Raw genomic sequence first — 108,969 nt, 5'->3', positions numbered from 1 at the left:
AAATATGGAGAGACACAAGCCTAGAAACAGTGGCTGGAGGCAGTGGGAGGCCAATAACTTACGTTAGCACCTACAGATGGGTTCTTCTCACTATAATCAGAGAAGTGCAAATCAGAGCACCGAGGTGCCATTTTACACCTACTAAATTAGCTAAATTAGCAAAATTACCATGTCTCATGCTGCTGAGGCCAGCTTAAACATACTTCTAGTGGGAGTGTAAATTAGCACAGCCTTTTAGGGAAGAAATTGGGCAATAAGGTTCCAGAGACTTTAAAATGCTCACACCTTTTTAATGTGATAATTCCACTCATGGGAATGTGGCACAAGGAAGCAATTCAACAAAACAATAAAAGATTTTCCCATAAAGAAGACTGGCCCAGCTAGGGTTGGTGATTCACACCTGTAATCCTAGCTACTGAGGAAGCTGACGTCTAAGGATCAAAGTTCCAAGCCAGCCTGGGCAGGAAAGTCTCCAATTTATCACAACAAACAAACAGAACCCAACAATCACAATGATCAATAACAATAAAACCAGAAGGAGGGTATGGCTCAAGTGGCAGAAACTTGCCTGGTGCTCTTTACCTGGGCCTATGAGCTACAGTATACTGCTACAAATATTTTTGAAAGCAGGAAATATAAGGGCTATAGAATAACATTTTAAGATTCTTGTGTAAAAACAAACAGAAAAGAAAGCATTAGTGTGCATTAAAATGACACAAACCAGCTTTCCAGAAGTTCCAAGCAGTCTCAGTCTTGCTGATAAACACTCTTTGATTCCTGGCTGCCCACCCAGACACAGTCTTCTTGTGGAAAAGCCATGCCCTGCCGCTCCCTGTCTGGAGCGGTCTAATCCTCAGACCTCAGGCATCAGGCAGGTGGGCAGACGGCCTCAGAGCCTGCTCACCTGGCCACATTGTGTGGGTGGCTGAGAGGATTTTGAGGGGTGCTGGCTGAGTCACACTCACTGAGGTGTGACTCCAACATCACATGCACACGTCAAGGGGCCCAACCAGAAAAGGCACGGTGGAACTGGGCCTTCATTTAAGAACTGGGATAACGTGGTTTTTTTGCAGGTTCTGAAGTGTCTTGCTATTTGCAAGCATAGCAATCTGTTGGAGCCAGTTCCTAGTGAATGTTTAGACTCCCTGCTGGGGCTGCTGGGTGGGGGGAGGGCGATGGCTGCCAAGGCTGCCAAGGGCTAGTGTCACCTCCCTTGGCCTGTCCTGACCCAACAGTAGGCACAATCTGTCTGGGAACTGGAATCATCCAGCCCTGCATCTTTTTCCAGCCTTGGTACCCAGCTGATAACTGGTGGATATTCAGAAAACTGTGAGTGAATGAGAAGGGGCCTAGACCAGGCATGTATGAATGAGTATGTGTTACCATACAATTCCCCTTTATTCAAAGCCTGTCTAGCTTTCCAAATGTGCTCTAATTGTGTTGCGGGGCATGACACCCTTTGCCTGGCCTGCTTTCTACCAGTGGATAACTTGCCCAGCAGAACCAGGAACAGCAGTGACCACACATGCTCAGGCAAACCAACCTTATTCATTCATCCCAGAGATCACTAAGGAACACAAAGAGGCTTTATGGCAGTCCCTCCCCTTGCTGTGCTTTTAAACTCAGAGGAGAGACATGGAGTAAACAAGGAGGAATAACTCATGGAGCAATCACATGGGTGCTAGAAGAGGATAGGGAGGGAAAACACCCCTGACGTGGGCTCTTTGGGAAGTGGGAATGGAGCAGGGCCTTGAGCTCAGGTACACATGACAGAAGGAACATCAGAGGCCCCAGGCAAGTGGGAGTCCATTTTGCACGCTTCTACCTTCTTGTCCTTGATCTACCAGTGGCCTTGGCACACTGCCAGCCAATTCTGGCCCAGGCTGGAGCAGAGAGTTCTGTAGCAGTCTCAGTCAACATCTAAATTCCAGGGACTCGGAATTCTACCCTGGACATTTATCATTGGTTCATTCATTCATTCACTCAGTTGCTCATTCATTTTTCTTTTTTTCTTTTTTCCGTGCTGATACTGGGGCTTGAACTCAGGGCCTGGGTGCTGTCTCTTATCAAGGCTACTGCTTAGTCCACAGCTCCACTTCTGGCTTTTTGTTGTGGTGGTTGTTCATGTGGCTTGAACTCAGGGTCTGGGCACTGTCCCTGAGCTTTTCTGCTCAAGGCTAGCGACTTACCTCTTTGGACCACAGTGCTACTTCCTGTCTTCTGGTGGTTAATTGGAGATAGGAATCTTAGGACATCCCCTCCCAAGCTGGCTTTGAACTTCGATCTTCAGGCATGAGCCACCACTTGTGATTTTTTTTTTTTTAATGGTAAATTGGTAAAAGTGTCACAAACCTGCCTGCCTGGGCTATCTTTTACTGCAACCCTCATAGCTCAGCCTCCTAAGTGACTAGGATTACAGGTGTTAGACACCAGTAAGTTTTCAGCTTTTTTTTTTAATGGAGTTTAAACTTAGGGCCTCACACTTGCTAGACAGGCATTCTATGGTTTGAGACACTGCTCTAGCTCTTTGTGTTGTGGTTATTATTATTATTAGCTTACATTACTTACACAGGGGCAGATTTTATTGCTACATTACAATGTATTTCAATCTCACCCCTCTACCACTATTCCTCCTCACCTTTCCAAAACAATTTTAACAGGTTTCATTGTTCTATATTCATAGTTGCAAACAATCTATTTCAACCTTATTCAACCACCTTCATCCTCCTTCCTTAGGCAGCCCTCTCTCTCCCACTAGTACCCATCCCCCAGTCGATTTCTCTCTCCCTGTCCCCAACCCCCTATTAACAGCTTTCACTGAGGTTCTTTATGCTTTTTTCATGTGTGTGCGCACACATGCACACATGCACACACACACACACACAAACACACCCTGGCAATGAATTACAAAATTATTTGCCCTCTCTTTTTTCCTCCTCCCTTCCCCTTCTCCTTCTAGGCAGTCCCTTAGTTAGAGTTTTGGTTATTGTTGAAATAGGTCTTGCTTCCTTTTTTCTTTTTCTTTTTGTCATCTTGGGGCTTGAACTCTGGGCCTTGGTACTGCCCCTGCACTCTTCAGCTCAAGGCTAGTGGTACATCACTTGAGCCATAGCGCCACTTCTGGTTTTCTGGTGGTTTTTTGGAGATAAGAGTCTCGAGGACTTTCCTGCCTGGGCTGGCTTTGAACTGTGATCCTTAGATCTCAGCCTCCTTAGTAGCTAGGATTACAGCGTGAGCCACCAGTGCCCAGCTAGGGTCTTGCTTTCTGCATGGACTAGCCTGAACCTAGATCCTCCCATTTATGCTTTTCATGTATCTGGTTGAGAACTTTTTGCCCAGGCTAACTTTTAAATACAATACTTCCTATCTCAATCTCCCAAGCAACTAGGATCACAGGCATGAGAGTCACTATCTCCGGCTTCATTTGCTCATTCATCTCTTACTGCTCATTCATCTCTATGCCCAGTTCTGTGACAGGTTTGAAGATATACTGGTAAACAAAGTCCTTGTTCTCCAGTAGGAAAATATGAAAATAGGCAGTTAGGCATATTAACACATGATATAATACATATTGTGATCAATACGAGTTAGGAGGTAAGGGTAATGAGTGTAGGAAACTTGAGCGCGCATTTAAAGCTGAGGAAGTGTTAAAGCTGTATTTGACCCTTAAGTGATGTGAAGAGTCAGACGACTCAAAAATCTAGAGAAAAGAATTTTGGGTAGAATATATTGCAAATGCAAAGGCCCAAGGCAGAAATACTTCAAGATTACTATGAAAGCTGGCTGTCAAAGGTGTGTCATAGTTGTCACTATGATAAAATACCTAGAACGATTAGCTTATAAAAAGAAAAAGGGTTATTTAGCTTGAGAGGTTCTAGTCCATGCTCACAGACCCATTCCTGTCAGGCTTCTTCTGAGGGTACCAGAGGGCAAAGGCCAAGAGTGCACAGGGGAACAAACTGCATAGGTCAGGGCTGGAAAGCAAGACATGAAGAGTCAGACACCTTTCCAGGACACACACCTAATAGCTCACAGTCTCTCACTTTGATCCCATCTCCAAACAGTTCCACTACCTCCCCGCAGTGTGACTTGAGGAACAAGGCCTTTATCCTGCCAGACTCGGTAGGGAGGGGTACAAGATTCAAACCACAACAGCAGGCCAGGAGGAAGGAGGGGAGGTGACAGAGGGCAGGTGGCCGAAGCCAAGCCGTGTGTCCTTGAACTACAGCTACTGCTCAGGACTGGTCTCAGGCAGGGCTGGATCCAGGCTTTGCACACTGATACGCATGACTGGATATTGGTATGGGTCATACCCTCATCCTGAGGTACCTGGGAGGGCAACAAGGACAATGGACAAGTCACGCCTGCTGGGCTGCCTTCCTAAGGCTCGTGCCCCTGTCCTGCCCGGGGTGTTGCCAACTCCCATCTCCTTCTGTGCCTTCAGGAAGGGCCAGTGGTAACTCCACATGATGGAACCCAGGCTCAGCAACAAGTAAGAGAGAGCATCAGCAACATGTGGTCAGGACACCAAGTGACTTAGTGGTATCTTGTGGCTGGTGGCATGAGGGACTGAGGGCGATGTGGGTAGGTAGGTAGGTAGGTGGGAGAAGCCCCTGAAAGTGTTTGAGGAAGAGGGTGAAGCAAGGTGTGACGATATGTATTCCAAACATCATTTAGGGAGCAATTTGGAGATTTACCAGAAAAGAGGGAAGGACAATAAGAAAAGGTATGACAGAGCCCTGAGCTGGGGTAATGGCTCTGAGCTGGCTTTAAGAGACAAGACAGAGCTATTGGGCTCACTCGCAGGTGCCAGGGCTTGCTATGGAAGAGAAGCCATGGGAGAAGAACGGAGGTCCTTGCAGTGATTGGAAAGGCAGTACTACAGAGGAGGAAAAAGCAGAGGTGTGTAGCAATATGGCTAAAGTATACAAACAAGTTGGGGACAAGAGCCAGGACCCTTTGACTTGAAGATGAACCTAGTTCCTGTAGGATAAGGCCCTGAAGGTCTGGGTCTCTTTCCTGAGATCTACAGAGAGGGGCAGGCATCAGCAATCTGGCAGCAGCTGACATTCAGTGGTGGGTGGTTTGTGCCAAGAACAGAAGCTAAGGACAGAATTCTGGGGCCATCTGCAGGATGTGGGCAAGGAGGAGAAGACATAGAGAGAGGAGATGGGGTCAGAGTTCAGACTCAAAAGAACCAATCGAAAGGAACTTTGTCAAATCTATAGGAAGGCCAGAGAGGGCAGAACTCAGAACAGACCAGTGGATTTGACACTGGGACCAGCATGAAGAGATAAGAGGCTGGATTTGGGGAGAGAGAGAGACTCTGAGGATGAGGTTGCTTAAACCATGAGTGAAATGGCTCTTGAAGAAGCCTGGGAGAGAACAACTTAAGATGAGGTATGGCTTAGGAGTGAGTGGTAGAGGCAGAAGGGTGGTTTGGAGGAGGGCAGTTGTGTTGACCTAGGTGAGGGAGCAGGATGGGGTCAAAATTTCTGAAGAGGGAGATGTAATCCAGAGACTCACTTTTTCTCTTTCTCTCTTCCTTTCTTCCCTTCCTCCCATCCTTCCTTCCTTCCTTCCTTCCTTCCTTCCTTCCTTCCTTCCTTCCTTCCTTCCCTCCTTCCCTCCCTCCCTCCCTTCCTTCCATCCTCTCTTCCTCTCTTCTTTCTTTGTGCCAGTATGGAAGCCTGAACTCAAGCCTCATACTCTTAACATTTAATTGTCTGTTTTTTTCTCAAGGCTGGTAGAGACAGGAGACATATTTCTAGTTATGGCTTTTTGCTGGTTAATTGATGAAAAAAGTCCCTTGGGTTTGTCTTCCCAAGCTGGCTTTGAACCATGATCCTCAGAGCTCAGACTCCTGAATAGCTAGGATTACATGCATGAGCCACTGGCCCCCTACAACTCCTCTGCCTTCTTTTCCCCTGTTCCAACCTTGGGCTACCTAGGGTCCCTCGGCCTCCTGTATGATGCCAACTTACATTCCTGCTGCTTTTGTCTTTCTAAGTGGCTGTCCAGCCCTGGTTTGTTCTTGCTGAAGAAGGCATAGTACTCACTTCTGTATGATAGGCAGCTGCCCGGCCTTCATGTGGCCAGTTCACGGGTCAGAGGTTTTCCTTGTGGGTCTGACAATGATGTGGCATGGATTTGGGCTTTTGATGGGGCTGCTTTCTAGATCTGTCCATGGATTTTAAGATTTTTAAATAAACACATTTAGAAAACTCTCTTTTCTGAGGCCAAATGTGTATTCTTTGTGGCTTTTTACCCTTTAATTTTTCTCTGTTCTTGTGGCTGTCTCTGGTAAACAAATCCCTTCAGATAGCAAAACAAAATAGCATCTATTCATCTTTCTCTCTTAGGTTTGACCACCCTTGCTCTTATGATGACCTCTAGGGTTTCTCATGAGCAACCAGTACTGTAACTATCCTATAGCAGAGGCTACCACAAGGATTAAGTGTCCATTCCTCTTATATCCCAATAGCTAGGCATTAAGAAAGTGCATGCTCACAGTAGCCTGACCCAGTATAGATTTTGGCTTTACATTTTCCTGGCTAGGACCTCTATCATCCTGATATAACTCCTCCAGACAGGAGAAGGTATAAATTCTGAGGACACAGTGCTTGTAATAGTGCCTGGTCACTGCTGTTAGTGTTCCAACTCCTCCAGGAAGGAATGTTGAGGAATCCCTACAGAATGGAAAGAGGACAGGAAGATCTTCCCCCAAGTTATGTGGACATGCCCCATGAAGTTGTTTTGACTTTCCAAGATTAATAGAGCTATGGCTTAATCTCGAACCACAGGACTCCATTTGAGGCAAAACCACACATTTGAAGCATGCTAAGGGGCCTTAGAAAACTCTAGACATAAATCAAGCCTGAGGATGAAGACTAGAAGAGGCTTTAGCAGTGCCATACCAAGAGTGTCTCAGTGCCTGGCGGGGCTGTGTTGCTTAGCACCTGTCATTCCCAAGGCTAGGTTTTGCTTCTGTCCTGCTTGGAACTTGGCCAATGGTTTCTGTTCCTCCCGTTTAGTTTTTGCTACTGAGTGGAGATTGGCTGACCTCTGCTGTCCACAGTGTGTTATGGCACAAAGATACCCAGGGACTTGGAGGGAAACACCTGAGATGTACTTAACTCCAACTGTTTTGACAATGACTCTCAATAAGAAATGCATTCTTACTCTGTGGTTCTGCAAACAACAAAAAATTTTTCACCAGTTTTTTACCTCGACTAAGAGGGATGTTTCTATATGTCTGTCATTAATAAGAAAAATGTTAGCAACAATCCACAAAATTGATGTCACACTCCCAGGTTTTCTGGAATGTAAAAACATCAATTCAGTGTAGTAATCTTAAAAAAAAAATGTTTTTTGTCAGTCATGGGGCTTGAACTCAGGGGCTTGGTGCTGTCCCTGAGCTCTTTTACTCAAGGCTAGCACTCTAGCACTTTGAGCCACAGTGCCACTTCTGGTTGTTGTGGTTGTTTTTTTTTTTTTTGTTTTGAGTGGTTAATGATTAAAAAGAAGCAATTTAAGGATGAGCACTGATGGCTCATGCCTGTAATCCTAGCTACTCAGGAGGCTGAGATCTGAGGATCACAGTTCAAAGCCAGCCTTGGCAGGAAAGTCTGTGAGATTCTTATCTCCAAGTAACCCCCAGAAAACTGGAAGTGGTGCTCTGGCTCAAAGTGGTAGAGCACTAGTCCTGACATAAAGGGCTCAGAGACAGCAATGCCCAAGCCCCAAGTTCAAGCCCCATGACCAACCCCAAAAAAAGAAAGGGAGGGGAAGAGAAAGATGTGAGATTCTACAGGTTGGAAGTGTCTTCTACAATTAATAAATATTTTTAAAAGAAGTATTTTCATAATTGAAACCCTTTATCCTGGTCTATTTAAAGGGAATGTGAACAGGCCATAAACACTATTTCCTTGGTGACACTCTTTGCCATTTGAGCAGATGCGTAGGGACAGTGACCTTGGAGGCTTCTCCGGTGCTGTGGGGCTGGCTCGGGGCTTTCACTCTGAGCCTTTCTTTCCTTATAGTAGAACAAAGGGATCAGAAAAGCTTGATTATTTTTGAATATTAGATTTCAGCATTGGGACAGTTTTGCAAGTAAAATCATACGACGCAAAGAGCGGGTCTGGGGGATGCATGGATTTTTGAGTCTAACGGATAGACAGGTGAGTCTAGGGATGCATCCAGAGGAGCAGGTGCTTACAAAAATGGAGAGATTTCCTACAGACAAGGAAAGGTGTATTCCTGAAGCTTTGACTTTAAGTCTGTTATAAAGGATTATTTTCATTGTAAAAAATGGTGTAAACTATGTTAATTTTTCAAACTTCTTTTGAGAGTGGTGCACAGTAAAAAAAAATAGTTTAAAACATGGTATATGTGGGTTTTTTGTTTGTTCGTTTGTGAACTCTGGGTCTGGGCCCTGTTCCTCAGCTCTTCAACTCAAGCACTCTAGGACTTGAGCCACAGTGCCACTTCTGGTTTTCTGGTGGTTAATTGGAGATAAGAGTCTCACAGACTTTTCTGCCCAGGCTGGCTGTGAACTGTGATCCTCAGATCTCAGCCTCCTGAGCAGGATTACAGGTGTGAGCCACTGGCGCCCTGTGGTATATGTATTTTTGAAGCACAAGTTTTCATGAAATATGCCTTTACACTGTAAAATACAATATTGTCTCCACCTGCATTGGACCAGGGATATTTTGAGACAATAAACCATGAACTTCTTGGGCATCAATTTTTTTTTGTTTTTCCTTCAAGCGCCAGTATTAGAGCCTGATGTCTGGATGCTGTCCCTTAGTTTTTTACTCATTGCTGGTGTTCTGCCACTTGAGCCACATCTCTACTTCCAGCTTTTAGGTTGTTAGAAATAAAAGTCTCATAGGTTTTCCTGCCTGAGCTTGTTTAGAACTGTGATCCTCAGATCTCAGCCTCCTGAAGAGCTAGGATCAATTATCTTTCTGACAAAATATTTAAGAAAGTTTTTTTTTAATCAGTCATGGGGTTTGAACTCTGGGCCTGGACATTGTCCTTGTGCTCTTCAGCTCAAGGCTAGTGCTCTACCAATTGAGCTACAGTACCATTTTTTTTCTGGTAGTTAATTTTTCTGGTGGTTAATTTCTCGTTTTCTGGTGGTTAATTGGAGATAGCAGTCTCACAGACTTTCCTGCCTGGGCAGGCTTTGAACCATGATCCTCAGACCTCAGCCACCTGAATAGCTAGGATTATAGGCATGATCCACCAGCACTAGGCTTAAGAAAGTTTTTTTTTTTTTTTTTGTCGGTCATGGGGCTTGAACTCTGGGCCTGGGCACTGTCCCTCAGCTCTTCAGCTCAAGACGAGCGCTCTACCACTTGAGTCACAGAGCCACTTCCAGTTTTCTAGTGGTTAATTGGAGATAACAGTCTCACAGACTTTCCTGCCTGGGCAGGCTTTGAACCATGATCCTCAAATCTCAGCCTCCTGAGTAGCTAGGATTACAGGCGTGAGCCACTGGCACCCGGCAAGAAAGTTCTTTAAATATGCATGCAAATTCTTTTTATTTTCAGTTGTAAGCACAGGGGTTGTTTTATTTTTTCCCTTTATTTTATTTATTTAGCCTAAATGTGTACTGCCTTTTTTGTTGTTATTTATTTTTGCCAGTCCTGGGGCTTAAACTCAGGGCCTGGGCACTGCTCCTGGGGTTCTTTTGCTCAAGGCTAGCTAGCACTCTACCATTTGAGCACAGCACCACTTCTGGCTTTTTCTGTTTATGTGGTACTTAGGAACTGAACCCAGGGCTTTGTGCGTGCTAGGCAAGCACTCTACCACTAAGCCACATTCCCAGCCCTGTTGTTGTTATGTTTAAGTAGTTGTACAAAAAGGTTATGATTTTATAAGTCAAGTTGTGAGTACAATGTTTCTTGGGTATTTTCACCTCTTCCTTCACTTTCCCCTCATTTTCCTCCTCCCATCCCTACCCACATATTACATAGTTGATTTTTAGCAGTGTATATTGAAATCAATGAATGCAGTTGCTCACCTTTTGCCCTAACCCCCCAAAAGAAAAACAAAGCCAAACAAATTAAAACAGAAAGCAAAATGTTTCCATTTCTTGGAATTTATTTTGATCAATAGCACTTTAGATGTTCAGAGTTAATGAATTTGGATTCTTCCTTTTGTATAACCTCCATTTGTATGTAAATAAATACATAAGGCACTGTATAAGTTATGTTTAGTTGTACTTTATATCTAGCTTCTACATATCAGATGTGCTATTTGCCTCCCTGAATGTGGCTTACTTCACTTAAAATGATTTGTTCTATATCCATCCATTTCCCTGCAAATAACATAACACTCTTTCTGATGGATGAGTAAAATTCCATTGTGCTCTATGGACCACATTCTCTTGATCCACTCATTTATTGTAGAGCATCTAGATTGTTTCCAAAACCTGGCTATTGTGAACAAAGCAGCAATGACCATGGATGTGCAAATATCTTTACCATATCCTGACTTGTAATGTTCTAGGTAGATGCCCAAGAATGGTATGGCTGGATAACAGGATAAATCTATATTTCATTTTTTGAGGAATCTCCAGTCTGCTCTCCAGAGTGATTGTACTAGTTTATGATCCCACCAACTGTGCTCTAGGATTCCTTTTTCTCCATGTCCCCATCACCATTTGTTATTATTCAATTTCTTGGTCAATCTTACCGGGGTGAGATAGAATCTCAATGTTGTTTCAATTTGCATTTCCTTCATGGCCAGGAATGTTGAGCATTCCTTCATATGACTATTGGTCATTCATATTTCTTCTTCTGAAAAGGCTCTATTTAGTTCTTTTGTCTGTCTATTGGCCTATTCATGGGATGGGGGGTAGTTTCTTGAGCTCCTTGTTTATCCTATTTTGAATATTAGGTCTTCATTGATATAGCTGATAAAGATCTTTTCCATCTGTTGGCTGTCCTTCTAATTTTGAAATTAGTAATTCTGCTATTCAGAACTAATTATTTTGATATAATCACATTTGTCAAGTCTCTCTCCTATTTGCTGTGCCTCTAAAACTTTTTAAAAATTTTCTGTCTATGCCTATAAGTTCTAATGTTTCTTCTACTCCATCCTGCAGAAGTTTCAGAGTTTCAGGTCTGACATCGAGGTCTTTGATCTACATGGTGACAAACAGTGATCCAATTTTAGTTTTCTACATATGGATATCCAGTTTTCCCAACACCAATTATAGATGAGGTTATCTTTCTTCCAACTTATATTTTTGGCTCCCTTATCAAATATCAGATAGCTCAAATTATAAGGGTTTATTTCTGGACCTTAATAATAATAATTGATGATAATCTAGTCTGTTCCACTGGTCTTCAGGCCTGCTTTTGTGCCAGTAGTATGCTGTTTTTGTTATAGTTTGTAGTAGAGCTTGATGCCTGGAATTGTGGTATCACCAGCATTACTTTCCTTTTTTTTTTTGAGTCCAGTGGTAGGGCCTGAACTCTGGGCCTGGACACTGTCCTTCAGCTCTTCAGCTCAAGGCTAATGCTCTACCACTTGAGCCACAGTGCCACTTCCAGCTTTTTATTTTTTGCTTATGTGGTGCTGAGGAATCGAACCCAGGGCCTCGAGCATGCAAGGCAAGCGCTCTACCACTGTGCCACCTTCCCAGCCCTGCATTACTTTCTTTTTATGTTGTTGTTGGTCATGGGGCTTGACCTCTGGCCTGGGCGCTATCCCTCAGCCCTTTAGCTCAATGTGAGCACTCTACCACTTGAGCCACAGCTCTACTTCCGGTTTTCTGAGTGGTTTATTGGAGATAAGAGTCTCTTGGACTTTTCTGCCTGGGCTGGCTTTGAATGGCAATCCTTAGATCTCAGCCTCCTGAGTATCTAGGATTACAGATGTGAGTCACCAACACCAAATTTTTGCCTAAAATTGCTTTGGCTATTCAAGGTAATTTTGTTGTTGTATATGAATTTGGGGTATTTTTCTCTACTTCAATGAAAAAGTCATTGGGATATTGATGGGGATTGTGTTGAATCTGTAGATCACCTTTGGCAATGAGGCCATATTCACAATATTAATTCCACCTATACATGAACATGGGAGGTCTTTCTATTTTTGATGTCATCTTTGATTTCTTTCTTCAGGTTTTTATAGTTTTTATTGTAGAGGCTTTTACTTCTTTGGTTAGGTTTATACCAAAATATTTTTGAGACTACTGCAAATGAGATGGTTTTCTTGATTTCCTTTTCTGTATATTGTTAGTATGCAAAAAAGCTACTGATTTTTGTGGGTGGATTTTGTATCTTGCAATTTTGCAGGGTACAAAGTCATTGATCAGCTCTAGAAGCTTGAGGGTGGGGTCTCTTGGGTTCTTTAGTTATAGGATCATGTCATGTGCTAATAGGATAGTTTACCGTCTTTCCTTTTATGGGATCCCTTTTATATCTTTCTCTTAAATTATTGCTCTGTCTAGGAACTCTAGTATTATATTGAAAAGGAGTGGAGTGGACAATCTTTCCTTATTCCAAATTTTAGAAAAATTGGTTTCAGATTTTTACCATTTAATATGATGCTGGCTATAGGTCTGTCATATTTATGCTTTATTATGTTGAGGTATTTTCCTTCTATTCCTAGTTTCTCCAGAGCTTTTATCATAAACAAATATTGGATTTTGTCAAAGGCTTTTCTCCTAAGAGGATCATGTGTTTCTTGTCTTTGGCTCTGTTAATGTGGTATATTATATTTAATGATTTATATATATTAAACTAGCATTGCACTTCTGGGATAAAACTAAATTGATCATAGTAGTTAGCTAAATTAAATAGGTATGTTTAATTAGGTAGCCGATAAAGAGAACACCACATAGTATTCAGGCAGGAAGAGAAGTTTATTGTATTACCAAAGTGCAAGCACATGGCCAAAGGTGGGAGTCTAAGTCCACCTAAGTTTAAGTAGGGAAGGGGCGGGGAAAGGTGCAGCCAGGTGAGGGAAGGTGTGGCTACAATAAATGCAGATGTGAGCTCAGGGCCTGGGGCCCTGCCCCAGTCAGATGGGAGGCATGACAGGGCAGCCCAGGATGTGACCTCAGAGGAAGGGGAGGTGACTGCTTCCAGGTGTGCCAGTTACCAACGTACTGGGTGGAGACTTTTGCAGGAAGTGGGGAGGTCAGGGCCTGCATAGCCCGGGCAGACCTTACAATAATGTATCATCTTTTTGTTTTTTTGTCCGTTGTGGGGCTTGAATTCTGGGCCTGGGCACTGTCCCTCAGCTCTTCAGCTCAAGGCTAGCACTCTACCACTTGAGCCACAGCGCCACTTCCAACTTTTTCTGCTTATGTGGTGCTGAGGAATCGAACCCAGGGCCTCATGCATGCAAGGCAAGCACTCTACCATTGGAGCCACCTTCCCAGCCCATGTATAATCTTTTTTGATTAGTTGTTGAAATTTGTTAGCAAATATTTTATTAAGGAACTTTGCATTTATGTTCATCAAAGAGATAGGTCTAGTTCTTTTTTATCATTGGGTCTCTACCTGGTTTGGGGATTACTGTAATGCTGGTTTCATAGAATGAGTTTGGTAGTGATATTTGTTTCTATTTTGTGGAAACGTGTGAATATTAATGGTGTTAGTAATGGTGTTAGTTTGTCTTTAAAGGCCCTATAGAATTCAACTGTGAATGCATCCAGACCTGGACTTTTCCTTATTGAAAGACTCTATTACTTCCTCAATCTCTTTGCTTGTTATGGTTCTGTTATGTGGTTTGTATCTTTTTGGTTCAACTTAGGCAACTCATATGTCTTTAGGAATTTATATATTTCTGCTACATTCTTCCATCTTATTTGAGTATAAGTTTTAAAAATAGTCCCTTGCAATATTTTGGGTTTCTTGGATATTTGTGATGTTTCCTTTGTCATCTCTGATTTTGTTGACTTGAGACCCCCCTTTTTTTTTGCCAAATTATCTAGGACTCTGTCAATCTTATTAATGTTTTCAAAGAATCACTTTTTGTTTTTTTTGATTCTATGTATGGTTTTAAGTCTCTGATTTATTGATTTCTGCCCAAATCTTTACTCTCTCCCTATTGGGTAATTTGGGATTTGATTTGTTCCTGTAAAGACTGTTCAGTGTAGGTATAGAGTTCAGTCACAACCAGGTAGTGGTGATGTTACAACTTATCAGTTGAAAACTTTAGGGTTGTAAGGCAAGGGAAGGATGGAGAGGAGTTTTTCTGATAGATCACTCCCTATGTTGGATCAAAGATAGGCAGCAGTCTCACAGTAGCAAGCTTTTGTTTGTATTGAATATGGCCTTACATTTTCTAATGGATTCCATTGGGTTTGATATCTCTTCTGAGAAACTAATTACCAATGCACTCAATGCACATCAGTCATAGAAGGAACAAAGGGCCTTTAATGTCTTAAAGAGCTTTCAATAAGATACTAATCCTTAACTAGAACTTTTTCCCCCTGTATCCATACTAACTGTCTCACTTTACTCTCCTTGAAATATGCTCTTATCAGTAGGTCCTAGTAGAAGTCTATTCCATTGCTGCAATATTATAGTAAAAAACTTTGGTAATGGCTATAACTAAATTGTCTAAGCCTATTTGTCTTCCAATTCTGTTTCCTTCCTTCTCTATTTTAAACAGTGTGATGCACTCTGATATTTTTTGTTCTATTGTATTATTGTATTTGTGTGTGTGTGTGTGTGTGTGTGTGTGTGTGTGTGTATGTGTGTGTGTGTGTGTGTGTGTGTGTGTGTGTTTGGGAATTGAATTCAGGGCCTGGGCACTGTCCGTCAGCATTTTTTGTTTAAGTTTGATATTCTACCTCTTGAGCCACAGCTCTACTTCTGGCTTTTTGCTGGTTAACTGGAGATGAGTCTCATAGACTTTCCTGCCTGGACCGGCTTCAAACTATGATCATCAGATCTCAGCCTTCATAGTATCTAGGATTATAGGCATGAGCCACTGGTGCACAGCTAATGTATTTTTTTAATTGGTAATTATGACCCACAAAGTTGATCCCATCAACCTTAAATAGTTTTGACTAGAAGCTTAAAAATCTCTGGGATAGCACTGATGTGTATACATTTTAAAATACAGAAGCACATTGCTGTTATTATGAAATAAAACCAGAGAAAGAAACCAAGTAAGTTAAAGGCATGTAGTGGAGGTGAGATCTTTTTGTTGGTGTGGTTGTTGCTGTTGTTAGTACTGGGGCTTGAACTCAGGGCCTTGGAATTGTCTTTGAGCTTTTTTGCTCAAGGCTGAAATTCTACCACTTAAAGACATAATTCCACTTCTAGTTTTCTGGTGGCTAACTGGAGATAAGAGTCTCATGAGACCTTCCTACCTGGCAGGCTTCTAACAGGGATCTTCAGATCTCAACCTCCTGAATAGCTAGGATTACAGGCATGAGCCACCAGTACCTGGCAAGAACTATCTTTTGACACTTAGAAAAAAAATTGCAAAAAAAATTGCAAAAGGATATAAAACTCTTGACTTTGAGGATGTGCTTATAATGCACATAAAAAACCTCTATTCAAAATGTACAGAACTCATAAATTAGTAAGAAAAAATAAAGCAAAATGCATGAAAGATAAGCCATCACCATTCACACAAAAGACTTGTGTGGATAACACACATACATGTGCAACAATGCTCTATGGGGGACGCTTGACCTCAACAAGGCAGGAAAGAACAGAGATCAAAATGACTAAAACTTAGAAAACTTGAAAGGCAGACCTCATACAGCTGAAACACTTCTGAGAAGAGATGCCTGGCTGGTACTTATATTCTGTAGTGGGTACAACTAAATAGATTCATCAGACAAAAAACTGGAAAGTGAATTCAGCTGCCACTAAAGGAAGCAACTGCTGTCTCTGGAGTGAAGTATTGCCTTGCTATGTGTCTATGATCACAGGACGTTCAATGAGGCAAGAAGACTATGGAAGCAGACGGAGTTGAATGCTCCCTTCTAGCACCCTCTAGTGGGCAGAGTTCGAGATGGAGTCAGGTGGCAAAGCAGAAATATAATGAGACCTGGCCTAACTACAAAGCTGAATATAGAAAAGGGGTTTGGAGTCAAGAAGAAAGTTAACTGCAAGTCAGTCTTTTCAGTGAATTAGCATTTATGTTTCAACTGAAACACTCTCCCTCCTATTTTTTAAATCTAACACAATGCAATTATTCTTCATAGAAATAAATTACCTATTATCTTTTCCTCAAAAAAAAAAAAAAGTGAGGGCTGGGAAGGTGGCTCAGTGGCTCAGTGGTAGAGTGCTTGCCTTGCATGCCTGAGGCCCTGGGTTCGATTCCTCAGCACCACATAAGCAAAAAAAAAAGCCGGAAGTAGTGCTGTGGCTCAAGTGGTAGAGTGCTAGCCTTGAGCTGAAGAGCTGAAGGACAGTGCCCAGGCCCAGAGTTCAGGCCACACGACCGGACCCCCCCCCAAAAAAAAAGAATTAAAAAAAAAAAGTGACACACTGAGATATGGTAGTGTAACCCTATAATCCCAGGATTAAGGAGGCTGAGTGAGGAAAGCCATGAGTTGAAGCCAGTCTGGGATACAAAAGGAGACCCTATCTAAGGAAGGGGTAGAGTGGAAACAGAGATAGAAATGGAGAGAGACAAAGTTCCAGTAGTTATTTTGTATCTCTCTCTGGGTAAGAAAGATCCCATCTATCTCTGGGCTATAATGATTACTGTATAAATTGGGCCACAGTCCCACCTGAATATCCTGTTACCTAAAATGAAACTGTAGAGTTTATTTCCAATTAAATTTATATTAAATTAAAGAGAAGAAGGCTTCCAGCCAGCGTGGGGATAACAGGGACTGGGTTTACCCTCTTGCCTAGAACTGAAGAAAGCAAGCTAAGCTTTATGATTACTTCAGCTTGCTGTATGGAGAAAGGTCTGCAGTACAAAGAAGAACTTTGTCAGAGTCCTTTCACCTTCCCTAGTTGAGAAGATTGCTCTGGGCATTTCGGGGGCAAACACAGCTAGAATTCACAGGGCAGCATACAGAAAATGAGAATGCAGCATGAAAAGAGAATCTAGAGATTCTCTTGGGTGCCCCTAAGTTTGCAGCTGAATACACAGTGATTACTGCAGGAATGTGAAAAAATATTCAGAGGCAGAAAAAGAATCACCATGATGAGAAACCCGTAAAAGCTTAATTGCACCAAGAAGAGGGCTGTTGCCCCTACCTTATAACTCAGGGGTATGAAGGAGAGGACTTAAAGAGAGTTTTTGCTCAGTAGTAAGAACATTAACCTTTCATTTAACTCTACTCTGGACCCAAGAAACAGCTTAAATTCATGACCCCCAAAGGATCAAATGCTTGTAAGTAAATCAAAGGTTGTAAGAACAAATTTACCAGAACAAAACTCGAGTGTATTTACAAGAATGTAGCCAGGCACTGGTGGTTCATGCCTGTAATCCTAGCTCTTCAGGAGGCTGAGATCTGAAGATCTTGGATTGAAATAAGCCCAAGTGGGAGAAGTTTGTGAGACTTATCTCCAATTAAGAACAACAACAACGGGGCTGGGAAGGTGGCTCAGTGGTAGAGCGCTTGCCTTGCATGCCTGAGGCCCTGGGTTCGATTCCTCAGCACCACATAAGCAAAAAGGAAAAAAAAAGAACAACAACAAAAAAAACAAAACAAAACAAAACAAAAACAAAACAACACTGCAAGTGGAGCTAGGGCTCAAGTGGTAGAGCACCAACCTTGAGCAAAAAGCTCAAGGACAACACCTAGCCCAGAGTTCAAACCCCAAGCATTTGGAACAGATTCATTTGTTAAAAATCACCATGTTTGGTATTCAAACAAAAGTAACCAGACAGGAAAGAAACAAAAAGTACAGTTCCTAACAAATGAATCTGTTTCAAGAGATAACACAGGTGATAGAATTAAGACAAAGACATTAAAATAGTTATTAAAATTTGCCACACACTGATGGCTAATGCTTCTAATGCTAGCTACTCAAGAGTCTAAGATTTAAGGATTGCTGTTTGAAGCCAGCATAGGCAGGAAAATCTGTGAGATTCTTATTCCCAATTACCCACCAAAAAGCTAAAAGAAGAGCTGTGGTCTTAAGTAGTAGAGTGATGGCCTTGAGAAGGAAAAAATGCTCAGGGGCAATGCGTAGGTCCTGAGTTCAAGCCCTAGGATGGAAACAAAACAAAAAACAACAAAAATACTATATTGCATATGCTCAGGAAACTAAAGCAAAGGTTTACTATGTCAAGTAGATATAAAAAGAACATATGGAAGAATTTTTTTGTTTTTTTTTTTGGGTCCGGTCGTGGGGCCTGAACTCTGGGCCTGGGAGCTGTCCCTCAGCTCTTCAGCTCAAGGCTAGCACTCTACCACTTGAGCCACAACGCCACTTCTGGCTTCTTTTGCTTATGTGGTGCTGAGGAATCAAACTCAGAGCCTCTGGCATGCAAGGCAAGCGCTCTACCACTGAGCCACCTTCCCAGCCCTGGAAGAATTTTTATATGGAAAATTTCTTTTTTTGTGCCAGTCCTAGAGCTTGAACTCAGGGCCTGGGCACTTTCTTTAAGCTTTTTTTGCTCAAGGCTAATACTCTACCACTTCAACCACCATTTCTACCTTTGTTGAATAGTTAGTTGGAGACAAGAGTCTCAAGGACTTTCCTGCCCAGGCTGGCTTTGAACCAAAATCCTCAGATCTCAGCCTCCTGAGTAGTGCTCAGTGGAAGAGTCTTTTTTTAAGACCCAAATTGAGCTATTATAGATTTTAAAAGATGAGATTAAAAACATACTGGATGTCACTTATGACAGATTGTAGAAAAAAGATTAGGGAACTTGAAGACAAAAGCAGTGAAAGCTATCTAATGAAAAATTCAGAGGAAAAAGACTTACCTACTCAAGAGGCTGAAATCTGAAGACTGCGGTTCAAAACCAGCCTGGAAGGAAAGTTGAACTCTTATCTCCAATAAGCTGTACTTGAGCTTTGGCTCAAGTGGTAGAGTGCTAGCTTTGAGCAAAAGAAGCCCAGGAACAGTGCCCAGGCCCTGAGTTCAAGCCCGGGAACCAACACACACACACATGTACACACACACACACACACACTGAACAGAGCTGAGCACTGGTGGCTTACACCTGTAATCTTAGTTACTTAAAAGGCTGAGATCTGAGGATCACAGTACAAAGCCTGGGCAGGAAAGGCCATGGGACTCTTATCTCCAACCAACCAACAAACAAACAAAAAGCCAAAAGTAGAGTTGTGGCTCACGTAGTACAACACTAGTCTATAGAAAAAATGCTCAGGGACAGTGCCCAGGCCTTGAGTTCAAGACCCAGGACCACACACACACACACACACACAAAATGAACTGAGTGCTATTGAGATGCAGGACAGCTTGTGAGGAGCCTAATGCACCGTATGTGACCTCCATAGGAGGTGAGACAGAAAAAATGTTTGAAAAAACAATGCCCCCTTAATTTTTAAATTTTGTTAAAATAATGAAACCAAAGACTAGAGAAATGCAATGAATCTAAAACACAAGAAACATGAAGAAAGTACACCAAGACAAATCGTAATCAAAGTGTTTCAACCAATAGGAATGAGAAAAGTTTCAAAGATATCAAAGTCACTGCACAGAGGAACATGGTGTTGATATCTTTAGAAGGGTTTGTACTTGCTCAATTTCTTTAGCTTGGCCGACTACAACTGAAGGAAAGTCAGAAATATTATCTAGTACAGTAAATCCAACATGGTATTAAATTAAAGGATTCTTGGCTCAGAATAGAGGGACAGTATTGCTTTTCATTTGTCATTGCACACTTGCTGTTCTCAGTATATTCCATAACATGTCAAACAATAGCACCATTTCTAAGAGGAAGAGGACACACAGAATGGGTAACACACAATTATAAAATCCAATAGATACATTAAAAATTATGACAGCATAGTTTCAAATCTGAGAAATTTGTAAAATATTATGTTTGGCAAATACCTTTTTTTCATGTCTTTCACACTTTTCAAGCCCCGGTAGTGGGGCTTGAACTCAAGAGTTTCACAGCCTTGCTTAGTTTTTATACTCAAGGATGGTACTGTACCATTTGAGTCCCATCTCCACTTCCAAATTTTTGCTGGTTAACTGGAGATATGAGTCTCATGGACTTTTTTTTCCCCCAGGCTGGCTTCAAATTTTGATACTTCACTCTCAGCCTCATCAGTAGCTAGAATTTCAAGCGTAAGCTACCTATGCCCAGTTTATTTTGCTTTCTTTGACACTTTCTTGCTCTGTTGTATTTCTTTAGATTTCAGTTTTGAGACATGAATAAATGCCTAGGGAAAAAAAAAACCTAGATAAAACCCCTCTTAAGAATCATGTTTAGTTAGTTGCCAGTGGCTCACTCCAGAAAATGTAGGGGGAAGGGTCTCCTAGACTGTAAGTCCCTAGACTGTGTGAGAAAACTAAGCCAGGAAATTGGCCCTTTACTAAAAACAAAGAGATGCCCTAAAGGGAGACCTTAAAACCATTTTTCACACGGACTTACATTACTACCTCCCCTCCTTGCCCCCGCCACATTGATTGCCCCCTGCTTCAAGGGAGTAGATGCCTTATTGTGCACATTGTGTATTCTCCTGTAGCTATCTTTGTAATAATTCTCCTGTAGCTGTTTTTGTAACAACCCTCGGCTTCAAGGATGCAGGGGCATATGTCATTATGTTTCTGGAATGTACAACCCCCACTTGCATCGCACCTCATGCCTTTATAAACTAAGCCCTATCGCTGGTTCGGGGTTGTAGTTACAACTCCTGAGTCTGTGCTAAGTTCCTGGTAGGTCAGTTCATTATCCACTTTCCCAATAAATTTATCTTTTTACATGAGACTGTCTCTGCGTGGTGGACTCTGGAGGGACATGGAATCCCCTCTCCTGGACTCCATAACAGAAACAGCAGTGAAAGTCTCCTCAAAGAACTCTTTGCTGAAAGAGTTCCTGCCCTACTATTATGCATCAGAAGCCACCACTGCCAACCCTCTTCCATTAGTGTGTGGAATAGTGTGCGCACACACACACACACACACACACACACACACACACACACACACACACACACACACACACACACACACACACACACACACACACACACACACACACACACACACACACACACACACACACACACACACACACACACACCCAATGCTGGATTTTTGGTTGTTACTTGGAAGTAAAAGTCTCAGGGACTTTCTTTATTTTTGTTTTTGTCGGTGGTAGGGCTTGAACTCTGAGCTTGGGCATTGTCCCTGGGCTTCTTTTGCTCAAGGCTAGCACTCTACCACAATGGCCACCGTACCACTTCTGGCCTTTTCTGTTATGTGTCTGAGAAATCAAATCCAGGGCTTCATGCATGCTAGATAAGCACTCTACCACTAAGCCTCATTCCCAGTCCTAGTGATTTTTTAAAGTCTCCCAACAATCCTGCTACTCAGAGTAGAGTGCTTCCCCAGTGGTATATGCATTAGCTTTCCAAAAAGCCACTAAAATCATTCCTCAACTTTACCACTGCTGACAATCTGGCCCCAGTAAATCTTTGGAGTTGATGGAAGGCTGAGGTGGTAATAGGATATTCATAAGCAGTATGTTACTAGTATCCCAGGCTTGTATATACTAGATGCTGATAATACCTGGGCCTACACTGCCAAGTATCTCTAGGAGAGAAAATAACCCCACTTCCTTGCCAGTTGAGAAATACTGTCTATATCCTACTTAAAAGATGTAAGGATTTTGTGTGTGTGTACTGGGTCTTGAATTTAGGCCTGGACACTGTCTTTTAGCTTTTTCACTCAAGATTGGTGCTTTTCCACTTGAGCCACAGTTCAAGCTGGGATTACAGCATGAGCCACTGGCTTCTGACTGTAAGGATATGTATGTGTGTGTGTGTATGTGTTCCAGCCCTACAGCGTGTGTGTGTGTGCGCGCACGCGCGTGCCAGCCCTGTGGTTTGAACTCAAAGATTTTTTCTTTCTTTCTCTCTCTCTCTTTTTTTAATCCACAAGGTAGCACTCTACCTTTTGAGCCATAGCTTCACTTGTTTTTTTGTTGGTTAACTGGAGATAAGAATCTAACAGTCCTGTGGGGGGAGAGGGGAGGCTGGGAAGGGAGGTGAAGGGTAAACAAAGGAGGAGGCTGCAATGCTTGGTAAGAAATGTATGCATTATCCTGCCCATGTAATTGTAGCCCCTCTGTACAGTATGTTCTCAAATAAAATAAAATAATATTAAAAAAAAAAAAGAATCTAACAGTCCTTTCTGCCTGCCAACCACAATCCTCAGATCTTAGCCTCTTGAGTAGCTAGGATTATAGCTACAAGCCACCAATGCTAGGCTAAGGATTTTTTTTTTTTGGTCCGGTTGTGGGCCTGAACTCTGGGCCTGGGCACTGTCTCTCAGCTCTTCAGCTCAAGGCTAGCGCTCTACCACTTGAGCCACAGTGCCACTTCTGGCTTTTTTCTTTTTGCTTATGTGGTACTGAGGAATCAAACCCAGGGCCTCATGCATGCAAGGCAAGCGCTCTACCACTGAGCCACCTTCCCAGCCCCGGCTAAGGATATTTTTTAAATGTACATTGTATCATGTTCCTTCCCTACTAAAAATTCTCCACTGTCTTTCTGTTGATCTCTGAATAAAAGCAAGTTCCTTACTGTAATTTATAAGATCCTGTGTAAACTGGCCTCTGACTACTTTTAAAAACTTCCATACAGCCCTCTCGCTAGCTTACTAAATTCAGCCACATTGGTCTTTGTTTCTTAAATATCACATGCTTGTTTCCATTGGCCCTTTGTACTTGCTATTCCTGCTACTTACATGCACTTCCCCTAAATCTTTGTAGGACTCAGTTTTCCTCCACTCTCCCCAACCGAAAATCAAATTTACTTAATCCTCAAGGCCTCCCCAGACCTTATCTAAAGTACCACCCTACCTCCACTATCTCTCACATTGTTCACTGTTCCTTTTCAGAGCTAATCACAATAGAAAAATGCCTTATTTTCTCACCTTTTGTCTGTCTTTCACCAGAGCTGGAAACTGTCTTTTCCCTCATTGTAGTTCAAGTGCCAGAGCCGTATGCCTGGTGTAGTCAAGGTATTTAGCAAACATATCTACCCTCTACCTCTTCTATGTTCCTCAAATCTCAGTCAGGTTTCGATAATCTCTTACTTTTCCTTCCAATAATTTTATTTTTGTCAGTGCTGAGGACTGGAACCTGTAAGGAGGGGGGGGGGAGGAAGGAGGGGGGGGAGGGACGCAGAGGGCAGAAAGAATCCAACACAGAGAGCAAAGTCGGGATCAGGGAGCTTTATTAGACTGCAGCGAACTGACCCGCCAAGGGCCAAGGGCCACAGCACATACTAGGGAGCTATAACTGTGACCCTGAACCAGCAATAGGCCTTAGTTCATAAAGACACAAACCTCGAAGCAAGTGGGGGTTGTACATTCCAGAAACATAATGACATATGCTCCTGCATTCTTGAAGCCAGGGGTTGTTACCAAGATAGTTACAGGAGAATTATTACAAAGATAGCTACAGGAGGATATACAATGTGCACACCCAAGCATCTACACCCTTGAAGCAGGAGGCAGTCAATCACGGGGGTGTGGGAGGTTGGGGGGGTTAGAGGGGGAAGTTGTACAACGTTGCACAGCAGGCACCATTCTAATTGTGAAATATGTTTTAAGGTATCCCTTTATGGCTTCTCTTTGTTTTTAGTAAAGGGTCAATTTCCTGGCTTAGTTTTCTCACACAGTTTAGGGCCTTAACAGTCTAGGAGACCCTTCCCCCCTACAAAACCCAGTCCCATTTGTTGATAACATGCCTATAATTCTAGCCACTCAGGAGGCTGAGATCTGAAGATCTCAGTTCAAAGGTAGCCTGGGAAGATAAGTCTGAGATGCTTATCTCCAATTACTGGTAAAAAAGCTGGAAGTGGAGGTGTGGCTCAAGTGGTAGTGTCAGCCCTGAGTGAGAAAGCTAAGCAAGAGCTTAGCTTAAGAGTTTAAGGCCTCACCGAAATTTTCTGAATAGAGACCCGGAAACACAACAAATCAAAGAAAGGTTGGACAAATGGGATTGCATAAAGTTGCTTCTGCATGGCAAATGACATAGCTAGGAAGATCAATAGAAAACCCACGGATTGGGAGAAGATCTTTACTAGCCATACAACGGACAAGGGTGTCTCATATCTAAAATATACTTGGAACTCAAAAAATTAAACCCCCCAACAACAAATCCTCAAAGAAACAACTGCCCAATAAATAAGTGGGCGAAAGACTTAAAGAGAAACTTCTCTGAAGAAGAAAGAAGGATGGCCAATAGACACATGAAGAAATGTTCAACATCCCTAGCCATAAAAGAAATGCAAATCAAAACAACATTGAGATATCACCTCACTCCAGTTAGAACAGCAAAAATCAAGAACTCTAACAACAACAGATGCTGGAGGGGATGTGGACAAAAAGGAACCTTACTTCATTGTTGGTTGGAATGTAAACTTGTTCAACCACTTTGGAAAGCAGTATGGAGGTTCCTCAAAAGACTTCACATAGATCTCCCCTATAATCCAGCAATCCCACTTTTGGGCATTTACCCAAATGTTTACAAACAAGACCACACTAAAGCTACCAGCACAACTATGTTTATTGCAGCATTATTTACCATAGCTAAGATATGGAACCAACCCAGATGCCCCTCAGTAGATGAATGGATCAAGAAAATGTGGTATATATACACAATGGAATTCTATGCCTCCATCAGAAAGAATGACATTGCCCCATTTGTTAGGAAATGGAAAAACTTGGAAAAAATTATATTAAGTGAAGTAAGCCAGGCCCAAAGAAACATAGGTCCCATGGTTTCCCTTATTTGCAATATCTAGTATATGTATGAGTCAAGCGGAAAAGGTCAGATAATATGATGTCAGGAAAATGAACCCTTAGATATGTATTTTAAGGTTTTTTTCTTTCATGCATGTGTTTCTAACGCATTTATAAGATTATCTCTTTGTTGCTTTATATGTCCCTCCCCCACAGTATAACCCCTGCTTTCACTATATTTGATATCAGTATAACTTGTGGAGGAGATGGGAGAAAACCAGTTGTTTAAGGATACAGGTGGACCTGTTGCAACAATGAGAAGTACAAGTTGTCATGTCCAAAACGAGCTTTACAACGTCGGTGCGGGGGGGGGGGGGAGGTGGGGGGGGTAAGGAGAAGGATTGGGATTGGGGGGAGGGGGGAGGCTAGGAAGGGATGTGAAGGGTAAACAAAGGAGGAGGCTGCAATGCTTGGTAAGAAATGTACGCATTATCCTGCCCATGTAATTGTAACCCCTCTGTACAGTATGTTCACAAATAAAATAAAATAAAATTAAAAAAAAAAAAGAATTTAAGGCCTCAGTTCAAGCCCAGTGTCTAGTGCTGGGCAATCGTTCTACCTTTTTTTTTTTTTTTTTGGGGGGGAGGGTCCGGTCGTGGGGCCTGAACTCTGGGCCTGGGCACTGTCCCTCAGCTCTTCAGCTCAAGGCTAGCGCTCTACCACTTGAGCCACAGTGCCACTTCTGGATTTTTTCTTTTTGCTTATGTGGTGCTGAGGAATCGAACCCAGGGCCTCTGGCATGCAAGGCAAGCGCTCTACCACTGAGCCACCTTCCCAGCCCCTCATGTACCTTTTGAGCCATATCAACCCATTCCTTCTAAGATTGTTTTAGATCACTGGTAGCTTTATCTCAATTTTAAACATCTAGCATATGTTAAAAGGGGTTTGTGGAGGTATACATGTCCAAAGATTTAGCACAAGAAAACTTAACGAAATATAAATGAGGGCCAATTAATAATAGTTCAGGGAACTGTTCCTTGAATCTTAGATTTGTAGCAGGCTGTGATTTTGAAACAGGATAGACAAGAGAAAAATGAAGTATAGTCAGCTTACAGCAAATATAGGAGATATTTCTTCATATACTTCTCTTATGATTAAGGGAACAAAGTGATTTAGGAGAAAATGACACAGGATAACCTAAGGAAACTGAGACCTGGTGAAGGTGACTCAGAAATATGGTATTTAGAAACACAGAAGTGCCATCTTCAGAGAGACAACAGAATGTGTTCCTTCTTGAGGGATGAATTCCTCACCCTAAGAATGAACATGTCTGCCTTCCTGAGAAAAATGTTTCTCCCAAACTTGCAACTTCCTTATCTCAAGGATAAGGATCTGTTTTATGTCAGGATGACCTGGAAGAAATGCCCTAAACATCCAGAAATTCAGAAAATAGCAACAGGAGTAATTAGAGCAAAGATGAGAAACACCTAGCTTTGCATAACTTTGAAGTCATATCTACTGCATTACCATATAAATACCCCAATAGCCAAGAAGATGTGTGTCCATCTTCCTGTGAGAACACCCACACTCTGTTAGCCTGCCCTACCCATCTGCTTGCCTGCTTGCCTGCTGTTTACTTAATAAAGCTCCACCAAGTTTTCTTGCCATGATGGGGCCACAATGACTTGTCCAGAAATTCTTATTCTGTGATAGAAATCAAGGACTCTGAATTAAGAGATCCTACCAATAAAGGAAATTGTCCAGTGACAATTTCAATTTGGTCTTTCTTCCTAAATTCAAATGGTGAAATTTCTCTAAGAATCCAATTCACCTGGTTCAGAGGATCAAAAGCTTTTGTCTACCAACTACTGAGTCATACACTGTCTGGATCATGGAACCTTCCGTGTTGGCTTCAAGTTGAAATACAGTAGTTCACCCAGACAAAAGCAGGATGGTCCAAGGTGCAGTATTGGTCAGTAAGTATTGGCTGAATCCAGAAACCACAGCTTGGGTTTTCCTTCATTGATTTATGGGCTGTTTCTATGAAAACAAAGATGATTGTCCTCCTGGCAGCTGGCTGACTGAAAATTAGAAGCCATTCAGTCCTGGCTCAAGGCAGCATTCATGGGGACATTTTTATGTTCTAGTAGGATCCTGCTTGCCCCACGGGCTGGTATCTCCACGCGGTGTGGAGGTTCTGGTGGCACAAGGAAGTCTCTGTGCACTGGGAGGAGTCTCCACATGGTGGGAGGACACCTCCAGGCTCCCTGAGGATGAGTGGAAAGGCCTCTGGTGCGGGTCAGAGCTCTCCACCTGTGGGGAGGGAGGACCACCCACCTGCGGAGAGGACCTCATACCTGCCAGAAGGCTCGGGTGTGGCCCACACCGAGGCTCCAGGCCTCCTGGCAGCTGGTGATCGCCGTTCCCGGGGCACGGTGTGCTTGCGCTTGTGGGATGAGGTGTCAGGTCATGCCTCTACCTTACGTCACAGGGTAAGAAATGACGTCAGAACTATGCATCAAGTCATCGCAGCGCAAAGCTGAAAAACATGCTGTCACAGCCCAGCGCACTACCACACGACCACGCTCAGGCCCCCAGGTCTGGTGGGGGCAGAAATGTCCATTCGGAACCAGGGATGCCCGGGGCCCTCCGCGGCCCAGCACCGCCCCCTCCTCCCCGCCAAGCGGGGGTGGCTTGGACGCGCGGTTCCACGAGGGCGTGCGGGCGCTGGGCGACGCAGGAATGACGCAACGAGAGGGTGGGGGCGGGTGACGCAAGAGGAGTGATGCAGCGAGCGCGTAACGGGGACGTGTGTCTCAGGAGGAGGGGCGTCCGGGGGACGTGAGAGGGCGGTGTCAGGAGCGCGTCCGAGGGGCGGGGTGACGCGAAGGCGGGACGCAACGAGCGCATCCAGGCCTGGGCGGGGTCACCCGCCTTGGAGTGCCTGCCCCTGTTTCCCATGCTGCCCTGCGGCCGGAAGGGGAAGCCGCGGCTTCCGGAGCTCCGCTGCCGCTTCGGGTTCTGCTTTGTGGAGCTGGTGTGGCTCCTGTGTCTTCGCTTGTTATGGCCGCCGCCGTCGCTATGGAGACAGGTGGGTGTCGCCGAGCTCCAGTCCTGGCTTCTTCACAGGCCTTCTCTCGACCCCGGGTCTCCTGGCTTGCCTGTCGGCGGGGTTAGAACCGGGGCCGGCGGGCAGAGGGCTCTTACAGCTCCGACGGCTGGGGGCGTTTGGCCTTTTTTTCCCTCCTCCTCCTCTTTTCCTCTTTGTATTAGAACATCTTTTCTAAGTGCTGTTCAGACTCTGACTCCATCGGTCTCCTCTTTGTCTTTGCTCCTCACAGCGTTTGCATAAGTTGGAAATATCGTTGATAAAGTTGAGAAGTCTGCCGCTGGTACTTCTCATTTCTCATTTGCATCCTAACTTTTTTTCCTGTTTTAGGACGTAGGGTTTGCTTCACGTCTTCGCAGTTAGAATTGTAACATCAATAATAGAATCGGGAAAGACAGTTATCCCGCCTGCCTCACTAATTACATTAACCCCCACTTAATGGCTCGCGATTGGTAGGTAACTCTGCCCAATTTGTTTTCGTTGTTGTTGGTGTGTGGGGGGGGGCGCTCCCTCCCGCCCCCCCCCCCCAGTTCTGGGAACTTGAACTCAGGGCCTGGGATACTGTCCCTTAACCACTTGAGCCACACCTCCACTTCCACTTCGCTAGTTTATTGGAGATAAGTCTTACGGACTTTTCTGCTTGGGTTGACATCCTTAGATCTCCCTCCTAAGTAGCTGGGATCATAGACATGATTCCCCCAGCGTCTGTTTTCCTCTCTAATGTCTTACTTCGGAGAAACTCCTCTATTTTTAACCAGAGATCCAATTTTCTTGGATTGTTAACAGTTTCTCATCCTACAACAAGTTTAGAAAAACTAACATTGTTTTTCTGTGAATGCAAGTGTATCTCAGCATTAGGTTTTTCTACTGCTTTTTCCTTTCTACAAATCAGTATTACTTGTAGTGACCATTATTTTGGATGACTTTTGCTGTCTTCTAGATGATGCTGGAAATCGACTTCGGTTTCAGTTGGAGTTGGAATTTGTGCAGTGTTTAGCCAACCCAAATTACCTAAATTGTAAGTGGTTGAGTACCTCATTAAGTTGAATTGCTAGCCATTAATGATTTTTGACAGAAGGGATGTAGCTCAGAGCAGTTTTACTTCTATACATTCTCTATTAATTGAATGGGATCCTACTTATGCTAGGGTGTAGAATTAAGCAAACTAGATTTGTGTTTTAAATTCATTGTTAGTGGTGGGATAAGTAAGTTGAATATTTTAAAGGACACAAGTCAGTAGTCGAAAGATTGTTTGACCTATAGTTTGTTTTTTTTTATGCCTTTCAGTTCTTGCCCAAAGAGGTTACTTCAAAGACAAAGCTTTTGTTAACTATCTTAAGTACTTGCTTTACTGGAAAGAACCAGAATATGCCAAGTATCTAAAGTAAGTTTAATTTTATAATCCTAAAGATGTGTACATTTTATTATAACCCAAAGCACTGATATTTAGTAATCTTCTAAGAATTTTAAATCTCTCCACCTTTTAATTGTCACCACTGTTGTCATCACTTAACTTGGATTACTACAGTGATTCCCTCATTGGTTATTTGTTTATATTCATGCCTCCCCCCCAAAAGGAAAACATTAATATAGCCAACTTCTTTTCATAAAAATGCAAATCAGAATATGCTTAGAACCTTACAGTGGCCTTCCATTCTCTAGAGGGTAAAAATCTAGCCTGTCTTCTTGGGCTAATGCCTGTACGACTCAGTATTGTCTTGCTACTCTCCCTGTTTCACTGAGTTTCGAATCCCAAAGAATCTCTAATCTATAAAATGCAGTGACTAAGCCATATGCTGAAAATTAGAGTATTCCAAAAGTGATACTTGAATGGGAGGTCTTTTTGAAGGAAGAAACCTTATTGGAATCTTAGAGCTGCTGTTTCTAGGACTTCCTTTGTTCTGAGCATCGTGCTAAATGTGGTAATGATGACTGTTTATACATAAACACATCTTTCAGATTGTTCACTAGACACACATTTTAAGGATTATTTTAGGAAGCATAACCACAAAGCGATTCCCTTTTTAACTGTGGCTTTTTGTTTTTTGTCTTTTCTTTTTGGTACTGGGAATTAAACCCAGGATGTTATACTTGTTAGGCAAGTGCTTTGCCATTGAGCTACATCCCAGCCCCCTATTCTCTTTAAACGATGAAAAAAAATAAATAAAAAAACCCTGGAACTCGTGCCTCTGTTTTGTCTTAACCAGGCAATAGTGAACTTCTTTAAAATATTCTGGGCTGGGTGTGGTGATGCATTGAAGAATTTGTTGAGGAGATACAAGGTCAGTAGTGCTTCACAGCAAAGACCATCTCAAAAAAAAAGGGTTGGAGAGAAAAATGTTTCCAATCTGTTCTTTATCAGTCACTTGTCTGAAACTAATTATGAATTATCCCAAGTCCTGGTTCCTGTGCATCTATTGATTCAGGAATCCAAAGGAAAGACTTTTTCTGATCAGATTGCAACAGATGTGCAGGTTTATAGACTCCATCTTGGAAACGTAAACTATCTTCAAGTTTCAGTCTCACACACAGTGTTACTGGGCAATGGCTATCTACTCTGACTGGAGGTTTCCACTGAGTACACATTATTCTATCTGGTTATAGCTTTGTAGTTTTAACTTCTTCCTGGTTTTGTTTTTGGATACCACAGTATGTCCTCTTAGAGATAGCCATTAAACTTCAAAGATATAGCAAACTAATCCCTTGGGTATTTAAGTTTTGCAAAGCTTTAAAAAATTTAAATTGTCAAAAATTAAAGGTAGGAAGGTTTTATGTAACTGTCCAGAGTTTTGGCTGCTCTTTAAAAATTGGAAGAGTTGATAATGGTTACCCAAGTAAACATCTGGCTGGAGCCAGTTGTCACATTTTACAGGTTTATTAAGTACCTTGCTGAAGGCCACCTGGTGCACAGACCTACAGCTTTTAAACTACTGTAACGAGAAACTATCAAGGCCAGTGGGAATAGAACATTTCTAGGCTAGGCAATCAACAATTATAGCTATTCTTTTTGTAAATAGAAAACCTCCAATACCTTGGAATGACTATATCTATATCTATATAGATATAGCCCTCTGGTGTTGCTCCAAACCTATAGTCTTGGTATCTTTGGCCCCAACCCAGACCTACAGAACCAGAACCCTATAGGGATTTCTTTGGAGGTACTCAGGTTTGAACGCAGGGACTTGCCCTTATTAGGGCACTGAGCCAAACCTCCAGACCTACTTTTTGCTCATTAAAGCTAGGTCTTGCTTTCTGCCTATGTGCCTAAATTCTGATCTGTTTTAGACTTCCTATAGTTGGAGTGCCAGGCATATATTACTGTGTTGAGTCTTGAACATTTTTGCCTTGGTAGGCCTGAAACTAATATTTCCAATCTCAGTCTCTGACATAACTTAGGATAGGTACAAGCCACTGCACCCACTATGGATTGAAGAGACTTACAAACCTTTGCTGGGCCAGCTGGCTATGAACTGCAGTCTTCTCATTTGAAGCCTCCTGACAAAGCTAGGATTACAAGCATAAGCTTCTTGTGTCAGTTAGAATTTTAATAAGTGGTATTAATGCACATATTAGCTTAAGAAGCACTGCTTTGTCTACAAACTCCCTTATTTTGGAGAATTATTCAGTTTTGTATTTTAGTAGTTTGGCATTTTCTTCAATTTGAAGTCATTTATATAGTTGAAATAGTAAAGAAAATTTCTGTATTTACACAGGTATTCTAAATGTTAACATTTAGTGATTAAAAGCCTAAACTCTACATTTCTAACAAATTATTAATCTAGGCTATAGACCCCATCTGAGGGCTTAGACATTTTATTTTCTATAACCACTAAGAGGAAGTATTTTGTTCTTCACATTATTTGGAGTCAAGTGATGTTAAGGTGTTGCCTTCTAGATTTCCTTATTTTTTCCTTAGGTATTAAAGTGTCTCATGGGGAAATACTTTGAGACTATAAATGTTTTGTTACATATTCTTTTTGCCTGCTAATTTTAGCATTATTGAAGATAACTCGTTCTAAACAAATGGTGTTTGAAGACAGCTCAGGCAATAAAGTCCTTAAGACTCTTCTGCAATTACCATCCCCCCTCCAAAAAAAATATCCAGGAGTGGAGCTGTGGCTCAAATGGTAGAGCACTAACCTTGAATAAAAAAGCTAAGGGATGTCACCCAGGGCCTCAGTTCAAGTCCCAGTACCAAGGGGAGAAAAGCTAGAAGACATACTAATGTTTTCAGTTCCAGTATAATAGCAGGATTCACCATGGCCTTCCTTTCCTTATCTTGTAAACCCCCTTTTCTGATAGGCAAAAATTTGGTTTTATATAGTGTATTTGCTTATTTGCTCCATCCTCAAATACTTAAGATTTCAGAATTTCTATGATCCCTATGGAAAACAAGAACTGTTTTTGTATGTAGTTTGATTTTCAAACTCAAAAGGTTCTCCCATCTGAACCTCCTGATTTACTGGGATTATAGATGTTTACCACCACAATGTAGAAATTCTTTTTTGAAGTTGAATCAATTTTAAATGAAAATTACCTTTTTTTAGTGAGTGGAAAATCGATAGCTGTACATTTAAACAAATAGTTACTGATATGTTTATGTTCCTCACTTTGGAAAACAAGAATAGAATGATACGAATTTATCTCCAAAGTTTTGACTGCTTACCATTTACTATAGAGTATGGCCTTGGGCAAATTAGTGAGTTTGAACTTAAAATGTTTTCTCTTGAAAATTTTCCCTAATAATGACTTTTCAGGACTCGCTTTTCTGTATAGGTGAGTAGGAACCTACACTACCAGAGTATACATTAATGTTAATAGAAATACTGTGCTACAAGATCATTTTAAGTGAGTAATCCTATTAGAATTTGCCATCACTGACTTAAATTATGCTGATCATTAACTTACAAACTTAAACCCAGGTACCCTCAGTGTTTACACATGTTAGAACTGCTCCAATACGAACACTTCCGGAAGGAGCTGGTGAATGCTCAGTGTGCAAAATTCATTGATGAACAACAGATCCTACACTGGCAACACTATTCCCGGAAGCGGATGCGTCTTCAGCAGGCTCTGGCAGAACAGCAACAGCAGAATAACACGTCAGGAAAATGAAGAACATGAAACAGACCAGGCTTTTATGATGTGTATATAATATGTATCTCTTGTACAGTGAAGATCAGACTCCTCTTCCTACTTAGTGTGCTTTTTAATTAGCAAACTTTTTATTGTTAATAGATTATTTCTGTTCGACCAGAATTGTTCAGCTTGGATTTCTCTGTGGGTCTACACGTTTAGAATCAGCTGAGTAAGAATGGAAATGTTAGTGCTTTAAACTAGTTTAAGGAAGTGGTGGGTAGGGGGAGGGGAAGGCCACCAAATACACCAGTGTACTGACTGAACTCTAACCTTAGCTGACTCTGACGTGGGCTTTGTCAAGCCCATCTGCTAGGTCCTATCAGTCCTAGATCAGTTGTTCCCCTTCTTACCCACAGAAGGGTAAGACTGGAATTCAGGATCTATCAAGTCATAAATCAGAAATTGATAAGGGTTCTTACTTGTATCCCTTCTAGCCTGTAAGCTAACTTTAAGAAAAAGATTAATGGTTAACTACTAGCTGATTTTTTTTTTTTTGGGGTCCTGTTGTGGGGCCTGAACTCTGGGTCTGGGCACTGTCCCTCAGCTCTTCAGCTCAAGGCTAGTGCTCTACTACTTGAGCCACAGCGTCACTTTGGGCTTTTTTCTTTTTGCTTATGTGGTGCTGAGGAATCCAATCCAGGGCCTCATGCATGCAAGGCAAGCGCTCTACCACTGAGCCACCTTCCCAGCCCATAGCTGAACTCCTGAGCTTAAACTAGAACCAAGACCAGGAGCTTCAGTTACTTGTACTCTGAGAAAGTTAACATTTGGCAGGTAGCACTAGCTGGACAGTGAAATGTTCCCTTTAATTCTCATTTTATTTGCAGAACAATGTAAGGGGGAAAGAAGTTTAAAGAGCTTAAGAAACTTGCCTGTGGTTGGTTACAAAGCTAGTAAGCAGTAGTTAGTGCCTCAGGCAAGATAGCTTGCTTTATTCTCAACACTATTCCTAACCCCTCAGCCTTATCCCTAGTGAACCACATTCTAGAAAATTGTACATCAAATCTGCTTAAAGTAAGCAGACAGCTTTAGACTGCAGTGCTTTGCTTTGTTTAAATCGTGCATTCCAAAGGCAAAGGTTGTAGTACTACCTGTTTTGCAAATTTATGGAATTTTAAAGATTCTAATCCCTTCTGAAATTTGGAAGTTCTCTACTGCACTATTAGAAGCTAGTCTTTCAATAGTATTCCTTTGGTCATTGCCAAACTTTTATCTTTTAAAATATCCATATACAGCAAGCAAATTGAAAGTACATGTTTTAATAACATTCTTTATTATTTAGGCTTACTGATTTTAAACCATCATTCACTTCTTTACTTTTATAAATTCAAAGAAAGTATGAAGTTTCTTATATACTAGAGAACCAGGAAATTGACACAATCACCATCATCAAATCTTAATCTTCAGAGAATAACATCTCCACGAGGGTGGCCTGAAGACACTCAGATTCTACCAGTTTTTGGGGCTGTAAGAAAATAATAGTTAAGGCTTAACCACTGTTTCAAAATGTTATTAAATTATGCCATGCTGAACCTATCAACTCGTTATGACAAGTTTTATGAGACCTTTAAAGTATCTGCCTTAAGATGAATCATTGAAATACTTGGCTCAAGGGAATTAAATCCCTATAATCATTATCAGGAAGCTCCACATAGTAAAACAGGAGACAGCAAGCCCAAGGCCAGCCATACCTCAACACTAATTTAGGATTCCAGAAGCATAACATTTCTCTTAAATCTAAATATGAATTAACTGGAAAACCAGTGATTTAAGTACTTGCAGGCATTACCAATCAACTAACTTTCTGTCTACAGACTTCTTAGCAATGTGGCTTAAAGGCACAAAAAAAAAATGTTGGGCCCCAGTGGCTCATACCAGTAATCCTAGCTACTCAGGAGGCAGAAGTCTGAGGATTAGGGCAGGAAATCTGTTAACCACCAAAAAAGATGGAAGTGGAGTTGTGGCTCAAGTGGAAAAGCACTAGCCTTGAGCAAAAAAGCTAAAGGTTAGTGCTCAGGTCCTACACATACATACACCCAGAAGAAAAGCCACAGAAACCTAATATTTAAAGTTTGGCTAAGAAATGGACAACGCAGTAGGCTTTTGTTTTTGTTTATATTTTTGGGGAACAGTTTGTCTTGGCAGTATAGCCAAGTTTGGCCTCAAGCTTGAGATCCTCCTGTCAGTCTCCTATGTGCTAGGATTGTAAGCCCATTTAAGTTGTATTTTGGGGGATAGAGGATGGAGGAGAAGGGGTCTACCACAGTTTGAGCTCAAGGCTTTATGCTTTTGAGGTAGGTGCTCTACCATTTAAGCCATGCCTCAGCTATTTTTGTCCTGGTTATTTCTTTTTATTTTTGTGCTGGTTTCCGGGCTTGCAGTGCCCAGGCTCAGCCCTTGAGTTATTTTTCTCAAGGCTGGCACTCTACCACTTGAACCATACCTCTACTTCTGGCTTCTTAGGGGGTTTAATTGGAGATAAAAAAAATCTCAGGAAGTTTCCTGTCTAAGCTAGCTTTGAACCATGATCCTCAGATCTTAGCTTCCAGAACAGCTGGTGTTAGTGTTAGCCACCAGTGCCCAGCTTGCTCTGGTTATTTTTGAGATAGGAGTTTTACTTTTTGCCCAGGTCAGCTTGAACTGCAGTCCTGTTTTATGCTTTCTGTTGTGGTTAGGATGATAACCCTGAATCACTGATTCTTGCTTCTTTTCTGTTCAGTTAAGGATCTCATAAATTTTTTTGCCCTAGCTGGTCTGGAACTGCAGTCTTCCTAATCTTAACTGCTAAGTTTAGTGAGTTTTGACAGAGTGCAAACATATTTTCAGAAAGATACTTACAGTTCCATATTTCAGTAGTGTGGGCACTGCGGTCAGTTTCAGTTTTTGTCTGAAGTCATTATTTGGATCTTTCCAACTACATCAAACATTAATTATAAAAATTTTTTAGTTTGTTTAGTACTTTACATATTCCTACATTTTAAAATGTCCTAAACATTTAAAAAAAACTTAAAAGGACCTTATTTTTCTATTTCCCTCAGCAGAATGTTCATTTAAAGTAGGACTAAAATAAAGGTAAAATTAGTTAAATTCTGAATTGAACCAGGTCAAAATCATTTAAATAAGCCTTCACTTAGCTCAAATGGAACATTTACATTTAAATTTGAATTTTAATGGCTTCTAATTGTTTGACCTCTCATACTTAAAACACACAACTGGGGCCAATCTAGGGCTCTTTCTACCAACATTTGCTAAAGCCTACTGCACATTTGTGAAATACAGTATACTTTGCCACTTACTAAGTTCTTTCTCCCACTTGGCAGTAGATGAACACACATGCTTCACTCATATGTTTCAGCCCCTCTCGGACGACCGGTTCAGCTTAACAAACCCAAAAATGTTAATACAGAATAATTACACGTCAATGCTACACTTCCCCCCACCACCCCCACCTCGGTAAAGATATCAGACTTTAACCTGCAGTTACTTTAACCTGCAGTTACTTTCTGAGGCGTGAACGAGTCACATGTTCTCGGACCAAGTCCGAGTCCTCACTGGCTTTATGCCACACAACCAGAACAATGGAAAGCATATTTGCAGACTCAAAGGAGACCAGTTCAACTGTTCTAACTGTTCGGCGAGACACCGATCATCTAGAGGAAATGGTTTGATTCTGTGGAGCTATTATTCCAAGATCATTTGGGTTAGGTGGTAAAGAGAACCATCTTACTGGGCTGGGGAAGGCCTGAGGCGGAGCCCACAGACGGCAGCTCGGCCTGCCCGCTTACCTCCGGGCCCATGCCTCCCACCTCTGCCTCTCTCCACCTGGCTCCGAGCGTCGCCTCGGCCTTCCCACCACTCCTGGGCGGCAGCCCCGGCCAGGCCTCACCTAGCACGCAGTCGGGACACCAGCTCTTCCCTTCGGCGTCCTTAGAACCGCTGAAGTAGGCGAAAATGGTCTTGTCCTGGTGCTGCTCCACAGCCTGGTTGAACTCCTCGAACCCAGACACGCTCACCTCCTCGTAGCGGGCCATGGGGACCGCGCCCGGCGGCGCTCCGGGGGAGCCCACGGGGGCCGCCTTCGGCGGGGAGACGGGGGAGCTCAGGGGCACCGTGCCCGGTAGGGAGAAGGAGAAGCCCAGGGGTGCCGTGCCCTGCAGGGAGATGGAGGAGCCCCGGGACACCGCGCTCGGCAGGGAGATGGAGGAGCTCACGGGCACCGCGTTCGGCAGCGAGACCGAGGAGCCGCCGCACACCGCGTCGGGCAGAGACAGGGAGGAGGCTCCGCAGACCGCGCCCGCCAGGGAGACCAAGGAAGCGCCGTGGACCGAGTCTGGCAGTGAGACTGTGGAGCTCGGCAGCGAGCGGGAGGAGCCTCCGGATCCCGCCATGAGGCGGAGCCCAGAGGGGGCGGGGAAAGCCTTCGCGTCCGGCCGACGAGCAGGGCCCGCGGAAGTCAGCGCCGCTCGGCCCGGCTACGGGAGCCTCCGAAGGCCATAACTCTCCCGCACCGCTGTTCGGCTCTCGTTTTTACCGCTCTTTCGTGGCTAGCTTCCCTCTGCCACCCAAGTTTCCTCCGTAATCCGGTCCCCGCCCTCGGCCCATGGACAGTGGCTACCAAACCTGCGCCGTTCGGCCTCGGGATCCTCCCGTGGCTCCGGAGCCACAACGGTTCCCCCCAGCCGCCCGTCGCCGGTTGCTATGACAACGGGGCGAGCGGCCGGAAGCAAGGCCTAGTTGGGGTCCCCCGGCCCGCCTCCTGGTAGCCGCGCCTCGCCCCGGCCAGGTGGGCTCGGGCCGGGGCTGGGAGGATTCTGGGAAGCCATATTCGGCGTCACGGATCTGGGGGAGAGGAGACCTGGATCCGGGAAGGCCCCGCCGCTTCGTTTCCCCATTACTAGCTGTGGGGCTGATGAAGCCGGGGAGGCCCGGCGGGGGTTGAGGGGCGGAGCTTGGAGGAGGGGGGGAAGCCCGAGACCCGTCGGGGGTCGGTGGGGGGGTGGGGGAGTCCGAGACCCGGCGGGGGTCGGCGTGGGGGGTGGGGAAGCTGGAGGCCCGGTGGGGTGGGTTTGGGGGCGAAGCCTGAGGCTCGGGCCCCGAGAGCCTGCGGGGCCGCCGGAGGCGGGTGGCTGCGGCCCGGGAGCGGGTGGCGGGCCGCGGGGCTCGGCGGAGGCTGCGCGGGCGCGAGCTGGCTGCCGGGATGCCGGCCCGCGGCGTGGGGCTCGGCAGTTCGCGTCGAGGCGTTCGGTGGCCGTGGGCGAGGCGATGGGGTGCAGGGATGTTCCGAGGCGCGAGGCTTCGCGTGAGGTCCTCGGTGCGGGAGCTGCGCGGTGTGCGTGCGGAGAGGCTGCGGCCACGGCGGAGGCGTGCCGCGGAGGCCGCGGGGGCCCACCAGGCCTTAGGGACACCTGGGAGTGTCGGCTTGACCGAGGCAGCGAGGGACTCCAGGGTTGTGTGGGTGAACGGGGCTGTTGGTGAACCGGCGGTAGTGGGGCCTGCTGGGTCTGTGTGGGTGACTAGATCCGAGGAGGAGGAGGAGGAGGAGGAGGAGGCAAGTGGGATCTGGAGTCGCCGCGGCTGTGAGAGGAAAGGGCGTCCCAGCCCAATGGGGCACGAGAGCATTCTGGAACTGTGGTTGAAGGTGCGGGCTATGAGGATGGCCTCAGGATGCTGGGAAGGAAGCCGAGTGGAGCTCCATCCTGTGCCTGCAGGAGAGGGGGCAGTGGAAAGGGGTCTCCCTGGCCGTGCATCTTGGTTCCAGACAAGCCAAGATGGTGTCACGGGACCCTGGGTGAGAGGACAGGCCAGGGCAGGATCCCAGGCCTCAGGACTGACCACGTCTGTGGGGCTTGGGGCAGCTTGTGAGCTAGCCTCAGGTCCCTGTGGGCAGGCCCAGGTGGGGCTAGTGTCTTCTCCTGTGGTGGTGTCTGGACTCTTGGAGGAGGTAGGCTGTGTAGGCGTCCCAGGTCCTCAGGAACTAGGACAGACTCCGGAGGACCTTGGGGGCATGGACTTACCTGAGGCTGTAGGTGTACTCAGAGCTGGAGAGGTGGAGATGTGTTGTGGGGATACCCCTGGTCTGGAGGACAGAGGTCAGATTCCTGGGGCTGTGACACAACTGGCAGGCTGTGGGGATACCTCAAGCTTATGGGAAAAGGCTGTGGAGGTCCCTGATGCCTGGGTGGTACCTAGAGTTGTTTCAGAAGAAACCGTCTCTATGGGTCCCTCAGGCATGTGGCAGAGGAGGCAGGTAGAGGAGGATATAGGCTCTGAGAGTAACCCTGGCCTGTGGGGTACAGAGCAGCCTATAGGGATGCCTTGTGCTACTGAGGAGGACACTAGATGTGGGTGTGACCCAGGATTCAGGGAAAGGGCAAAGAGGAGCTTGTGGGTAGAGAGAAGCTCTGAAGGTAGCCCAGGATCATGGGGTGTTTTACACCCTGCAGCACTATGTGATCCTGGGGAGTGGAAAGCAGGTTTACCGAGTGCCCAGGGCCTGTGGGGTCCAGAACACACTGTGGAAGTACCCAAGACTTTAGGAAGAGAGATAGATTGTGTGAGTGTCTCAGGGCTGAGAGGAACAGGCCAGCTGCCAGAGTTGTCCAGGACTGTGGTGCTGGGAGACAGGGAGAAAGGGACCATCTATGGTGTCCTCCCAGGCCTGCAAGAGAAGCAGCAGGCTGAGACAGAGCTGACTAAAGAGGAGACACACAGTGGAAGTGTCCTGAACCCGTGGGGAAGAAGGCAGATTGAGGAGCAAGAGGCTCTAGGGCCTGCAACTTTTCAGGTTCCTGGGCTTGTGAATCAGGAGGCTGTTTTGGGGGCTGCCTCTTGTATGTGTGGGAGAAGGCAGACTGTGGGTATATCTCAGACATTGGGGATGCCCAAGGTAGCAGGGGTGCCCAAGCACAGGGGTACCCCAACAGGGGTTCCCATAGCTTTGAGTGGGCCTGCCAGAGTGCCTACAGCTGTGTGGGTGTCTAGCCCTGTGTGTCAAGGAAGCCACTCTGAAGATGGTGTGAACCTGTGGGGTAGGGCACCTGCTGTTGAGGTGCCTGTGGCTCCTGAGGCGCTTTGGTCTATGGGAAAAGCTGCTGATTGTGGGGCTTTCTCCTGTTCATTGGGAAGGAGAAAAGCTTTTGGGGTTCCTGTGGCTCCTGAGGAACTTGGCTCTCTAGAGGCAGAGACTGGCTCTGAGGGATTTTCAGGCTTGTCAGAAAGGAGACAAACTGCAGGAATACCTGTGGTTGCAGGGCTCTCCCCAGGTGGTGGGGAGCCTGTGGCTCTCAGGGTGCCTAGGCCTGTGCTGGAGGAAACTGGCTGTGAAAGTATCTCAGGCTTGAACATGGAGAGAGAGAGAGAGTGGGGATCAGCAGGTGTCAAGGCTTCCACAATTATGGGGATGCCTGTTTCTGCTAGGATATCCGGGTCCACACGGGAGAAGTCTGTCTGTGGGAGGGTGTCAGATTTGTCAAGAATCAGACAGACTGCAAGGACACCCATGGCTTTGGGACAACTGGAGCCTGCAAGGGAGGAGACATTTTCTGAGGATGTCTGGGGTTTATCAGGAGGAAGACAGACTATTGAGATGCCTGCGGCTGCTCAAGTGTTCATGACCCAGGAAGTCTCCACAGCACCTGGGCTCCTAATGGTGGGAGATTGTATCTCTGAGGATAACATGGGGTTGGGGAGGAGAACCACTGAGGTGCCTCCTGTTGCCAGGCTTCCTGGACTTAATGAGGGAGAGGAAGGCACGGAAGGTGCTCCAGGCCTGTGGAGAAGCAGGAGCAATAGAATAGTCCCTGGGGCTGTGCAGAGACCTTTGCCTCTGGAGATGCTTACAGCTGTATCCACAGAGGAGCATGTGCCTGCTGCATTGTGGGTGACCACATCCTCTGGAGAGGAAGATGAGTGTGCCTCAGGCCTGTCAGTGTGGAGGAGACAGTGCACAGAAGGAGCCAGGACTTCAGGAGGGGAGAGTAGAAGGGCTATAGGACTGGCAGGGAGTGGCCAAGCTGCAGAGGCATCTTATATCTGGGGAGGTGATGCTAGGTTATGGGGCTGTCCAAGAACTATGGGGGGAATTTGTGAGAGTATTCCTGGAGTGGCTGGAACTAGAACTGCTGTGTCCCTAATTTCACAGGAGGACATGGGTCTCAGCCATTTCAGTAATCACTTGCCACAAAGTGAGAGGCGACAGGGAGGAGGAAGATCAGGAGTTTCAGTAATCACCTGCCACAAAGTGAGAGGAGAGAGGGAGGAGGAGGATCAGGAGTCAAAGTGAGGGGGAAATGATGTGAGGGAGGACAGGTTGAGATGGACATATCATTAATGTGTGTGTATGTGTGTGTGTGGGGGGGAGAATGTCCTGGGGCTCTGGGAGGGAGCAGATTGTGGGGAGGTTTATTCTGAATGGGGGATGAAGGCACAGGCTGTAGCAGTGTCTGGATAGAGGGAGAGGCACTAGAAATGCCCCTGTGTATGTAGGGTGACAGTTAAGGAGCTTTCCTGTAACAATGGGGAATGTGCAGGAGAGGGGGTGTCCCAGGACTTTGTATAGGGGAAGGTTTGCAAGGTCCAGGGTATGAAAGTGTGAGTGATCATGTGTCCTGAAACTGGGAATCTTGCTTTTTTCCTAGTGGAGTGTGAGGCCTTTGTCATGTGGAGTCATGTGAAGGGAAGGGGGTGGTAGTAACCACATGGAAGCTGCAGCTGTTCTGGCCCCAATTCTTCAGTCACCAATCATCTGTGACTACAGCTTCAGACCTGCAGTGCCATCAGACTAGTTAGGACTGCCTCCCACGTGTGCCTTTTCCCATCTGCATTTTGGATCATGTCTCTAGGAGTCTTAGACAGCTGTCTTTATGTTCCTTCAGATGTATCTGTCATTAAACATCCAATATGTAAACTTTTGATTTATTTAAAAGCTTAAGTGTGTATGTATATGTGTGTATGTGTATGTACGCATGTGCATGCATGTACACTGGTTCTAGAGCTTGAACTCAGGGCTTGGGTTTTGTCCCTGAGCTTCTTCAAGGCTAGTATTCTACCACTTGAGCCACAGGCTTTTGGTTGTTCTGACAGGCTCTTTTTGGTGATTGTTCTGGTCCTAGTGCTTGAACTTGGCCTGGGTGCTTGAGGTTTTTTTTTTTTTTTTTTTTTTTTTTTTTTGCTCAAGTTTAGTGCTCTACTACCTGAACTATACAGCTATACTTCCTGCTTTTTGGTGGTTAATTGGTTGTAAGAGTTTCAGACTTTCCTGCCCAGGCCGGCTTTGAACCATGATCCTTAGATCGCCACCTCCTGAGTAGGTATTATGGGCATAAGCCACCAGTGCCTGGCAAGTTAAACTTTTTTTTGTTTTGTTTTTTAAAAAAAACCTTGGATTTCCCAGAGGATGTACAATGCACTTTGAGAGAACAAATTCCCCTTTGTATTTAAAACTAGAGCCAGTTCTTAGAAAACAAGCTTAACTCAACAAATGGAAAGTTACATTGTCTACTAAGTTTATAGTCCTGTGGTGTTGGGAAATAGAAGATCAAGACAGGCCCTTAATCCTCCTGGAATCTTGTCTGGCTGGCAAGATGAGACATAGACCTGTGGAATAGGTAAATAACAAGATGGGACAAATAACTGAGGGATAGGGCTACTGAAATGTATAAGGAGACCTTCAGAATGATGGAAGCAGTTTACCATTGCCTGGCCCCTTATAGCTTACCAAATGCTCTACTGTTCATGGCCTTACTATGAGTGTGTAGGGCTAGGCAAGATGGGGAAACTGAAGATTTAGATACTTAGTGCTAGATCCTGGTTTAAGTATAAAACTTCTGGTCCCCTAGCTACTTGAGAGGGCTTTTATTGTTGTCTTTTAAATACTGCCTTTCGATAGGCTAGGAATGTGGCTTAGTGGTAGAGTACTTGTCTAACATGCATGAAGCCCTGGGTTCGATTTCTTAAGTACCACATAAATAGTAAAAGCCTGAAGTAGAGCTGTGGCTCAAGTGGTAGAGTGCTAGCCTTGGGCAAAAGAAGCTCAGGGACAGTGCCCAGGCCTTGAGATCAAGCCCCAGGACTGGCAAAAAAAAAAAAAAAAAAAAATACTGCCTTTTCAGTTGTTAGGATTATTAATGTTGAATGTGTAAAAGAACCCTGTGGGGGCTGGGAAGGTGGCTCAGTGGTAGAGCGCTTGCCTTGCATGCATGAGGCCCTGGGTTCGATTCCTCAGCACCACATAAGCAAAAAGAAAGAAGCCGGAAGTGGCTCAAGTGGTAGAGCGCTAGCCTTGAGCTGAAGAGCTGAGGGACAGCACCCAGGCCCAGAGTTCAGGCCCCATGACCGGAACCCCCCCCAAAAAAAAAAAATAAAAAAGAACCCTGCTACAAAGTGTTAATCATGGCCAAGCTCTGCTCTGTGACTGTCTTGCTTTAGATTCTTGAGATCTGAAATGTGTACTAGAAAGGGTCCAAGAGATGGTAATCGATTGTAATAAAAATATTAATTCTTGAAAAATCACAAGTTCAAAAGTATCTGAGCAATCAATCAGCATGAAATTTCTATGGGTTACTAAAGAAAGGGTAGTGATCTATGAACATGGCAGTGTGTTTTTTTTTTTTTTTTTGGTCCGGTCGTGGGGCCTGAACTCTGGGCCTGGGCGCTGTCCCTCAGCTCTTCAGCTCAAGGCTAGCGCTCTACCACTTGAGCCACAGTGCCACTTCCGGCTTTTTTCTTTTTGCTTATGTAGTGCTGAGGAATCGAACCCAGGGCCTTGAGCATGCAAGGCAAGCGCTCTACCACTGAGCCACCTTCCCAGCCCGGCAGTGTGTTTTTAATCTGTGTTTTATGATTTTTTTGTGTGAGGACTGCTGTTCTAAAAATAGCTGTTTCCTTTTAGCAATGGTTCTAAGGAAGACTTTCCAGCTAACTAAACCATCACTGTTGTTCTACACTATTGAAAATAATGGGACCAGGCCAGCCAGCTTCCACCTGTGTTCACCTAGCATCCAGTACACAGCTAGATGGGATGTGTGACTCCAAGCATCATCATATCCAGGTAGCTTTGTTTTTCTCCAGGTAATACTGTAAATCATTTCAAGCATGAAAAGTTGAAAGAGAAGGCATTGAATAGTTTTAAAACTACCTTCTAGGTCTTAGAGTTGTTAATGATTGTCCTGTTGTTTTTTGTTTTTGTTTTTGTTTTTTTTTTTGGTTTGTTGGTCATGGGGCCTGAACTCTGTGCCTTGGTACTGTCACTCAGCTCTTCAGCTCAAGGCTAGTACTCTACCACTTGAGCCACAGCACCACTGCTGACTTTTTCTGTGTATGTGGTGCTGAGGAATGGAACCCATGCCTCATGCATGCAGGCAAGCACTCTACCACTGAACTGCCTTCCCAGCCCCATTTTTTAAAAAATCAGATTCAAACCAGAGAAAGAAAGTAAAGGTGTTTTTGTTCATTTTGTTTTATGTTGTGAGAGGTACTGAAACTTGAACTCAGGCTCTTGGTTGGCTTTTTTCCACTGAAGGCAGGTGGAGGCCTTCCACTTGAGACAAAGCTCTACTTCCAGCCTTTTGCTTGTTGATTGGAGGTGAAAGTCTCTCAGATTTGTCTGCCCAAGCTGGCTTTGAACCTTGATCCTCAGATCTTAGCCTCCTGAGTTTCTAGGATTACAGGCATGATCTACCTGTGCCCAGATGATTTAGTATTTCATTGAGAATTTTTGCATATGTGTTCATCAAAGAAATTGGACTGTAATTGTCTTCTTTTTTATGGGTGTGGTGAGTAGCTCTAGAGTTTGAACTCACAGCATCACACTTAATAGGCAAACACTCTTATTAATATTGCTAAACCACCTCACCAACTATGTAATTTTCTTTTCTTGTATCCTGTTTTGGGTATCAAGGTAACACTGGCTTTTTGCCCAGCTATACTGTGTCTTTAGTTTCCATTAGTGTGAATTTCTGAGTCTGGTTTTTGTTTTTGAGACACACTTTTGAAGAATACTAGCTATTTAATTTTTTTTTTTTTTTTTTTTTTTGGTCAGTCTTGGGGCCTGAACTCCTGGCCTGGGCATTGTCCCTCAGTTCTTTAGCTCAAGGCTAGCGCCCTACCACTTGAGCCACAGTAGCCACAGTACCACTTCCAGCTTTTTTTTTTCTGCTTATATGGTACTAAGGAATCAAACCCAGGGTCTCATGCATGCGAGGCAAGCACTCTACCACTGAGCCAACTTCCCAGCCTTAAAATTTTTTTTCACTTTGAATTTGTGTAGTGTCTTGTCATAATTGCATTGAGGTTGTATACATGGGGCAGTAAAAGCACCAGTGTGCTGCTGACTCCATCTTAGTGCATTGTATCAAAGTATATGCTGTCAGTTTAGTCTATTTGGCCATGTTGACTTGGGTCATATAAGGTGGTCTCTTCTATGTTTTCCAGTGTAAAATTAATTTTTTATTTTTTAATGTTAGTACTGGAACACTCAGGGTCTGGGTGCTGTTCTTTAGCTTTTTTGCTAAGGCTGGTGCACAACCACTTGAGTCACAGCACTGTTTCTGGATTTTTGCTGATTAATTGGAGATAAAAGTCTCAGATTGTGATCCTCACATCTCAGCCACCTAAGTAGCTGGGACTGCAGGCCTTGGCCACCAGCATCTGGCTAAACAATGCTTTCTCATGTGGTTATTCATTTGAAAGTCAGTTTGGTCGGTTGATTTCTGTTAGTATTCATTTTTCGAGTTTTATTTCTTTCCTCCTTCCCTTCTTTTCAACTTCCTTCCTCTTACTCATATATATGTGAAACAGTAACATGGTTCTGATATACCTGTCCAAAAGCATATGTTCAGAAAAATGTTACTCTTCACTCAGTCTTTTTCTTTTCCATTGCCCTTTGCCCACACTTTGTAGATAACCAATCCCACCTATCTCCAATTTTTGTTTTGTTTTGTTTTGTTTTGGTCTGGTCGGTCGTGGGGCTTGAACTCTGGGCCTGAGCACTGTCCCTATGCTCTTCAGCTCAAGGTGAGTGCTCTACCGCTTGAGCCACAGTGCCACTTCTGGTTTTCTAGTGGTTTATTGGAGATAAAGAGTCTCATGGACTTTCCTGCCAGGGCTGGCTTTGAACCTCAATCCTCAGATCTCAGCCTCCTGGTAGTTAGGATTACAGGCGTGAGCCACTGGCGCCCGGCTTATCTCTAATTTTTATTTCCAAAGTTCCTTTTTGCTTATATAGCCAGATGCATGTGATTTTTCTTTTTTCTTTTTTTTTTTTTTTTTTTTGGGGGGGGGTCCGGTCATGGGGCCTGAACTCCGGGCCTGGGCGCTGTCCCTCAACTCTTCAGCTCAAGGCTAGCGCTCTACCACTTGAGCCACAGAGCCACTTCCGGCTTTTTTCTTTTTGCTTATGTGGTGCTGAGGAATCGAACCCAGGGCCTCAGGCGTGCAAGGCAAGCGCTCTACCACTGAGCCACCTTCCCAGCCCCGCATGTGATTTTTCTTATGTCTCCTTTTTATCTTCCATGTGTTTGCAGCATATTATACTCTTTTTGGACTATTCTGGCTGAACCAACTTCTAATCTCAATCTTCCATATCTTAGCCTCCTGAGTAGCTAGTATTAAGGTGTGAACTACTGGTGCCTAGCTTCAGTTAAGTAATTGAAAATTTTTTATTTTAACTTTTAGTGGCAAGCTCTAGCCCATGTGGTCTAGGCTGATCTTGAATTTATTGTGTAGCCCAGGCTGGTCTCAAACTCATGATCCTCCTGCCTCAGTTTCCTGAGTGCTGTGGTTACAAGTATGTGCAACATGCCCAGCATAATAATTTAAAAATTTTTAAGTTGTAAAAATTTTTGTTCCTTTGGCATAATACCACAGCTTATCACTTATACTAAATACTAAGGAAGTAATTTAAAAGGGGGAGTTATTAAATTTGCAAATATTTTAGGTACTATTTTTATTCATGGAGGAAACTAGAACAGTCTGAATGCTTAATAATATAGATACACTTTTGAAGGCTAATATTTGTATTTAGAAGGCTAATAATTTGTATTTGTATTTATAATTGCTGTTTTTTGCTATAAAAAATCCTCTTAAAAACTCTAGGAGAGGGCTGAGAATATGGCTTAATGGTAGAGTGCTTGCCTAGCATGCATGTTCACATAAGTAGAAAAAGCCACAAGTGGCGCTGTGGCTCAAGTAGTAGAGTACTAGCCTTGAGCAAAAGAAGCTCAGGGACAGTGCCTAGGCCCTGGCAGGATCCAGGACTAGCAAAACCTAAAAAAAAAAGCTCTAGGAATATGGAGAGCTGCTTGAGTTTAAATCATAAAAACTTATAAGTATTATGATGAAGTTGACAAAAATTGGTGTAAGCCTGTGTATTTGGACCATTGAGAGCAAGGTGTACCACCTTGAAAGATGTATCCCAACCAAACTCAGGAAGACCCAAAAATATACCAACAATTGACTTAGTTGATGTGGTCATATGGTACATATCTGGGGAACATTTTAGGAATGCTCTTAATAGATTAAATCAATAACTTGCTGGTCTGTGGGATTTAGAAACAGGACAGAAGACCACAACTGGGAGTTGAGGAACTTACTGATTGCTGTTTAAAGCTTTCTTGTTTGACTTTAGAGGAGGATCCCAATGTCTGTTAGTAAGTGAAAGGCTAATACTGTGGGACTGAGGGAGTGTAGTATAGAGCCTGGGCTACATGTGAACTAAAGCAGGTAGGAAAGCAGCTGATCTAGCTGTATAACAGCAGAACACCTCTGTATACAAATTATCTTGTGGGTGAAAATTTAAAAACCATGAAATATGTTATTCTAATATGTGCTTACTTTTGCTTTCTCTTTAAAGAACCAGCTGCAGTTTAATAGGAATATTCCTACACATCCCGAAAACTTGGCAATCCGATATTCTTGCCCACATGCAATTACGATTGAAAAACTGAAACACTCATATAATGAATCATATCATTGTAAAGATTCAGATTTAAGAGTTGGTGCTGACCTAAGCAGTTCTGTTTCATTTTCTGTCATATCAGAAGAGAGACTTAGCTATGCAGTCCACCTAGCCAAAAGAGATGTAAAACGAAAACAATTTGAAGAACACATAAAAGAATATCACCTCAGAAGTCAGCCTCAGAGTACCCAGAAATGTGGACACACAAAGAATAAAAATCCTGGTCACCAGGTGGAAAGGAAAGACACAAAGAGTCAAGAAGTCTGTCGGGGCAGCCACCAGCCATCCCAAGTAGGCGTGTCCAGCTCAGGTGCCAAGGTTTATGTGTATGCATCCCATCCAGGACATTCAGATCTCACTGTGCCAAACTCACCACCCACCCATGATCCAGGACTTCAGCCACAACCCAGAATAGACCACCACAAAAACTGCAGTGAACAAAAAAGCCTGCTGGAAGTTCAGCGACTGCAGAAAGAATTGAGCAATTGTATCCATAAAATTGAAGAGGTAACTAAAAAAGGTGAGAAAAACTAGATTCTTCAGTTTGAGGAGATACCATAAGTATAAGATAATTGAAATTATTTATTTGGGGGTCTCTTCTTCACACACCAAGTTTCATATGCTTGTTGATTTCACTAGCGCTCATAAGATTTGAACCTGGAGTGCAGTCTATGTCATCTTTGTCTCACTTGCTTCCTGTTATAGGCCACACTTCATATGTAGGCTGACTAAGGGCCCAGCCTGGAAGTTGGAGTTCCTGTCAGTCAGTCTTAGATCTGATACCTGAGTACAAGGTAGTCTACAATCTTTTCCTTGTTTACTCAGGAGGCCCTCTAGCAAAATTATTTTTAATTTTTATACAGATAACCTTTAAAAGGAGCATAACAGATTGTAGGTAAAATCAGGTCCTATTTGAGCAGTGTTGGGGGCACACCAATGATGGGGTAGATATTTGTGTAAAAAGTCTGGGAAGGAAGGAATAAAGTGATCAGAGACCATTTCCTGCAGTTTTCTTGTGATCTCAGTGTCCCTACCTTCTTTTAGGGAAGTAGAAGTTTGGTCTAAATGAAAACTTAGTATTGCAGTAGATAACAGGCAGGAAATCAAGTCTGGCCTAAAGCTATGAGTAGTAAGGAGCTGAGGAGCTGAGAATCAAAAGGAATTGTTGTGCTATGATGATAGTTCATAGTCTATATTTTGCTTTTGGTGTGTGTATGCAGGTACTGGGACTTGAACTCAGCTTTAAAACTTAAGAGCGTAATAAACTTTTTAAACTTTAATCAATTGTGTTATTATAAAATGTAAACAGAAAAAGCAGTTGGGCTGGGCACTGGTGGCTCACACCTGTAATCCTAATTACTCAGGAGGCTGAGATCTGAAGTTCAAGGTTCAAAGCAAGTCCTTGAGACCCTTATCTTCAATTAACCACCAAAAAGCTGGAAATGGAGCTGTGACTCAAGTGGTACAGTGCTAGCTTTGAACACAAAAGCTTAGGGACAACAGCCAGTCCCTGAGTTCAAGCCCCAGTATAAGCACAAAACAGAAGATAAAAGAAAAGCAGTTGTGTAAGGAAATTTCCACATACTTCAGGCAGAAAAAAGTTTCTCCAGTAGGTCTTCTTAAAAAATACATGGTATAATATGAACAGGTCAAATCATCCCTATAGAAACATAACAACACTGTGGCTTGCTTCTTGTTACATTCCTCAGTGTCAGTGGTGGGAACCCAACACAAATTTCCAGTGGAAGCTGTGTTACCAGGAGAACAAAAACACTGCTGGCTTGGCCTGACCCACAGGATATATACTTTTTAATTTTAATATTTTATTTGATTCTGTGAACAATATGCCACATCAGTTGAACAATTCATAAGGGAAAAACTAAGATGATGGATAGTCTCACTATAGATGTTCTGTAATTGTATATTATATTGCATTTCTTCGCTTCTTTGCTATGTATATTTTTCCACTACAGGATACCTCCATTTATTCTATTAATATTATTTCTTTTTTCCATACTATTATGTTTAATAACCTTTTTTTTCAGTTTTTAACTGTTTTTTTTCATGATTTCACAGTTTTTTACTTTTTTTGTACATTAAAATAGAAGAAAATTCCTTGTTGCTGGTACAGAGTACAATTGATTTTTTAAAAATGTGTGAATGTGTCAGGTACTGGTGGCTCACGCCACTAATCCTAGCTACTCAGGAAGCTGAAATCTGGTTCAAAGCTAACCTAGGCAGGAAAGTCCATGAGACTCTTCAGCTAATCACCAGAAAATCAGGAGTGGAGCTGTGACTCAAAGTGATAGAGTGCTTGCCTTGAGCTGAAGAGCTCAGGTACAGAGCCTGGGCCCTGAGTTCAAGTCCCACAACTGACCAGCACATGGACCCCTTCCTTGGCAATCAGTAGACTGTTATATGTCCTAGAGTTTGGGACATCTTCCAGTTGTGTCTACCCTGTCTAGCCTGTAGCTAGCTTTCCCACACCCCATTTTAAGGCCCGAGAGAATGCCACTCTACTGCTGTGTCCCAAAGTACATGTAAAAGGGCAAGAGTCCACTTCTAAAGAAGTGGCAGTAGCTGCCAGGCCTTCAAATATCAGTTATCCCATACTCATCATTTACATCTGTCTTGTAGAAGAAAGGGAGGCAAGGTTCATTGCCCAAGCCTGCAAGTTCTTGGTAGTGCTGGATATCAGGCAGCAATGGCACACTCTGATCTGTAGTGGGGTTCTTTTAGGACAAGGTACCCCAGCTTTTCCTTGGGGTCCTTGTCATCAAGTTGCACCTCCTCACAACCTTGGTGCTCCTCCATAACTTCATTCTTTGTAAGGTCTGAGGAGACCTCAGGAGCAGGGGTCTGGCCTGGTGCCAGCATCTTGTCTTGGCACACTGCACCCTCACCTGTAAGGCACAATAACAGCTCCTACAGCTTGTTCTCATTCTCCGGGACAGCTGGTTGACACACTCATCTTTCTCCTGATACAGCTCATCCAGCTAATCTTTCAACTCCTGGTTTTACAGTGGTGTGTATCTCATGCTGATCCCATTCTTCAGCCTTCTTCAGCCTCCACAGCTGCTCTTGCTGTTCCAGGTTCTGGAGTCCAAGACACTAGTTTTCCTGTATGTGGATATGAAGTTGTTCTTTCAGGCTCTTTTCACTCCTGCAACTGGTAGTTGCTGCCTGTAGTTGCTGCTTAGCCTGAGATGGTTCTGCAGGGAGCTGCAGTAGTGACAGTTGTGCCAGGTTCTTTCTCAGACCAGGTTGGTCTTTACGTCCAACACCTGCCTCATCCCTTGCTCTTTGTCCTCTGTTTGCTCATCTGCTCCAAGATCTTCTGGGCCTTCTCCTCCCATGTGAAACTCTACCTTTAGGTCCTTTGCAAAATTGTCTCTTTCCAGCTTTCATGTTCTCTAGTTGGCTTTCAATCTCTGCCTGCTCCTCTAGTGATGGTCATAACTCATGAATTTTGATCTTCATGTCAGCCTTCTGGGTCAAGCGCACTCCCAGCCTTTCCTGTAGCTCAGTGTTCTCTTCCTCCAGGTCATCAGCTTCTGGGTTTTTCCTGGAGATGTAGCTTCACATCATTGAGGTCTTTAATGAGCTCTAAATTGTTCTTGTCTGATTGTGCATGTGGAGACTGCAGACAATGTCATCTCCAGCTCTGTAGTGCACTGCTGTGAAGCCTGCAGGTGGCTGGCAAGACCTTTATGCTTCAGTTCTCTTTCATTGGCCACCTGCTGCACATAGGCCAGGGCAGATTGTAAATCGAATTTTTCTGAAACCAACATCTGTATTGATAGCTTGAAGAGCTCCAGGTCTATTTTCAGTGCATCCTGCACACACGCCCTCTTCTCATTCCTCTTTCCCTGTTGATCCTGCAGGTGTTTCTTTTCCTGCTTCAGTTTGTACTCTGCTGGAGTCCAGGGCAAGCATCAGGTGTTGGTAGCACCTTTCCCTATCCTTAATATTGTTGGAACCTGTGACACGCTTGACCTTGGCAGCTCTGCTGTGTGCAGTGGAGGGGGAGGCTCAGGGCGAGTTTGGTCTTTGGCCTCATTCTTGGTTGAATTACAGTCCCCAGCAATGTTTGTCTTAGGGTTACCTCCCTTTTTAATTTTCTTTTTTTTTTTTTCTTGGATTCTGCAGGTCTGTCAGGACAATTCCACTGTAGATATTCTTGCAGTAGCTTTTTTTCTTGCAGCTAACCTTTTTCATCTTGCTTGCTCAGGCATCCCAGCACTGGGACAGGGAAGAGGGGGCCACATTCCCAGGCTCTCTAAACCTACCTCTGTTCTCTCAACTACCAACTATGTCTGTTTCCTACTGTAGCTCCAAAATCATCTCAATTCTCTCACCATTCAGCACCTCTACCTCCCTCAACTGCTGGTAGTGGTGTAAGCCAATAGAGGGGAACACCAGTGCTATGAGGCAATGGAATATGGGCGTGGCCTCAGCTATTTTATCTCATTGGTCAGAAACATGAAAAAGCAGGGGTGTGGCCAGAATCTTGTGATCCAGGAAGAATGGGTGGAATCATGATGAGAGCTGCTACTACAGCCCCTCCCCCATACAACCTTGTCCAGTTTGGTTGGGGGCAGGGCAAGACTTGCTCTAGCTGGATAGGAGTATAGTTGTACAAGCCAATTTTCCTAGCCGCCATCATACAACTGTGGTCACCTGGAGAACGTAAGTGGTTCTGTCAGGCTGCTGCCCTATAGACCTTCCTGTGCTGCTGATAACCAGTGAACACTGATTCGGGGACTCAGAAAGTAGATGGTCAGTCTGTAGCAGTGAACATTGCATCACTTCCCAGTTCCTTTCCTGCCTCCACTGCTCTGTTCCCATTCTTTCCTGGTTTAGAAATCATCTCCAGTGATTCCCTATCCTTTCTCCCAGCTTGCCCCATTTTCACAATCTCTTTCATGCTTTTTTGAAGCCTGGCTATATACTATCTACTTCCTCAGTATGATCCATTCCTGGTCTCCTGCTTCCCAGATGATCCTCCTCCTATACTCCTCTGCTTACCCTGTTGTACTTAGAGGGAATGCGTTATCCAACTGGCTTTTCTCCTGGACTGAAGCAGAACTGAACTGAAATTGTCAGAGCTTTCTGCTACCAAGTAAGGATGTCTGGGTTGTTGTCTCCCACGTCAATTCTAACCATTTTAGCTCTCTTCAAGGTAGGAGACCTTTGTACTGACCACATTTTTAATGCTTAATAACAAAATGTAGCTGTCTCTTAGCTACCATATTTTGCAGGGCTGGATATCCCATTAGTTTTACTAAATTCTAATGTAAAAATTATGTAACAGAAGTGGCTGGTACTAAAATGCAGATTTTTAGTGTAGTTTTGGATGTAAAGGAGAAAATGCAATAAATACTCAGCAAGTACATTGCATACAAAAGGAGCTCACTTAATCCTGTTTCCCTTTCACTGATTATGGGTATTTGAGTGACAGGAAGAGAGATACTCCTAAGTTTGTTAAGTTTGTCAAATGAGGTTACATATTACTTGAGCTGGAGAACATTTGTGATCTGCTTTTACCTCATGTTCTTAAGCAGGTTTTTTGCATTTTTTGCATTTTTCTCATTTCTTAACATTCCTTTTGTCTCTATTCCTCAACATTCCTTTTGTCTCAACATTTCCATTTGTCTCTCTGAACCTGTTTGCACACTCTTCACTGACCAGCATCCACTTAATGGCATGGCTTCCCAGTCTTTCTTGTTAGGACATAATACTTTGAGCTGTGAGCTACTGGTAACCAGCTTGAGATCTCCCTGTTTATCCCAATCGAGATGGTTGGCCTAGTTTATTTATTTATTTATTTTTGGGTCCAGTCGTGGTGCCAGAGGCCTGGACGCTGTCCCTCAGCTCGTCAGCTCAAGGCTAGCATTCTACCACTTGAGCCATAGCACCACTTCCGGCTTTTTTCTTTTGCTTATGTGGTGCTGAGGAATCGAACCCTGGGCCTCATGCATGCAAAGCAAGCGCTCTACCACTGAGCCACCTTCCCAGCCCCTAGTTTATTTTTTTTTAATGTGAGTTCATATGTGAGTTCAGCCTGTCCTTGCTGTAACCTGTAGATGGGAATGTGCCTTCTACAGTTCTCAGGATAGCCTCTTGGAGGAATACAAAGATGTGTCTGCATAGTCTTCTTTGGGAAGACAGCCAGATAGATTAATACTGGTTGATACGGAAATAACTCTGTTTTGTTCTCTGTCCCTGGGTACTTCTCAACTGAACTCTTCAGTCTGAACCAAAAGAAGGAAAATTTCCTCCCTTTACTGTCTGTGATTCCAGAATAGTCCTACCTGACTAAGAGCCCATCTTGATATAGATACTCTTCAGAACACATTGGTCTAAGTGCTTATGTTTCTGTACCCTAATAAAGCAATGTTCGTTTGGTGCTGGCATTCAAACTCAGGGCCTCATGCTAAAATTATACTCTTTGAGCTCTTCCTCTGTCCTGAATCAGTGTGATTTTATTTTCAACCAAGATTTGTTGTATGACCTTGCATTACAGTCATTTTGGAATGGACATAAAAATGTGGATTCTTAGTCCCATCTTCAGAGCTATGGAGTAGAAACCAGAAACATGGTTCAGGAATTTGCATTTTATAAGCTATACTGTTAAGTCTTATGTACAATAAATTTGAGAACTTTGAGCTCACCCTCATTTATTTCAGATGGTACTACTTTATCCCTTAGACTTTCTGGGAACTCTTTAGAGCACTTGAGTTGTGGAACCTAGAGTATTTCTAGAACTTTCCATGTAGGCTGGGATCCACCCAGGTGTTATTGGAGGCAAATATATAAGGAATGAAAACTCTGGCCACCATGCCTCCCAACCTAAATCTCTGGATTCACACAGGGTATACCCAGACTTTACCCATGGGATGACATTTCTCATGGGATGGCAAAGTGGTTTAGCTCACACCTCTTGTATAATTTGTCAGCACAGGTCCCCAGACACTGCCCTTGGTAGAATCATTTTTGGTCATAGCCCCAGGATCTTAAGAATGGAGCTTCTCGAACTCTATTGGTGAGGTTTATTTTATTTATCTGAATTTTCACTAGTACTTTTAAAGGGTAATAAAATGTCACAACCATGGCAAACTTCTATAAAGATATGTAAATACTTTTGGTATCTGTTCTTGCCTTGTTGTGGACTCATTGTAGTTTGCAGTGACACCTATTGGCAGGCCACCTTTATATCAGCCTTTAAGTGTCTTTCACAAGGCTGTTCTGCAAGTCTGTTTCATCAGAATCTTTGCAAGGTGAGCAGTTGAAACCACTCCCTAACTCAATTCCTGACATTTCTTAGGCATATGAGAGTGGGTCTTCTCTCCACTGGGCAGCCCAAATAAGAACAGAAATAATTCAACTTATAAGTTCCTATGAGACTACATCAGTACTTTGCTTCTTTAAATTAGGCTTATTGACTTGTTTTTAATAAAATTTTATTATTAAGGGGTTAAACATAGGAGTTACCATTTCATAAGTCAGGTAATAAATACAGTTCTTTTTTAGACAATGCCACCTCTTCCTTTACTTTCCCTCCAGTTTCCCCCTCCTGTCCCTGCCCACAAGTTACCACCACTGCATTTGTTTACCTTTCCTCCATTTCTGTGCCCCCCCCACTTGCCTACCCTGAAAAGAAAAACCTAAAAGCAAGAACAACCAGAAGCATGTTTCCATTTTTTAGAATTCATTCCGATAAATAGTAGTTCAAATAAATTACAACTTAAGTTATGCCTTTGGGTTCCTCTCCTAAGAGTGTCCTTTAGTCTGTGTGTGGATGCCTAGACTCCTGTATAGGTTATTCTATCCAATTATAGTTTAGCTCTAGCTTCTACATCTGAGAGAAAACATGTGCTGTTTGTCTCACTTGGCATAATTTGGTCTAGGTCCATCCATTTCCCTTCAAATGACAATCTTATTCTTGCTAATGGTTGAGTAAAATTCTATTGTAAATATATGCACATTATATTGGCCCACTCATCTGTTATAGGGCATCTGGGCTGTTCCCATAACTTGGCTGTTGTGAATTGTGTAGCAGTGAACATGGATATGCAGGTGTCTTTAGCATATCCTGGCTTGTAATGACCTGGGTAGGTGCCCAAGACTGGTGTGGCTAGGTCATAGGGAAGTTTCATGTTTAGTTTTCTGAGGAACCTCCAAACTGCCTTCCAATGTGGTTATACTAGTTTACACATTCCCACTAAAAGTGCAGTAGGGTTCCTTTTTTCCTGCATCCCCACCAACATTTGTTGTTGGTTGAGTTTTTTATATTAGTCAATCAGACTGGGGTGAGATAGAATCTCCAACTTGTTTTGATTTGCATTTCCTTTATGGCCATTTGCCATTCTTTCTTCTGAGAACTCTCTTTAAAGCTCCTTTGCCCATTTATTGATTGGTTTATTAGTTTTGAGGGGAGTTAATTTCTTGAGCTCCTTGTATATTTTGTATATTAGGCCTTTTTCACATGCATCACTTGTAAAGATCTTCCCCAGTCTTTTGGCTATCTTTCTAGTTTAGTAACTATGTCCTTTACTGTGCAGAAACTTTATTTTGATGTAATCCCATTTGTCAGTTCTCTCCTATCTGTCATGCCCCTGAGACTCTTCAAAAAGTTTCTGCCTAAGCTTATGAGTTCTAATGTTTCTCCTATTCCTTCTTGTAGTAGTTTCAGTTTTAGGTCTGGCATTGGGGTCTTTAATCCACTTTGAGTTGATATTTGTGTATGGTGACAAACAGGGATTCAATTTTAGTTTTCTACATATTGATGTCCAGTTTTCCCAACGTTGATTATTGAAGAGGCTATATTTTTGTTTCCACTGTATTTTTTGGTTCCCTTGTCAAATACCAGGTAACTGAGAGTGTCACTTTTTCCCCCTGGGTCTTCTAGTCTGTTCCATTGATTTTTGGACTTGTTTTTGTAGCTCTGTAGTAGAGTTTAGGTCTAGGATTATGATACTACCAGCACTGCTTTTTTTTTGCCTAAAATTGCTTTGGCTACACAAGGTAATTTTGTTGTTCCATACAAATTTTTGGATTGTTCTCTCTGTCTCATTGGGATTTTGATGAAGATTGCATCAAATTTGTGTATCACCTTTGGCAGTATGGCCATGTTCACAATATTACTTCTGTTTGTCCATGAACATGGGAAAATCTTTCTATTTCCTGATGTTGTTTTCTATTTTTTTCAGATTTTTTTTTTGTTGTTGTTGGTTGTGGTGCTTGAACTCTGGGTCTGAGTGCTGTCCCATAGCTCTTCAGCTCAAGGCTAGCTCTCTACCACTTGAGCTACAGCACCACTTCCTTTTTTTTCAGATTTTTATAGTTTCTATTATAGAGGTCTTTTTGCTTCCTTGATTGGGTTTATTCCTAAATATTTAATGCTTTTGAGGCTATTGTAAATGGAATTGTTTTCCTAATTTTCCTCTCTGTTTGAACATTGTTGTTATATAGAAAGGCTACTGATTTTTGTGGGTGGAGTTTATATCCTGGTACATTGCCAGAGTTATTCATCAGCTCTAGGAACTTGGGGTGAAGTCTCCTGGTTCCTATAGATATAAGATTATGTCATCTGCAAATAAGGATAGTTTGACTTCTCCTTTCCCTATGAGAATCCCTTTTAAGTCTTTGCCTTACTGCTCTGGCTAGGAGTTCCAGAATTACATTGAAAAGGAGTAGTGAGAGTGGACATCCTTGCCTTATTCCTGATTTTAGAGGAAATGGTTTTAGTTTTTTACCATTTCATATGATGTTGGCTTAGGTCTGTCATATATAGCCTTTATTATGTTGAGGTATGTTCCTTCTATTCCTAGCTTCTCCAGTGCTTTTAACATGAATGGATGTTGAATTTCATTTAAGGCTTTTTCTGCATCTATTGAAATGATCATGTGATTCTTGTCTTTGGCTCTATTAATATGGTTTATTATGTTTATTGGTTTCCATATATTAAACCAGCCTTGCATCTCTGGTATAAAACCCACTTAATCATAGTGTATAACTTTTTTTGATTAGTTGTTGAATTTTTTGGAAAGTATTTTAATAAGGAGCTTTATGTCTATGTTCATTAGAATGATTGGTCTATAGGGTTTTTGTTTTTCATTTTGCCAGTGCTAGGGGTTGAACTCAAGGCCTAGGCCCTGAGCTTCTTTTGCTCAAGGTTAGCACTCTACCACTTGAGCCACACCACCTCTGGCTTTTTCTGTTTATGTGGAACTAAGGAATTGAACCCAGGGCTTCATGCATGCCAGGCAAGCACTCTACCACTAAGCCACATACCCAGCCCTGTAGTTCTTTTTTATTTTGGGGTCCTTACCTGGTTTTGTGATAAGAGTAATGCTGATTTCATAAAATGTTTGGTAATGATCCTTAATTGTATTCATGGAAAAGTTTAAGGAGTAATCGTGTTGTTAGTTCATCTTTAAAGGTCTTACAGAAGTCAGCTGCTAATCCATCTGGATCTGGACTTTTCCTTGTTGGAAGACTCAATCTTATTGCTTGTTATGGGTCTCTGTTTCAGTGGTTTATATATTCTGGATTCAGCCTAGGCAGCTTGCATGTCACTTAAGATTTATTCTATCTGCTAGATTGTCTATCTTTTTGAAAACAGTCCTCATAATGTTTTGAATTTCTTGGATATTTGTTGTGATGTTTCCTTTAGTATTTCTAATCTTGTTGATTTGAGTCTCTTCATTTTTGTTCATCATCTTAGTGAGGGGGTCTGTCAATCTTACTGATTTTTTTCAAAGAAATAGCTTTTTGTTTCATTGATTTTTATGTATAGTTTTTTTCTTTTTAGTCTCCAATTCATTGATTTGCCCTAACCTTTACACATACATTCTCAGTCTCTGTCTCTGTCTCTGTATCTCTGTCTCTCTCTGTCTAGTAGTTTTGGGTTTGGTTTGTTCCTGTTTTTCTAGAAGTTTCAGTTGTGTCATGAGGTTATTTACTTTGCTCTTTCTATTTTCTTTATATATGCACTTAGAGCTATGATTTTTCCACTCAATACCGCTTTTACTCTGTCTCAGAGGTGCTGGCATGATGTATTTTCATTTTCATTGAATTGTAGAAACTTTCTAATTTTCTCTTTTATTTCTTCAATGACCCACCTGTTGTTATTTAACAGTATGGTGTTCAGTCTTCCTGTGTTTGAGTGTTTTCTGTAGTATCTTTTGCTGCAGAATTCTAGTTTAATTCCATTGTGATCAGATAAGATACAGGAAATTATCTCAGTCTTACTGTATTTGCTCAGGCTTGTTGGCTGTCCTAGAATATGATCAGTTTTAGAGAAGTTCCATAGACTGCCCAAAAGCATCTGAATTTGTGGTTGTTGCATGAAATATTCTGTGGATGTCTATTAAGTTCATTTGGGTTATGATAACATTTAATTTGGACCAGGCTTCTTTGCTGATCTTGTTTGATTGACCTGTCCTTTAGTGAGAGTGGGGTATTAAAGTCTCCCTGCCTGGTGCTGTGGCCAGCAGCAGTGTTCAGGGCAGAGAGGTACAGGTGGTTTATGGGGTACTGTTGTTGCTGTGGTCAGCATCAGGGCCCTGCACAGAGAGGCGTGGATTGTTTTTGAGTATTGTTCATGGGGGACCCAGGTGCAGACATGACAACCGGTAATTGGGGCCCACTCTGGTGGTGTTGCCTGGGTGGTAGGGTACTGAGTGTCCAGAACTCCCCCACTGAATTCGTAGCAACCTGTGTCAATGCTTTGTCTCTGAGAGAGGTGGACCTGGTGCATGCTGCTGTGGCTGTGTTTTCCAATTCCAAGACTTACACATATATTGTTGCTGTCTGCTGGTGAGGCTTGAGCCACTGGAGAGTAGGGTTGGGGTGGGAGTGGGGTGGGGGGAAGGAACATAAAAGAAATCAGGAAAGGGCTGGGAAGTTGGCTCAGTGGTAGAGCTCTTGCCTTGCATGCATGAAGCCCTGGGTTCGATTCCTCAGCACCACATAAGCAAAAAGAAAAAAGCCGGAAGTGGTGCTGTGACTCAAGTGGTAGAGCGCTAGCCTTGAGCTGAAGAGCTGAGGAACAGCGCCCAGGCCCAGAGTTCAGGCCCCATGACTGGACCAAAAAAAAAAAAAAAAAAGATGCAAAGAAATCAGGAAAGCTCTTAGGCTATTGCCTGCTTAAATTCCTCTGTGTATTTTTTTTTTCTCTTGGAGACACTTAAATTCTGAATTTTCTTGTTAGGTGTAAAGCTCTGTGTGCTCTCTTGAAGTGGAGTTCTGTGCAAAAGGCCCCATACCCCTGAGCCTGCACAACTTTGCCATCATGCCTCCTGTTTGTTTATTTTTTGGTGCTTGTGATTGAACTCAAGGCCTCATGCATGCTAACAAGCAAGTGCCGTCCTCCTTCATTCAACTTTTAGTGGATAAATAACAAAAATTGAAGTTATTTTGCCTTATTTGTTAGATTTTTCTAAAAGTGTTTGTGTGAATATATTTGGAAAGCAGAGACTGGAAGGATTGGGTAGACTGCATCTCCCTCAGCCAGTCTTCCAGAAATAATCGGCTTCAGCCAATCTTTTAATAGTGTAGAACATCCTGACAAATGAAAACTGTAGACAACCAAATGATTTTAGCACTTGCTATCTTAATGTGTCAGAGAATTTCTCTTTTGGTATCAAGATAAAGTGTAAAAATAATCCTGTTAAATATATAAATAGTCCAACAAAGTATTCTGGGGGAAAAAAAGCATCACAGATTTTGGCTCAATATAAATAATTGTTTTAATAGTAAGAAGTGCTCTAAAGTGAAATAGCTTTCCAGTGGGATTTGGTTCTGGGAATTAGGGCAGAAGGGAGCTTGCTAGCCTTCATGTCCTTACCATCTCTGGCCCAATACAGAGAGCCACTTATTGCATCCTGGGATTTGGCTGATAAAAGAGTATATTTTTGCTGGGTACCAGTGGCTCACACCTGTAATCTAAGCTGAGATCTGGGCATTGTGGTTTGAAGCTAGCCCAGGCAGGAGAGCTTGTGAGTCTATTATTTCCAATTAACTACCCAAAGAGTTGAAATGAGATGTGGCTCAAGTAGTAGAGTATTTTACATCAGCTCAGTGACAGTGCCCTGGCCCTTAGTTCAAGCCCTAGAATGAGCACAAAAATATATCTAAGTAAATAAACAAAACAGAAACTAAAGTTTCTGTGTGGTTTATAACCCGCCTTGTGGGGAAAATCTTTCCAGATGGCCTGGAAGCAGCTCTGGATCCAGATGAAGAGCGGCGGGTTCAGGTCAGAAGGCAGGAGCAGGCTGTTCGCTGTGCCCGAATGCTCTATGTCCTCCAACAGCAGGTGAGGAAAACTGGGGAGAAGTGGAGCTATCAGCCTTCCGTTGCTTTCTTTATATTTCCTTGTGTATCAGAAAGACCAACACTAAAGTACCTTACCTAACCTTTAGTGGATTTGTGGAGTTAAGTTTTCTGACCAACTAATTCTCCTTTTTATCCTCTGCCTTTATATGAATATGCGTGCACGTGCACGCTCTCGTGTGTGTGTGTGTGTGTGTGTGTGTGTGTGTGTGTGTGTGTGCGCGTGTGCGCGTGTGTGCGTGTGTGCGTGCGCGCACACTGTGGACATCCAGCCAAGATCCTTATTTTGTATTTTTTATTGTTATTATAAAGGTGATGTACAGTGGGGTTACAGTTACATAAGTCAGGTAAAGAGAACATTTTTTTTTTTTTTTTTTGGTCGGTTGTGGGGCTTGAACTCTGGGCTTGGGCACTGTCCCTGTACTCTTCAGCTCAAGGCAAGTGTTCTACCACTTGAGCCACAGCACGACTTCCGGTTTTCTGGTGGTTTATTGGCGATAAGAGTTTCATGGACTTTCCTGCCCAGGCTGGCTTTGTACCATGATCCTCAGATCTCAGCCTCCTGAGTAGCTAGGATTACAGGCATGAGTCACTGGTGCCTGGCCATAGTCTAAACTCAACATAGTCTAAACTCCTTCTTAAACAGTGGCTCTTGACCTTTTGAGATTATAGACCTCTAGGAATCTTTTAAAAGCCACTCCCTCCCCTGAAAACATACACATTGTTCAAGGCACATTCACACATATGAATGAGGTCAGGTGGACCAGTCCCAAAACCTTTGATTTTCAAGTGTGCACCTTAGTCTTAGAGATAGGACTTGGTCATTTCCCCATCTGTCTCAGGTTTACTATATACTGGATTTATTCTTTATTCAGTTGTAAACAAAGGCTGTTGTGTCTTTCAGGACACATTGAGTGGTTGACGAGCATACAGTTCTTTATATTGTGATAGATATTTTTAAGGTTTATTTTTAACTTATTCTATTTGATTCTATTCTATTTTCTTTTTGGGGCCAATATTTGGTTTTGAACTCAGGACCTCACATTCTCACTTGGCTTTTTTGCTCAATTTTAGTACTCTTACCACTTGCCACAGCTCCACTTTAAGTTTTTTGCTGGTTAATTGAAGATAAGAGTCTTATGAACTTTTCTCTCTGGCTGGTTTAGAACTGTCTGTGATCCTCACATCTCACCCTCCTGAGTAGCTAGGATTACAGTTGTAAGCCACCAGCACCTAGCTTGTTTTAACTTCAATGCTTTATTTATTAATGAGCCTCTAACTCCATTCTGGTCACTAAAATAACATTTTCATTGCTTGAACTGTAAACTACTTTTTCATTTGAAAGAAAATAGCTGAATGAGATTCAGTTCTGTGTTTTTTTTTTAACTTGTGTTTTGGTCCACATTGCTGAGATTGTTATAAGCCATGAACCGTACCATGTCAGATTTCTACTTGAAAAGACTGCCTTGACTCTCCATAACTCTGAGTGGAATAGCTAAACTCTTTAGCATGGCATTTAAGTTTTTATGAGCTATTTTTCCTGTTTTCCACAATATCTTCTCCTTCCCTGATTCACATTAAACTCTAACCCTTAAGAGAGAGTGTGAGTGTATATATGTGTGTGTGCATGTGTGTAATGTGTATAAGTAAGGAAACCCTGTGCTCTGTTTACCATCTTCAGTTGGGAGCTAGTAAGTGTTTTTTTGGAACATGAATGAAAAACACTTCTCATTTTCAAGCAACTTGAAAAGTAATGTGTATTTGGACAAGACAAGGTGTATCTTTCTCTAAAAAAACGACTAATGTTAAGGTATAACATTTTCATTTTTGTCCCTTTACAAAACAGGTAAAAGAAATCCAGGAAGAAATAGATAAATTGAGTCCACAAAAAATTAAACACACTAAGAAGGTATGATGTAATTAGCTTATGATTAATACTTATTTTTAAAAGTTTCTGTGAAGTGTTTTATGAGTATTATGTATGGGTTTTGTGAAGTAATATTATTATCAGTGCTTATAGAAATCTGTCAGAACATGAGCAGTATTATTAATGTGGGATTGCCATCTGAGGAATGAGTTCTGAAAACAGATTCCTGTCATTTTTGTTACTAGTATAAACACAGAATAGCAAGAAAAAGATTTAGTTTGTCTAGAGACAATTTTAACCTTTATAAAGTTAGGAAGCATAAAGTTTTCGCAATAGGAAGTACACTAGAGGGTACTATAGGACCATGATACTCTTTAAAAATTCCTGGGCAGTGGTGGCTCAAGCCTGTAATCCTAACTACTCAAGAAGCTAAGATCTGAGGATGGTGGTTTGAAGCCAGTCTGGGCAGGAAAGTCTGTGAGACTCTAATCTCCAATTAGCTAACTTCCAAAAAGACAAAGCCAGAAATGGAGGTATAGTTCAAGTGGTAGAGTGCTCGTTTTCAGTTTTTTAAAAAATGAGTTGGTATTGGGAAGTCGTGAGTATTGAAATAACTCATTTTGTTTATTCCAGTCATGGGCAATGTCTAGGGTGGCTGCTGCCCATCGAGGAGCCATTCGGGCCTTACAGATGTTTGTCACTCAGTTTACTGATCGAGGGGAGCACCCAATTCCTGCTCGGTGTAGGGAGCTGGGCAGTCTCATTCGCCAGCTTTCACTTTGTTCTGTGAAGCTGGATGCTGATCCTTCCATCCCTGATGTGGTTATAGATATACTGCAACAAATTGAGGTATGAAATGGACTCGGGCTTTTCATACAAGTGTATTGCTTATAAGCAGGAAGTAATGCTGATAGTTGTATAGTTCATTAGATGAGATTACAAGACAAAGCTGCTACCTACTATGTGAAAGGGCAGAAAGAGTGCTTCACTTTTTAGTCCTGGGGCTTATGCTCAGGGCCCTGGGCACTGTCCTTGAGCTTCTTTGTGCTCAAGTCTAGTGCTCTACTACTTGAGCCACTTACCACTTCTAGCTTTTTCTGAGTAGTTTATTTGAGGTAAGAGTCTCATGGATATTCCTGCCTGGGCTGGCTTCAAACCCTGATCCTCAGTTCTCAACCTCCTGTGTAGCTAGAATTTGCTAGGATTACAGGTATGAGTCATCAGCGCCTGGCTTCATTTTTCTTTTATTGTTTTTACATACAGCCTGTGAAATCAGGTGATGCTTTATTGGTTTATTAGCCAACATGATTCTGTTTAGAGGCCATAATCTTCCCTAATCCAAGATTAGCATGTGCTTTATCACTTAAACCACATGCCCACCAGTTCTTCTCACTTTGGTTATTTTTTAGATACGTGAGTTTTTTTACGCATTGCGGGCCTTGGACCCAATCCTCCTACCTGTGTCTCTTGAGTAGTTGGGATGAAAAGCACATACCACTGTGCTCACTTATTAGTTGAGATGGGAGGTCTTCCTAATTTTTTGCCCAGGCTCACCTTGAACTATAATCCTCCCAATCTCTCCCTCCTGAGTAGCTGGGAGAGATTACAGATAGTCTTGAGCCACTAAAACTAGCTCCCTTTGTTTCTTAAACACATTGTTCATTTCTCCTACTCTTGAAGACATTCAGTAGTGTAGGAAATTTGTGTCTCTTATTGGTAGATATACCATTTCATAGCTTACCATCTTCTGTTGTCTGAACTCAGCATCCCTGTCTGTGCTCCATTGTCTTTACTTTGTCCTGTCAAGATGGATTAAAATACTTTAAAATCATATCCAATTATATTCTAAAGAGCACAGTTAATTTCTAAAATGATAAGTTTAAGTTTGAGATTTGGATGCCTTTAAAAGTAATCATATTATTTCTTTGTACTGATTTTAGTGAGTTAAACATGTGAAAGAATTTGTAGAAATTATTAATTTCACATGTCCTAAGTAATATTTCTGTTAGGTAAATATTTCATTAACCTAGAGAGCCACTTAACACTTTTCTCTAGAGTCTGTATATTTCAGTTTGGGACTAAAAAAAAAAAATCATACTTTTGGGGGGAAAGTGAAGAGAATAATAGACTGTTTCATAGTAGGCTTTGGAATCTCTCCTGGAAAAGAAGCTGACACCGAAGAAGGTAAAGAAATGCTTCAGTGAAAATCGGAGCAAATTTCCTGTAGGGAGCCAAAGGCCCATAGAGAAGTGGCCAACAACATTGGCCAAGAGTGAGAAGAGACCCCTCATAACGAAGGAGATGCTTCCACAGGAAACAAATCGGCCTTCAGCTGTGAAAAAACTTCTTATTGGTATGTGTCTTACATTGTTATTGCATGATATTTATTTCTTGCAGTTAAACTTTAACAGTTATTTCACTGAGGGGACAGTCAGAATTAAGAGCTACAGTTTAACTTGCATCAGTAAATATCAACCAACATGCTGCCATTGAGGCTGGAGTGTTCTACTGTAGAGGCTTGTGGACAAAGTATCATTCCCTTTTTCTACATCATAGCTTAAACTTAGTATATTTTAATGGTAGATACATACATAGCCATACACACACATAAACATATACGTATTCATATATATATATATACATATATATACATGTACAGGCATATTATATATATGCGTTTTTCACATAAGTAATACATTATTTTTAAGATGTGAAATTGTTGTTATAGGATATGTACATTTAGATGCATATTGCCAACTTGGCTCTTAAAAGTGGGCATATATTGGGCTGGGAAGGTGGCTCAGTGGTAGAGCACTTGCCTTGCATGCATGAGGCTCTGGGTTCGATTCCTCAGCATCACATAAGCAAAAAAAAAAAAAGTCGGAAATGGTGCTGTGGCTCAAGTGGTAGAGCACTAGTCTTGAGCTGAAGAGCTGAGGGACAGCGCCCAGGCCCAGAGTTCAAGCCCCACGACTGGACCGCCCCCCCCCCCCAAAAAAAAAAGTGGGCATATAATTATGGTGGGGTTTTTTATTTTGTTTTTTGTACTGGTTGTAGGCTTGACTGCACCTGGCATTGACCCTGAGCTTTTTTGCTTAAAGCTAGCATTCTGCCACTTGAGCCACATCTCCACTTTCAGCCTTTTGGTAGGTTTATTGGAGCTAGGAATCTCATGGACATTCCTGCCTGGGCTAGTTTTGAACTGTGATCCTAAGATCCTCCTGAGTAGCTAGGATTACAGATGTGAGCCACTGTTGCCTAACTACAATTATATTTTTACTAGCAATGCATTAGTATACGTTTTCCTACTTAATGCTTTACATAACAAAATTATTATTTTTAAATCTCTCAGGGTAAAATACCATCCTAGAGTTTCATATTGCATATCTCATGATTCCTAATCAGGGTTAAAGTTGTCATGTACCCCTTAGCCATGTTCATTCTCTACTGTGATTCTGCTGTTTGTATCCTGTGCTCATCTCACTTGTCGGCTTCTGCCGCTTTCCTTATTAGCAGATTCAAGTTCTTTATGTAGTCTGGACCTTAATCCTTTTTGACTCTTCTACTACTTAGTCACTTATCTTTGAAATTTTCTGTGATACTTTTAGCTGGTTAAAAAACATACACACACATATATATATATATATATAATTTTATAGACAAATCCATCAATCTTCTGTATACATTTTAGTACTTGATAGGCAGTTCTTTCTTGTTTTTATTTTTAAAGTTTTGCTGCTGATCATTGCTTATCCTCCTGGGGAATTTAAATGAGCTTATCAAGTTCCATGAAACATGTGATTGGCATTTTGATTGGCTTTATATTGAGTTCATAGCTGAATTAGAGGAGAAATTATGTCTTTATAATGTGGAGTTTTCTTTTTTGGGGGGGGGGGGCGGGGGAGGGTCCAGTCATGGGGCCTGAACTCTGGGACTGGGCGCTGTCCCTCAGCTCTTCAGCTCAAGGCTAGCGCTCTACCACTTGAGCCACAGCACCACTTCTGGCTTTTTTTTTTTTTTTTTTTTTTGCTTATGTGATGCTGAGGAATTGAACCCAGGGCCTCATGCATCCAAGGCAAGCGCTCTACCACTGAGCCACCTTCCCAGCCCATATAATGTGGAGTTTTCTATCCTTCCTAATTCATCCCTCTTTGTGTTCCTTCTGTTGAATTTTATAGTTTTCTACATAGAAGTATTAGCCATTCCTTGCTAAGTTTTATGTCTAGTTTTTATATTTTTTAGCTCTTATTACTGTTTTGAATGGGATCTTTTTTTTATTACATTATGAATTGTTGCTGCTTATTATGATACTGCATTGTGATAGTAGGTATTATTCAATCTGAGGTACACAATTGAAGAGTTCTGAAATTAGGGGGTATTCCCTTTTTTTTTTGTAGTGCTAAGGATTGAACCCAGGGCTTTGTGCATACAAGGCAAGTGCTCTCCCACTTAACTACACCCTCAGCTGGAGAATATAATGGAGTTCATGGGTATATGTTTGTTCAGGTGGAATAAAGGGTTTTTGTTTTTGTTTTTTTCTTCAAAGTAGTTTTTTTTTGTTGGTCGTGGGGCCTGAACTCTTCAGCTCAAGGCTAGCACTCTACCACTTGAGCCACAGCACCACTTCTGGCTTTTTCTGCTTATATGGTGCTGAGGAATCGAACTCAGGGCCTCATGCATGCAAGGCAAACACTCTACAACTGAGCCACCTTCCAAGCCCCATCAAAGTAGTTTTATCGTTTTATGTTTCCACCAACAGTGGAAGATATTTTCTTAGAAATTTTTATTATCTTTTTTTTTTTTTTTTTTTTTTTGGTCGGTTGTAGGGCTTGAACTTTGGTCTGGGTGCAGTCCCTCAGCTCTTTAGTTCAAGGTGAGCGCTCTACTACTTGAGCCATAAGTACCATTTCCGGTTTTCTGGTGGTTTATTGAACATAAGAGTCTCCTGCCCAGGATTTCCTGCCCAGGCCAGCATTGAACCATGATCCTCAGATCTTAGCCTCTTGAGTAGCTAGGATTACAGGCGTGAGCCACCAGCAGCCGGCTTTAAGAATATCCTATAAGCAGTTTATTTGTTTTAAAACACTGTGGTAAAGTTCTATATTTGGCCTACTTAGATTTAGTGAAATTAATAACATGTTGAATTTCCTTTTACCTTATTCTGTTTCCCAGAGATTTTTCTTTTTCTGTGTTGTAATTTACTTCATTAACTAAGGTTTTCTTGTTTCGTTTTTCTTCTTCAGTGATAGGCAAGTTACTTGTCAGTGTAGTCTTGAAGTCTGAAATGTTGGAGAGGAAAAGCAATCCTCCCAGTCACATGGGTCTCCATGTTGTGTAGTCTTCCTCTTCCTAATCCACTTCAGTTCTGACACTGACTGCCAGGAGAAGAGGACTCAGCCACCCAGGGTTGTAGATGGCTACTCTCAAGCCAGGTGTGCTCCCAAAACTCAGGACGGCCTTTCCTCCATTTACCCACATATTATGAAAGACAGTGAACACACGAGCAGCCAGTTGGAGAAAGCGAGGGGAGTACAGAACTTCTCTGACCTCTCTGGCCTCATCACTTTCTAGGATCTTGCCTATATGCAGCAACCCAGAAATTACCTGAGCCACACCGCCTAGGGATTCATATGGAGGACTCATCATGTAGGCATAGTTAATTGATTAAAACTAAAGCTGGAAGTGGCGCTGTGGCTCAAGTGGTAGAGCTTTAACCTTGAGCTGAAGAGCTGAGGGACAGAGCCCAGGCGCCAGAGTTCAGGCCCTCACTGACTGAAAAAAAGAAAAAAGGAAAACAAACAAACAAACTGGGGCAGAGAAGTATGTTTGTGCGTGTGAACACACTCATTATATAGGCTCAGTGACTAAGCCTAACTTACAGAATTAGTACTGTATATTTATTCCCTATGGTAGGATGTTCTTTCTGCTTCATTGATTGGAGATAGAACTAGTATAGCACCTTCCTTTCACTCAGAAAGTTGCCTCTGCCACCTTTTCCTTGAAGGTCAAGTATCATGACCATATATCTCTACACCTCTGTGACTAAGGTGGCTCAGGGCTAGAGAGCTTGCCTAGCATGCATGAAGCCCTGAGTTAGATTCCTCAGTACCACATCAACAGAAAAAGCCTAAAGTGGTGCTGTGGCTCAAGTGGTAGAGTGCTAGCCTTGGGCAAAAGAAGCCCATGGACAGTGCCCAGGCCCTGAGTTCAAGCCCCAGGACTGGTAAAAAAATAAAATAAAAATAAATAAATAAAAGGTAGTTGAATTGTGGGTGCTGGGGGGAGCTCTGGAGGAAGTGCAGAGATATTCCAGGCCTGTACTAGAGATAAGTTTTCCTAAATGAGCTAGAAGATTAAAGTGAAAAGTGAGGGCCCACAAAGAAGGGAGGATCACAGGGAAGCTGTAAAACCTACTAATTGAAAACTTGTCATAGGACAAATATAGGAAGGTCAGAGATAAATGGGAAAATGTAGACAAGAAGACCTAGATTCTAGCCCTGCCTCTCAGTTGGTTTGTGATCCTAGGTTGACTTCATCACTCTAAACTCTTAAAGTTTTATCTGTCAAAGGGAGATAATTCTCCTTTGTAAGTAGCAAATTAGATCATTGCTGTGTGCTTTGCAGATATATTATTTTAGTTCATAATAATATCCAGCTGTTAAAAAGGCTAGCTTATGTTAGGCCCTAACATGATAATAAATGAGTTTTATGAGCATGAAATAGGAAGCTTCAATTCTTTGGACAAAGTGTCCATGTGGAAAGCAATCCCTGACAGTACAGAGTGGATTGCCTAGCCCTGGACCCAAAGTCAGAGGATATGGCTCTGCTATTTGCTCTCCTCACTTCCTCGAGCAAATCACTGAACTATATTTCCTGAGAATCTTAGTAATTCTTTTTTTTTTTAATTTAATTTAATTTTATTTGTGAACATACTGTACAGAGGATTTACAATTACATGGGCAGGATAATGCGTACATTTCTTACCAAGCATTGCAGCCTCCTCCTTTGTTTACCCTTCACATCCCTTCCCAGCCTCCCCCCTTCCCCCCAGAATCTTAGTAATTCTGTCTTACCTGCTTTGTATTGTGTCATGCTGAGGCTCAAGCAAGATGGTGAATATGAATTAGTGTCTCAGTGGAAAATATGTACAAAACTGAGGCATGGTAATAACCATCATTATCATCATCTTATCAGTTGAGGTATGGTTTTAGTTAACTGCTTTGAAAGTTAATATATTTACTCACAAAGAATGTGATAGCTTTTGTTTATTTTTCTTGTTCTTATGATATGTATGTCAGAAGGCACACACTGTCTAATTCTTCATTCTCATTTTCTAAATTTTATCCTCCCCACCCAATTCTTCTACCCAACCCCTAAAAATGTCATGGGAAGCCAAATGGATGAAATCTGTCTTTGTACCTTCTTTATTTGGGGTGTGTAATTGAGCCTATGTGATTAAGTCTGATTGGATCAACTATTGTGATTTACATAATTGTTGGCTGGTACAGGTTTTAGTGGCTTCTAAAATGTTCTTGCAGTAGTTGGTTGATTGCATTAGTGTCACTTAGAAAAAGTAATATAGTAGTGGCTCCCTCTTCACCAACAGCAGTCCTACTCAGCTGTCCCTGAAACTACTGCATTTGCATTCTAATTGATACAGATCATTACTGTAAATATGTTGGCACCGGAAGGTCAGAGTTGTTCCATGTTTGTAAGTAAATTACAGCCTAAGGATTTGCTCTTAGCCTGTTTCCTTGCTGTATAATTTTTGTAGTTTGACAAATGTGTGACCAAAGAAGTGATGCAGGGAGCCAGACCTTTGACTTTGCTGCTAAAGAAGTCAATGGAATTTTCCTTTGGCAGTACTAGGGTTGGAACTCAGGGCCTTACATTTACTGGGCAGGTACACTACCACTTGATCCATGTTCTCAGCAAGTTTTCCTTTAATGGTGGAATATTTGCATGTACAAAGGAGTGAAAATAATAAGCGTTGTGTCAGATTTTAAAGTTTTGCCTTATTAGCTCTGGGACTTGTTTTTTCAAAAATAAAATATGACTGGTACAGTAGAACTCCCTTTAATACATTTTTCCTCATTCAATTTCTCACCCTTAGAGGCTGCTATTATTATTCTTAGAGCCTGTTCTTTTTTTCCCATATTTGCACTGTTTATATCTATAAGCAATATGAAGTATTGTTTCATGCTTCATTTTACAATATGACAGTCTTGCAATTTTCTTCCTTTCCACTTGTGTTTATAAGATTTGTTTATATTAATGTTCTTTTTGTTTTATTTTATTTTTTTTGTAGTGCTGATGCTGGGGATTGATCCCAAGGCCTTAGATATGTTAGGCAGAACATTGAGCTACATCTCCTTCCCAATGAATTCTAAGTTTTTTTGTTTTTTTTGTTTTTCCATCTGTTGTGGGGCCTGAACTTTGGGCCTGGGCGCTGTCCCTCAGCTCTTCTGCTCAAGACTAGGCTCTACCACTTGAGCCACAGCGCCACTTCCAGCTTTTTCTGCTTATGTCTTGCTGAGGAATCGAACTCAGGGCCTCATACATGCAAAGCAAGCATTCTACCACTGAGCCACCTTCCCAGCTCCTGAATCCTAAATTTAGGATTTGAAAAATAAACTTTGGTATATTCATATAAGGGAAGTTTCCCTTATTTAACATTCTTATTTAACATTGGGTTTTCCCCAGCTTTTTGACTTAGGATATATAGATGAGAGAAGGTCTCACTGTGCTGATCAGGCTAGCCCATAATTCCTGGGGTTAAGTGATCCTCTTGCTTCAGCCTTCTGAGTAGCTGGGACTATAGGAAATGCCTCCATGCTAGCTAGGTGGTTTTGCTTTTATAAGCATGGTAAAGTGAAGTAAATCTGTGTTTCTAGCTCCCTGTGTATGCAGGTGAGAGTTCCTATGGGCTTTATGTATACTGATAATGTCTGGACTACAGTGTAAATGTCTTCAGCTTTACCAGAGCAACAAGCTGCCTCCCCAGTAGTTGGGCTGATTGACCCCTGGGTAGTTTGTGAGCATACTTCTTTTGCCCTCCTTATTCTCTCAGGATTGTCACCCCCAACTCTAATGAGTAAGAAAGGGAATCTTTCTGATTACTAAGTAAAGTCAGTTATCTTTTTATATTTTTATTGACAGCTCATATTTTCTGTCTAAATAGCTGGTTTTTAGTCCTTGGCCTATTTCTCTCTCTATTGGATTATTTATTTTTCTTACAGATTTGTAGAAGCTTGCTGTATCATCGAGCTGTTACTCCCTTGATAATTGTATGCACTACATACTGACTTCTAGACTTTGGATTGTGTGTTGTGCTTATGGTGGCTTTTTGTTCATAGTTGTCATTTAGTATCATTAAATTCTAATATGTCAGTATTGTATTTGGGCTTAAAGTTTTTTATGTGTTGATATAATGATATCTTCTGTGTTTTCTTCTTAAAGCTTTAGGGTTTTCTTTCCACATGTAATTTTCATTTCATTTGGAAGTTAGAGTTGTTCAGTATGAGGCTAGGGTTCCTTAGAACTGTTTTGAAGAGATCTGCCTATCTGCACTGTTTGTCTTATCCACCCTATTTCACTGATTCCCATGTTGCCACATTGCCATAATCAGCATAGTTCATGAGACTTCATCTCTGATGAAGAAAGACTTCCATATCCACTACACTCCTACTTCATTGTTCTTTGTGGGATTTTATTGTTCAGTGAATTTTAGGACCAGACTGTTTTTGCATATATAGACACACAAATTGGTTTTAATTGAATTTACAAATTACTTTATGGCAAATCGACATCTTTACCATATTGTCTGTTCATTCATGAAAGCAATTTATTCAGATTTTCTTCTGTATTCCTTAAAAATATCTTTTAAGAGCTGGTCATGTGACTTGGTGGTAGAACTCTTACTTGATATGCATAAGGTCCATGGTTTGATCCCCAGTACTGCAAAAATTAAATTAAAAAACTTTGGCTTTTGTTCTGTAGAAGCCTTGTACATGTTTCATTAGATTTTTTTTCCTAATTGCCATATTGTTTGGGGGGATTTTTTATTTTTATTTTTCAGTGCCAAGGTTGGAATACTAGGTAAGTGTACTACTAAACTACATCAAACCCTGCCTTACAGCTTTTGTTGCCAACATTAATAGAATATTTTTTTTCTCACATTTTCTACTCACTGTTTGGATATGTGGAGATACTGGCTTTTGTATTCATCTTTTGTTGTTGTTGTTGTTGTTAGTTGTGGGGCTTAAACTCTGGGCTTGGGCGCTGTCCCTGTGCTCTTCAGCTCAAGGTGAGCGCTCTACTGCTTGCGCCACAGCACTACTTCCAGTTTTCTAGTGATTTCTTGGAGATAAGAGTCTCACAGCCTTTCCTGCTCTGGCTGGCTTTGAACCATGATCCTCAGATCTCAGCCTCCTGAGTAGCTAGGATTACAGGTGTGAGCCACCAGCACCCGGTTGTATTCATCTTATATCTAGAAATCTTCATGAGCCTTCTTCTTAGGAGCAAGAGTTTCTCTTTCTTGAATCGTTATTATTTTTTATTTTTTTATTTTTTTGTTGGTCTTAGGGCCTGAACTCTGGGCCTGGGCGCTGTCCCTCAGCTCTTCAGCTCAAGGTTAGCTCTCTACCACTTGAGCCACAGTGCCATTTCTGACTTTTTCTGCTTATGTGGTACATGAGGAATGGAGCCCAGGGCCTCATGCATGCAAGGCAAGCACTCTACCACTGAGCCACCTTTCTAGCCTGAATTGTTATTTTATTTATTTATTTTTTAAAATTTTCAAGTAGTAGTAGGGTTTGAACTAAGGGCCTTGTGCTTGTTAGGCTGATGGCCTACCACTTCAGCCAGATTTCCAGCTCTTCATTGCTATAGTTATTTTTCAGATAGTACCTTAATTTTTTGCTCTAGGCCTTCCTCTGAGTGAGAGCCTCCTACCTATGCTTCTTGTTGTATATCTGGCATTACAGTCTACTACACTCAGCTTGTTAGTTGAGATAGAGTCTCACTAGCTTTCTTTCCTGACTGGCCTTGAACCTCAATCTTCCTTCCTCTACTTCCTGTGTAGCTATGATTATCAGTGTACATTACCATGTCTGATCCTTGGATTTTCTATATAGGTTGAATTTTCTATATAGGTTGGATTTTCTATATAGGTTGAATGTCATGCATGGAGTTCATTGATGATACTTTATTTTGCATCAAATTAGTTGCTGTTTTAGTTGTTGAATAGAGGCACATCATTTAAAATTTTTCCAGTTTAGAAAGACAGTTGCTGTGTGAGTGAGATCATCAGTGGACTAGTGAAGGTGATAATCTTACTGTAGTTCAGAGACCAGGACGTCCTAGGGTCAAGCAAAAGAAAAAGGAACACAGAATTGGTTCAAGAGATACTTTAGAGTTACAGGGAATGTAGGAACTAAGATCCAGGGAGTCAACCATGATGCCTGGGTGCATGCTTATCAAGTTGTATAGTGGTTATCAGAAGAGCAGCACATTTGGCCACACACCTTGATTTCCAGCATGGGTAGACCTGTTACATTCTCACCTATGAAGTTTGAATAGAATTGTCTCTGTTTACTCTTCTGACATGTTTGTGTAGATAAGTGTCAGCCTGATACAGAGCTTCCAATGAGTCAGAGGTTGGAGAGTGAGCTTGATGAGTTTGATGCTGATATTTTTCCGGAGGAAGACCCATTTATTCTGGACCACAATGCAAACTGCAGAGACGAGGCATTGACCCTGGCAAAAACAGCAGCAGTCAAAAAGAAGCCTATGACTGAGAAGTTGCCCTTTAGAAAGAAAGATCCTCTGGAGCCAGCAAGACTACAGCAAGTATGAAATAATTCCTTTCCTTTGGTACTTTTGAGTTAATCTGACATTGCCCAAGGTCATTCAACCCAGCAAGGGAGAGGGGCCAACATATTCTCTCTCTCTCTCTCTCTCTCTCTCTCTCTCTCTCTCTCTCTCTCTCTCTCTCTTGTGTGTGTGTATGTGTGTTGCGCGCACGTGCATGCATGCACACACTGTTATCAGGGCTTGAACTCAAGGCCTGTATGTTGTCCCTGGGCTTTTTGTCAAGGCTAGAATTCTACTGCTTGAACCACAGCTCCATTTCTGGATTTTTTGGTACTAAATTGGAGATAATAACCTTGGGGACCTTCCTACCCAGGCTGGCTTCAATTTCTGATCCTCACACCTCAGCCTCCTGAGTAGCTAGGACTACAGCACCTGGATAGAATTTTGTTTTTTTGGCAGTTGGAAGTCAGATCCTTGAGTCCAGCAATCTAAGCTGACTTTGCTTAGCTCCTGAGTATTTTTATGCTTTAACAAAAACCAGGGCAGGCATTCTGCCTATCTAATTTGACACCATGCCCTAACTAACTTGACACCATGAAGTGTGAAATTTGAGATGATTCAAGATTTTTTTTCCTGCTGAAGATAAATGTTGATTAATAATAATCACTAAATATTAAACACATTTTTAAGAGCATGCTTTTTATGGCTTTGGGATCCAGCCAGGTAGTTAGGACTTGGGTTGCAAGTACATTATAATTTAGACTTCTATTTACAACTGCCAGGCAGTTGTAGGACCTTAAGGTCCTATGATAGAAAACAGGTAGAACCAGTCTCCTGGTCTTAGCCCTCTTCCTGCAGTGATGGGTTCAGTGGCAGGGTCCAGAGGTTTCTGTAGCTAGTCTATGCATTGTGAAGTAGACCTGGAAAGAGGAAGTTCATGGTTTTCATCATTTACTCATAGATCAGGTCTTTTTGCTTCCACAAAGAAACTCATAATGAGTTAATTGGGGAGTCAGGAGTAAGCGTGTAAGCATTCAGCTTGATGTTCCTCTCTAGAGGTAAAGCTCACACTCTGACACTTAAAAATAGCTCAGTTTATTCTACCTAGAACTAAGGATCAGAGAGGATAAGTATTTTAACCAAGAATATTTTACAGCTTGCTGTATGCCAGTGGCTCATACCTATCTATAATCCTGTCTTCTCAGGATGCTGAAATTTAAGGATTGTGGTTTGAAGCCAACCTGGGCAGAAAAGTCTGAGAATTATCTCCAATTAACCACCACTCAAAAGCCAAAGTAGAGCTATGGGTCAAGTAGTACTTGGCAACAGCCTTGAGTGAAAAAGCTAAGAGACAACTCTTTGGCTCTGAGTTCAAGCCCCTGTACCAGCACACTCACATACACACATACATACACAAATATTTTACAGCTTATCTTAAATAATATGGAGTAAAAACTGGGGGCTTTAGTTAGGAGAAATGCAAATAAAATAAATGTGTGTATGAGTAGCAAAACCAGAGCTTCCATTTCCACTTCCTCCTCCTTCCCACCCATATTGCCTCTGTATACTTTAGACACTTGCCCAGATTTCTGCCATTGTGCCACTGTGAGGTTTTGCTGAATAAATAGAGGCACTAGGGCTCTAATGAGTCAGAATTTGAACACAGAGTGTCCAACTTGTTTAGCCTTGTAATTCATATTTACCTTTTCTAGGGACTCCACAAAACTGAAAGAAGTAAACCAAACCAACCGCACAACAAAAGCAGGCTGCAACAGACAACAGTCTCATCCAGGATGAAAATGAACAGACAGCCTGTGAAAGACCAGAGGGCACCTTGGATACCTCCCAATCCCACATCCCCACCAGCATCTCCTAAGTGGTAGGTAAAAGTCAAAGGTTTGAATATATATTTTTATTTTTCCACACATCAAAGGAGCCATATACTTTAGAGCAAATGAACTAGCAATATTAATTCTTCTCATTAAGGAGAAATGCTCATTTGGGCAAACAGTATGTGAAAATTTTTTAGTCCAGAAGTCTGTTGTTCCTTGTTCTTTTTTCTACCTTACTGTGGTTGGAGAGGCCTTCCATGGGGCTTCTTCCTTGGACCATGTCTCATTGCAGGGAGGATCATGGGTTTTCCTTGTCTCTTTTCCCCAATAGATTCTAGTTACTTGAAGCAAGACACTGGGGTGTGTGTGTGTGTGTGTGTGTGTGTGTGTGTGTGTGTGTGTGTGTGTGTGTGTGTGTGTGTGTGTGTGTGTGTGTGTGTGTGTGTGTGTGTGTGTGTGTGTGTGTGTGTGTGTGTGTGTGTGTGTGTGTGTGTGTGTGTGTGTGTGTGTGTGTGTGTGTGTGTGTGTGTCTGTCTGTGTCTGTCTGTGTCTGTCTGTGTGTCTGTGTCTGTGTGTCTGTGTGTTAGTTGTGGGGCTTGAACTCTGGGCCTGGGTGCTGTTCCTAAGCTCTTCAGCTCAAGGCAAGTGCTCTGCCACTTGAACTACCACGCCACTTCCAGTTTTCTGGTGGTTAATTGGAGATAAGAATATCATGGACTTTACTGCCCAGGCTGGCTTTGAACTGTGATCCTCAGATCTCAGCACTTCTGAGTAGCTAGGATTATAGGCGGGAGCCACTGGTAACCAGCTTGTCTCAGCTTGTTTTGCTCAAGACTGTCATGCTACCACTTGAGCCGTACCTCTACTTCCAGGTTTTTGCTGATTAGTTGGAGATAATAGTCTTGGAGATTTGTCTGCTTGGATTGGCTTTGAACTGAATTTCTCAGATCTCAGCCTCCTGAAGAGTTAGGATAACAGGTTTGGGCCACCATACAGCATCTTATATTTAATATCCAATGCCTAGATACAATAGGCATTCACTAAATCTTTGCCTAATGAGTAAATACTTAAAAAAAATTTACTTCCAATTCAAGATCATTATGAACTGTTAAACCATCCAGAGCTCCCTGACTGCAGGGATAATGCTGACAGCATTATTCCAATTCATGAAACAGGAGAATCTGAAGCTGCCATCCCACAGGGCTAGAGGGACAGTATGGTCCTCAAGAAGCAGGGTTCTGTCAGGAAATAGTCTTTTGAGGACTTGGTTAACAGTAAAGGGGAGCTTAGTTATCATGATTCAGTTGTTCTTGACAACATAGTAGACAGGACAAGGAAGTAGAACAAACGGCAGTAATATGAGGAGGACTGAGAAGGACAGGGAAAAAGTAGGTGATTGGGGGGGCGGGGCTGTAGAGGTAAAATGAATAGCCTGCTTTGATGGATTTCCCGTATGATCTCAGTGGGTCAGTCAAGTGATACTTACCTACCAGCCCTCACTGAAAAGTGAAAGAAGCAATGCTACAGCCTAAGTCTGCTTATGTAGTAGAGCTGTGACCACAATCAGGTTGTAGCATAGGGTGCTTTCTTTTGTTTTTATTACAATGTTCTGGTTTCTGTAATTTATATGTGAATATTAATACAGAAAATATGAGTTCTGTTGGTAAGATTAAAAGGCTCAATGGGTTAAAGTTTGTATCACAAACCAAGTAGACGGTGGGCTGTGTGGGCTCAGGAAGAAGGTATGTATAGCTAATAGGGGAATATGAGGCTTCCTGGCACACAGTGCTGTTAGGCCTTATAATTACAATGTATATAAGAATAGGGAATATTACATGGAATATTCTTAGTGAATGCAAATCGATACATTAAATCTCTGACATTTTGTCATTTGAAGTAGTATCTACTTCTTGAAGCGAAGGGAATTCCCCCTTTGACATTGAACTTCTAGAAGGGATCCCTCTTCTATTCAGATTCCAGTGTAGAGGTTCCATGCTATCAATCAGCATTACCCTAATGCTTGTCTTCCCTGAGTAGGCTCCTTTGAATGAGTCACTGGACATGGAGTGGATGATCACAAAGGTATACTTTTCTATTTTGTACAGTGCTGCATGGTTAAAGGTGAAATCTAGCCCCAGAGATGCTCCAAAAGAACAGTCATTCCAGCAAGAAGATAGCCAAGAGGGCTGTCATTTGAGAGATGCTGTCTGGCATGAAGCAGATAGGTTTGTGTTGGTGTTTTTCAAATCTTTGAAATTAAAGGAATACTACATAGACTGAAACTGTCTTGTTTTAACCTATGTCTAAAGTTGGTTATTTAAAATGTAGATTGCTCAACTTATCTGTAACGTTCTATGACTATCAAGGAGCCCCTCTTTTATTCCTTATTTCATCATTCAGATATTGCATATATGTCAATTGCTCATTTTGTACATGGCACAGCTATGAAGTCTATGGAGCCTTTTTTTTTTTTTTTTTTTTTTTTTTTTTTTTTTTTGGTCCGGTCGTGGGGCCTGAACTCTGGGCCTGGGCGCTGTCCCTCAGCTCTTCAGCTCAAGGCTAGCGCTCTACCACTTGAGCCACAGGGCCACTTCCGGCTTTTTCTTTTTGCTTACGTGGTGCTGAGGAATCAAACCCAGGGCCTTGAGCATGCAAGGCAAGCGCTCTACCACTGAGCTACCTTCCCAGCCCCGCCTTTTTTTTTTTTAATCAGTCATGGGACTTGAACTCAGGGCCTACGCATTGTCCTTGAGTTTCTTTTGCTCAAGGCTAGCTTTTTCTGTTTATGTGGTACTGAGGCATCAAACCCAGGGCTTCATGGGTACGATACTCTACCACTGAGCCACATTCCCAGCCCAAGGAGACTTTTTTGTAAAAGGGCAAATAAGACCTAACCCTAGGCTTTGCTTAATTACAGTCAGCAGGAAAGACATGTAAATGATCTGTAATTTAAGGTTGAATCTGATATGCATCCTAAGAATTGAGAGTGTTTAGAACAGGAAGAGGTTACTTCTTTTTTTTTTTTTTTAATTTTTTTATTGTAAAGATACTATACAGAGGGTTACAGTTACATGAGTGAGGTAATGAGTACACTTCCTCTTGAACATTGTTACCCCCTCCATTGTTTTCCCCCTACCATCCCCTCCCTCCCTCCCTTCCCCAAGGTTCTTTTTTTTTTTTTTTTTTTTTTTATTGTGATTAAGTGATTACTTAATTTCCGGAAATTCACAGTATTGTGGAATAATGATGCTCATTTAAAGTCACAAGTTCATTCTAACTTTCCTGGAGCAAATTGTCTATCACAGTCTGTAATATATAATGGTGCTCACATGTTATATACCATATATGTGATCAGCAGCATGGGGATATTTGGTAGTGGTTCAACCAGATGAGTGGGAGTTCTTTGTTTCTTAAGTCCTGTTAGTTTTGTCATATCACCTAACATTTTGGATTCATCATCCACTTATCAGGGAGACCATGTACTGTTTGTCTCTTCGTTCTTGGCTTACCTCGCTCAACATGATTCCTTCTAGCTCCATCCATTTCCCTGCAAATGCCATTATTTTGTCATTTCTAATGGCTGCATAATATTCCATTGTGTATAGATACCACAATTTTTGGATCCATTCATCTGTGGTGGGGCATCTAGATTGTTTCCATATCCTAGCTATTGTGAACAGTGCTGCAGTAAACATGGAGGTGCACGTGTCCTTGTATATTGGTTCCTGTTGTTCAGGGTAGATGCCTAGAAGTGGTATGACTAGGTCGTAAGGGAGGTCAATCTTTAGCTTTCTAAGGACCCTCCAGACTGCTTTCCAAAGTGGTTGTATGAGTGTACATTCCCACCAGCAGTGTAATAGCGTTAAGAGGTTACTTCTTATTGCAGAGAGCTAGGCTTCACAGAGGGAAATCAGAATCAAACTAGGACTAGCAGGATTTAAATATGGAGGGAGCTGGATGCTGAGAGCATTCCAGAGGAAGAGAGGAGTGAAAACAGCTCGCTGTACATTTGTGTGGCTGAAATTATTTCTATAATTGGGGGAAGCAAGAATGAAAGTGGGTCATTAGCATTGAGTGCATAGCTCAGTGGTAGAACATTTGCATAACATGCACAGGGCCCTGGGTCAGTCCCACCACCTTAAAAAAGGTTGACTAGTCTGTTCACATCTCCTAAACCAAAAAAAATCAAAGCCCTTTCGGATACAGTACATTTGTTTAGAGTTAACTTTTCCCTTTTGTTCTTATTTGACTTCACCTACATGGGGGACCTTTTCTTTGTATAAAGTAAGTTGCACAAGAGCTTTGTTTTAAAGGACTCCTTACAGTAAGCCCTTAATAGCTAGATGCTGGTAGCATGAAAAAGAAGTCCTAAGTGATGGATAGCTCTCAAGAGCATTTGTCTACAGACCTTGATGTTGTACATACTAACTCAAAGCACTTTCTATGTGTGAATGTCTCTTTTTAGGGAACATGGTATGGAAAGCTTTATGGGCACAGAGACATTACAATACCTACGGAGTCCTTAATGGGGCCAGATTGGTGCTGAGACTGGGGTGGGGGCAGGGGTCCCTCATACTCTTTGTTTCTGTGCATAGAGACATTATTGACTCTTATACTCTCTACTAGGCTTGCTTGGCTTGATGCTGAGGCTTCCAAAAGACTGAAGGAACTAGAAGAACTAAAAGCCAAAGAAATGGATAGGATCCAAAAAGAGAGGTAAATATTTATTTTTGTTTATTTTTATTTTGTTTTAGTGTTAGTTTTGACTTGAACTCAGGGCCTGGGCACTGTCCTTGAGCTTTTTCACCCAAGGCTGGCACCACTTGAGCCATAGCTCCACTTCTGGATTTCCGGTGGTTAATTGGAGATAAGAGTCTCGTGGACTTTGGTGACTGGGCTGGATTTATTTATTTATTTATTTTTTGCCAGTCATGGGGCTTGAACTCAGAGCCTAGGTACTGTCCCTGAGCTTCTTTTGCTCAAGCCAGCACTCTACCACTTGAGCCACGCTGGGCTGGCTTTGAAGTGCAATCCTGAGATGTCAGCCTTCTGAGTATCAAGGATTACAGGCATGAACCACTGGCACTTGGCTAAATATTTGTTATTTAGGCTCATTTCTACATTATCCAGGCTCATTTTTATATCATCCAGCTCTTTTTGTTTTGATTTTTGTTTTTGTGCTGGTCCTGGGGCTTGAACTCAGGGCCTAGGTGCTGTCTCTGAGGTTTTTTTTGATCAAGGCTAGCACTTTACCACTTGAGCCAGAGCTCCACTTCTGGCATTTTGGGAGGTAGTTTATTGGAGATAAGAGTTTCATGGACTTTCCTACCTGGGCTGGCTTCAAACTACTATCCTTAGCTACTACTATCCTAGCTCCTGAGTAGCTAGGATTATAGGTACAAGCCACTAGTGGCTGGCCATCTAGCTCTTTTAATAGTGAGTGTATTGGGGAGTGGGGAGGGGCGGGGAGTATAATCGTGGACATGGGAGGGAAGAGATGGTAGGGGAAAAACAAAGGAGGAGGCAGCAATGCTTGATGAGAAATGTACTCACTACCTTACTCATGTAATTGTAACCCCTCTGTACAGTATTTTCACAATAAAAAACTTATTTTAAAAAAGTGTATGTAGATTGTTTAGGTGTAGCCATGCTTCTTATGCCTAAAAGATTCCTTAAAAGACTCTGAAGCCCCACCTGAGTAGCCTACATTAGCTCCAAGATTAGTACCCAAGGGAATCCTAACTTGAAGAGACTTGATTGTTCTGTCCTTTAGACTTGACTGGCTTGATGCTGAAACTTCTCGAAGGGAAAAGGAGCTGAATGAACTGAAAATGGAAGAAATTGAAAGACTCCAAAAATTAAGGTATGCTTCTAAGGAAAAATAGGGGGTGCTTTTCTGTTCTGATTGATCCACATAGCTCTAACAACCAGCCTGGATTGTGTAGCTTGGCCTCTTACCAATAGGTAAATGGATGGATGAGTACCTTTATGCATACATGTCTATGATACTGTATTTTTGCTAGGAAATACTTTGTGATGGTTTAAAGAGAATATGGAAAATTGAACAAACACCATATGGGGAAGGGTATAGTCTGTAAAATTTTCTTTGCTTATTTGTATGAATCTCAAGATACTTTACTCTAGCTACATGCCAGTCCTTCTAAGGTAGGGAGGTTGGTAGATATGTGTCTTCTCTTACAAGTAAGTGTGTGGCTTTCTTCATTTCACATATGAGTTGAAACATAGTCTAAGGTTTTCCCTAATAGTTCCCTACCTAACCAAGGTCATGAAAAAGTGCACTATGGTTTAGTGGAGCTACAGATGCTACAGTTGACTCATTTTCCCAGCTCTGATAGACATTCACCCTGCAGCAAGGTAAGGAAAGCACACATTGAAACATCTGCACATTTCTTTCTCCATTCAGAACAAAGCATTCAATCCCAGTTACATGGGCTGTGGTTCTGTCATTAAAGGGTCAAGATGTCCATGTTTACAATTTCAAATCCCTCTTACCTAAGTTGTCTCCAAGGAGCTATGATCCAGCATTATGTGTGTGTGGATATACTCATCTGAGATAGGCCAGATTGCTGTCAGGCTGTGGTCATCTATACTATACAGGTGCAACCTTAGGTTGTGCTAAAATTTGATTCTGTGACTCCTATCTACTTGTCTTCTGGTTAACAAAGCTTAGTCCTCTGTACCCATTAATTCTTTGATGTGTTTTTAATTAAAAAGCATACTAAATGCACACATACAATCCATAGTATTATACAGTGTGTAGTTGTGTACCACCTCCTTGAATGGGGTGTATACTATGGAAACTCCCAATGTGCCCTCCTCAGCTGTGTCACCATTTGTTCCTGAGGCAGCCACTGTCCTGATTGTGTTAATCTTTTCATTACCTTGCTCACAAGTCTGCCACCAATGTTTGCATCTCTAGCAGTGAACTATTTTACTTTGACAACTGAGAGGCACAAATAGCTGAACAAAGGAAGTGGCAATGTCGCTGGTATTAGGTGAAGACTTGAGGGAAAATTGGTTGCAGAGTCTAGATCAGGCTTTCACTTCACTGAGCTTCTAAGAACTCCATCCTACAAAATGCGTGAAAGATGGGCATGGTGCTTCATGCCTGTGATCACAGTTACTCAGGAGATGGAGATTGGAAGGATGAAAGTTCAAGGCAAACTTGGAAAAAGTAAGATCCTATCTCAATAAGCCAGGTATGGTTGTACACACTTAAAATTTAGGAGGCCTTAGGAGGATCACAGTCTAAGACCACAGTCTAAGGGCTGGTAGTATTACTCAAGTGGTAGAGTGCCTGCCTAGCAAGCATGAAGCCTTGAGTTTAAACCTCAGTACTGCAACGAGAGAGAGAGACAGAGAGAGTGGGAGAGAGAAAGAGTTAGTTAAGGGAGTCCTGGCAGATGTAGGACTTACAACATTGGAAGGGCTGTAGATAAACCAAATCCACTGAACTTCTACAAAAAGCCTGTATGGGAAGGTAGCTCAGTGGTAGAGTGCTTGCCTCGCCCTGGGTTTGATTCCTCAAAACCACATAAGCAGAAAAAAAGCCAGAAGTGGTACTGTGGCTCAAGTGGTGGAGTGCTAGCCTTGAGCTGAAGAGCTGAGAGACAGTGCCCAGGCCCAGAGTTCAGCCCCCCATGACCGACAAAAGGCTGAAGAGAGGGTTGTCCTGTCATGTTTTCTTCTTGATTCCCTCTTCAGTCTTCCTGACAGTGAGGTGAAACAAGGATCCCCTCAGTAGCAGGGAGCAGGTCACAAGAGGAGCAGGAATCTAGCTAGGCCAAGCTCCCTCTTACAGGTTTCCCTAGTGTGTTCTCTTTCTTGGTTTGCTTGCTTGGTTTATTGGAACATACTTAATTTAGCTTGTTTGTTTACTTGTTTGTTTCAAGTCAGGGTCTTACTATGTAGTTCAGGCTGGTGTTGAATTTTCAATTCTGCCTCGGCCTCTTGAGTCCTGAGATTACTGTGAGCTACCTGCTGTGTTTTAATTTAGCTTTTTAAGAAAGGATGAATTGGTGGGATGAGACTCAGCCATAATCCCAGCAGTGGAGAGGATAAGGCAGGAGGATCAATAGTTCAAGGCTAGCTTGAGCTATAGCTAAACTCCATCTCAAAAACAAGATAAAACAAAAGAATAAATGGGACGCAAAGGTCTTTTCAGTCTTGTCAAGACTAAAAATACCTATTCTACTCTCATATTTACTAATGGTATATACCTAGGCTATCAGCCTTACTAGGAATAGATTCTTTTTTCTTTCTGATTCTGGGGCATGAACTCAGTGCCTCATACTCTTGCTCAGCTTTTTCACTCACAGTTGGCATGCTAGCACTCGAGCACCTCCAACCTAGAATTTTGCTGATTAGAGATGAAGGTCTTGTACTTTTTTGCCTAGACTTTTTTTAAGCATGAATCTTCCAGATCTTAGTCTTCTGAGTAGCTGAGTTACAGGCATTAGCTACTAGTACCATGCTAGGATTCTTAATTGACAATTATTATTAATGGGGAATTTTTTTTTCCTGTGCCAGTACAAGGTCTCTCACTCTCGCTTGGCTTTTTTTTATTTTTCAAGGCTGGTGCTTTACCATGTGAGCCATACCTCCACTTCTAGTTTTTTGCTTAGACATGAGAGTTTCATAAACTTTTCCACCCAGGCTAGGAGCTTGTTGGATACACAGATCTTAGCCTCACTCAGCATATCTGAATCAGAATCTGCATTTTAAGCTCATAGGGACCTGCATAGGCAGTACAGCTCTAAAAGCACTGGTGTTATAATCATTTGCTCTCCTTTCAACCAGAGTTGTTTGATAAATACGCAATGTAAAATGTATTCTTGCTTGTGATACGAATTGCTTGTGATATGCATTGCTTCTGACATGAAAATTTTCCATTTTCTAAACAGTGTTTCAGCCACCCAGCTAGCGGACCAAGTAGAGGAAGCTGTTCTGGAGCGTCTGAAGCCCCTTTTAGTCAGGGCCCAGGTAATCCAGTTCTCCCCTTTGCCTGCCTTGGGAAGGTGTAGAGTACAAAAAGCTGCTACAGAAGTGGCACTGATCCTTTGTAGGGCCAACTGTCCATGGCTGCTGGAGGCTGCAGTGCTGAGAGACTGCAGTATAAAGCATGGGCTCAATGCTGCTTGAGCCCCTATGGCCACTCCCAGACCACTTTGTACTATTAGTTTAGTCTCTGCTTTGGGGAAAGAAAGAGAGGAAAGTCTTAATTTTGAAAGGTGAGATCTGAACTTGGGAGAACACATTTACATTACAATTTCCCTTCTAGCAAGTAGATTCTATTGGCAATGTTTGTGTTCAGTTAACTTCTCCCACTATAATGTCCTCTCTCACCTCTGGGGCTTAGAATGATTTGCTCTATTTTATCACAAGGGAGAGAGATTTGGACACTTGTGCACACAGCAAGGCTTTCTCCAAGATGAAATCACATGCAGTGCCACCCTTCTATAGGCAATGGGCTAAATTCTGCAGCAGGACCCTGATCTACCCTAATGATAGAAACTGTCACATTGCACAAATAATAGATGAGGCTGTAGAGCATCTTATAGCCTTAAATTGAATGAAGGGCATTCTAGGTCCCTGTACAGACCTGTGGACTTCTGCATTTCTAGGTTAAGAAGTGTTGAATTATTATTAGAGTCATAGAAATCTCAAGTATTGAACTAGGAGGTTTAGAGAAATTACATGTCAGCTTCCTGTTTTATCATTGAGGAAACTGTGGAGCAGAGGAAGTGAATGACTTGCATAAAAGCACACACCTACTTTTTCAGTGTTTACAAAGTTAGTGGAGGATGGGAATGTAGGAGCATGGAGAGCCAAAAACAGCATGTAGAATTTATTTTCATGAAGACAGAATGCATTAATTCTGCCAAAGTGCCTAATGCAGGTAGAGCTGATGAATAGTTCCACACAGAAGCTATTTTGGTAACATGGTTCATTTGTACTAATATGAGTTGTGAGTTTTTATAATTCATAAATCTATTTGTCCATTTTAATAGAAAGTTAATTCTTCTACTGAAGCAAATACTCATTTGAAGGATCGTCCATCATTAAATGAAGCAGCAGCCCAGCCTGCAGAGCAGGTGTGTGTTGTTGGTATTCTGGTATTATTACATGATAATATCTCCAGTCAGAGGAAAATGTATGCAAATTACTTTGCAAACACTACATTACCCGACTCAAGGAGGGTGAAAATTATTTTTCCTATCTGGCATGTTAATTCTTATGGTGTATATTTAGCACTATGACTTAGATCAGCCTTGCAAACAGCACTTAGACACTCTAGAGCCACAGGTTTTTGTCAGTGCCTTTTATCTCTCTTCCTGATGACAGACTGTGAGTGCACTGTGTCACTGAATGGCCTATAGCAGAGGAATGGCTGCCCTAGTTTCACTCATTACTGGCCTAATTTCTTTTATTCTTAGGGCCTAATATTTTTGTTACACATGCATATTTTGAGTGCCTGGTTTATGACCAGCAGAGAAAAGAGAGAGTCCAGAAAAGAAATGAAAATATTAAAGAGAAATTTTTTTTTTGGGGGGGGGGCAGCGGGTCTGGTCATGGGGCCTGAACTCTGGGCCTGGGCACTGTCCCTCACCTCTTCAGCTCAAGGCTAGCGCTCTACCACTTGGGCCACAGCGCCACTTCCGGCTTTTTTTTTCTTTTTGCTTATGTGGTGCTGAGGAATCGAACCCAGGGCCTCATGCATGCAAGGCAAGCGCTCTACCACTGAGCCACCTTCCCAGTCCCCCAAAAAAGCTCAAAGTGTTTGTACAGTCACCCCTTCTTTCTTTGGAGGACGTGGCTTAAGGTTTGGAGGATGTGATTACCTTGTCTAGGCTTAGGCTTTGGAGTGGAAAGTAAAAGTTGCAACCATTTCCCCTTGTGCAGGATGTAAAATGTTTATTGCATTTGATTGCTCAGAAGAAAGGGCAGGGCCTAGTATAAAAGCTTCAGAAAAGGAAGTGGGGGGCTGGGAATGTGGCTTGGTGGTAGATTGCTTGCCTAGCATGAATGAAGCCCTGGGTTCAATTCCTCAGTACTACATATGCAGAAAAAGCTGGAAGTGACACTGTGGCTCAAGTAGTAGAGTGCTAGTCTTAAGCAAAAGCTCAGGGACAGTGCCCAGGCCCTGAGTTCAAGTTCCAGGGCTGGCACAATAAAAGGGGGGGGGGGGATGAGTTTAGGAATGGGAAGAAAGTAGGTTTGTAGAATGTATCCCTGTTCTGTTTAAATACTAAAAATACTGCTTAATAGTTATTAATAACTATTAAGCAGTATTTTTTTGCAGGTGAGTCAGTTGTGGGGACTGAACTCTGGGCCTCGGCACTGTCCCTCAACTCTTCAGCTCAAGGCTAGCACCCTATCACTAGATCCACAGCGCCACTTCTGGCTTGTTTTGCTTATGTAGTACAGAGGAATCCAATCCAGGGCCTCATGCATGTGAGGCAAGCACTATCTCACTGAGCCACCTTCCAAGCCTCATTAAGCAGTATTTTAGCTGCAGCATATTTTTATAATGTTTGTGACTATAATTCTTTTGTACAAAAAAATATTTTGTAACAGAATCTCATGTGAGGTAAGATTTCAAAACTAGAAACTTAAAGCCTACAACATCTAAATTCAAGTATGCTATAGGATGGGGTTTTAAGTAGCATAGTCACTAAACAGTAGACTTTTTCTCCCTTATAAAATAATAGGTTAGGGCTGGGAAGGTGGCTCAGTGGTAGAGCGCTTGCCTTGCATGCCTGAGGCCCTGGGTTCCATTCCTCAGCACCACATAAGCAAAAAGAAAAAAGCGGGAAGTGGCGCTGTTGCTTAAGTGGTAGAGCGCTAGCCTTAGCTGAAGAGCTGAGGGATAGCTCCCAGGCCCAGACCCCACGACTGGACCCCCCCCCAAAAAAAAAAATAGGTTAGCATCTAACCCAAGGAAATAACTCCATATCCATTGTAAAATTAAAGGAAAACAAAGTGGTTTTAAGAACTAGCAATAATATAGACATGTGAATATTATAAGGAATGATCTGCCTTGGATATAAGAATTCAATGTATATCCTACAAAATTAAGAAAAGAGAGGAAAGAGGTATGGGTGAGACTGTTGAAAGGGTGGCATTGATCAAGATGCATTGTATTCATAAACTGCTTTGTTAAATGGCAACTCCTCTTTACAACTATTTAAAGATAATTTATAAAGCCATGCACCAGTGGCTCACACATGTAATCCTAGCTACTCAGGAGGTTGAGATATGAGAAGCATGGTTTAAAGCTAGCAGTGACAGGAAGACTTTTTTTTTGGTCAGGGAGCTTGAACTGTGGGCCTGTGCACTGTCCCTGAGCCACAGTGCCCACTTCTGGCTTTTTCTGTGTATGTGGTACTGAGGAATCGAACCCAGGGCCTCATGCATGCTAGGCAATCACTGAACCACTGAGCCACCTTCCCAGCCCCCAAAAACTTTTTATCTCCAATTAAGGACCAAAAAAAAGCTGGAAGTGGAGATGTGGCTCCAGGTAGAGTGCTAGCTTTGAACAAAAAAGCTCAGAAGCAGCACCCAGGTCTGGAGTGTGTGTGTGTCTGTGTGTCTGTGGTGTGTGTGTGTGTACATGTATGCGAGCATATGCGCACACACACATGACAGTACTGGGGCTTGAACTCCTGGCTGGGCGCTGACTACCCCTTAGCCTTATCACTCAGGCTGATGCTCTGCCACTTGAGCTATTCAGTACCATGCTCTTTTTTTTATTTGTTGATACTCTTTTCATAGTAGCCCATCAATTCCTTCCTTGTCTTTTTTAATGCTTTTTAGTATTCTTGGTATTCTATTCTTTATGGATGGGAAATATTGCCCACGCAAACTTACTCATATCTCTTACTTAACTGGACCTATTGTTGGTTAAGTTGAATCTTTTTGTAATTTTCTTTTTTTTTCATTGCATTTTCTTTTTGTAGATAAGTACATTTCTTATCAAACTTGTTACCCTTTCCCTCATTTTTCTCTTACTTTCCCTCCCCCTGACCCCTCTGTAATTTTATTATATTGATCATTCAACTGATTTTCACTTGTTTAGCTTTGATTATGATTGGGCACTTTGAGATAAAAGTGCTTTTTGGTATATAGTTATGTGAATTTAATTTATTGTTATTATTATTTTGTTCATTTATTTGTTGGCCATTATCTATTTTTTTTTGTTATCTGTTAAAAGGTTTTGCATGTTAATTGCTTTAGTAGTAACCTTTCTTATTGTGTGCCAGATCTTGTGCTGAGTATCTCAATAATACAAGCCTTCTTCAATACTTCCTTTTCTAAAATCCAAGATTATTATTTGTATAGATTGCATAGATGAGAGGATTGAATAAACTTACTCTGAGTTACAGATTTGTAGGGACAGAACCTGGCCTTCATCTCAGAAATATCTCTTTTACTCTACTAAAGCTTCTTTCAGAAGCTTTCATAAGCTATAGACATGTAGTAGAATCACAACAACTGCCTGTAGAAATGCTTTGCAAACTGCAGTACTTTGTGAATCTAAGGACAGAAAGGCCAAGAAAGGCTGGCAAAGCTCTTAGATTATAACTGAGTCTCAAGCAAAGATAGAGTCTTAAACTTTGTGATGTCAAGAAGCTCTTACCAATTATTGACCCAGAAACAAGGAGATGTATATGCCTCTATTTTGTGTTGCATGCAAAATCTGGTACATTGTCAGAATATGGCAAAAGGAAGATAATTTACCAACTGACCATGAAATGATTATTTAAATAGATAATAATGGCACCACTTAGTTAATGCTCTTATTTAAATGGCTGTGATAAAAGCACACTGATGTTAGTCAATACTTCTGGATTTACTGATTTAGGCAGTAGAAACTCTGCTGGTTGGGAAACTGTGCTGTTGGTTTGTTATGAGCAATAATCTAAGCTTTCCTTTTTTTTTTTTTTTTTTTTTTGGTCACCTCTCCACCTCCCACCTTCCCTTATTTTGAAGGTCACAGCTGTTAACTCTCAATCCAGTAATATTCATCAGCTGGGTGACTTTTTGGAAGACACTGCTCATGAGCTCTGGACTCTGACTCAAGCTAAGATCTTGAGGGACGGCAAGAACAGCCCAGATCTGGAGACCATGATGCTCCGAATGGAGGAGATAGAAGTAAGGTCTGGGGTCTGGGGTCAGCTTTGCCACTGAGGGTTCACCTCTGTTCTTCTTTGTGCTTCTGGCTCTTAATATGTCAGAGCCCCATGGTCCTGCTGTTAAATCCCACCTCTGCTACTAACTTAGTGTATGACCTTAGTGTATGGCATAATTACTTGCCCTGCATAATAAGAAGGGATTTTAAGGATGGAATGTGGCATAGCATATTGAATATGCTGTCTGACACAACTAATAGTGATTGGTAATGTTTTCAACCTCTATTCAGTTGCCTCTTTTACCCTGTGGGAGAGCAATTCTATGAAATCACTGGTAACTTTACCTTCTTTAATTTCTACAACACTACTTTTAGAATGCTTTTCTCATAAGGTATTAGGTCTCACACATTGGCCATCCCAGCCCTTGGATTATGCAGAGCAAGAAACAGATCTGGTAGGGAAACAAGTGGCTAAGATCCTCCCAAATTACAGTGCTGGGTGAGAGACCAGGTCTCATGACACCATGTTTGCATTTTGTTTTAGCTACACCATGATTTAATCTCATTTCTTCTTTGTAGTCAGAAGATAATTCATTGATTTTTGAAAATTTAAGCATAGCATTTTATTCTAGTCTTGTAACTGGTTTCCTTAACTGTCCAGACTGAGGTACACTGGCTACATATGCCTATTGAAATAAGTGTTGTTAAAGTAAAAACACTGCAGATGGTCTGTAGTCAGGTGGTCACCATATTGGACAAGGCATGTAAAGAAAGCCTCTTTTGTCACCACAGGTTCTAATGGAAAATGCTGGTGGATACTGCAGTCATGTTAATTGTACTGTTTAGCTTTAGACTTCTACAAACTAATCATTTCCTGGCCTGGCAGATATCTGTCCTAGCCATTTGTCTGTATTAACCATGTCTGCTGAACTTTTCCATCCTTACTAGTTCTGGTTTATAATGAAACTCATCTTTTCTCATAAATTAAACTTTCTTTTTTAAAGAAATACCAGGAGACAGTACGCCAAAGATATAATAAAATTGTATATGCTGATCCTCATTTATGGATGCAGGAAGAAAGAAATGGTAGGTGCTTCCCCACTTTTCCCCATTACCAAAAAGTTGAGAGGAAAAAAAAATACATATAGTGAATACTGATATACCCACTAAGTAGACTGGTATGCTTAATACTTTATATAGTAGCTTTATTATTTTTGTTTATCCCTCTTTCTGTCAGTTCATCTTATCTTTACATTAAATGCATTTCTTTTGTGTATTTCAAAGTGTGTTGATATCACACACTTTATTCCTAAATATGCACAGTAGCAGTTAGAGTTACGTATTTACATATATAAACCCAGTCGTCTTCGTGTCATCTGAAGGGTTTGGACAAATGAATCCATGTTCCCAGCCAGTTTCCTACTACCAGGTAACCTCTATGCTTTGAAACTAGTGTCAGCTGTTGTAGAATTTCACCTAAGTACCAAATCATAGTTGAACTCTTTTCTACACTCTTCTTTTACTGTAGCATCTTATATTTGGTTGTGTTGCTTATTTCCTATTGCTGCTAAACAAGTGGAATGTACGTATTGGTCACTAAAGATACACATTCTGTTAGAGTACTGGAGGACACAAGTCTGAAATGTTGGTTAGGCTCGTTCCTTCTGGAGGCTGGAGAATCTGTTTTGTCTAAGGCTGACATGCACCTGCTGGTGAACTTACTCTTGCAGTCTCTGCTTCTGTTGCCTCACTTCCATTCCTCCTCTGTAGTCAGATCTGCGTCTACTTGCCTTCTGTGAGAATCCTTACCATACTGAGGGTTCCCTATAATCCTGGACACTCTCCCCATCTCAGGATCCTTAAGTCCCTTGTACCATCAAGGCAACATTGTCAGGTTCTAGAAACTGTTGGAGGCATCTCAAGGAGCCACCAATTTATCTCCTAGCCCTTGTATCTGTAGTTCATGGTGTGCACCCACCACATCTAATTTGTCCCTCTGCCTGAGGGACTGATATGTAGTCTTTGTATGGACCCTCAGTTTTTATTTGTCTTGGAAAAATACTTAAGAGTGTACTTTCCAGGTCATAGGATAGGTATATTTAACTTTTTCAAAAAACCTTTCTCAGAAGAAGAATGTATCAGTTTATACTCCGTGAACACTCCTATCTCTGTGGAGCTCAATTTGCTTGATGCCTTTGGCAACATTTGCTGGTATCATTTGACATCGTAGCCACTCTGATTGTGCTGTAGTGATATTGCACTGGGCTTTAATTTCATCTCTTGATGAGTAAGATATTTACAACTTATTAGAAGTGAATGTTGTCCAGTCACATGTCTTTTATAGTGTCCAAAATCTTTTTGCTCATTTTTAAAACTTGGATTGACTATTTTTGTACAAAGTCTTTATATTCTGGTACAAGTTCTTGTTGGGTATATGTTTTGGTTGTGCTGAGGATTGAGCCCTGTGGCCTTGCACATGCTAAGAAGTACTCTACCACTGAGCTCCTTTCCCAGCCTTTGTTTTCTGTCCTAGGGAGCTAGGGATTGGTGCATGCTGGGCAGTTGCTCTCTCACTAAGCTACATGCCCAGACTTTTCATTCTTTAAAAGTGTATAGTTCAGAGGGGGGGGGGGATGGTAGGGGGAAAACAATGGAGGGGGTAACAATGTTCAAGAGGAAGTGTACTCAATACCTCACTCATGTAACTGTAACTCTCTGTATAGTATCTTTACAATAAAAAAAAAAGGCAAATGAGTACAAAAAAAAGTGTATAGTTCATTAGTTTTATTGTATTTACATAATTGTACAAGCATCACTTGTACACATATATCTCTCTCCCTTCTCTCTTCCAACCCCCCTCCACCCCCCCACCCCCTGCTACATTAGAGCTTTCATTCAGTGCCTGGTACTTGCTTGGCAGACACGCTACCACTTGGGCCACTTGGGCCACGTCCCCCAGCTTTTTTTTCTGTTAGCTCAAGGCTGACCTTAGGACCATCTTTAGACTACATTCTTATGTATATACCTGCATGACACTAAGGTGGTATGTCATTTGATCTTCCTGGGCTCTGCTTCCAGAGTAGCTGGGATTATAGGCGAAGTACCCTTTCACTACTTAATTCCAGAATATTCTTATCAGCCCCAAAAGGATCTGTGTCTATCAGCTGTTACTCCTCATTCTTTTTCCCCCTTTGTATGTCAGTTACTAATTTATCAGATAGATGTTTTGTTTATTTGTTGTTTGGAGCTTTTCTGGTTTTGGTTTTGGGGTTTTGTGCTGGTACTGGGGCTTGAATTCAGAGTTTTGTGTATGCATTGGCTTTTTCACTCTGGGCTGACAGTCTACCACTTGAGCCACACATCTGCTTCTGCAGATAGAAGCTTTACAAATACTGTTTCCCCATCAGTGACTTACCTGCTTCTCTAATTTATCAGTTTTTCCTTGTATGGTTTTGATGTCAGTTGTCTGAGGAATCTTTGCCTACTTCTGAAGCAAGAAGATACTTTATTTTCTTCTAAAAGCTTTTATAGCTTTAGTTTTCATGTTTTGGCCCATGATAATATCAGGTAAAGTTTGCCTGTGGTGTAAAGAAGAAACTGAAACTCTGGTTTCAGATCGCCACTTGTTTCAGCACCTTTGTTGGAAAGAGTTTTTGCTTTTCTCTTCACATTTCACAGTACCCACACATGCACACACACTTTGGCTGCAATTGCTAGATTACTGTCACAATTTTGGCTGGGAAGCCTTGATCAGATTCTGTTTTGATTCATGCTTGTCAGTTCCTACCATTGTTCCTACCATGAAGGAGGGATAAAATGTGGAGAAGCACTGCCTCTAAAGGAATTGAAGTCCTGTACTGTACTTGCTAAGAGGCAGAAAGGAAATGGCATGGTAGAGGTTTACAGCAGTACATGTCACAAGTAATTATTTTAAAATAGGAGTTTGAGTATTTAGAAAAAGTCAGATTTTGAAAGAAAGATGAACCATATAAGCCAAGTACTAATGTTTTTCCTTTTTGTTTCCTATTATTTTCCAGTACTATTTTGTTGTTGAAGATGATGATGTTGTTTCTTTTCCTCACCAAACAACCTCAGCCTCCATTTGTTTCCCACATGACAAGTGAATGACTTGTCACAGCCCAATTCATATGACCCAGCTTGGCAGTGCATATCCTCCTGCAGGCTAAACATCCCTAAGCCTCAAATATGAAGTCCAAAAATCTGAAGTCCAAAGAGCATTCATATTAAGAATGCTCAATCAGGAAAACTAATGCAAATATTAAAAAACCTGGAATCAGAGTTTTGGTCCCAAGCATTTAGAATGAGGGAGGGAGGGATCCTTGAACCATGTTATCGACTGAACTTCGTTCCCTTCCTCCACTGCTCGCTTGGCATGTTACAGCTCTGGATACTTTGTTCAAGTCAGAGCCCCTCCATACCTTCCCTAGGGCCTTGCTAATCATTGTTTAGTCCATCAGTGGCCAATTTATTTTCAGATGGAAGCAGAGGGGTGATTTGTGTCACTGATGGTTTGGCTGTATCATGTAGAAAAATACTTGATGTTCTTAAAGATAGTCACTAAGACTCTGTAGACTCTGTATATAGAAGGAAATCTTTGGACACCCCAGAATCGTAAGCCATTCTTGTTTCTAGTTGTTCTGCCTGTTGGCTTAGTTATATCACAATGTAAAATGATCTTTGGTGTTCTTTTGTTTTTTTTTGTGCTGATCCTGGGGCTTGAACTCAGGGCCTGGGTGCTGTCCCTGAACTGTTTGTTCAAGATTCATACTCCACCACTTGAGCTTTACTTCCAGCTTTGTGGTGGTTAATTGGAGATGACTCCCATGCTGGTTTTGAACCAAGATCCTCAGATCTCAGCCTCCTGAGTAGCTAGGATTATAGGTATGTCTGGTTAAAGTGATCTTTGGAATGAGAGAGGTCTAATCCATATTGCTTCTCCCTGAGAACTACAGAAATCCCTTGTCTTCTCAGCAAAATTTTCATGTGTATGTGCTGGTACAGGGGCTTGGACTCAGGGCTTAGATCAGTCCCTTAGCTTTGTCACTCAAGACCAGCACTGTGCCACTTGAGCCATAGCACCACTTCCAGCTTTTTGGTGGTTAATTGGAGAAGAGTTTCATGGAGTTATCAGCCAAAGCTGGTTTCAATCATGATCCTCAGATCTCAACCTTCTAAGTAGCTAGGATTACAGGCATGAGCCACCAGTGCCGGCTTCTCAGTAATATTTTTTATATCAGTTGGTTTGGGCAGTTTCATGAGATTATAATGTGAATCAGAGAAAGCTATTTTACATGTAAGTTTTCCTTACCTTAGAGGACAGCTCTTTCCTGACATTGAAATGTATTTAAAATTAGAAAGAATCTAAGACTTGAATTGTCAAGCCTGTAAGTTGTAGTTAGTAAATCAATGTTTTGATTATAATTATGCAGATTTTTTTTCTAGCAATGCCCAAGACAAATTAGATCAGCTAATTAAGTGTTCAGGCATGAGAGTTTTTTTTCTTCTTCTTTAGTAATCAAAGCATTTAAAGGTTAAACAAACTTAACTGCTTACAAGTCCTTGATTGGGTGGCTGGCTCATAATGGAGTCTCAGCAAGGAGGCTTCCTTAGAGGTGCCAGAGCCTTCAGAAAGAGTTTATTGTTACTTTTTTTCCTTTCTTTTTCATTTATTTATTTATTTATTTTTGGGTGCCAGCACTGGGGTTTGAACTTGGGGCCTAATACTGTTTCTCAGCTTGCTTGCTCACCTGGTGCCCTACCACCTGAGTCATGCCTCTGGTCTCGAGTTTAATATTTCTTAAGACTGTCTCTACACTGGCTTGTTTTCTTGTACTGTTTATATTCACCTTTGCCTTTATAGTAGTTTTATTTTTCCCTATACACTGCTAGCTATGCCCATTAAGGCTTAAATGCTCATGTGACTTCCTCACAGGTTGTTGGCCACTAGGACAGCTCTAAGTTGGACATCAGCTTTTCTTTATATGCATTCATTTTCTGCCTGTCCTCTTATAGACCAGAAAAGCCCAGCAGTAAGTGAAAGGCCTCTGCCTCCTCATCTCATCAGGATCACAAAGCCAGTAACACACAGGGAGCCTGCTGTTAGCATTGTGTTAGAAAGTCCCTGCAATGGCAAGTAAGTGGTTCTGACAGTCTGCGTTCATGTGAGTCGGTTGCCTTTGACCTAGTTAAGTTCTGTATTTCTTCAGTTTCCACAGGGTGGAAGGTTTTTTTAAAGAATATCTTGCCAGTTCTGAGATGGTAACACAGCATGGTTATTAATGGGCAACGTATGTTTCATTTTCAGGAGCCTGCCATTCATCAGTGGCAGCACTTGGCTGGTTTTCCATGGGGCAAGCATTAGTTGGGTCCACGTAGGTTGTTTTGGTACTTCCTGTAAGGTTTGTTTTCAGTGTCATTTTGTCTAGGAGAAGTAATGCCTGTAGTGTGAACATTAGTGCAATGGAAAGAGAAAAGAGAGTCAGGTTGCAGTGTTGCCTTTTGTTCATTGTGAGGGACAGATTTTGGTTACGGAACTATCAAGGTAAATGAGCAGTCCACCTTGCTCACCCATGACTTTGCATGTCTGTTCCTCTTCTGTGTTCTCAGTTCCCTGGATGAAAGTTTGGGAGCAGACGAGGGACCAGAGAAGAGAGAAGCTCCCATTCCTTCACTTGCAGGAGATTCTCCACAGAGAGAAGGCCGAGTGCCTCTCTTTGTCCCACCCAGTATGAGGCACAGCATTGGTGACTACTGTAGCCAATTTGAGCAATTCCTTCGGCTCATATCTCATGAGGCTGTAGGCTCCTTCAACCCATGGCTGTTTGCTGAAAGGTTAGTAAGGCATTACATATTACTGTCTATGAACTAAGGGCCAAATTTCAGACTTGTGGTAAAGCTGAAGAGGGGATTTTCTTAGGGCCCTAGAGTTCTGGGCCCTAATGAAGAATTTCATTCTTCAGATGCAGAAGCCCATCATGAAGGGTCTGTCCTCAGAACCTCACCTAAACAGAATTATCTTCCAAAGGCCTATGCATCACATTGGGAGTTAGGACTTCAGTATATGAGTGTTAGGATAGGGGGCACAAAAGTTTACCTCAGCAAAAGAGCTATGGTATTTCCTCTTGCTGTTGGTGAGAGTGAGGACCCGTCATAGAACCTAAAATGCTGCTGAGCAGAAAGAGAGCAGTCAGGACTAGGAAATCACCATAGTCGGGACACACGGGCCTTCTGCAGCAGCCTCTGACTGCAGTGTCTTCCTTCACCCTCTGCTCCTGTGAGTCACCCCCCTGAGTAGGGTGGGTCCATTAGAGTCATAAAATGGGCTCCTAGAGCTATGAATGAATAACCGGAAAAGATACTGGTGAAGTCCATTCTTTATAAAAAGAATCCAGATTTAAAGTCCTCATGGTATCACTTGTTTATATGCTTGCAAGATATTTTCATCAGTGAGCTAAATAGTATATTTTGTGTTGGTTCTTTGTGCATGTGTGTGCGTGTGTGTGCGTGTGTGTGCACGCGCGAGTGCACGCATGCGTGTGACTGTGCATGTATAGTCCACTTAAGCCCTAACCCTAGCACATTTCTTTTAAGCATACTTCAGGAGTTAATAATTGCTTCTTTTTATTTGCCTCTTATGCATTTACTTTGTACACATACTAGTCAATATTCAGAGTTTTCCCAGTGAACAAAAATGTCAGTTAATCCTCATTTCTCAGCCCTACTCCTCATCTTTGCAGCCCCCTTTTCTTCTACCCTGGCCTAGGACTTCGCCATACTGAGTGTTAGGCTCCCTCCCTCCAGAGTAGCTTCCTTATTTTCTAACATCCTTGACTTCCTTTTCTTAATTTAGTCTCTCATGAAAGAGCTTGTATATAGCAGAGAGAGAGAGAGAGAGTGTGTGTGTGTGTGTGTGTGTGTGTGTGTGTGTGTGTGTGGTGTGTGTGTGTGTGTGTGTGTGTGTGTGTGTGTGTGTGTGTATTGTGGGACCTAAACTCGGCCTGGGCACTGTCCCTCAGCTCTTCAGCTCAAGGCTAGCACTATACCACTTGAGCCACAGCGCCACTTCCAGCTTTTTCTGCTTATGTGGTGCTGAGGAATGGAAGCCAGCACCTCCTGCATGCTAGGCAAGCATTCTACTACTGAGCCACCTTCCTTACCCCTATAGCAGAAATTTCTTAAGACAGGTTTGAAAGTGATATTCATACTTGATTGATGATTTGCAGAAATCAAAGTTACTGGTGTTTTTTTCCCCCCCAAGGACTATATCTTCTTTTTTTTGTAAGTGTGGAAAAGGGCTTGTCCCTTCCCTGCCAAAAATAGGAGTGAAGATCTGTCATCTAACTGCTGTAGGTTTTCTGCCTCATATGTCATTCCATCTTCTTGATTTTCTGTACTTTCACTTTCTGAGCCTTTCTGATGTCTTGGACAAATCAGTTTGCTTTTTTGGGGGGCGGGGGGGAACCTCACAGCTTCTTCCATGCTTCCTTGCTGATAAATCAGTTATGAGTCTTCTGGGATTTTTACCTTCTGAAAACTGTGGTCATGTCTCATCTACCATTGTCATTTTTCTTTTCTTTTTTTCCTTGTAGATTTGTGTATTGGTTTATATACTTTTCTTTTAGTGATATTTGGGGCAAGATCAGGGCAATACCAATAAAACTTTCAGTTAACCTGAGTCTTGGATCTTATATGTAATCAAGTACTACCCTTTGAAGCATATGTGAACCCTGTTCTTTTGTTTTTTTTTTTTTGTTTTTTTTTTTTTTCTAGCTCCTTTCCTTTTTTAGTGAAATTTGGGGACAGAATCAGGGGTAATTGCTAATATTCAAATTCTGAGATTAACCTGAGTTTTGAGTCTTGTGCTTAATCAATAATACCTTTTAAAGCATATGTGAACCTTTGTTCTGGGTGAGATGCACATTTGCTTTCACGTGTTCTGAAGGATTTTCCCAGGGAAGAGAGAAATGAACTTAATTTCTTTCCTTGTGATAACACCTACATGATCCTGTAGTATTCTTACTCATTTCCCATAACTTGTCCCTATCAGTTAGAGTAACTGGCTGATTAGGAAATCCAAAGCAAGCCAAGGAAGAGAGACCAATTGGTTGTATATTCTTACACTAGATACATTGATGCAATTGTTTGTAGCTGTATTACAGGTGTAGAGAGTTCTCCCAGCCTCTAGGTTCAGACATAGAAGACAGAGCTATTAAACATGCCTGAGCTTTCATAGATGTTTTCCTCTACTGCCCTTTGACCTGGCATGACAGTGTGTCTGAACGCCATTTTTGCTCGCTTGTTTATCTCTCCTGATTTACTTTTATTTTTGTGCTCCAAAGATGAGAATTATATTGGTGAGAGTTTAGAAAAGTATTCAAAGACAGATTAGCTCATCTCATCATCTCTTGTGTGAGAGGGGAGGCTACCTGAGTTTCCCACCTATCTTTGAATGTCTGTGTTCTAACATACACCTCAAGAAAGGCCCTAGTCCAGTGATCAGAGTGAACAGATGAAATGAACTGGATGCAGTTAAGAAATTGAGTGGGAAAGGGAAAACAACATCATAGTGGTTTTGATAAAAACCAAACTCCTAAAGATTCCTGGATTTGGAAGAGAGAGAGAGAAATTTCTGACTGAAAAGGATAGATCAAATAACCTTTAGGTAGCTAGTTGAAGGGCAAATAACTCAGCCAACCAAAGTAATGAAGTAAACTCAGGACTCAGGTGTGTATCTGTGCAGAAGTCTGTTGTAAGACTTGAGAGCTAGACACATCAAATACTGTGTAGGCCTGGGTACCAGAGAATGGAAGCATTGTTGACAAGGGAGGATAAAGGAAGGTGAATATGGTCAACATACTTTATATACATGTGTGAAAATGACACAGTGAATCCTACTGAGATTGGTTTGGGAAACGGAGATGGATGAGGGAAATCAACAAAGAGGGTGAATCTGATCAAGGTATGCATGTGTGAACATGTCACAATGAAACCCTCTTGTAAAACTAATTGATGCTAATAAAAATGTGAGAAATAACTTTCTGAAGTATGGAGTGTGGCTCAAGTGGTAGTTTGCTTGTCTAGCAAGTGCACAGCCCTGGGCTCAGTCCACAGTACTGAAAATAATAATAAAATAATACGAAGATAGAATGGCTGATCTCTCCAACAATAGAATAAAAAAGCAACTAGAGAACCGAAAAGTTAAAAAAAAAAGAGTGTCATCTTTAGTTGTACAAGGGGCTTTCAATATATTTATGGGTACAGTGCATCTTGTGTCACCCCTTCTATTGTTCTCCCTTACCACTCCCAACCCCACAGAAACATTTTTGTTTTATGTTGTTTTGTTTTGGGTGGCAGTACTGGGGCTCGAATTCAGGACCTGGGTGCTGTCTCTTAGCTGTCCTAGTGCTCTGTCACTTGAGCTACTGCTCCATTTTTGGCTTTTTGGTGGTTAATTGGAGATAATTATCTCAAAGACTTTGCTATCTGGTCTCACTTTGAATCATGATCCTCAGGTCTCAGCCTCCTGAGTAGCTAGGATTACAGGTATGAGCCAATGGTGCCCAGCTCAGAAAAGTATTTTTGATAGAGGGATTACTACTGAAGAGAATGGTGGGGGGTGGGGGGTGGGGAGAGGCGGGGAGAGAAATGGGACGTTAGCCAAGAACTGATAAGAAAATTTCCCAGTTTGCTATAGTCTTTAAATCAAAATAGTTCATCTTTTGTCTGCTTTGAGGGAGGAATGATGAATGAATGAATGAATGGATGGATGAATTGGCATGCACTGTGGCATATCATGAAAAGGAAACTTGAGTATCCTAGTGTAAAGAGGTGACCTAAGATTCCAGAGAAGTAAAAACTGGACATCTTCAAATTATCAGTAGCAATACTGGAAGCTAGAAGGTACTAGAACATACTTCCAGAATTTAACAGGCATGTTGACTCACCTAAATGACTAAAGATAAGGGAATAAGAAGGACACTTTAGGGGTATGGCTTCATTGAGCTGTGTCCCTCAGTGCTGGAGAGTGTGCACCCCCCGAATAAGCATGTATTCTAAAAAAGGAAGGCCAAGGATTATAGAAATCCTAGACTCAACACAGAGATTCCAAGAAAATGGCAAGAGCTTTTTCCAGGGACAGAGCTCCTCAATGAGCGTGGAAACCATCTATTCCAGACTAGAGGAGGGAGACCTAGGTTCCAGATGGTATGGTTGCCCTAGAGGAAAGGCAGAGTGAGGAAGGTTAAAGAGAAGAAAATGGATAGATACATCACCTGCTGTGTTGAAATGTACTGAGAGTACCTTTGTGTTTCTCTCACCATTTGGTGATGAATTTGCTTTAGGAATATAAAGAGCAAAGCAAATATAAAATGAACCAATCATTTCAGCTTCTAGTAATGATGCGCTTGGTAATTTGGACCACCTCTCCCACTGAGGATAACTGTTAATAGAAAAGCTGAATTAAAAATAAAACACAGGTGCTTAAAGGCATCCAGAAGTGAACTAGGTGAATAATGAATAATGGGGCCAGGCTCCTGGAGAAGACAGGGAGCCGGACCCACTGCATGGCTCTGGATAGTCGGTTTTGGAGAGAGAAGAGGAGCACTTAGCCTTTTCATATCAGAAGACAGAGGTTGGAATCCAGTAGGTGCCAAGGGCATGTGATTGCCCTGGTGAACCATACTTACTTTTTGTTATTGTTGTGGGGCTAATATTGAACCCAGCACCTTCCTCGTGCTAATTTAGCATTTTACCACTGAGCTACATCCCTAACCCTTGTCCTCAGTTTTGATTGGAACCCTGAAACTTTCACTTGGATATAAACAAGCCTTCTTAGGGGCTTTGTTCAATATATCAACTCAGTCCTTGAGATTGGATTGAGTAGACTTTACATAACCATTGCCCTCCAGTCTCCAGGCATATACAAACCTCAGCTTTTTTTCTGGAGGAAAATAACATCATCTTGAAACTTACCTTATTTCTACAGTTTTTGAAAACAGTGTCTGGTGTATAGTAAAAAATAAAAGACAACAGACACAAAACAAGAACAGACCCACAGCAGCCCAAATACCATAGCTATTTCAGACATTAAAATAATTGTTTCTTGTACACACAGAAATAAAAGAGACAGGGCTGAGAAGATGGCTCAGTGGTAGAGTGCTTGCCTTGCATGCATGAGGCCCTGGGTTTGATTCCTCAGCACCACATAAACAGAAAAAGCCAGAAGTGGCACTGTGGCTCGAGTGGTAGAGCACTAGCCTTGAGCTTCAGCTGAGGGGCAGTGCCCAGGCCCAGAGTTCAGGCCCCACCACCACCACCAAAAAAAAAAAAAAAAAAACTGAACAAAATCGGGCTGGGTGCTGCTAGCTCACACCTGTAATTCTAGCAAGTCAGGGGGCTGAGATCTGAGGATCACGATTCAAAGCCAGTTTGGGCAGGAAAGTCTATGAGACACTTATCTCCAGTTAACTACCAGAGAACTAAAAGTGGCACTGTGGCTCAAGTGGTAGAGTGCTTAAGCACTTGCCTTGCGCTCAAGAGCTCAGGGACAGTGCCCAGGCTCAGAGTTCAAGCCCTACAACCGACCAAAAAAAAAAAAAAAAAACTGAACAAAATCTAAATGTACATTCTAGAATTAAAATTATACTTTCTGGAATGAGGACGTCATTGGATGGTCTCAGTAAGTTAGAGAGTTAGAACATAGAACAGAAAAAAATAGCCAGAGTGATACATAGAACCACTATTAAAGATGAAAAGTACAGAGAGAAGGGACATAGAAAAAAAAATCAAATGTTTATGGTGTTGGAGTCCTAAAAGGAAAGGAGAGAAAGGGAAAGTAAAAATAAAATTAAAAAGAGATCATGACTATCACTTCCTTAGAGTAACAAAAGAAGCTCTAAAACCCCCAAGTTAAAAGAAAGAGAGAGAGCAAATTGTATTTAGCCATATGTCATAATATTGTTGAAAGGACAGTGAGAACATCAGCAAGAGGAATAAAAATGAGAGGAATAAAAATACAGTAGAAGTTGGAAGACCTGATGCATGTTTTTAAATTCCTGAAAAGTACTAATTCAGAGTTTTAAGCCCAGCAAAATGTATACCAGGAAGGAAGATGAGAATTCCCCTGTAGTTGGGGGATGGAAGGGGAAGAAAGAGGGGAGAAAAAATGACAAAAACAAAACTAGGTGGAAATAGGGTAGGCAGGAAGCCATGGCACTTACCTCCATGTACATTTTTGTGTTTCTGATTTTTGTTTAGTCAGTAGTTCATTCCACTCTAAAATTTGATTTTGGGAACCATATTAATGTTTCCTTTAGATAGCTTCTAATCAGCAAAGATGGGAGAACCCTAACTTGAAATACAAACAGAAACATGAGCCTGGCTGTAGCATCTAGTTTCAGCTAGAGACCGCAGTCATGTCATGCACGGTGCAGAGTGACTTGTCAGCATGGCATTCGTCCCCAGAGCTTCCAACAGCATGAGCCCGGGCTGTGGTGGGGTAGGATTCTGCAGGCCTCTTGGTCCAGCAACTCTGAAACTACTTACTTTGAATTTAATGATGGCTCAAATAATACAATTTGAATAGCAAGACCGGGGTTTCTGGGGGATGGCTAGAACAAATCCTTGGTTGAACTGGAATTAGCCCTATTTTTATGAGCATACAGTTTTGGTAGATGACAAATACAGAGGGTTATAGGGACATTTCTTGGTTTTCTGCTGGGGGCATCTAGAAGCAAAGGCGTTGGCAGCGCAGAGCTTACTTGGTGTTCCGATCTCCATGTCTCACTGTCTGTGTCTACCGTGAACTGGCCCCAGGGCTCCTCAGAGAGGCAGGCCTGGGGCTCAGAAATATAACATGAGCCTTGAATATCATGTGTTCCTGAAAGGAAGTGCTCTAAAGAATTATAGGACAAGCCAGTCAGAGTGGCTGAAGCCTGTAATCCCAGCTCCTTGGGAGACAACGATGTTGGAGGTGTTTGCTGTTCAAGGCCAGCCCAGGCATAAAAGTTCATAGAATTCCAGTTCAGCCCGAGGCTGGTACAGTGGTACACACCTGTGATCCCAGCTATAGGGGGAGCACTGTGACTGGGCACAGTGCTGGGTGCTTGTCATCCCCTGCAACTCAGGGAAGCACAAGTAGAAGAATTGCAAGTTAGGCAAGACCTAGGCATGAAGCAAGATCCTAAAACTAAACCAGTGCAAAAAGGGGTTGGTTTGAGTGGGGAGAGTGCCCACTTAGCAAACCCCCAATATAGTTCAAATCCTAGTACAGCCAAAAATAACAAATGATGAAGACATATCAAGAGGCCACAACAGCCAGCTTGGTCAAACGTCGGATAAATAAGTAATAATAATTTTTAAAAAGTAGCAATAGTATCAGATTGCAAAAGTCAGAAGCCATAAAACCAACTTACGAATGAGTGAATGAATGAATATATAAATAAGCAGGGGGAGTGCTCTATTATAGTAGAATGCCAGCTATTACATGAGGAAGAAAAGTAGTTTTGGGGAACCCTGCAATCATTGATTCACACAAGTTTGATGAGAACAAAAAAATTACAAGCTGGGTGCCAATGGTTCATGCTTGTAATCCTAGCTACTCAAGAGGCTGAGATCTGAAGATTATGGTTCGAAGCCAGCCCAGGCAGGAAAGTCCATGAGACACTTATCTCTAAGGAATCACCAGAAACCCAGAAGTGGCTGTGTGGCATAAAGTGGTAGAGCACTAGCCTTGAGCGAAAAAGCTCAGGGACAGTACCCAGACCCTTAGTTCAAGTCCCAGGACCAAAAAAAAAAAAAACAGGAAAGAAAGAAATAGAATAGTTACATAGTCTCTGTCTCCCTACAATAGGCTTCTTAATTACAAAAGAAAGGCCTATAGCAAATATGACCAAACTAAGTGTTCAAAATCACCAGTCATCAGTAATGAGTGCATACAGACCTTAACACACTGAGGGGGGAATGTATTTCAAAAGTCCAGGGACATTCTGCAGAGAACAGTTAGGATCATGGGAGATAGACTGAGAAACATTTCAAATTAAAGCAGACTAAATGAGAGACTTGAGAACAAAACACAGCCAAGGATTCTGGATTGACCAGAAAAAAGTTTCAGTGCCAGTATTCAAATTTATACTTGCTAGGCTGGCACTCTGCCATTTGAGCCACATATCTTTCCCAGCTTTTTGCTGGTTATTTTAGAGATTAAGTCTAGTGAGTGGGCTTTTCTGCTCTGGTTGGCTTTGAACCATGATGCTCCGGATTTCTGCCAGGTGTAAGCCACCAGTACCCATCTAAGAAAGTTTTCTTTTAAGGGATTTATTGAGACAGCTGGCGAAATTTGAATAAGGCCTACACATAAGATTGGATAATAGTTTTGTATTGATGTTAATGTTGTCTTGTTGATGAGAATGTCCTTTTTCTAGGAAATGTACAAGGATGCATTTGGGGAGGTCATCCTGTAGCTTACTCTCAGTTCAGATTCAGAAAGGGTGAGGTATGCAGAGAAAATTGCTATATAAATTTGGAGTGTCCTGCAATCTTGGTCTCAGGTATAGGTCCCAGGTGGATGTAACCAGGAGCAGGGCTACAGTGAGGTCACTTTAGTCTCCTCTGTTAGCTCGGTTCCGAGGGCCAGGCCACTGTCTGTGTCCCAGGCCTCCAGCAGGACTTGGGCATTACCATCCTACTGTCCAGAAAGCCAAGCCCCTCACCTTGCTTTTTCTTCTGAATTTCATGTCAGTTTTAGAATTGACTTGTTAGGTTCCCAGCTGAGAGACAGGAGGGTTGGATGTGCCACTGTCAGTGCTTTCAGCCGTGTGTTTATCTTGCAGCTTTTCAGAGCAGCTGGTAGATGAAGCTCTGGAGAGCGTGGCCGCTGAGCTGCTGGATGTGTGTGAAGACTACGCAGAGGCTGTGTTCACCTCAGAGTTCCTAGAAGCTGCTACCTAGAGGCCATCCAGGCTGGGCCCTCGGCCACACAGCAGTGTCCCCACTCCCAGGAGATGTTTGTCCTCAGCTGCAACCCAGGCCCAGAGTGCTGCCTCTGGAAGGAAGGACATGCCCTGCAAAGCCCCTCGCTTTGCATTCTCTGTCACAGCAACAGTTCTGGAAGTTTATGATGGCATGTGCTACATTTATCTGTGCCCAGGGAGTGGGAATTGATTATGGCAATATACTATTTTTAGATATATCACTTTCTAATTGAAATATTATGTTCATTTTCTGGCTCAGAATATTTTGGAAGGTGATAGATAATTATATTTGATGCAGGGACTCAGGTTACTGTTGAACTCAAAGATGGCCTCCCTGCCAGCCTGAGTGCAGACTTGCCCCTGGCTGCTGTTTTGGCCATCTGTAGCACCCTACTGGGCCGCCTGTCCCGAGTGGCCCACTCAGGTGGGGCGCAGTGTGGACATACTGCCAGATCTCTGCTCCCCAGCATGCCTTCCTCCAAAGCTCATTCCAGGGTGGCATTTTATGTCTCAGTTCTTCAGTTTACTGCTCTGAATTTGCACTGGCTGGCATAAAAGGCCTTCTCTGAATTTAGAGGCCGTTCCTGGACTTTTTAGGAAATGGCCACCCCTACCTGGTAAGGTAAAGGTGCAGAGCTCACTGTTGCTCAGCAGTGTCCAAGTCTCTGTTTCCATGCCACAAGGGAGGATCCGAAGATCCACAATCCCTCTAGAGAAAGGAAGACATCTGAGAACAGCCTGGCTCGGTCTTCCCAGGTCTTCTGCATCCACAGGACAAGTGTCTGAAACTGAGAAGAAGAGGAAGAATGTGCATCAAAATAAAGCCACTAACCAGGAAAACTTTGCTTCAATGATTTGCCCCAGGCCTGATGAGAGAAATGTGAGGAGCAAAGGGTCCAAGACACCACCCCAGGGAATAATGTGACTCTTGTCAGAACACACAGGGTCATTCTCAACTACACTATTTCAGTTGGTAATTTAAGCTTCATGATCATACTTATTTGTGCAAAATTGATTTTCATTTAATGTTAGTGTTTTCCTGCTTACTTTTGTGTAACCTCAGAATGTGAAGCACTTCTAGGGAATTACAGTCTTTAATCTGGAAAGTTTTTATGTGCATTTGAGCTGATAGGAGCCTTTGTCGTTTGTAGTAAAGTCAGTTGTGTGGAAGTTTTTATTGTATTGGGTATTTTAAGAAATAATAATAAACAATATTTTAAAGTTTTATGCATGTCTATTTGAAATAATTTATATTTCCTATTTTTTTCCACAGACGACATGAGGTATAATTGACAGGAACCACTGAGAATACCTTTATATTTCATATGATAGTAGGTTTTTTGCCATGTCAGAAAGGAATAATTGACAAGTTTTTTAAAAGCTAACACTTGTTAAGTACACACTACAGCATGGCTCAGCACTCTGCCTGCACTGACTGAGCTGGTGCTTGTGCACCTGTGTATGATGGACGCTGACTACAAGGAGGCACAGGAGGGGTGGGTTTGGGTGTGTTCCCTGATTAGTGGCTCATGGAGCCACTTATTCCCCTAAAGATAACCATAGCAATATGGAGTGTTCTTTGTGTTCTGCCTTTCTTCGTCCTCAGCCAGTGTGACCCACCACTGTCCTCCAAGCAGTGCCTTTGTAAATACCTTCCTGCTGAAACTGCCCCACCCTCCCCCCGGCTCTGGTCCAGCTCCTCACCTTGTTTCAGGATCTTCTGGTCTCTCCCCCACTAGTTGATCCTGGTTAGGGTCATAACTGTCCAATAACCAGTGTGTGCAAGGAATCTCCATGGAGTTGGTCTTTGGAGGAGGCCTGGCAGCATGCTAGAGGACTGCAAAGTGGAGGAAGTGAGGGCCTGAGCATGCAGCAAAGGCTACAGGAACAAGGGGAGACTGGCCAGGGGGGTGCAGGTTAGGGTC

At 42.3% G+C, this 108,969-nt stretch overlaps 4 protein-coding genes across 10 annotated transcripts; 3 read left to right on the top strand and 1 right to left on the bottom strand.

The window, feature by feature from the left end:
* Nucleotides 1-27,822: 27,822 nt before the first annotated feature.
* Med31 (mediator complex subunit 31) lies at nucleotides 27,823-33,213 on the top strand. Its single transcript, XM_070001727.1, has 4 exons — nucleotides 27,823-27,942; nucleotides 28,901-28,978; nucleotides 29,248-29,344; nucleotides 32,883-33,213. Exons 1-4 carry the CDS (start codon nucleotides 27,915-27,917, stop codon nucleotides 33,073-33,075), a joined length of 396 nt encoding a protein of 131 aa, XP_069857828.1. The 5' UTR covers nucleotides 27,823-27,914; the 3' UTR covers nucleotides 33,076-33,213.
* Nucleotides 33,214-34,351: 1,138 nt separating this feature from the next.
* On the bottom strand, nucleotides 34,352-37,713 carry Txndc17 (thioredoxin domain containing 17). Its single transcript, XM_070001726.1, has 4 exons — nucleotides 36,986-37,713; nucleotides 36,396-36,477; nucleotides 35,938-36,013; nucleotides 34,352-34,564 (listed from the first exon to the last, which is right to left on the bottom strand). Exons 1-4 carry the CDS (start codon nucleotides 37,485-37,487, stop codon nucleotides 34,496-34,498), a joined length of 729 nt encoding a protein of 242 aa, XP_069857827.1. The 5' UTR covers nucleotides 37,488-37,713; the 3' UTR covers nucleotides 34,352-34,495.
* Nucleotides 37,714-37,808: 95 nt separating this feature from the next.
* Nucleotides 37,809-108,269, top strand: Kiaa0753 (KIAA0753 ortholog). Of its 7 annotated transcripts, none has more exons than XM_070001720.1 (19): nucleotides 37,809-37,882; nucleotides 43,988-44,146; nucleotides 47,948-48,572; nucleotides 61,267-61,373; nucleotides 63,237-63,299; nucleotides 63,891-64,106; nucleotides 65,400-65,610; nucleotides 74,875-75,107; nucleotides 76,784-76,950; nucleotides 79,009-79,128; nucleotides 81,530-81,619; nucleotides 82,677-82,766; nucleotides 85,828-85,906; nucleotides 86,935-87,018; nucleotides 90,917-91,078; nucleotides 92,060-92,141; nucleotides 97,089-97,209; nucleotides 97,683-97,907; nucleotides 106,904-108,269. In XM_070001720.1, exons 2-19 carry the CDS (start codon nucleotides 44,054-44,056, stop codon nucleotides 107,019-107,021), a joined length of 2,886 nt encoding a protein of 961 aa, XP_069857821.1. In that variant the 5' UTR covers nucleotides 37,809-37,882; nucleotides 43,988-44,053; the 3' UTR covers nucleotides 107,022-108,269. The 7 variants fall into 7 exon arrangements, with proteins under 7 accessions (XP_069857821.1, XP_069857824.1, XP_069857825.1 ...); XM_070001721.1 differs by lacking the exon at nucleotides 37,809-37,882 and adding an exon at nucleotides 42,305-42,704 and having other exon boundaries at nucleotides 74,965-75,107; XM_070001719.1 differs by lacking the exon at nucleotides 37,809-37,882 and adding an exon at nucleotides 42,306-42,704.
* LOC138813320 (collagen alpha-1(I) chain) lies at nucleotides 38,169-42,252 on the top strand. The gene has a single exon (XM_070001728.1). The coding sequence runs from the start codon at nucleotides 38,297-38,299 to the stop codon at nucleotides 41,378-41,380; it is 3,084 nt and encodes a 1,027-aa protein (XP_069857829.1). The 5' UTR covers nucleotides 38,169-38,296; the 3' UTR covers nucleotides 41,381-42,252.
* Nucleotides 108,270-108,969: the final 700 nt, after the last annotated feature.

The sequence above is a fragment of the Dipodomys merriami genome, unplaced genomic scaffold (genome assembly GCF_024711535.1).
Source record: "Dipodomys merriami isolate MVZ:Mamm:240054 unplaced genomic scaffold, mDipMer1.0.p SCAF_59, whole genome shotgun sequence".
Lineage (NCBI taxonomy): Eukaryota > Metazoa > Chordata > Mammalia > Rodentia > Heteromyidae > Dipodomys > Dipodomys merriami.
This window is presented reverse-complemented; position numbering and strand designations above follow the sequence as displayed.

Coding starts and splice junctions, on each gene's coding strand:
- Med31 (XM_070001727.1), top strand. CDS start 27,915: ATGGCCGCCGCCGTCGCTATGGAGACAG. Junction 28,979..29,247: donor CAACCCAAATTACCTAAATT/GTAAGTGGTTGA, acceptor TATGCCTTTCAG/TTCTTGCCCAAAGAGGTTAC. Junction 29,345..32,882: donor GAATATGCCAAGTATCTAAA/GTAAGTTTAATT, acceptor ACTTAAACCCAG/GTACCCTCAGTGTTTACACA.
- Txndc17 (XM_070001726.1), bottom strand. CDS start 37,487: ATGGCGGGATCCGGAGGCTCCTCCCGCTCGCTGCCGAGCTCCACAGTC. Junction 36,014..36,395: donor CAAGTGGGAGAAAGAACTTA/GTAAGTGGCAAA, acceptor TGTTTGATGTAG/TTGGAAAGATCCAAATAATG. Junction 34,565..35,937: donor CACTACTGAAATATGGAACT/GTAAGTATCTTT, acceptor ATTTTCTTACAG/CCCCAAAAACTGGTAGAATC.
- LOC138813320 (XM_070001728.1), top strand. CDS start 38,297: ATGCCGGCCCGCGGCGTGGGGCTCGGCAGTTCGCGTCGAGGCGTTCGG.
- Kiaa0753 (XM_070001720.1), top strand. CDS start 44,054: ATGGGACCAGGCCAGCCAGCTTCCACCTGTGTTCACCTAGCATCCAGT. Junction 63,300..63,890: donor AAATTAAACACACTAAGAAG/GTATGATGTAAT, acceptor TGTTTATTCCAG/TCATGGGCAATGTCTAGGGT. Junction 92,142..97,088: donor GATGCAGGAAGAAAGAAATG/GTAGGTGCTTCC, acceptor GTCCTCTTATAG/ACCAGAAAAGCCCAGCAGTA.